A 144,179-nucleotide genomic window follows, 5' to 3' on the forward strand; every position below is an offset into this window, starting at 1 on the left:
GCTTCCAGAGGGACCAAGCCTAGGTCCACAATCCAATGAGGGACTGATGTCTCCAGCATCAAGGGAACAGTTCCAGACCGAACAGGAAGCAGATGAAAGCCTCCAGAGAGCTTGGACGGCGGCACGGAGCAACCCACCGCCTCTCAGCTCTTCTAATTGATCCAGGTTTGTTGTAGAAAGAGGACTTCTATACAAGGAAACTCTTTCTGGGGGACACCAGGAAGACTGGCATCCTCAGAGACAGTTGGTAGTCCCAACTAAATACCGGGCCAAGCTCTTGAGCTTAGCCCACAATCACCCTAGTGGCCATGCTGGGGTGAACAGGACCAAAGACCGTTTGGGGGGGTCATTCCACTGGGAGGGAATGGGCAAGGATGTTTCTACCTATGTCCAGTCTTGTGAGGTGTGCCAAAAAGTGGGAAAACCCCAAGACCAGGTCAAAGCCCCTCTCCAGCCACTCCCCATCATTGAAGTTCCATTTCAGCGAGTAGCTGTGGATATTCTGGGTCCTTTTCCGAAAAAGACAGCCAGAGGAAAGCAGTACATACTGACTTTCATGGATTTTGCCACCCGATGGCCGGAAGCAGTAGCTCTAAGCAACACCAGGGCTAAAAGTGTGTGCCAGGCACTAGCAGACATTTTTGCCAGGGTAGATTGGCCCTCCGACATCCTCACAGATGCAGGGACTAATTTCCTGGCAGGAACTATGAAAAACCTTTGGGAAGCTCATGGGGTAAATCACTTGGTTGCCACTCCTTACCACCATCAAACAAATGGCATGGTGGAGAAGTTTAATGGAACTTTGGGGGCCATGATACATAAATTCGTAAATGAGCACTCCAATGATTGGGACCTAGTGTTGCAGCAGTTGCTCTTTGCCTACAGAGCTGTACCACATCCCAGTTTAGGGTTTTCCCCATTTGAACTTGTATATGGCCGTGAGGTTAAGGAGCCATTGCAGTTGGTGAAGCAGCAATGGGAGGGATTTACACCTTCTCCAGGAACTAACATTCTGGACTTTGTAACCAACCTACAAAACACCCTCCGAACCTCTTTAGCCCTTGCTAGAGAAAACTTACAGGATGCTCAAAAAGAGCAAAAAGCCTGGTATGATAAACATGCCAGAGAGCGTTCCTTCAAAGTAGGAGACCAGGTCATGGTCTTAAGGGCGCTCCAGGCCCATAAAATGGAAGCATCGTGGGAAGGGCCATTCACGGTCCAGGAGCGCCTGGGAGCTGTTAATTATCTCATAGCATTCCCCACCTCCAACCGAAAGCCTAAGGTGTACCATATTAATTCTCTAAAGCCCTTTTATTCCAGAGAATTAAAGGTTTGTCAGTTTACAGCCCACGGAGGAGACGATGCTGAGTGGCCCGAAGGTGTCTACTACGAAGGGAAAAGTGGTGGTGGTGTGGAAGAGGTGAACCTCTCCATGACCCTTGGGCGTATGCAGCGACAGCAGATCCAGGAGCTGTGCACTAGCTACGCGCCAACGTTCTCAGCCACCCCAGGACTGACTGAACGGGCATACCACTCCATTGACATAGGTAATGCTCACCCAATTAGGGTCCACCCTTACCGGGTGTCTCCTCAAGCTAAAACTGCTATAGAACGGGAGATCCAGGATATGTTATAGATGGGTGTAATCCGCCCTTCTGAAAGTGCATGGGCATCTCCAGTGGTTCTAGTTCCCAAACCAGATGGGGAAATACGTTTTTGCGTGGACTACCGTAAGCTAAATGCTGTAACTCGCCCAGACAACTATCCAATGCCACGCACAGATGAACTATTAGAGAAACTGGGACGGGCCCAGTTCATCTCTACCTTGGACTTAACCAAGGGGTACTGGCAGGTACCGCTAGATGAATCTGCCAAGGAAAGGTCAGCCTTCATCACACATCTCGGGCTGTATGAATTTAATGTACTCCCTTTCGGGCTGCGAAATGCACCCGCCACTTTCCAAAGACTTGTAGATGGTCTCCTAGCGGGATTAGGAGAATATGCAGTCGCCTACCTTGACGATGTGGCCATATTTTCGGATTCCTGGGCAGACCACCTGGAACATCTACAAAAAGTCCTTGAGCGCATAAGGGAGGCAGGACTAACTGTTAAGGCTAAGAAGTGTCAAATAGGCCTAAACAGAGTGACTTACCTTGGACACCAGGTGGGTCAAGGAACTATCAGCCCCCTACAGGCCAAAGTGGATGCTATCCAAAAGTGGCCTGTCCCAAAGTCAAAGAAACAGGTTCAATCCTTCTTAGGCTTGGCCGGTTATTACAGACGATTTGTACCGCAATACAGCCAAATCGCTGCCCCACTGACAGACCTAACCAAAAAGAAACAGCCAAATGCTGTTCAGTGGACCGGAAAGTGTCAGAAGGCCTTTAACAAGCTTAAAGCGACACTCATGTCTGACCCCGTACTAAGGGCCCCAGACTTTGACAAACCGTTCCTAGTAACCACAGATGCATCCGAGCGTGGTGTGGGAGCAGTTTTAATGCAGAAAGGACCTGATCAAGAATTCCACCCTGTAGTGTTTCTCAGCAAAAAGCTGTCTGAGAGGGAAAGCAACTGGTCAGTCACTGAAAAAGAATGTTATGCCATTGTCTACGCTCTGGAAAAGCTACACCCATATGTTTGGGGACGGCGTTTCCACCTGCAAACCGACCATGCTGCACTAAAGTGGCTTCACACCGTCAAAGAAACTAACAAAAAACTTCTTCGGTGGAGTTTAGCTCTCCAAGATTTTGATTTCGACATCCAACACATCTCAGGAGCTTCTAACAAAGCGGCTGATGCACTCTCCCGTGAAAGTTTCCCAGAATCAACTGGTTAAAATCGTCCTTGAGATGTGGAAAATATCGTTAGTCTTTATGTACTTGGTAGTATATTTAGAGATGCATGTGTCTTATTAACTCTATTTTTCCTAGAGCTCCAGGAAGAAATCCCAGCCAGTGTTTCACCCTAGCTGAGATTTGGGGGGGCGTGTCATAAATATAAAGGGAAGGGTAAACCCCTTTGAAATCCCTCCTGGCCAGGGGAAAGCTCCTCTCACCTGTAAAGGGTTAAGAAGCTAAAGGTAACCTCACTGGCACCTGACCAAAATGACCAATGAGGAGACAAGATACTTTCAAAAGCTGGGAGGAGGGAGAGAAACAAAGGGTTTGGGTCTGTCTGTATGCTGGGTCTTGGCCGGGGATAGACCAGGAATGGAGTCTTAGAACTTTTAGTAAGTAATCTAGCTAGGTATGTGTTAGATTATGATTTCTTTAAATGGCTGAGAAAAGAATTGTGCTGAATAGAATAACTATTTCTGTCTGTGTATCTTTTTTGTAACTTAAGGTTTTGCCTAGAGGGGTTCTCTATGTTTTTGAATCTAATTACCCTGTAAGATATCTACCATCCTGATTTTACAGGGGGGATTTCTTTATTTCTATTTACTTCTATTTTTTATTAAAAGTCTTCTTGTAAAAAACTGAATGCTTTTTCATTGTTCTCAGATCCAAGGGTTTGGGTCTGTGGTCACCTATGCAAATTGGTGAGGCTTTTTATCCAACATTTCCCAGGAAAGGGGGGGTGCAAGTGTTGGGAGGATTGTTCATTGTTCTTAAGATCCAAGGGTCTGGGTCTGTAGTCACCTAGGCAAATTGGTGAGGCTTTTTACCAAACCTTGTCCAGGAAGTGGGGTGCAAGGTTTTGGGAAGTATTTTGGGGGGAAGGACGCGTCCAAACAGCTCTTCCCCAGTAACCAATATTAGTTTGGTGGTGGTAGCGGCCAGTCCAAGGACAACGGGTGGAATATTTTGTACCTTGGGGAAGTTTTGACCTAAGCTGGTAAAGATAAGCTTAGGAGGTTTTTCATGCAGGTCCCCACATCTGTACCCTAGAGTTCAGAGTGGGGGAGGAACCTTGACAGGGTCGGGAAGGAATTTTCCTCCAGGGCAGATTGGAAGAGGCCCTGGAGGTTTTTCGCCTTCCTCTGTAGCATGGGGCACAGGTCACTTGCTGGAAGATTCTCTGCTCCTTGAAGTCTTTAAAACCGTGATGGGAGGACTTCAATAGCTCAGATATAGGTTAGAGGTTTATTGCAGGAGTGGGTGGGTGAGATACTGTGACCTGCATTGTGCAGGAGGTCAGACTAGATGATCATAATGGTCCCTTCTGACCTTAATATCTACGAATCTATGAATATTAATACCATAGGCACCAGTTAGGAGCAGCAGATACCTAAACATGCCTTAGTATATGCATACACAAATGTTATAGCTTATTGGCTGCATTATACCAGGATGAAACTGTCAACATCACTGGCAATGTGTAGATTTTTCTGTATATTCAGACTTTTTGCTTGCCCCAGTTCAACATCTAAAGTTTAAGATTTAAGCCATTCAAGGCAAGAACTGGTTTTTCTCTAGCACATTGTCAGCACTCAGTAATATATAAAATATGACTAACAAAGCTAATTCAGTAAAATGTTGCACATTTGTTTTAAAGGGTTCATAACATTGTTTTTATGAGGCAAGCACATATTTTTCACTCCTTACTCTTTATTTAAAAGATTCTCCCTGAAAAAATCCTTGAATAGTATTCAAATTCCTCCTATGATGCTTTCTTAGTACTATTCCATATGGTGGTATTTTACATTAATTTAGAATGAAAAATACTTTAAACAATTTTTTTCATGTTGCTAGTAATTTTAATGACGTGCTTAAACATCCTGCATACATTGAACACTTTTTCATCTAATAATTACCATAAAAATTACCTGATCGTTAATACTACCTGTTTAAAACCTGTGAATAAGCTACTTTATTTCATGAGCACACCTAGTTTTTCGTTTTACCTGATTGCTAGTTATTGCTCAAAATCAGCAAAAATTACACGGGTTTCAATGAACTACGAAATGTGGCATATGAACCTTTACAAGTAAAAAAGCATTCATCTGCATAATTTTCTTGTTAATATGCTGATGCAAACTGTACAACTGTTTAGATTGAACCAAAATGGAGTAATTATACATTTAGCTAAAAGTAGGCTTGAAATTGTTGGTTAAAACTGGGCTAATTTATAAATCCAAGACACACCAGATTGAAGTATGTGTTTGCATTTTTCTTTATTAAAGTTATGGCACTTAATATAACAGCAGAAATAACCACAAGGTTTCACAACCAGAAGCAATACAGTTTTCCAAACAGTGTAATTTCTTCCTATTACCAATAATTACTTGTGAGATTTCTGAACATAACAAGCCCTTATTTATGTGCATGAAACTGAAAAAGCCTTTGTCAGATTTCCTCTTTTGGATTACAATGCTGCTGCATGCACAGCACCCCTGTAACATCATGTTATTATCTGTTTGCCTTTACATTCTGTAAGTGAAATTACAGTTTCACTGTGGTAGCAAGTAAACAGTTATGACACTTGTGTCATTGGGAAATGATGAATATTTATGTTTAATGTGGTAGATTTGGAACAAAAAACAAACAAAAATCCTATTTACAAGTTCCCATAATTCCTTACAAATAGCTAACGTTGAGTACATTACATGACATTACCAGAAGTATTACAATTTATAAAAGAAAGTGAACTAAAAATCAAACATCTCTGGTGCCATGGTGAAAGACAAAGTAAAAAGAACATTACATTGCAGCACCTTCTGACATGTAACAAAAGATATTGCCTGCTATATACCAAATAATGGATTCCCAAGTTGTACTATATTTCCAATGTTTGTTTGTGGAAAATATACATACATATATATACAGAAATATGAAACTCAAGCATTTAGACATTTGAGAAACTAGTTTTGGTGTATAGTTTTCAAAATCCCTTCATAAAACTCTGTACATTAATGGTCACCTATCCTAGGTTATCAACATGCAGTTTTCATTAAATAAACAATCACAGGCTTTTAAACAGAAAATGTAAATTAAATACCTAATTATATTACAATTAAGTAAATGCATTCAATGCACTACATGATGTTGTATGTTAAGTTAAGTAATATTAATCAGGATTAAAATACTGTACCACTTCAAAAGTACTGTATTATCCTTTAAATGTTCAGGATGTAATACTGCAGCAAACTGATAATCAGATCCAGCTGATAAGAATACTACTATGAGAAACATCAATATCCACGGAAGATAAAGAATAAAGAAATGCTCTGGAGTGACTCCTCTCCAAAGTTATTTTATGATTTTCATTTAGTAATTTGTCCAGTCTGATCAGTATATTCAAAAGGTGACACCACGTTTTTGGAAGCATAATATTAAATGAAATAAAATCTAAGTTTATATACAAGCTTTATCTAACATACCACTAAGCTTTGGTTACATAAAGTGCAGTTCAATTTTAATCAATGTACTGTACAGACAGCTACTTTTTGCAGCACAATCTCCCTGCAAATTTTTAAATATTCACGTTTTACAGTTTGCTTATACAGTAGACTCAATTAAAAAAAAGTTTTCTTACATTAATTTCAATTCTAAATACTTCAGTACCATCCAATTATGCGCACTGTATTTCTAAGCTGTTTGATAAGTGTAACTTCTCAGAAATACAGTAATCTGTACATGTAAATTACATTTGTATCCCATCACATTAAATATCTAGTTCTTGAGAGTACAATTTTCTAACTTTCAAATCTCTCACACTTTTTGTTGTATAAAGTTTTCAAGTTTTATTATGATACAAGCAGCACACTCCATCACTCTCATGGCAACTTCAGAAGTGAACCTGTCATTTGGAATCTGTGGAAAGGGAAGCAAATCAGGGTATCGAGTTTTTAAGCTATCTACTCCATAAGCTTCCAGTGTGTGAACATCATTTGTAAGTCCTTCAAGTTGTTGACTATATTCCTCTATTTTTTGTGCAAGTGCAGTTGGTTTTACATCTTTATCTGATTTACCCCTTACGGCATAGTCAGCTGCAATCAAGGCTAACTTTGTGGAGAGATAGCATTTGAAGCACACCCATTCATTAGCATTTTTATGAAGGTCATTTCTTGCAGCTGAAAAGTTTGCTCGAGCTTGCCTAAGCCATCTACGTGCTTCCACAGGATTACCAACAGACTTGAATGTGGGTGGTACAAAGAAACGTGCAGAGTAAGATGGCCCTGTAGAAGATGGACACTTTTCTTTATACTGTTGCCTTTCAGATTTATGGCTCGTTGCTTCTTGATTCCACGAAGTATAAAATCTTTGAAATGAAAATTTATCTGACTGAAATCGAGATGCTGAAGATGAAAATGTTCGTCTTGATGCTCTGTCTGTATTTTGATCTATAAAGGCCTGTTTTTCTAGTCTGTTAATCTCATTCTGTAAATGTTTGAAAACTTCATTGGCTATATCAAGATTCTCTGAATTTTTATCTGGATGCCACTTAAGATATAGCCTTCTAATAATCTTTTTCCTTTCAGATTCTGGAAGTTTCCAAGCCTGTTCAATCACTGATGTCACTTCTCTTAATATTTCTGGCAAAGAATTCAGCTTAATCTTTTTGGGAGAGTGATGTTTTGAAGATGTTGTTTTGTGGCTCTCTCTACCAGAGAAAAGAGGAGGAACTGTCCTAGGTCCATGTGCTGGAAATTCTGTAGGACTAGTTGGGGTAGATGGTGCACTGTCCCTACTCTGAGAACTTTCATCAGGTCTTGAAAACTTGTATAAATCAAGAGAGCTCACTATTTTATACTCACTATATCCAATATCGATCTGATAAATCTTACCTAGAAAACTGGAATTTTCACCATCTTCCCTTTCTACTTCTTGTACAATGATTGCATATGTATATGTTGGTTGGTATGATCCATATATATCACCACCTTCAGCATCAACAAGGTAACCAACATATTCACCTGGATAAAACACATTCATTGGATCCATAAGGAGAGTGTAATGAATTTCAGCTGGTATAGGAGTTCCAGGCATAGGTAATTCAAGTTTTGATGGTTCTGAGGAGTCATACTTCACTCCTAAACTGTCAAGCTTCTCGCTAATTCTGTAAATATCATTGCAACCCAACATGGCAATTAAATATGAGGTATCAGAAATTAGATTGTCAGTTGCAGATTTCAGGGTCATTGCTAATGCTAAGAGAAAATTTATGTCTTTGCTGTCAGAGTGCTGTATATAAAGCAGTATTACTGCATTCCCAAATCTCTTTAAAAAAGCGAATGTTTCACTTTTACTGTGGGGAATAGGAGTAAAACCTTTAACCCTTAATGTTGTTTGCAACTTCTCAAAACAGGAAACTTTCAAGCCTTCTCGCAAGGTTTTGCACAGTCTTATGGCCTTTTCTTCATTGGCTAGGAAAGCATTGTCATTTTCATGCTTCATAATTCTAATGAGTCCTGTGATAAACTGTTCAGAAGATAATAGTAACTGCAACCGTCCCTGTAGAGAACATAATGCTCCAAACTGACATGTTTTGGGAGACTCTTCATCTAACAGTTCTTCAAGAATACTGCTAAGTAGGCGAGGCCTCAGTTTCTGAGGAAACAGCATTATCAGCTTAGTGTGAAAACCATGATCTTTTCCTAAATAACACTGGCTAAGATCAACAAGCATCTGCACACCAATGTTACCCTGTATTCTACTTTTGTAATGTGGCGCATCATCAAAAACTAAGATACTTGATTTTACCAATCTGCCATCTTGACTGGGAAGGTAAAGGGCCAGATCTCTCACATTCTCAAGGTCATTTCTAACCTTAACAGAATCATTTTGCAGACTTTTAAACAGACCAGAAACAACTCTTTTAACTGTGCGCATTTCATTAGGATCCAATTGTTTTCCTTCAGAGTTCTTGAATATGCGACTTAGAACCTCAACATACTGCTTTGTTGAAATAACATCTTCAGTACCTAAGTGTTTAAATAACTGGTGGAAGGTGCCAAGTTCTAAAGGAAGTTTGTAAAGGTAAGGTTTAAAATCAGATTCATACTCAAGATTTATTACTACCTCCTCAGGCTTCAGGAGCTTCCAACCTTCTTCCACCATCACAAAAGCAACCCCTCGAAGCTGAAAGCGGAATTCCCTTTTCTCTGTACTGAGAAATTCATAGATACTCCTTAGTACCTTAGCTCTAGTTTTCACCATGTCCTCATCTAAAGTTGTTATATTGCATATATTTCTGCAGTTATTGATAACTTTGTCCAGAGGAGGATCCAAGTTAACATTAAGCATAGTTAAAACCTGCTCAAGCTGTTCTTGTGGACCAAGACTGCTTCCTTCCTGTTCCTTGATACTTAAAGGTGTTGCTTTTTCAGGAAGAATAGGACACGAAGTCCACAGCAATTGTAACACATCCGTCTGTTTGAATTTAGGGTTTACTTGTGCTCCACTGAACCTTATAAGAGGGAGTGTTCCATTAACCTCTTGATACTGAGGATGAAATCTGACAATTTCAGCAGGAGCACGCTCGGGGCACAAAAAAGGAATTAAAGATAATTCTTTTAGAAAGTTTCCCAATAATAAATCAGTTCTTTCTTGGAATATGTGATGAAGGAGGACATCAACTGTACTTTGCAGTGTTTCCTTAGACCAGCTTTCTGTGTTAGCTCTCATACTGATCTCCTTAGCAAACTGTAGTAACTGTTGCTGGGAAATAATGTATTTTAGTCCTATATTCCGCAGGAATGTTACCCATGATGTAAGGAATGCCCCTTGATTCTTCGGTTTTGTGAGTTGTTCCAGTCTCTTAAAGAAATCTTGAGGTATGAACAATTTTTCAGGAAGCATAACTTCAAAGACTTTTACAGTTCTGTCATAAAAATGTTTTGCAGGTTTTAGTCTATTGCTTGCATCGTGAATTATCAAAAAGCTTTCCAGCTTTTCAAACAGCTGTTCCTTTATTTCTGAAAATTCCTCAATGCCAGAGAGTCTGTTCTTTAAGTAGATCAGGTGTTCTATCTTTGCATCATAAGACAGACTTTCAACCTTTGGTAAAAGATGCTTCAAATACACTTCAAGATCATCTACAGGGACACAACCAAGCACAGTATACAAGTCTTTCAAGTTAATTTTTTCTTCAAGAAAGGCAGATGAAGTTGACTGTGTCCACCTATCCACTTCAACTGAAGGAATACTTTTTGTGAGTATGTAACATGTTCCACATTTTGAAATACTGATGTATCGACCACTAATGGATTTATAGCATGGGAGAGACTTTAAAATTTTGATGTCATCCTGTGACATCAAATTACTTAAATGGCAACTGAAGTACATTAGGAGGGCCTCAAAATCACTTTCTGCTAATTTTTCAGTCTTAAATGTTGAGGTCTGGACCATATAATGTATGGCTTTCAGAATGCTTGATGGATTATCTATATTTGCTGTATATCCTGACAACAGAGACACTAAAACATTATCTTTGGAGCATATTTTGTTCAAAGCAAGCTGAATACAACCAGTTTTCATTAAAGCATGGAAAACTTTATCACTCTGAGCATTTGGGAAAAAAGCTATATGCATTAAGCTGAGAGGCAACAAGACATCACACTCTGGCACTACAAGCTGATTGACTGAGACAGTAAACTTTGTACCTGGAAGCAAAGCCCAATCTTTCAAAGTATCAACAACATCATCAAATTTTGGTTTCATATCTTCTTGGTCTTCCTTAACATTTACAGATTCACTGATAAAATGCCATGCATTTTTAAGCCAAGATTCACTTGCAAAATTTTCTTTCCATCGCACACAACTTCTGGTTTTATATTCTCTAGGCAACATGGATGATAACAAATCAGCAAAACTTGTGATATCGAAAGCTTTTGCTACATCACAGCTAAGTAAAATATTACTGTATCTCAAATATAGAGTGTTCATAAACAGATCCTTGCGAGATGGAATCAGTTCATGATATGTTGTTAAGAACTTTGGCCGCTTTGAATCAAAAACTTGCAAGACATTGTCAAGTGTAATAAGTAGTGGCAATCCCTCAATTTGGACTTCATTTTCTTCAGCATCCTTAAAGCAATAGTCAACCAGAAGTTTTAGACTGTGAAAGAGTTTCAGATTTGTCTGTTGAAGACGACAAGGCAATTTTCCAATGTGGCAATTGGAGTCTGGAGAAGAAAAGGTCATCAAAAAAAGTCGGACATCAGTAGGAGTCACATAGCTGACAGGAATATCTGCATCTACAAGACAATGGTAAAGATTTGCAGTTTCATCACAGTTATATACCAAATTGAATCCAATTTCTAAAAGTAGGTGTTTGAGTCTATAAACATTTTCTGCCACTGTCTTACGTGTTGTGATGTACTCTACATTTTTGAGGTGGTGCAACTCATCTTGTAGCAAATTGTCAAAGAATGGCCTACCTTTGTTCGAGGTAGACATGTTAACCCAAATAATGATCACTGCAGAATGTAAATCAGAACCATCAATATTTGGAGCCCGCACAACAGGTAAAAGGCGTTTCAAATCTTCATGAATGCAGCTGTAAACTGCTTTCACTAAGCAATACCAATCTGGCTGCAGATCAAGTCTGTTAACTGGGAAGAAAGACAAAAACTTTTTTAAAGTGTCTTTCACAACATGAACAGGTGTGTTTTGCAGTACTGATACTGTAGGATCAGTGCCTGGAAAGTAACGTTTTTTCAGCTGAATCAGTAGTTCAACATAGGCTGGTGCTATTAGTGCTGTCATTAGGCTATTATTCCAGTCACTTCTTACTCCAACTCCATTATCATCCCGCCACAGATTTCTTCTGGCAGAATCTAGAGCAAAATGTCCATTCACATGAAAAGGTAACCCGGTTTCTAATGATAAGGGTAAGAAACAAAATGCCCTATGTGGTTTTTTGTAATTGTGAGTAATGCAAGCAGCTACTCCTCCACGTGGAAAAAGGGTTATATCTTCATTCTTGTGAGCTGATATAACGCTCTTCGATACCTTTTCCATAGCTGAAAAACCTGACCTGTTGCAAATTAACCAAGATGTAAGGTTCCCTTCAGAGTCTTCAGTATCCATAGTGTAAGTAATTTGTTGCACAGGTATTTCACTTAACTGCTTTTTTTTAGTTACGCTGTCAATTACAGATGCATGGAATTGCTTCCGTTTCAATCTGTCTCCATCAGTGATTTTGCCCTTTACAGAATATAACACATTCAATGCTCCAGTTGTTTTTTCTATTTCACAAATGGAAATTTTTTCCATGTGATTCAAAAACATTAGAAGTTCTGCTCCATCTGTACGCAGCTTATCCAGGAGGTTTTGGACCATTCTATCTGAACATGGAACTGGGGAAATTTCTGACACATTTGCCATTTCTGCATTTCGAAGTGGAAACCTAAACATTGTACAATTATCCATTTTAAAGTGATTTCCTAAATAAAGGTCCAGTACATCTGAGAATTGTGTTCTGAAATCTGCATCTAAATCTCTAAACATGCGTCCAGGACTTACTGAAGTTGCACCTGGTGCATATCTAGCATGGGGATCAAAGATACAGAGTATATCATTACCAGATATGAAAGAAGGGCAGTCAGTAATGTGATACACAGAATTGAATCCTATACCATATTGTCCAGTTTTACATGGATTTCCTTCTTTAGTACCTTTTCCAAGGTTCTGAATTCCTCTTATATCATCCTCTGTAAAAGGCTGATTGTTGTAAACACATAGTGCTGGACCTTGAAGTGGTGCCCATTTCTCATCAAATATTCTATCAACTGGATGTTGTCTAGAATCAAACACAAAACAGATTTCTGTAGCTTTTGCATCATCTGCATTCTGAAGGAGCTCTTTCAGCATTTCTTTTTCAGAGGGATAGGCATTAAGAATGCTTTTAATTCTACTTGTCAATTTTTCTTTTTGTCCAAACTCAGTCCCAAGAGTAGTAAAACAGATATTAGAGGCATATCTTTCTAAAGCTTTATGTCGCTTGGGTACTGCACCAAGCTTCACTGCAACTTCTCTAGGGATATCAGCATGACAGTATTTTACAGTTGTATCTTTAACTTTTATCCAAGGACAGTCATTGTAACACAAAGTTTTAGCAGGTAAAAGTGCTAGATGCGTATCTGGTAACAAAATCTCACCATATTTTTTCTCACATAATTCTTGCTTCTTCTCTCTAATGAGACTCCATATTCCTTCACTAATGATTCTCCTACAAAGCTGAAAATTCTCTTCTGTTAGCTGCTTGTTTCCCCTCTCATGATTTACAGACTCAAGAACTAAGGCAAAATCTTCAACTGTAAAAGCATGTCTTACACCTACACTTTCAAATAGTTCACGGAAACTATTTTTATATTTATTAGGCAATTGATGAAGATACGGTGTTGCTTCAAAGTTCAAATGAAAACACACTTTTGTTGGGTTAACATACACACTCTCAACAAGAATGAAACTAAAATTTTTCAACTTTTCAATGATCACTGCTTTTGTTGTTTCATTTTGTAGCATTGCTTCATGGAGGTATTTGTAACAAGCATTGGTGATATTCTCCTGATACAATGTAATTCCATCAAATGACTTTGCAATTTCTTGCAACTGATTTATGACCATGTTAACGGTTGGTTTCTTAAGCAAACCCAAGAAATCTTTGACAGCTAATGATATGGCTCCACAACCTTTAAAGGAATGGGAATTTTCATTAAGAACTGGTTGTAAAAGACAAACAATATCTTGATGATCAGCAGTGAAAAGGTCAGTTGCTGAAAACATTGTTTCAGGCTGAAAGTCACTACCCTTCCAGTGCAATGAGAAGCCGGCTGGTTTTGTGAGGAATGGGAGGAAAGGAATTGTCTGACATTTTGCAGCAAATTCTTTAGCTCTAGGATCTCTACATTTTAATTTTTCATCAATGAGGCTTAATATAATGCTGCTTCTGAGACAGGCTGCAACATGATCATTCCTATTAATTGCGGCTACTGATTCTGCACGTTCTATTAGGTCTTCCCATGGAACGTCATCCTTAGCCATACCTAACTGAACAAGTTTAACCAAGATAACTGGATTAAGGTAATCCTGACTGCTGCCATAAGGAAATCTTCCATCTTTAGCATCATACAACTTTGCAACTCTTCCTTCAGGGTGGATCAATCTTGAAGGTATAACCAAAGAATGTTTATCCAAAGAACAAGGAATACAGGGAGTAACACGAAGAATTCCTGAGAACTCCTCAACCTTTTCATTCAGAACATAACGCATCAAAGGATCACGCAGCTCTGCATCAATCTCCTGAATGTTCGGGAAAAAGACTTCAGAAAAGAACTGTCTCTCAGAGAAAGTGTTCTCTAGTAGTATATATTTACATCCTGCTTCTTCGAACCCTGCCTTTATCCAAGATGGAAGCTCCACAGCACAAAGATTTTTTGATCCAGTTTTTTTAAGATATTTGAGGAAGATCTTAAAGGCTGCAGGTCCAATGTCTGGACGTTTCAGTATTGAATCATCTAAAAACCTCACATTCTTCATGGAAACCCAAGATGAACCATCAGAGAACACTTTGATTCCTTCTTTGCCTTTTGCATGAGCTATATCTTCATAAAATCCTTGACATATGACAGAAAAATCATCATGCACTGAGTCAGGATCTGGCCACACTGCATAGTAACTGTAGTCAGCTAGCTCGCCATTGACTGTCATGTCACGTAAAACACAAAGTGCTTCTAAATAGGCTTTTACAATAACATGCCTCATGAATAATGTGTTCCATCTTCCTTTTGTGTCTGTTTTCCAGATCTCTTTTCGATTTGAAGTAACAGCAAAACAGCCATTGATGTGAACAGGTAAACCTGTTTTTATTCGTAGAGGTAAATAGCAGAATACTTCCCCAATGCTATTGCAATTAGGTTTCACAATCCACTTTTGGTCCTGAGTTTCAGACAGCAGTACTCCTACTCCACCACAGGGGACAAGACCTAGTCTTCGTCCATTTTCGTGTAATGAAAATTTTAAAGCATCACCAGTATCCATGCAAGAACATATGAGCCAAGTTGTAGAATCTACTGTTTTTTGTGGCAGTTCTTCAGCTGCCCTTTTCATCTGTCCAGATTTAGCCATTTCGAAGAGAGAAGATGGATCATCTTCTGGACCTCTGAAAAGTGGAGACTGTAAATCAGCGATCCGTCTAAATACATGATGAAATTCTTCTACTATTATCTGTAGGATGCATGAAGACTTTGGTGTTTCAGTGGGAAGCTTTCTATTACTGCTGCTGCAAGTCTTCATCAGTTTAGCCGCTTCCTTTAAAACACTTACAACAGGTGCAGTCAATGCTTTGGAGGAACATAGACTTTTTTTAATAGTCACTGTATCTTGTGCTACACCAGGGTCAGCTTCCTCAACTTTCAAATATTTCAGAACCATTGAATTTACACTCTGAGTGAATATTATCAGTCTATGACCACAAATGCTAAACTCATCCACAAGAGAGTAAATGTCTGCTGTATTGTAGCAAGTACTGCTGACTTCACTCATTTTAGCCTCCTGCTGAGTTCTAAAGGAAAGTCTGAAAAGTGTTCCTTTATAACTGTAAGGAGCCTCCACAGTCAATGGTAGCTGACAACCAAACACACCTATAAATGGCTTGAATTGGTTAGGAAATTTTCGCAGCCTTTTCTGTTGCTTACTCCAGTTAATCTTGATCCCAGGATTAGATTTATCTCTAATATGTTTACTGAGATGGTTAATGTTTGGATCAAACATTATCATGAATTCTCGACTCATAAAGATAGGAATATCAGTGATGTGATAAACAGAGTTGAACCCTAGTCCAAATTTCCCGACTTTATCAACTTCTTCTCTTTTTAGAGACTCACCTAATCGAGTTATATTTAGAAAATCTGAGTCAGAAAATTCAGAATTGTTGAATGACCACAAAGCTGGTCCATGACATGCTGCCATTCCTGGATCCAAAAGATTCTCTCTTATATTCATATTTCTTCTCATGTCAATCATGAAATTACATTCTGTTGCATTGGCATCGTCAGCATTTTGAAGTAGCTCTTTAAAGATATCTGAAACAGAAGGGTATTCCTCCAAAATGTTTTTAATTCTTACAGTGAGAGGTTCTCTTTGCCCAGATTGCTCAAATCCCATATTTTCTGGATTAATCAATCTTGTACTGAGGCATGGCACATTTAACCACTCTGCAGTTTTCATGGGTATGTCTTCATGCACCAAAATTATTGGTTCCACAGAATCTTCAAGCAAATCATTTAAGTCATCAACTTTGATATCACAATAACAACATTCATGAATTGGTTTCATTACAAGCTTAAAAGGACATTTGCTACAATATATAGGCACAGGTGTATTCAGACTTGCTGGAATCTGACTGCTGTATAGCCATCTTATAATATTCAGCATAATGTGAAGATTTTGTTTACTCTCCTCTTCACTGAGAGATTGCTCACTCTTTAGATATATTTTCTGAATGACCATGGAAACGTGGTCTGGTGTCAACTGCCCAACTGATCCACAACTTTTAAACAATTGGTGGAATTTAGCCATAGTTTTTGGCACACTATGCAGATAAGGCTGGAGATCAAGATCAGGTACTGAGTTTATTACTGCCTGGGTAAGGGAACAAAATGTTTTACCGGTCCAGACCCAGGGAAATTTCAAGGCTTTAAAAGCATCTTTACCTTCTTCTAAGTGATCATGCATAAATCCATAAATTTCAAGCAAGATATGCTGAAATTGGTAATAATCTTCATCACTAAAGGTTTTAGAACTGTGCCAATCAACCACCACTTTAAAGTGTTTTAAGACTGCTTTTATGCCAGGTTTGGTGGAGATGCCAAGTGCTTTTTCTATATTTAAATGGACACTTTCCACAAAGGGAACTGATGAACCAACTAAAATTGCATGAGCTATATTACACATTTCTGGTGGTGAACAAAAATTACAAAGGTCTCCTTTCCAAACCAATGATCCCGGATAGTTTGGAGGTCTTTCCTTACATGCTGGAATCCATTTTAATTTTTTCAGCATTGATTTTGCTTCAGCTGACTGCAGCAACATATGATTTTTGTTCAAAATCATTAACAGAGTTCTAGCTTTTCTTAATAGTACATCATGGCTTGTGTGAGAATCACCTTGCAAACTTTCAATTTTATTTGCCACTTGCATAATGTCTTTTTCTTCAAGACCGCTTTCATTTTTTAAACCTATTTGTCTCAGAGAATGAAGAATATCTGAAGATGCTGTAAAAATACTAGGTGGGAAGCAGATTTCCTCCTCAGCATAAAACAGATTTTGCAGTACTTCTACCTCAGGATCAAAAAGTTCATTGGCTGACACTATCTTTCCTTGTGAAATCTGAATAAATTTTAGTGATGTCAGCCAATCTAGCACATCTGTATTCTCATTTTTGAGGAAAGTGAGATTTTCAAGAACCCAGAGCATAATCTGTATTGTTTCATCATAAGAATAAAAGTCATTTTGAATATCTTGTATAATAAACTTTAGACAATCTGTGCTCTTTAACTGTTCTACTTTTAATAAGTTAGCTAAACGAATGGTAGCTTCATCACTGCTGTCAATTATTGGAATAGAAAGTCTCAGACTAGGTGGAAGTTTGGCAGTGTGATGCAACACTTTACAACCTTTTAATCCAGTAAAAACAGTGACCCCTTCATCAGATGATTGTTCAATTCTTTTAAATATCAGTAGCTCCTGAATAATTCTTCTCTCTTTTTCACTGACATCAGTTAAACTAGCTAAGAATCCCCTAAGGGCATCTTTATGTGCTGGAGGTAATGATGAAACTTGACTGGACAGTTTTTGCCATGACAGTTTCTCCATTATCTGCAAAACAGCACCTGGTAATGGTGGATGCACATATTTTTTTAAAAGTGGATGCTGTATAGAAGCATCTAGCTTCTTAAGTACAACACCACCACCAAGTTTTTGAATGATGTCAGCTAAAAATCCTGGAAGCTGTGTCTCAGATTCATCTTCTAAAATAATTGCAGGTGGAGTCCTAAGTCTAATAAGTTCCACTAATACCTGGTCTTCCTCTAGCGGCATCTTCGGGATAAGTGGCATGTCATCAAACATAGTCAAGTCTTCAGAAAAGTGTATATATAGATTCTTCCAGACCATCTTAAGCCATGGAATAGATGGGTGATTTTTATCTTCTGAACCTGGATACCATTGTACCACCATATCTCTGCCAGGCCACAAGGTGTTCAGAACTTCTTTGATAAGCCGGGCAAATCGTTCAGGGTTCAGAAGCTGCAATTGAGTGCATGGTCTTCCTGAAATTGAAATAAAACAATAACTCCATGAAAATCAAGCAAAACAGGAGAAATACTTTTTTTTCTGTAACGTTTTTCATAAAGGAAACAGAAAAAGCAGGACAGGAAACTTCCCAATTTCTATACTTGTTCACAAAGATGATTTCAGACCTGAACTCAAATGTCTCATCTCACTTTGCTGAGTTGATTAAAATCAAGTCCATTATATATTAGTACAAGAAATAATTACCAGATTGCAACTGATCAGTATGTTAGTTTTGCACAAAGTCTTTGGGCACACAAAAAGAGCTGTAGAGTTAATTTTCAATATATAAAATACAGCTGTGCATGTAGGGATTGTCCTTTATGCTTGATTAAACTCAAACAGAAAGGCTCAGAAAAATGATTATTTGGGGCTATTTTTTTTGGCATTATCCATTCAATTAACAGTTACTTATTTTTAGAAACAATGTGAAGTGTAACCTATTGGTTAGAGCAAACAGCAGGACCATCCTAGGTACTAGCCTAAGCTTCAGTCAACCTTCAGTCAGTAAAAAAAAACTTGGTTGCAACAAAACTACTATATAGCAAATGCTGAATCTAAGGTTAAAAATATGTGCGTGTGTGTGTGTGTGTGTGTGTAAAAACGTCTACTATAAATCAGTCTTTATTGACAATAATATATTTTGAAATATACATTGGTATTCTAAATAAATAGATCATAGTCAAACCCTACAACACTTCTGTGAGATAGATAAATGGGTAAACTGAAGCACAGGGAAATTAATCAATTTCCCATGATGGCACTGCAAGACAGTGGCAGAACAAATAGGAGAACCCACCAATGTTGAATTTCAGATCCCTACTCTAATTACTTAACAAAACTCTTTCCCTAAAAGCAGTAGTCCAATTATAGCAAAACAGCTGTGGGGACATGGCTTTGACAGCACAAAAATTAGAACATCAACTCCAGTAACAGATTATCATGAAAGCATTTTACTTTTCTCCCACATATATATAATAAACTACATTAATCCTTGTACTCTAAAACCAAATATGAAATGTGTGACAGACAATTTTGTAATAATTACATACAAATATAATGCATCATGTATTTCTGCAACATAATATACATTCATATGCAGTAATCAATATTGGTTTTATCAAAAAGTCATTTTATATAATATAGATGTCCAAAATAAGGAAAAAGAACATTAAAAAGGAAACATGAAGTGACAAGTTACATGGAAAAGTTACACAGGCAATTTTAATGTTTATTACTATTAGCAGTTTGTTTACATGGTTAAAGCAGGAGACTGTCAACACTTATTTCAGTTCTGGCTCTGCCACTAACTTGCTCTGTATCCATGGGCTAGTCACTTAGCCTCTCTGTTCCTAGCTTTGCAAAGCACTTTAAGACCTTTGGATGAAAGGTGCTATATAAGTGCAAAGTATTACTGTAGCATACTAAGCAGATGGTGATCGTGAAATAAAAGGAGAATAGGGTGAACAACTGTAATATGTATTTTTCTTAAAATAATGTGCCGTATAGTAACAATTTTTTAAACTTTTTAAAAACTATTTGATAGAAATCAGCCTTCTACATAGTAAATCCAGATGTTTTTAAAATCCTTTAAAAGTTTCTTATTTAGATCTTTTGAATGTTGGTGTTTACAGGCAAAAAGAAAAGGAGTATTTGTGGCACCTTAGAGACTAACAAATTTATTTGAGCATAAGCTTTCGTGAGCTACAGCTCACTTCATCGGATGCATTCAGTGGAAAATACAGTGAGGAGATTTATATACACACAGAACATGAAAAAATGGGTGTTATCATACACACTGTAAGGAGAGTGATCACTTAAGATGAGCTATTACCAGCAGGAGAGCGGGGGGGGGGGGGGGGGGGAAGAAAACCTTTCGTAGTGATAATCAAGGTGGGCCATTTCCAGCAGTTAACAAGAATGTTATAGGGGTTTTCTCAGAAAGGGAGAAACTATCTGCACAAACATAAGAAAAAATTTGTTAACTTCTTTCCATTTCATCAATCTTATATGTCACCTATAACTACAGAAAGTACAAAGCCGGTGAGGCAATGTTTTTTATTAGACCAATTTCTGTTGTGAGAAAGACAAGCTTTCAAGTTTACACAGGCTCTACATAGCAATGTACACATAGCGAGACTCAAGTCAGCTGACCTGTGTCAGGGAAACCTGAGCTTGAGCATCTACATTGCACTGTAACCTAGGTTAAGAATTTTCTGACTGGTGCTCGAACCTAGGGCTCTGGCATCCAGACTCTGAGTCAAACTACAGATCCGAGTCAAAGTAACCGTATCCCAGAGCGCCTAGTGCACCGCCCTCCACAACGCTGATTCTAGCCCTAGGAATGTGTCGCACTGTAGGAAAACTCTGCTGATCACCCTGCACATTACAGGAAATTTGAACTGTCTGCCAACAAATCCTGCTGAGCAATCATTTTGTTCTGCGTACTTCCAGCTACCAGAGCCAGCAACAAGGAAGAGGCACCTTTGGATGAACTTCTCTTGCTTGCACTTTCACGCATGTATCAGGAAGCTGGCAGAGCATCTATAAGATGCTGGTGGACATTTTGGCAATGTTTTCTGTCCCACCAAAGGTACCTCACTGACTTCCTGATGGAGCTGCAGGAGGAGGAGCACCCTGGCATCACAGACTCTCAGTGGCAAATGCTGCTCAGTACAACTAGCACTGCTTCTGGTGTATGGCCACAAGGACTGGCTGGTGGGACCAGATAGCCATGCAGAGCTGCGATGAGAAGCAGCAGATCCAGAACTTTTGCATGACAAAAGCAACATTTCTAGAGCTTTGTGAGCTTCTTAACCGCCCCCTCCCTGGACACACCCTCCAGCATAAAGAGATACACAAAGTCATCCTTGCCAGTCCAGAAGCAGGTTGCTATAACTGTGTGGAAGCTGGCTACCCAAGATTGCTACAGGTCTATTGCCAACTGGTTTGGGGTTGGAAAGCTGACTATGGGTAAAGTGGTGGCAGAGGCTTGAGGTTTACCCCAAGGTGGCAGGCACTAAAGATATTCCAGAGGTAATTGACGGCTTTGAGAGAGTGGGGTTTCGTAACTGTGGCAGTGCTAATGATGGGACTCATGTGCCCATAGTATGCCCTTCTCGAGGAGCACATGAGTATATAAACTGCGCAGGGTATTACTCCACTGTTATGCAGGCACTAGTGAACCACAGAGCGAGATTTATGAATGTCAATGTGGGCTGTACAGGAAAAGTTCACGATGCCGAAATTTTTCACAGCTCGGGAGTCTACATTCTTGGGACAGGCTGGAACACTATTCCTACTAATCCTACTAAATGACACTAACATAAATGATGTTACTGTACACACTGTTATTCTGGGGGACCCCCACATAACCTCTTATGCCTTGGCTTATGAAACCATATCCTGATTTCCGAGGCCCTGGCAAATAAAGGTTTAATTATACTCAAAGAAGCTGTAAAATCGTAGTTGAATGTGCTTTTGGCAGATTAAAATCAAGTTGGAGGTGTTTACAAACCCATTTAGATGCCAATATAATTAATGTGGTCTGCATTACTGGACTTGCTGTGCTCTTCACAACCTAGAGGCCAGAGGTGAGCCATTTCCCCCTGAATGGATCTATGACAGCGAGGGAACACGGGATTGGTACCCTCAGCCAGAAAGTGCAGCCACACTTGTGGGAGCTGGTTGCACCTGTGCTGCAGAAGTAAGAGACACTTTGTGTGCATTCACATTATTGACTTGCATGGCCCCATGGAAGAGGGGGAATAGTACCTGTACGAATGTGCTTAGTGGCTCATTTTTGGCAGGGGGCAGTGCATGGGAGGGGTGTGGGTTTAATTGCTATGTAATGTAAGTCAGATGACATGATAAAAAATAAATTTGTGTTAGGGGACCAGCAAATAGAACTACTCCTTAATATGTTTTTACCTTTATCTCAGATCCTGTGTGTATGATATGATGCACTGAACAGCAATAAACTTTCTTGAAAATATAACATTCTTTATTTGTAAACAGATCAGAAAACAGTAAACCACTCACACAGTGTTGGGCAGGCCAGCTGCCATTACAACACCAAACACCCCCCAATAAAGAACAGGAAATAGTTAATACCTAACACAATCCCCCTACCACTGCATGTCCCCTGGCCCTAGATCCTCCTTCCCCTTCTTTACATGTTTAGCCCTCACTTTGTGGCAGGTGAGGGAGGTGGAGGTTTCCACCAAAGAGGAAGGAAGGCCCCACAGGGTTTAGTTGCCAGCCCAGCTGCTCACCAGTACTGAATGTATGGGCTCCCCCAATATGGAGTTGTGCAAGCTACTGCCGGGCTGAAGGTATGTTGCTGGGGCATCAGGACATGCTGTGGGAGAGGCAGCAGGAGCCAGTGATCTTGCAGCCATTAAGATAGCAGTTGCTGGAACAGTTATCTTTGTTGGGCTCTGTCCTCCTCCCTTAGCCACCGTTTCTGTTCCAGGAACTGCTGTGCAAGGGCCTGCTCCATTGCTGAAACATTCGCCTCCAGCTGGGCAGCGAGCCTCAACCTTGCCTCCTGCCTGTCAGCCTGCCATTGTTCTGTCTTTCATCCCTCTTCTTCTGGTACTGGAACTGCTGCTCTGCCCTCTCAAGAACAACAACCATGTGTTCTTCATTTGGGGGGTGGGATAGCTCAGTGGTTTGAGCATTGGCCTGCTAAACCCAGGGTTGTGAGCTCAACCCTTGAGGGGGCTTGTCATAAATATAAAGGGAAGGGTAAACCCCTTTGAAATCCCTCCTGGCCAGGGGAAAGCTCCTCTCACCTGTAAAGGGTTAAGAAGCTAAAGGTAACCTCGCTGGCACCTGACCAAAATGACCAATGAGGAGACAAGATACTTTCAAAAGCTGGGAGGAGGGAGAGAAACAAAGGGTCTGTGTCTGTCTGTATGCTGGGTCTTTGCCGGGGATAGACCAGGAATGGAGTCTTAGAACTTTTAGTAAGTAATCTAGCTAGGTATGTGTTAGATTATGATTTCTTTAAATGGCTGAGAAAAGAATTGTGCTGAATAGAATAACTATTTCTGTCTGTGTATCTTTTTTGTAACTTAAGGTTTTGCCTAGAGGGGTTCTCTATGTTTTTGAATCTAATTACCCTGTAAGATATCTACCATCCTGATTTTACAGGGGGGATTTCTTTATTTCTATTTACTTCTATTTTTTATTAAAAGTCTTGTAAAAAACTGAATGCTTTTTCATTGTTCTCAGATCCAAGGGTTTGGGTCTGTGGTCACCTATGCAAATTGGTGAGGCTTTTTATCCAACATTTCCCAGGAAAGGGGGGGTGCAAGTGTTGGGAGGATTGTTCATTGTTCTTAAGATCCAAGGGTCTGGGTCTGTAGTCACCTAGGCAAATTGGTGAGGCTTTTTACCAAACCTTGTCCAGGAAGTGGGGTGCAAGGTTTTGGGAAGTATTTTGGGGGGAAGGGCGCGTCCAAACAGCTCTTCCCCAGTAACCAGTATTAGTTTGGTGGCGGTAGCGGCCAGTCCAAGGACAACGGGTGGAATATTTTGTACCTTGGGGAAGTTTTGACCTAAGCTGGTAAAGATAAGCTTAGGAGGTTTTTCATGCAGGTCCCCACATCTGTACCCTAGAGTTCAGAGTGGGGGAGGAACCTTGACAGGGCTGTTAAGTTGATCTGGGGCAAAAAATGGGGATTGGTCCTGCTTTGAGCAGGGGGTTGGACTAGATGATCTCCTGAGGTCCCTTCCAACCCTGTAATTCTGTTAAAAGCTTTCTTTTGGAATGGTCCTGAGAGTATGCTGAGCCAGGGATCAAGTTCCGGAAAAACAGCAGGTAGTATAGGTTATGGGCCTTAAATATTATAAGAAACAGAGGGTTATTGTTGAAAGTAGCTCTGTGGAGGAGCACAGAATTAATAACTGTGGAACATCAAGGGCATAAAATATAACAATTCTAATGTAAACCCACACATATTGTGAAGGGGATGCTTCAGTCATCACGCTGTCTCTTGACGCAGCCTTGTTTATCATAGTTACAGAAGTACATAAGCAATGGTAATTTTAAAATCAAAACTGCTTCATAAAAATTTCCTAAGTAATTGCCATATGGAGGATCCTTCCAGGAAAATGCGTTTTCTTTCCCATTTCAGGCCTTTCATATTTTGGAAGACATAACAGGTCTTGTGGTTCCCTATTGGCAGAGGGAAGTGTTATTTCTGACTGCTGGAGGGAATCCTGCAGCGTAAGCAACAGAAGTATTCAAACCAATAGCACATCCCTGAGTGGAGTGGACTAGTCAGCGAAACAGGGGGGCGTGGAAAATACGTTCTTCCCCACAATGTGACAAACTATCTGGAGTTCCTGCTCCAGGAAATGTGTGCAGCTATCAGCAGCCAGGACTGGGTCCTAATCCATGACGGAATAAACACGATGCCGTGTTAGAGCACACATGGCTATTATTGCTGAACACAAAACTCTCTGAAAACTGCAGCTTTAATCCTGAATTGATTATCACTAACTGATATTGACTAGATTTGGAAACAGAAAAAAACGGTTACCTAATTTACATAACTGTTGTTCTTCGAGGTGTGTTGCTCATGTCCATTCCATTCTAGGTGTGCGTGCACCCACGTGCACGGCTGTTGGAGATTTTTGTCTTAGCAGTATCCACAGGGTCAGCTGTGGTGCCCTCTTGAGTGACATGCTCATCTGTCGGTATATAAGGCGCCGCTGGCCCTATGCACTCTCAGTTCCTTCTTGCCGGCAACTCTGACAGAGGGGCAGGAAGGCGGGTAATGTAGTGGACAGAAGCAACACATCTTGAAATCGTAGGTAACGGTTTTTTCTTCTTTGAGTGTTTGCTTATGTCAATTCCATTCTATATGACTCACAAGCAATATCCCTGGAGGCAGCTCACAGTTTACAATCGTGTGGTTTGCAACACTGCTCTGCCGAAGCCAGCATCATCTCAGGCTTGCTGGGTAAGCGCATAATGAAACCTAAATGTGTGGACAGATGACCAGGTAGAGGCCCTGCAGATATCCTGAATCAACACCTGGGCCAGAAAGGCGGCTGACGAAGCCTACACCCTAGTTGAGTGGGCAGTCATGGTCGCTGGTGGAGGCACCTTCGCCAGGTCACAGCAGTAATGGATGTAGGCTATGATCCAAGAAAAAATGGTTACCTACCTTTCATAACTGTTGTTCTTCGAGATGTGTTGCTCATGTCCATTCCAAGTAGGTATGTGCATGCCACGTGCATGATTGCCAGAAGGTTTTTCCCATAGCGGTACCCGTCAGGTCAGCTGTGGAGCCCTCTGGAGTCACGCCTTCATGGTGGTGTATATAGGTCCCTGCCAATCCGCAACCTCTTCAGTTCCTTCTTGCCGAATACTCTGATGGAGAGGAGGTGGGTGGATCTTGGAATGGACATGAGCAACCCATCTCGCAGAACAACAATTACGAAAGGTAGGTAACCATTTTTTCTTCTTCGAGTGATTGTTCATATTGATTCCAAGTAGGTGTCTCCCAAGCAATCCCTAGGAGAAGGGGTCAGAGTTCACCGACTCGCAGACTGCAGCACTGCTCTGCCAAATGCGACATCGTCTCGCCTGTTGTGTAATGGTATAATGAGATGGAAAGGTGTGAACAGACGACCATGTAGCCACCGTGCAGATGTCTTGAATAGGAACCTGCACCAGGAATGCTGCACATGAAGCTTGTGCTCTTGTGGAGTGTGCTGTTAAAGCTGGGGCCAGTATCTTTGCTAGGTTGTACCACACCCAGATACAAGCCATGATCCACAAAGAGATCTTTTGGGCCAACACTGAGAGCCCCTCCATCTGCTTCACAATTGCAATGAATAGCTGTGTCGATTTCCAAAACGGCTTTGTCCGCTCAATATAGAAGGCTAACGTTCGTCTGACATCCAGGGATTGGAGCATCCATTCCCGGTTATTAGCACGTGGCTTAGGGAAGAACACTGGAAGAAAAATGTCCTGATTCATGTGAAATTGTGAAACTACCTTCGGGAGGAAAGCTGGGTGTGGCCACAACTTCACTTTATTTTATAAAACACAGTATAAGGGGGGGTCGGACGTGAGGGCCCTGAGCTCAGACACCATCTTGGCTGAAATTATAGCCACAAGGAATGCCAATAGTAAAGTAGAGAGCATGTTGCTAGGGGTTCGAAGGGAAGGCCCATGAGCCTCGAGAGCACCAGGTTGAGATCCCATGGGGGAATCAGCTGCCTAACTTGAGGGTACAGTCTATCTAGCCCTTTGAGGAAGCGGCCAACCATGGGGATAGCAAATACTGACCATCCAGCTGAGCCGGGATGGAAAGCCGAAATAGCGGTCAGGTGCACCTTTACTGACGATACTGCCTGGCCCTGCTGTTTTAGGTGAAGTAAATAGTCCAGGATGAAGGAATGGAGGAGTGCTCTTCTGCAGTGACCAAATCCAAAACCTCTTCCACTTAGCCAGATAAGTGGCCAGAGTGGATGGCTTTCCGCTGCCAAGGAGAACCTCCTGAGTCTGAGCATGCAAGCTCTAACGCATTCAGCCATGGAGTTTCCATGCTATGAGGCAGAAAGACTCTAGATTGACATGTTGGAGGTGGCCATGGTCCTGCGTGATCAAGTCCGGGACCCGGGGCAGAGTTATAGTCATGTCCACCAACAGGTCTAGAAGCGTGGTGAACCACTGGTGCTATCAAAATTATTGATGCACCCTCTTGTCGGACCTTCAGCAGGACCTTGTGAATGAGCGGGAAGGGCAGGAATGCATATAGCAGATGCCTCTTCCAAGGGAGGAAAAAGGCATCCGCCAGCGAGCCTGGGCTGTGACTCAGGAAAGAACAGAACTGCTGACACTTCCTGTTGTGCCATGTCGCAAACAGGTCTAGCTGGGGAATTCCCCACCTTTGGAAGATGTTGATGGCGACATCCGGGTGGAGGGACCACTCGTGGCCATGAAAGGACCTGCTGAGGTGATCGGCCAATTTGTTCTGCGAGCCCAGAAGGTACAATGCCTCCAAACGTATCAAGTGGGTAATGCAGAAATCCCACAGCTTGAGGGCTTCCTGATACAGGAGAGAGGAATGAACATCACCCTGTCTGTTTATACAGAACTTTGCTGTGGTATTTTCTGTTAATACCAATACACATCTGCCTTGTAGATGGGTTTGCAAGCGAGGCAAACTGCTGCAGCTCCCTGAAGTAGATATGTAGCAAAAGTTCTGCCTAGGACCAGAGACCTTACATCCTGAGTCTTCCTAGATGCACCTCCCATGCCATTGCCGATGCATCTGTGACTGGGGACAGTGATGGTTGAGGCCTGGAGAAGGGTATTCCCGCACATATTGCTCTGGGGTCAAGCCACCACCAGAGGGACTTAAGGACTGGAGGAGTAAGTGTGACCAATTTGTCTAGGCGGCCTTGGTTCGGCCTGTATACTCGGGCTAGCCAAGCCTGAAGGGGATGGAGCTGCAGCTTGGCATGCTGTACCACATATGTGTAGGCAGCTATATGTCCAAGCAGTTTCAGGCAATTTCGCACCATAGTAGTGATGAATCTTCTGAGATCCTCTATGATGGTGACCATGGCGAGGAAGTGAGATTCCGGGAGGAATTCCCTGGCCTGACCAGAGTCTAGGAGAGCTCTGATAAACTCTATCCTCTGAGTGGGGGTTATGGTTGACTTTTCTATGTTCAGAATGAGGCTGAGACTGTGGAACGTTGTCCGTTCCAGACTCATGTGGTCCTCCACTTGGGCCCGGGAGCAGCCTTGATAAGCCAGTTTTCTAGGTATGCGAATATCAGCACTTGCAGCTTCCGCAAGAAGGCTGCCACGACTGCCATGCACTTGGTGAACATCCAAGGGGCCACCAAGAGACTGAAGGGGAGGACCATAAACTGATAGTGGGTATTGTTGACCACGAAATTGAAGAACCATCTGTGGGACAGGATTATGGACATGTGAAAGTACGCGTCCTTCAACTCGAGGACAGCATACCAGTCCCCCAGATCCAGGGAGGGAATAATGAAAGCCAGTGGAGACCATGTGGAACTTCAACTTCTTCATTAAGGCTAATGTAGTGCCCATCTTTAAAAAAGGGAAGAAGGAGGATCCTGGGAACTACAGGCCAGTCAGCCTCACCTCAGTCCCTGGAAAAATCATGGAGCAGGTCCTCAAGGAATCAATTCTGAAGCACTTAGAGGAGAGGAAAATGATCAGGAACAGTCAGCATGGATTCACCAAGGACAAGTCATGCCTGACTAATCTAATTGCCTTCTGTGACAAGATAACTGGCTCTGTGGATGAGGGGAAAGCAGTGGGCATGTTGTTCCTTGACTTTAGCAAAGCTTTTGACACGATCTCCCACAGTATTCTTGCCAGCACGTTAAAGAATGGGCTGGATGAATGGACGATAAGGTGGATAGAAAGCTGGCTAGATTGTCGGGCTCAACAGGTAGTGATCAATGGCTCCATGTCTAGTTGGCAGCTGGTATCAAGTGGAGTGCCCCAAGGGTCGGTCCTTGGGCCGGTTTTGTTCAATATCTTCATAAATGATCTGGAGGATGGAGTGGATTGCACCCTCAGCAAGTTTGCAGATGACACTAAACTGGGAGGAGAGGTAGATACGCTGGAGGGTAGGGATAGGATACAGAGGGACCTAGACAAATTAGAGGATTGGACCAAAAGAAATCTGATGAGCTTCAACAAGGACAATTGCAGAGTCCTGCACTTAGGACGGAAGAATCCAATGCACCGCTACAGTCTAGGAACCGAGTGGCTCGGCAGCAGTTCTGCAGAAAAGGACCTAGGGGTTACAGTGGACGAGAAGCTGGATATGAGTCAACAGTGTGCCCTTGTTGCCAAGAAGGCCAATAGCATTTTGGGATGTATACATAGGGGCATTGCCAGCAGATCGAGGGACGTGATCATTCCCCTCTATTCGACATTGGTGAGGCCTCATCTGGAGTACTGTGTCCAGTTTTGGGCCCCACACTACAAGAAGGATGTGGAAAAATTGGAAAACGTCCAGCGGAGGGCAATAAAAATGATTAGGGGATTGGATCACATGACTTATGAGGAGAGGCTGAGGGAACTGGGATTGTTTAGTCTGCGGAAGAGAAGAATGAGGGGGATTTGATAGGTGCTTTCAACTACCTGAAAGGGGGTTCCAAAGAGGATGGATCTAGACTGTTCTCAGTGGTAGCAGATGACAGAACAAAGAGTAATGGTCTCAAGTTGCAGTGGGGGAGGTTTAGGTTGGGTATCAGGAAAAACTTTTTCACTGGGAGGGTGGTGAAACACTGGAATGCGTTACCTAGGGAGGTGGTGGAATCTCCTTCCTTAGAAGATTTTAAGGTCAGGCTTCACAAAGCCCGGTCTGGGATGATTTAGCTGGGGATTGGTCCTGCTTTGAGCAGGGTGTTGGACTAGATGACCTCCTGAGGTCCCTTCCAACCCTGATATTCTATGATTCTATGAATCTGTTTAGGTTTCAGAGGTCTAAAATAGGCCTGAGTCCATCCTTGGCCTTTGGGACTAGGAAATACTGGGAGTACAGCCCCCTTCCCCTGAACTCCAGAGGGACCTCCTCTACCGCCCCGAGTTGTAGGAGCATTTGCACCTCTTGCACTAAAAGTTGCTCGTGACAAGGGTCCCTGAAGAGGGACAGGGAAGGTGGGTGGGAAGGTGGGAGGGAACAGAATTGGACAGAATATCCCAATTCTACTGTGCTCAAGACCTACTGGTCTGAGGTGATTTGAGCTCAGGCCTGGTAGAAATGAGACAGACGATTCACAAAGAGAGGGGAAGGATCCAGCATCTGAACTGGTGTGTCACCCGTGGGCGTAACTTCAAAAGTTTGTTTGGAGGGTGAGGGCTGCCTCGCTGAGCCTTGGCCCTGGTTAGAAGAGGACTGAGAGGGCCTCTGCCTATTACTCCTGCCCCGCTTCCAGCTACAGTCCTGCCTAGGAAGAGCTGAGGAGAAGCGAAGGACGGGTTGTGGCTTAAATGGCTTTCTTTGGGGGCCTGGCGTATGAAGCCCCAGGGACTTCAGTGTTGTCTTGAGTCTTTCAGGCTGTGGGGCCTAGTTTCTGCTCTGAAAAGAGTCTTGAACAGTCAAAAGGCAAGTCCTGAATAGTGTGTTGGACTTTTTGCGAGAGTCCCGATACTTGAAGCCATGAGCTCCGCCTCACGGAGTTGCCATCGTACAGGTTGCTGACTCCACCGAGTCCAGCGAGGCCTGTAAGGAGGTTCCTGTGACAACCTTGCCTTCCTCCAGGACAGCCACAAACTCCAAATGGGAGTCCGCCAGAAGCAGTTCCTGAAATTTGGACACCATGTTCAAGGAATTATAGCTATAGAGGCTAAAGACTGCCTGCTCGTTGGCAATGCGAAGCTGAAGCCCCGCGGTACAATACACCTTCCTGCTGAAGAAATCCAACTTCTTTGCCTCTTCGGATTTATGAGTCAGCCCCAGTTGCCCCTGCCTTTCCTTCTGGTTGGCCGCCCCCACCACCAGAGTACCTGGCTGAAGATGAGTAAACAGGTACTCATACCCTTTGGAGAGCACAATATATTTCCTCTCTACCCCTTTCACCGTTGGGGAGAAGAAAGGTGGGTGTTTGCCAGACCTTAGTGGTGTTATGGATAGTCTTAATAAGGGACAAAGCCTTGAAGGACCTTCAGGGACCAGAATGTCAACCATAGGGTCAGTCTTCTCCAACACCTTCTCTGACTGCATGCTTAAGTTTTGAGCCACCCTCCTGAGAAACTGTTGGTGTTTCCTGTTGTCCATGGCAGTGTGGTGGAAATGCCCGCCACCCCTTCATCCAGGGAGGATGAGGAAGATGCCTGCGGGGACACCGGGTCTTCCTGACCCTCTGGTTTGCGAGGATCCCCTTGCACCAAAACACCTTGTGCAATGCCAGGAGTGATTCTGGTTTCTGGGCCTGTGCCCGTCTCAATACTGATCCCAGTGCCAGGTCTCCCAACAGTCTCGGTGCCAACCTGCATGCCCATCTCCTGCCCTTGAAGAGGTTCCCGAGCTACCAGCGTTGATGATGAAGGGACCTGTGCCTCCGAAGCCACCGATAAGGATCTGAACCCGGGCCGCAAGGCTTGGTGGTAGGCCCCAGGGGTCCAGAAGGGCCATTGAGCAGGCACCTGCCACAGCAGAGGTCAGGACATAATGGATAGCAGTTGCCCTTCCTCTTGTCTTGAGCCGTGTCGGTGTTAGGATATAGATATTTAGGCCTGTCGGTAAAGGCCTGTACTCGAAGAATTTAGGTGTATTCTTATCACTTGGCTAGTTATAGAGGTATAAAAGAAAGAATCAAAATCACTGTCTGCCAATGTAAGAGCCTTCTCTTACTGTGACAGTCTGAGGCCCTGTTCTTAGGCTAAGGCCTTTGGCCAAGCAGCAGAGGCAGCCATAAGCTAGGAAGCCAACGGTCACATCCTTACATTCCAAACTAGTCACATTGAAATAAGGTGCTATTGGGCTGTTAGGAATACAATCCTGTCCTGATAATGCCTATCACCTCCAGAGAAAGGGAAGTGCCTAGAAAATGTAAAAGGAAACTTAATTTGATAGCATCCTGTCTGGCAAGAACTCACTTATCAATACCAGGATGTGAAATCCTCACTTCTGTGTTGTTTTGTCATTATAGTTCCCACTTTGCTATTGTCTGTCTGTGATAATCTCTGTCTGGTTCTGTGATTGTTCCTATCTGCTGTATAATTAATTTTGCTGGGTGTAAACTAATTAAGATGGTGGGATATAATTGGTTACATAATCATGTTACAATATGTTAGGATTGGTTAGTTAAATTTCAGTAAAATGATTGGTTAAGGTATAGCTAAGCAGAACTCAAGTTTTACTATATAGTCTGCAGTCAGTCAGGAAGTGGGGGGGTGGATGTGTGGGTGGGGGAGATGGGAACAGGGAATGGGGGTAAGGAAATTGGAATCAGGTTTGGCTAAGGGCAGGAATGGGAACTGGGACACAGGTGTAAGGCTCTGTGGTGTCAGAGCTGGGAAGGGGGACACTAAGGAAGGAAACTGGAATCATGCTTGCTGGAAGTTCACCCCAATAAACATCAAATTGTTTGCACCTTTGGACTTCGGGTATTGTTGCTCTCTGTTCATGCGAGAAGGACCAGGGAAGTAAGTGGGTAAAGGAATAAGCCCCCTAACAGTCGGCTTTGCCTAGAGGTGTACAACTCTGCTTCCAAGTCCGACTCTGACCTTGGCGACCAAGGTGGTGCAGAGCGAGATGGTGCCAGGGAGCAGTGCCAGGGTGAGGGCAAGAGGTGCCTCATCATCATCAGCTTATCCCCAAGAGGGCACCATGCCTCTTTGTGGTGCCCATGCCAGTGTGGGGGACTGCTCTATCATCGTTATGGGGTCCCTAGCTGCCGCAAAGGTGTCCAGCATAGAGGGAAAGTGGGTCCTCCTCTCAACACTCCCTCACCGCAGAGTGGACTAGAACCGGACTTGACAGACCTCCCTGTGAGGCCGGAGTCAACTGGTGCAGGCTGAGTCAGAGATGGAGCAGTATACCTTAGCATGGGACATACCCTGCTGGTGCCTCCTCACTCCACTACTTTAGTGGGAGAACGACCGCTGTCCGTCTTCTTTTTCTTGTGCAGCACCGATGAATGGGAGCTGTGCTGGGCACTTGTACCAGAGGAGGTCTTCGGCACCGGGGAATGGCGGTGACGAGGGTCCCTGGAACCCAAGTCCTTTCTCGGTGCCATAGCCTCTCGTACCAAGGCCAGTGCACTCCGCACTCACACCAAGGCCAGTCAGACACCACCTGTGCCAGCTAGGGACCAAGGGCTGACTCCATAAGGAGTAGTTTCAGCCTAAAGTCCCTCTCCTTCTTGGTCCTTGGTCAGATGCCACTGCAGTTCTTACATTTATCCGTTTGATGGGCTTCCCGCAAGCACTTCAGACAGGAGTTGTGTGGGTCTCCCTTTGGCATAGGCTTCAGACACGACCCGCACGGTTTGAAACCCTGAGACCAAGGAATGCCCTGGTCCCCAGGAGGGGAAACGCAGGCAGGGGGAGGAACCCCCAACTGAAACTTATCTATAACTAAGAAGGTTCTGCTGAGGCGATCTGCTAACATGTTCCTGGCCACGGGCAGATGCGCAGCTACCAGATGGAGGGCATGCTGCACACAGACTTCTCAAAGGCAGAGAGTTTCTTGACAAAGAGCCAACAACCTGGCTCAACCCTGTCTGTTCATGTAATACATCACCATGGTATTGTCTGTCAGGAATGCACCACTTTGCCCTTCCCATGGGGCAGGAAAACCTGGCAGGCCAGGCAAACCACTTTGAGCTCTCTGACGTTCATGTGGAGGGACAAATTATCCCGTGACCAATGGTTTTGCGTGCTGAGCTCGACTAGGTAGGCTCCCCAACCCAGGTCCGAAGCATCGGAAACCAGGGTCAGCAACGGGGATAGGGCCGCAAAGGGAACTCCCTCCAGCACTGATTTGGGGCTCAGCCAGCAATCCAGGGATGAGCGGAGTCCCATAAATTGATGTTGTACCTCCCCAAAAGAGCCTGGTGGTTAGCCGCCTGTAACTGAAGGCTGGCTGTTGAATAAATCTTTCTTCCAAAAAGATCCAGCCTCTTGGCTTCCTTATTTTTTGGGATCAAAATGATATGCCCCTGTCTGTCCTTCTCATTGGCTGCCAAGATGACCAGTAAGTCCAGAAGAGGGTGGGTATACAAATATTCAAAACCCCTTGGCCGGGACTAAATACTTTTTCTCAGCCCTCTTGGAGGTGGGAGGGCTGGAAGAAGAAGTTTACCAAAGCGCTTTTGCTATCTTTAGGACCCCATTGTGGAATGTTAGCACAACATGGATGGTGGTAAAAGCAGAAAGCGCATTAAATGGGATGTCAGCCATCTCCTCCACTTCCAAGCCCAAGTTCGTAGCACCCTACGACGCAGAGCCTGAGTTGTTTAAAATCGTCCAGCGGACTGGCGAGAGAGGGCCCCACCACCGCCTCATCCAGGGACAAGGAGGATGACTGGGTCACCTGGGGAGGTCCCAGGGCATCATCCCCACAGGGGAAGAGGATTTTGGGGTGGGAGCTCACTCCTCTACCCCGACCTCTGAGTGTGCCTCATGCACCAAGCTTGGTGCCGTTGGTTGCTGCTTCGAGGCAGCGGCCAAAGAATGGATTGACAGAGGCATCAGCATCAGTAGGCCCACTGTGCCAGCCACTAGCCTTGCTGCCACAACAGCATTGTGCAAGTCGACACAGCATCAGGTGCCCAATGGCGCCAGAGCTGTTGCAGTGAAGGGCTGAATTCCCTTTCCATACCGGAGGAATCACCTTCCAATGGCCACGAAGGGGACTGCAGCGGGAGACCAGTGCCTCGAGTAGGTAAATAGGTGCTGGGGCCTGAGGGACTGACACTTCAACGGAGACCACTCCTACTGTCTGGGAGACAGGGATCTGCACGAAGGGGACAGCCAGCAGAAGGATGATCGGTGCCAGCAATATGGTGACCAGTGCCTTCCTCTAGGCAACCCACGTTGAGAGGGCAGAGACTGCAATCACGGTGCCGGCAATCTTGGACGTCCCACAGAAGATGGAGACCTGGGGCATGGAGATGGAGAACGTTGTCTCGTCTCTGGAGACCATCGTCATTTGTCTGCTCTCTGGGGGGGTCTTTACAGTTGGCTTGCCCTCGCCAGGAGCCCTTGCCGTGACCTGCGACACACACAGTGACAACACACTGGTAGAACCTCTGCTCTACGGGTGCTGGGACATCCTGGGAAGGCGTTGGCCCTGTCACCACAGTCAGTGGCAGATCCCTCGGGGGGGGCATACCCATGTGGCTCCGGTGTGGGCTGGTGGCCCAAACTAGGTCCTTTGCCCTTCTTGCTCGGCGCTGGGGAATCGCTCTTCTTCAACCACTTCTTAGGCACCGGCAATGGGGAGTAGTACCGGGTGCAGCCTGGTGCTGGGGGTGTGCTGCGCACCAAGGCCAAGGTGCTGGGGCAGAATCCGGCCAGGAAGGCTTGGATACCAGACAGAGAGCAGCCTCCATGAGGAGGGCCCTTAAATGGATGTCTTGCTCTTTCTGAGTTCTGGGACGAAAGTTCTTACAGATGCGACACTTACCCTTCACATGTGATTCTCCCAAGCACTTGAGGCAGCTGCTATGAGGGTCACTAACAGGCATAGGCTTGTTGCAGTCAGAGCTGGGCTTAAAACCCAGAGACAATGAGGCATACCCCGCCTGGGTCAAAGTCCCCACTGAGACTCTATCTCTGACTACACTGCTTAAGAACTACTTACTAACTAACTACTGTAAACAAACTATTTACAAGGCCTTAAGGCTCGAGCGAAGTAGAAGAGCCACTAACCCTTGCTAGGCAAGGGAAAGAGGCTCCGACTAACCACCATGGACAGTAAGAACCAACTGCGAGGGTGTAGGGCCGGCAGCGCCTAATATACCGACATGTGCATGGCACTCAAGAGGTCGCCACAAGGCAAGGGAAATCGCTAAGGCAAAAATCTCCGACAGCCGCACAAGTGGGCGCACACTCACCTAGAATGGAACTGACATGAGCAAGCACTTGAAGAAGAATACTGTTTCCCAAACACACACACTCAGTTTACTATTTACAGGCAGCTGCACAGACCCAGGAGGAGTGATTGCAAAGTGGCAAATTTCCAAACACTCAAAGGAAAACACAAATGACTGTAGAAAATCTCTTTGTCTTAACAGTTAAAATACAGCTGTGTTTAAAAGTCTGAAATTCCAATACACCATTTTGAACGCCACATGGTGGGGAGAGGGAAGATGGGGACTCCTAGACACTGTGATACAATCCATCATTAGTGTCCAAACGCTATTAACTGGGGCTTAGTGTTTTTGCATTGCTCTTTAATCACAAATCAATCCCATTACAGTAATAAACTTTTAATTTGAATCATACACTTACCAGGCTCTGGAGAGACTTCTGTCTCCACCAGGTTCTCAGCAGTGCATTGTTCCACAGGAGTAGGGAGGGTTCAAACAGCTCCTTTGCATAGGGACTGAGCTTTTCTGTTGATCCTGATCTACAGCCTGCTCTGCAACTGGTTGCATTAAGAGAGTCACTTCATGATCCTGTCTGGAAGCCTGCTGCTGGCTGCAATGAGTCCCCAGGCCGGATTCAGGGGCCAGCAGCGCTCTGTCACAGCTCACCAGGTCATCATGAAGTACAGTTGGCTCTGTAGTGGGTGCAGTACCCAGGACCTGGTCAAAGTCATCATAAAATGGGCATGTTGTTTGCGAGTTGCCCGAGATGTGACTCTTATCCTGGGTTTTCCTGTATTCACTTTTTAGCCTTTTTAATTCACTTTTTAATTCACTCCCTCCATTGATCACCTGTTTGGAAAATCTGCTGAGCTGCCAGCTTTTTAGCTATCTGCTGGTATGCATGGTTATTCTTTATGCTTTTGCTGAAGTCCACAGTTTTACTGGCCTTATACCACAGATTCACCAAAATCTGGTTGAGCTCACATGACCAGGAAGCAGCTCACTTTGCAAAAGTCTTCATCAGAGCAGTCTCCATTGAAAACCCTGAAGGCTCTCTTGCAAATCGGAGTTCAGAAGACAATATGTTTACACTGACCTGAGCTGCTGCTTTTTGCCAAGGGAGGCGTGACTTCCATTTGCAATAGATTGCACTGCAGATTGTTAGCATAGACAGGACTACGGAAGTTACCCCAAGGAAAAGACGGTTACTCACCTTTGTAACTGTTGTTCTTCGAGATGTGTTGCTCATATCCATTCCAATTATGTGTGTGCGAGCTGCGTGCACGATCGTCGGAGAATTTTTACCCTAGCAACAGCCGGTGGGTCGGCTGTGGAGCCCCCTGGAGTGGCGCCTTCATGGGGCTGGATATATACTGCAGCTGACCCAGTGCCTCCTCAGTTCCTTCTTGCTGGCCACTCCAACAGAGGGGAAGGAGGGCGGGTTTGGAATGGATATGAGCAACACATATCGAAGAACAACAGTTACAAAGGTGAGTAACTGTCTTTTCTTCAAGTGCCTGCTCATATCGATTCCAATTAGGTGACTCCCAAGCCTTACCTAGGTGGTGGGGTCAGAGTGAGATACGCGGAGTGAAGAACCGCTGAACCAAATGCAGCATCGCCCCTGGACTGCTGAATTATCGTGTAGTGAGCGGCAAAGGTATGTACCGATGACCAAGTGGCAGCTCTACAGATCTCCTGTATTGGAACCTGGGCCAGGAAAGCGGCTGATGAGGCTTGAGCCCTCGTGGAGTGGGCGGTGAGGTACGTGGTCGGGACACAGGCTAAGTCTTAGCAAGCACGGATATAGGCCGTGATCCAGGAAGAGATGCGCTATGAGGAGACCGCGAGGCCTTTCATCAGGTCAGCCACGGCAATGAAGAGCTGGGTTGTTTTTCTAAACGGCTTCGTGCGCTCAATATAGAAGGCGACAGCCCTACGAACATCGAGGGAGTGCACCTGTTGCTCCCGTCAAGTAGTGTGTGTTTCGGGTAGAAGATCGGAAGGAAGATGTCCTGGTTGAGGTGAAAGGCTGACACTACCTTAGGAGGGAAGGTCGCACCTGTACCTTGTCTTTATGGAAGGTACTAAGGAGGCCTGAAAGGACGCCCTAGCCACCTGTTTGCCCTCTTCCACTAAGGCCCCAAACTCATCCCTGGACTCCTGAGGAATTAACTCCTTAAATTTCAACATGGAGCTCCACGAATTATAGTCATAATGGCTCAGGAGCGCCTGTTGGTTCGCGACCCTGAGCAGTAGCCCCCCTGAGGAGTAAATCTTGCACCCAAACAAATCGAGACGCCTGCCGTCTTTCGATTTGGGCACCAGAGCCTGTTGATCATGCCGCTCCCTTTCGTTCACCGAGGCCAACACTAGTGAACACGGCTGAGGGTGAGTATAAAGGTACTCATAGTCCTTGGAGAGGACAAAGTATTTCCTCTCCACTCCTCTGGCCGTCGGTGGGATGGAGGCGAAGGTTTGCCAGATTGTCTTGGCATTGGTCTGGATGGTGCGAAGAATGGGCAAAGCTACTTGGAATGGGGCCTCCACTGAAAGGATGTTCACCACTGCGTCCTCCAACTTCACTATCTCCTCAGCTTGGAGGTTCACATTACATGCCACCCTATGTAGAAGGTCTTGGTGGGCACAAAGGTCTATTGGGGGAGGACCCGAGATTGTTGTCCCTGCCACTGCCTTGTCTGGAGAGGACAAGGAGGATGCCACAGGGGCCAGGGGATCCTGTGACAGAAACTGCTGTGAAGGGTCCTGTTGTCCAGGATCCATTACACTGGGGTCTGGGGCCTGCGCTGGGATAGGTGCAGTCGCTTCCATACCCCCTGGAGGACGACGACTTATGGTGGCCTCTGGCACCCAGGGTTCTGAGTGGGCTGAGCGGGAGGCCCCTGACGGAACCCCTTGGGCTTGGTGGTACGCCCACAGGGTCGAGAAGGACCATTGTGAAGGCTCCTGATTAGGGTGAATTGGCCTTCCTCCTGCCAGTGACCCACATCACCCTCGCCATGACTTGGAACAGGGTAGGCTGAGCGCGAGCCACCCTCGGACTGTGACGATCGTGAAGCAGAACGCGAGGGCCAAGGCAGTGCGGAGTGTGCCTGCATCGACTCTCCAGGGTGCGGTGTGGAGTGATATCAGGTTGCTGGAGAGCGGTGCCGGCGAGGGGCTGCAGAGCAGTACCGGGATTGAGATCGGTGCTGATGACTGGGCCGGTACCGGGATCCAGATCTGGACCGTGACGACGATCACTGCGGGAGCAGTGCCGGGATCAGCTCCGGGAAGGAGATTGGCGCTCTGATCAGTGCTGGAAGCAAGATCGGGAGCCTGAACAGTACCATTGTCCAGAGCTGTGCTGAGAGCCAGATCGGTGCCATGAGTACGACTGATGGTGCAAGTATGACCGGCGCTGGGACTGCGAGGGGTGTAGGGACTGCGAGCGGCATCGGAATCAGGACCGGATCCAGAACCGGTGCCGTGTTTGCATGCGCGGAGATGGCGGACGTATTAGGGTTGGCTTGCCCCTACATGGTACCGCACCAGTCAGAGGCGGTGCCGCAGTCTGGGATGATGCCGGTTCTGTGAGGGCGATGAGGTCTCGTGCCACTGCAAACGTCTCCACTGTTGACAGAAGCCGGGGCTCAACCACGGTCCGAGTCAGGGAGCCTGTGTGCACTGGACTCCACGGCTCCTCTCTCGGTGCCGGAGTCAATGGCGCCAATATTGGCGCTTGTACCCTCGGTTGCTCCAGTGCTGGACACGACTCCAGTGCTGGTATAGGAGGTGCTGGTGACTGTTGAGATGGGACAGTCGTCTCCGGCTTGCACTGTCTCTTCTGGCCCGGAGATAGAGAACGGTGCCGGGTCACTTGTACTGGCTGTGGTGGCGGAGAGGGCTGGTGCCGTGGGCCTCTATCAGAGTCCATCTGCAGTGCAGTACCTGATGCTGCCGCCGGGGCGCTGCGCACTGAAGCGCCCGGCACCGATGGAGGGTCAGGGCTAAGGGCCGCCTCCATAAGGAGCTGCTTGAGTCTAAAGTCCCGCTCCTTTTTGGTCCAAGGTCTGAACATCTTACAGATCCTACACTTGTCAGCCTAGTGAGACTCCCTGAGGCCCTTCAAACAGGTGTCGTACGGGTCTCCTGTTGGCGTAGGCTTTGAGCAGGCTGAGCAAGATTTGAAATCCGGAGCCCTGGGCACGAGCCCAAGCGGCAGGCAGGGAGGAGGGGAAGGACCCCTTCCAACCCACTAAATTAAGTCTAAACTTATCACTATCCCTATAACAACTACTGCAACTATACTAACTATACAACTATAACAACTATCTAACAACGGGAAGCAAAAAGCTACGGAGAGTGGAGGAGAGCTATGCTGCGCTCCACAGTTCCAACGACTGTCACGGGTGGTAAGAAGGAACTGAGGAGGCACCGGGTCGGCTGCGGTATATATCCAGCCCCATGAAGGCACCACTCCAGGGGGCTCCACAGCCGACCCACCAGGTGTTGCTAGGGTAAAAATACACCGATGATCATGCACGCAGCGTGCACACACCTAATTGGAATTGATATGAGCAAGCACTTGAAGAAGAACTGTGGGATACATCCAGTAAAAAGTTTTCACCCACAAGTGATATGGTCTTTTATCATTTTCTTGTGTGAGTTCATTCAAGCACATAGTGATTGTCTGGTTTCACCCACATATTGCTAATGGGGCATTAAGTACACTGGATGAGGTACAATACTGCATACAGAAAGTACAACATTTTCAAGCACCACTGATTTTCAAGTTGATGGTGTGTCTAATATGTTCAGTAAAAAAAGAGATTTTCTTTTCAACATCAAGCACAATCTTTTTTACATTTTCCTATGTAACATTTACTATGGATAATGCAATAACTATCACGCCCTCTCAGTGCTGAGGATATCTTTGAGGTATTTCTAAGGCACCCATAATATGTATATAAAGTTGAACTACTTCCATTCTGACAAAACTGTTTCTGTGTTATTGATTACAACAGGAAGAATACATACAGTCATACATAATAGTATATGGGCTAGCAGAATCCCTTTGTCTACCTTTGAAATGCCCATAGGTACAGGTAAACCAAGTATGTTGCCATATAATTGTCTTTGTTGATAAGCATGAAGCTGTTACAACAGTCATGCAGAATTGAATATTGATGAGAATATAAATTGTACATACATGTATGATAATATGGGTCTTTAAATTCTGTGTGCCATTGCAAGACTGCCTACTTTTCAGCCATCTCCCATAATCTCAGAGGAGAATCTGATCCTGCAGGGTGGGGTTATCAATGTGATCAGCAAAAGCTTAAAACCCCACTTCTTTCCACCTCCTTTCAAAGTCTCAACGTGGAGGGTTAGAGGGAAAGAGACACTACCACCACCAACTACTTGCCTCCTAGTTTGGAACTGGGTAACAAAACATGTTTGGAAGCAGTATGTTTTCCCTCCTCCAGGCTGTCAAAGGCTACTCCCCCCCTTCCTTGGTGCTGCAGTATTGAGAGAGGCAGTGGCGCTAGCAGAAGGGATAGAAACTTAAGGCAGATGGCCAGGGAGGGGGAAATTCTCCTAAAATCAAAACCAAAATTCTATTATTTTAGTGCAAGCTCTTAAATATTTATTGAACATAAAAAGTTAATACAAGAAACAAATGTTCATGCTGTTGATTAATGATTAAAGTATTCCAGCTGATAGCTACTTCCAATTAATTCTTTAATTGCATGCAGCTCCTAGAATGTACAGTCCTCACACCTTAAACATGTAGCTCAGATATTGACATTTCAAATTATTTTGCCAATTTTATAGAATAAAAATTTGATACCATTTAGAAATTCTGAAAATCTTCACATGATGCCCTGGTTTATTTTAACAATTTTGCATCAATTAATGAATACAGAATCATAGTATCATAGAATATCAGGGTTGGAAGGGACCTCAGGAGGTCATTTAGTCCAACCCCCTGCTCAAAGCAGGACCGATCCCCAATTAAATCATTAAATATCAATCAATTAAATCATTAAATATAAATCAATATAAATTCATTAAAATGTTATTTCTTCTATGCAATGAGTCCTAACACTATCATCTTCTCAATTATTAGGCTTTTTTGTTCTGTTTTTTGCCAATTGTGTTTAATTGTGTAAGTTATCCAGTTTCTGTTTATATGGAAGCTGAGTCAGAGAAACATTTAATCATCAAAGCCACACAAACGCCACACTTCAATCCAGCAAAATATTCAGTCAGTAATCCTACCTGAAAATCCCCAGAGAAGCTGGTGGGCTAGAATATAATCAAATCCATTTTTCAGAAAACATTCAAAATGCTAGTAATTTACACATGATCATGCTAAATATAAAAGTAACAATCTGCCTCTTACAATAAAAGAAAATGCTTTATGGAGTGAAAGTGGATTTGGATCTTTCTGTGCAACACCAGTGTAGAACCTCCACCCCACCTTTTGAAAGAAAATATAAGAACATGTTTCTTGTATATTTGTATAGTCACCTGGGGGAAAATTCTTGACAGTTGGGATTTTAGAACCAGCCAAAAGAGAAATAAACAGGTCTTACAGTATCATGTGTACATTATGATCTTGTAAATGCCTTAGAAAGAAAAGTAATTTATGGCAAAAGAGCATGAAGAGCAAAGTCGGCCACTCTAGAGTTCAGAAGAATGATCTAAGGGATTTAAAGTTCTACAGAAGAAGTCTACCCATAATATTCATGTACAAGAATGTTCATATGTTTTCTCTGCAGCAATACTAGTAGGATAAACATTAGAAAGGAGAACTGCTAAATATCTGGTGGCCTGGTTGAAAATAAGAACCAAGGGTGTAAAAGATGATGGTAATGCATCACACAAAGAGTCAGAAAACTGCAATGATGCAAATAATTTCCATATTGCAAAAAATTTTCAATTCAATAATCAGGAGAGATACAGATTTGATAGCATTACAAAATTAGGTGAACCATTATTCGAAGTGTCCTCACGCAACCCATGGATTTTTGTCTCTGCACCTGTAAATCTGTGATTATAATTGTAGCAATTAGCATATGTTAAAATATCGCCACTGATCCTCATTTTTACACAGTAGATGTTTACCCATCTAAAATGTATCATCTCCTTTTCAGTCCTAGCAAATTTGCTTTAAAAAACCTAAAAAGTGCATCTGCCAGTAATGGGACTGTATGAAGGGATGGGCGTTCTTCAGCTTGATATTTGGAGATCAACGGAAAATTAAAGGAGATACTAAATTTGTAGTATTGTGGTTCGATCATGGGGTAGAGGAGAGGGGGAGGCTCCTCTGGGTGCTATTCCAGCTTTTCTCACCAGCCTTGTGGAAAGTTTTGGGGAACAGAATGAAGACTGTTCCCCTTTGATCATCACTTCAGCTCTTCATCCTCGAGTCCCCGTGGAGGTAACCATGATGATGGTTTTACCCTGGGTCCTTCTCCCAGACCACAGGTCCTCCTGTGGCCACCTTCCCTCTTCTCTACTTCTAATTTTTTTAAACCATCGAACGTAACTGTGGATGTTCTCATCCATATAAAATGTTTAATTCTTCTCATATCTCACCAATTATTATTTATATTATAGTAGCACCTTAGAATCCCAATCAAGACAGGAGCACAGTACAAATACTTATTTAAAAATAGTCACTGCTCCAAAGAATCTACAATCAGGGTTACAATATAACACAACAAATAGTTGAAACAGGATTTTTTGGTGAAGTTAGAGGATGAGGCAAAAGTAAAACAAGCATGTCTTAGCAGAATAAGTAGCAGTCACATCTGCCTACCTCCCGCCAAACTCTTAGTTTTAATGAAATCTAGTAGGAACAGGTTCCACAAGCTAAATATGCGTTGTATAAAGAAATATTTCCTTATATCAATCTTACATTTCCAGGCTTTCATTATCATTGGCTGTCCTTTGGCTCTTGTATTATGAGAAAGGGGTAAATAAGAGCACTTGATTTACCTTCTCTGTAACATACACATTACTTTGTATAGCTATCTTATTAATAATTCTCTCATACTTATTTCCTCTGTGAACTAAACAGTCCCAATCTTTCCAGTCTCTCCTCGTACAGAAATTTTGCCAAGTTGTTAATCATTTTGTCACCGGTCTGTAAATCTCTTCTATTTCTGCTACATTTGAAAATATTAAGAGACGTGATCATTAAACCCATGCAAGTGGTGCAGGTCACCCAAGGATGGAACCCTGGAGGACTTCAACTCAGGGGGTGAGAGGAGAAGGAAGAGCTACCAAAGGAAATGGTGAAAAGTCAACCAAAGAAATTAGAGAAAACAAGAGTCCAGAAGTCAAGGAAGCCAAAAGAATAGAGGATGTCAAGGAGAAGAGACAGATGAAGAATATCAAAGACAGCAAACTGCTGTGACCATTACTAGAATACCAGGTCGAGTTCTGGTGTCCACACCTTAAAAAAAAGTTGATTAATTGGAAAGGGTTCAGAAAAGTAGAACAAGATGAAATGTTTTCACAAATAGCTTATTCACTGAAAAATACAGTTTGAGTTGACCTGAAACAATTCATGAATTTTACATGAATTTTCTGAATAGTCATCCAGAAAAAAAAATTCAGCTTCCCTTATAATCTTTAGCCCAACAGCTAGGGCACTCAGCCAGGATCTGGGAGACCTAGGTTCAGTTCCCCTCTCTTCCTGATCTGAACAAGGGATTTGAACTTGGTTCTCCCACTTCCCACCACTAGGATATGGGATATAGAATCATAGAAATGTAGGGTCAGACAGGATCTCAGCAGGTCATCTAGTCTAGCCCCCCTCTGCTGAGGCAGGACCTGCTGGGCAGGTCTCTCTCAGTCTCTCCTGTTGAAAGTGTTCCACCATATATAAGTAATTGAATACTCATCCAGAGAGAGAATTAGAATTGTTGGACACTTATCTGGGAGTGTGAAACCTAGATTCCAGTCTTCCTGCTCCAGTGACTGATTAACACACAGTGGAACTGCTTCAACAGAAGAGCTTGAGAGAGACCCACCCCAGAATCTCTCATAGCCTAGTGGTTAGGGTATTTTCCTGAGAGGAAGGAGACTCAAGTTCAAATCCCTTCTCCACATCAAGTAGAGAGGGGAATAAAATCCAGGTCTTCCATATCCCGGGTGAATGAACTAACCATGGGGCTATAGTTATAAAGAGAAGTACCACCACTTCCTCCCCATTTTGTCAATCTAACCCAGGTCCAAAAAACCACTTTGACTGAAAAAAAATTGTAGACCATTTTGGTTAGCCAAATTTTGGGGGAATTTTCAGTTTGGGTTCAATGCAACCCAATTTGTTTTTATTTTATTTTTACAATTTTTCAGAACTGCCAGCCAATCAAAAAACTCAGTTATTTACCGAGCTCTACAGGAAAAAAACTACAAGAATGATTCAAGGTCTGAGAAACCTCCCTTACAATAAGAGATTAAAGAAGCTCAATCTAGTTAATATATCCAAAAGAAGGTTAAGAGCTGACTTGACCAACCTATAAATTCCTACGGGGGAGAAGATTTCTGATGGTAGAGGGCTCTTTAATTTAGCAGATAAAGGCATAACAAGATCCAATAGCTTGAACCTGAAGCCACATGAAATCAGACTAGAAATAAGGCACAAAGTTTTAACAGTAAGGTTAATTAACCACTGCAACAATTTATCTAGGGATGTGGTGGATTCTCTGTCACCTGAAGTCTTTAAATCAAGATTGGACTTCTTTCTAAAAGAAACGCTGTAGCTTAACCATAACTTATGAACTCGACACAGGAATCACTTGGTGAAAATTGACAGGTTTCAGAGTAGCACCCGTGTTAGTCTGTATTCGCAAAAAGAAAAGGAGTACTAGTGGCACCTTAGAGACTAACCAATTTATTTGAGCATAAGCTTTCGTGAGCTGTAGCTCACGAAAGCTTATGCTCAAATAAATTGGTTAGTCTCAAAGGTGCCACTAGTACTCCTTTTCTTTTTGGTGAAAATTATTGGCCTCTGTTATGCAGGATATCAGAATAGCTTACCATAATGGTCTCTTCTGGTCTTAAAATCTATTAATCTAATCTCTTACAGAATGTGAGGCCTGGGCATGTCCACCATAACCAAAAGGCTGGTACTGTTATTTACTGTTTACATATGAACTCACACACACATTCAAACATGTTAACTGGAGTGGGGAAAAAACGGTCACCTACCTTTCATAACTGTTGTTCTTTGAGATGTGATGCTCATGTCCATTCCAAGTAGGTGTGTGCACACCACATTCACAATCATTGGAAGGTTTTTTCCTTAGCTGCACCCGTCCGGTTGGCTGTGAAGCCCCCTGGAGTAGCACCCTTACGGCGATGTATATAGGTCCCGCCTCTTCAGTTCCTTTTCGTCAGATACTCTGACAGAGGGGAGGCGGGTGGGTCTTCGAATGGACATGAGCAACACATCTCAAAGAACAACAGTTACGAAAGATATGTAACTGTTTTTCTTCTTCGAGTGATTGCTCATGTCAATTCCGAGTAGGTGACTCCCAAGCAGTCCCCTAGAGCAGGGGTCGGAGTTCACTGAGTTGCAGACTGTAGCACAGCTCTACCAAATGTGGCATCGTCTCTAGCCTGCTGTGTGATGGCGTAGTGCAAGGTAAAGGTGTGGACAGACAACCACGTCGCTGCCCTGAAGATGTTCTGAATGGGAACCTGCGCCAGGAAGGCTGCAGATGAAGCATGCATTCTTGTGGAATGCTCTGTCAATGCTGGGGCCAGAATCTTTGCTAGGTCATAGCATGTTCTGATAAATACCATGATCCAGATGTTCTTGTTAACTCCTGGAAATGTGCTGGAAATGGCCCACCTTGATTATCACTTCAAAAGGTTTTCTTTCCCCCCACCCCACTCTCCTGCTGGTAATAACTCATCTTAAGTGATCACTCTCCATACAATGTATATTTTTTCATGGTATGTGTGTATATAAAATCTCCTCACTGTACTTTCTACTTTATGCATCCGATGAAGTGAGCTGTAGCTCACGAAAGCTTATGCTCAAATAAATTGGTTAGTTTCTAAGGTGCCACAAGTACTCCTTTTCTTTTTATGATCCAAGAAGAAACTCTCTGGGACAAAACAGGATACCCTTAATTCTTTCAGCAACAGAGGTGAAGAGCTGTGTCTTTGTTTGCTTGATGTAAAAGGCTAAAGCCTGTCTGACATCCAGGGAATGGAGCGTGTGTTCCCTGTCGTTGGCGTGTGGCTTAGGGTAGAATACTGGCAGAAAGATATCCTGATTTGTGTGAAATTGCAGAACTACCTTCAGGAGGAAAGCTGGGTGCAGCTGCAATTGTACCTTGTCCTTATAAAACACAGTATAAAGGGGCTCGGACATCAGAGCCTTGAGCTCAGACACCCTCCTGGCTCATGTTATAGACACTAGGAATGCCACTTTCCAAGAAAGGTAGAGCACTGAGCACATTGCTAGGGGTTCAAAGGGAGGGCCAATGAGCCTTGAGAGCACCAGGTTAAGATCCCATGGAGGGATCGGCTGCTTTACTTGGGGAACAGTCTGTCCAACCCCTTGTGGAAACGGCCAACCATAGGGTTAGCAAACACTGAGCAGCCTATTGAGCCGGTCTGGAAAGCTGAAATTGCCGCCAGGTGCACCTTTATTGACAAGACTGCCAGCCCCTTTTGTTTCAAGTGAAGTAAGTAGTCCAGGATAAAGGGAACTGAGGATTGAAATGGAGGAGTACCTTTCTGGAGGTACCAAATGAAAAATCTCTTCCACTTTGCCAGATAATTGGCATGAGTGGAAAGTTTCCTTCCAGTCGAGGATGGTGTACCAGTCCTCTGGATCCAGAGAGGGAGTAACGGAAGCCAAGGAGACCATGTGAAACTTCAGCTTCTTCATGAATCTGTTGAGGTTTCACAGGTCTAAAACAGGCTGGAGCCCACCTTTGGCCTTGGGGATTAGGAAGTAATGGGAATAGAATCCCCTACCCCTGAACTCCATCAGTACCTCTTCTACCGCCCCGAGTTGTAGGGTGTTTGCACCTCCTGCACTAGAAGCCGCTTGTGAGAAGGGTCCCTGAAGAGGGATGGGAAAGGTGGGTGAGAGGGTACAGAATTGGAGAGAATATCCCAATTCTACCTTGCTCAGGACCCACAGAAATGGGATAGACGGTTCACGAAAGGAGGGGAAGGATCCGGGATAAGGACTGGTGCATTGCACCCAGGCGCACCTTTGGAAGTTTTTCTTGGGAGCTGGCGACTGTCTCGCTGAGCCTCGGCCCTGGGTGGAGGAGGATTGTGGAGGCCTTCCCCTATTACTTCTACCCCATCTCCTGTTGTAGTCTTGCCTCGGTTGAGAGGGGTAGAAGTAAGGCAGGGGCTGAGGATTAAAATGCTTCCTTTGCAAGGCCAGCATATGAAGCCTCAAGGACTTTAAGGTCGCTCTAGAGTACTTGAGACTATGGAGCCTAAAGTCCACCTGTTCTGTGACGAGACCCGAGCCACTGAATGGCAAGTCCTGTATAGTCTGTTGGACCTCCAGAGGGAGGCCCAAGACTTGCAGCCATGACCTGCGCTATATAAGAGGAAGTTACTCACCTTGTGTAGTAACGATGGTTCTTCGAGATGTGGTCCCTATGGGTGCTCCACTGTAGGTGTATGTGCGCTCCTGCACCTCTAATCGGAGATTTTTAGTAGCAGTGTCCATTGACCTGCGCATGTGCCCTTCCTCCCTCATGGTCTGCCTTGAGGCTACCTAGCACTGCACGGGTGAACCCCCATCACTTCCTTCTCTACCGCAGAGCCCTATAGAGAACTCCAATGTAGAGGGGAGGAGGGCGGGTGTGGCACACCCATAGGGACACACATCTCGAAGAACCATCGTTACTGCACAAGGTGAGTAACTTCTTCTTCTTCTTTGAATAGTGTCCCTACGGGTGCTCCACTGTAGGTGACTCCCGAGCAGTACTCACCACTGGAGGCTGGGCCTTCGGAGTGGAGTTTTTTACTTCAGAGAGTACTGTGGAGTCGAAGATTTTGTCAGCGGCCAAATCTTTAGTGATCGCATAATGTTCTGTGAAAGCAGGGGCAGAGGCCCAAGTCATTGCTCGGTAGATTGCTGAGGCAATGGTATCCCTCAGAATGTGACTGAGGTAAAAACTGATCTTGTGGAGTGCGTATGGACTCTGGACGGAAGCAAGTTGCGCCCTTGGTTAGTGATTAATGCAATTAGAGACCTATTTGGATAGTCTTTGAGCTGATATCACAGAGCTTTTGGATCTTTCTGTGGACAAAGGAAGAGTTTAGGGGATTTCCTGAAGTCCTTAGTCCTGTCCAAGTAGAATGCTAATGTCCTTCTAATATCTAACATATACACAATTGTCTCCCAGTTGTCACAATGTGGTTTTGGGAAAAAACAGGGAGATGGATCTGTTGATTCATATGGAAAGTGCAGAGAAAGTAGGGAGAAACTTAGGATATACCCTTAGAGTTACTTTGTCTTTTTCTAAAAAAAGGCTGTGAATGATGGATGTGCCATCAGGGCCGCTATTTCTCCTCTGTGCCTAGCTGAGGTGATGGCAATTAGAAATGCTGTCTTCATGGACAGGTGTAAGAGAGAACAAGTTGCCCGGGACTTGGAGGGAGGTCTAATCAAAGCCCTGAGAACTAGGTTAAAGTCCCAGGCTGGAGAGGGTGGTGTCACATGTGGGAAGAGATCCCAAAGCCCTTAAAGAATCTACACATTAGTGCAGGGGTGGCCAGCCGGTGGCTCCGGAGCCACATGCGGCTCTTTAGAAGTTAATACGCGGCTCCTTGTACAGGCACCGACTCCGGGGCTGGAGCTACAGGCACCAACTTTCCGATGTGCCGGGGTGGGGGGGGAAAGGGTGCTCACCACTCAACCCCTGGCTCTGCCACAGGCCCCGCCCCCACTCCACCCCTTCCTGCCCCCTCCCCTGAGCCTGCCGTGTCCTCGTTCCTCTTCCCAGAGCCTCCTGCACGCCAGGAAACAGCTGATCGGGAGGTGTGGGGAAGGAGGGGGAGGTGCGGGGAAGGAGGGGGAGGTGCTGATTGGCAGGGCTGCTGGTGGACTGGATGCACTGGGAACGGGGGAGAAGCTGATGACGTATTACTGTGGCTCTTTGGTAATGTACTTTGGTAAATTCTGGCTCCTTCTCAGGCTCAGGTTGGCCACCCCTGCATTAGTGGGTGAGCAAACACCAAGTGGGAAGCCATTTTCACCACGAGATGTACCTTAAGGGATCTGAGTGAGAGTTTAAAATGTAGGGAAAATCAGAGGGAGGAAAGATGAGGTTGGGTCTGTGTGTTTCGAATGACACAAACTTGGAGTTGTTTCCATTTTGTAGATAAATAAGTCAAGTGGTCAACTTTTGGTTGTATTGCAACACGTCTTTCAGCTTGTCAGAGCGTTCTGCCTCTAAACCTTGGAACTAAGAAGCCTGGAGGCGGAGGAACTGTGGGCTGGGGTGAAGGGTCAGCCCATTGTTTTGAGAGAGTGGGTGACAGATGGGTTGAAGAGAAACAGGAGAGCATATTGTCATCTGTGTCAGGTAAGAGGGCCAGACTTGTCATGGTCAAGAGGAGCAATCAGAATAACTCTCACTTTGTCTCATTGAATTTTCAACAGAACCTTGGATAGAGTAGGAAACTGGGAAAAGACATATAAGTGGGCCCTGTCCCATGGGAAAATGAGGGCAACTGCCAGTTAATGTTTCCCCAGGCCAGCCCTGGAGCAGTAACAAGGACCTTTTTTGTTCCGTTAAGTAGTGAAGAGATCCATAGTCAGGGTTCCCCAAAGAGTGGATATATGTTGAAGTACCTCTGAATTCAATACACACTCATTGTCATGAGAAAATTCCAGCGGAGACTGTTGGTTGTCACATCCCTGGTGGATAGACAGCTGAGATGAGCACATTGTGATGGGTGCATCAGTTCCAAAGTTTGAGTGCTGTCTTGTAGAGAAGGGAGATCTGGCAGCTCCTTGGCGGTTTATACAAAACATACAGGTCACATTAAGTCCATCATGACCTTTGTGTGTTGTTTTTGATGAAAGGTAGAAAGTGTGCACAGGCACTTCTGACAGCCCTTAGCCCCAAAAGAGTGATATGGAAGGTAATTTCTGTGGAAGGCCATTTGTCCTGAACCTTGTGGTTGTGTAGGTGATCTCCCCAGCGTATTAGGGAGACATGTCCTAGGGTGGTGAATGTGGGTAGCGAGAGGAATGCTCTCACTTGTACTGCATCAAGGTTGGTGCTGTTAAAGTCCAGTCACTGTACGGGGGTTAGTATGCCGCTACAATGAAGAGAACCTTGGAGAATACCCTGTGTGGAGCAGTCTGTACTGATAATGATCCTATCCCAAAGGTACACAGTAGGAAATTTCCTGTACAATGGTTGTATTGAGATATGGAAGTAGGCACCTGTAGGTTCAGGGCTAGAAATCAATCTCCTTGCTCTAGAGCTGGTCCTAACTGCTGTGAAGTAGGACAAGGTGACTTCTGAGTGGCGTGACAGGTGTATAGATGGCAGCTGATGCTGTAAGGTATCTTTGTTCAGGCCCTCGACCAGCTCATCAAAAATGCCTATAAGAGGCAGTTTGAGAGGTCACGGACTGGGGTGCAGACTGTTCCCACTTTTGAGCCCTGGTCCTCTTACACTGTGGCTCATAACAGCACTGAGATGGTGGGTATTGAAAAGATTGTGACCTGTGGTGTGGTTGAGAGGTATATCTTCTCTTGTGCCCCACAGTGCAGATTTCTAAGGAGTGTAACATGGTCCAAGAATCCTTCAGGATGTGGAGAGAAAATCTGTCTTCTCTGCAAAGAGTTTGGCCCTTCAAACTGGAAGTCTGTAGCTCTCTGGGCAATCTAGAGAGGTGTAGCAGAAAAAAAAACAACCAAAAAACCCCATAACCCACCTCAGTACCACTGTCATGGAGACTGGGCAGGCAGCTGTAACAGCTACATCCAGTGCTGTCTCTAGGACCAGTCTGGCTATTAACTGACCATCTCTAAGAATGGTCTGAATCTGTTCTTTTTGTGTTTCTAGTAGCGTTCCAGAAACACATGAGGTTTCCCATAATTAATAAAATAGTATTTGGCCATGACAGTTTGGTAATTTATGACTCTAAACAATAATGTTGTTGATGAATACGCCATCTTACCGAGCCTGATCGTATGGAGTTGACCTGGCATCATGTTGCTTGCTTCGTGCATTAACTACATCCACTATGATGTAGTTGGGTTGCGGATGTTGAAAACAAAGTCTGCCTCTTTGGGTAGAGATGTAGGGTTTGTTTGTTTTTTACACTCTGTTGCTGGTTGGTGTGATGGAGACTGGTTTCTGCCAGATGACTTTGGTAGGCTCTAGAATTGCCTCATTTATTGGGAAGACAATTCTAGATAAGAAGGTGGTGTGCAGAATTTCCACCAACTTATGATGTGTATCTGCCACCTCCTGTAGGGGAATGTGCAGCTCGTCTGCCACCCTCTTGGTAAGATCCAGAAAGTTCTTAAAATCTTCACCTAGTGATGAGGGGTGGGCAGCACAGCCTCATCTGGGAGAGATAAGGAGAAGTGTGCAGGAGGGGTAGCTTCCTCTTCAGGTTCTTTTTCCTGTTCTGAAAAAGCTTCCTCTTACCCTGGTCAGGTGCTCTGGACAGCCAGGCTGTAGCAAACCATCGGGTGGACTCTCCCTGAGAGACACCGGGGATGGTCACGACAAGTGTTTGTACATCGCCCAAGAATTACAATATGGCCTTGGGGGGGGAGAGAGAGGAAGGCAGGCATGGGCAGTGGGCTTACCTCAGGGGGCCCGTACCATGACTGTAGGTTGGCTTGATGGAATTGGGGAGGACCCTTGTAGTGTGATAGTGGGCCATGATGAGAGGCCAGGAAAATGATCTCCTCCTGTCCAGTGACAGATTCGTTAGGGGGTAAGGGTGGTGCTGACTGCGGTATTGGCAGTATACAGCCCAGTGCCAAGAGCAATTCTGGGTACCGGGATGTGCTCAATACCAGGGTCCTGGTACCAACTAATGGGGATTGCAGTTCTTCCCCAATCATCAGGTCAACAGGGTACCAGAGCTCATGCAGTACCATGGGTTCATTTGGTACCACAGAGGAGTGTCCGTGGTATGCTGTCAGTACCGATAATAGGGCAGAGCACTCCCTAAATGAGAGTTTTGTTGTGCCCAGTACAGAAAGTTTGTTGGTGCCACTATTTTAGAGATGGTACAGTAATTGTCTCTCCCTGGGTACTGAGGCCACAAGCAATGTTCCCTCTAATTTTTGACAGGCCGTGTGTGCAAAAAATTTCTTCTGTGCAAATTTTTGAAGCACAGTTCAAATTTGTGCACCATGAGGCATTTAAAAAGTTTTCATTTGCAATTTGTGATAATAATAGTTTTACACCATGTTATTTTATAAATGTCATTTTTAAATACTTAGAAAAAGGAAATTTAACCTCCTTTCCTTTCCCCCCCCTTACCAGCTAGTAGAACCTGGTTGTGTTGATAGATGGCAGGCGAACAATGTCAAAAGTCGCCCGTAAATGATATTTCGGCCTGACTCCGCTGCAGTATTTCATTTTCGTGCGCGCAGTGTTTCGCCGTGTGCGAGCGCACACGCGCATAGCTTAGAGGGAACAGTGGCCACAGGTCTCCAGAGTATAAGAGCACAATGTGTTACCATGGGCTCACGTGGTACCACAGAGGAGTGTCAGTAGTGTAAATAACGAGGAATCCTTGTGGCACCTTAGAGATTAACAAATTTATTTTGGGCATAAGCTTTCGTGTGTTAGAACCCACTTCATCAGTTATGTTGCACCTGGTGCCAAAGAGTTTCTCTGTGCTGCTCTTTTACAGATGGTACAGTAATTGTCCCCTCTCCTTAGGAGGCCGTACCCTTGCCTCAGAGCATGACTGTGGAAGCCCCTGGCCTCTCTCGAATGGTGCCCTGGGGACCCATGCCAGTGCTGCAGAGCAGAGCTCATAGCAGGAGACCCCTTTCTGGTGCCTGCTTCAGAGCTGCAGTGCTGATGCTGCTGCAGAGCAGAGCTCACAGCAGAGCAGAGCTCACAGCAGGAGGCCCTTTCTCCCTGCTGTGCTTCAGAGCTGCTGGTGTCCTCCTACCAAGGCGGCCACTCTGGGGAGCCCCGCTGGCTGGCCAGCTACTCGGAATCAGGGCCGTCCCTAGCTTTTTCTGGGGCCCTACACAGCCCCCCCCATGGGGGATGTGTCTGGGGCCCCAGGCCTCCGCGGGGGGGCTTACGTGCTTTGCGTATGGGTATGGACCGCCCTGCTCGGACGTATGTGTTTGGATCGGTGCCGAGATGTCTGCACTGGGGAACCCCTCTGGCTGGCCAGTTGCTCGGAGGAGCCCTTTTTATGAGCCTTTCCGAGGGATAGTCTGCTGGTGGCTTTTCTTTTCTTCTTCCTCTTCTTCTTCTCCACTTCACGACTCGACCCCTTTCAAAGTGAAGGCTCCGGGGATGATCCAGGGTCACCACCCACTGGAGTCCCCTGCAGACTGAAGTATTTTCTCCATAGGGAGGAGTTTTAACTTCAGCTCCCAGCTCCTGTGAGGCTGCCATTTTAGCTGTGGCAGGTAAAGCACTGCTGTGAGGGTCTCCCGGCACAGTGAGTGTCTGGCCATTACAGGAACTGGCTCCTGGCAGGAGAGGCACCGCTTGGAGCAGAGAGAGCCAAGCATGTCCCTGAGCAGGGGGTTGTCATCCTCTAGCAGGGAGGAATGCAGAAGAATATCGTCTTTACCGTTTTTTTTTAACTGAAAATATTTTTTTTTAGTCTACTAGAGGCCGGGGAAGGGTGGGGGGGAATGCCCCCAGACAGGGCAGGAAACTGAAGTTCTTTCTCTTAAACTTGGACAGGCAGTTCCAAGAGTTAAAACTGTAGCGGCTAGGGACCACCTGCTGATTTGCAATTCGAACCTGGGGCCCCTCGGTGGAATAGACCTTACAGCTGAAGAGGTCCAGCTTCTTTGCCTCTTTAGACTTTGGTGTGGGGCCTTGGTGACCCTGCCTTTCCTTGGCATTGGCCACATCCACAACCAGCTTGTCCGGCTGAGGGTGGGTGACAAGGTAGTCGTACGCCTTCGAGAGTACAAAGTACTTCCGTTCCACCCCTTTAGCCGTGGGAGGAATCGAAGCAGGAGTCTGCCAGAGAGTCTTGGTAGTATTACGGATGACCTTGATCAATGGCAAGGCCACCCTGGAAGGACCTTCTGGCATCAGAATGTCCACCACAGGGTCCATTTCTTCTGACACCTCCTCCGCTTGCAAGCCCAGATTTTGGGCTACTCTCTGAGCAGCTCCTGATGGGCTCTACTGCTCAAAGCCGGTAAAGAGGCAGAACCTGCTACTAACTCATCTGGGGAGGAGGGTGAAGAAGACCTCATGGGCATGGGGTCCTCCTGACCCTCCAACTCACAGAGGTCCTCCAGTGCTGATACTTCCTGCAGTGGAAGATGTGGTGCCGGACGCAAACTCAGTGCCAGGTTCAGCGCCAGCCTCAGTGCTGGCCTGGGCACTGGGGTCCGAACCCCTTCGAGGTTCCCTCACCATGGAGGCAGATGGAGGCCCCCGTCTGTCCAAGGCAACCGAAAGGAACCTAGAGCTTGGTCCCTGGGCTTGATGATACACCCGTGGGCTCCAGAACGGCCACTGAGCGGGCGCCTGCCAATGTGGTGGCCAGGGCATCATCAGAAGTTGTTGCGTCTCATTTTTCCTGGAGTGACAAGACTGGTGCTAGCTACATCTGGACACGTATGATTCCAGCTCTGCCTCTGAGGATGAGTCTGATCTCGGACTCCACAGCAGTGCCCTGTGGGGCGGTGCCGGCAATGAGTGCTGAGGAGAGTGCAAGCGGTGCCGCAACATGACAAGTTTGCCCTTGGAAAGTCCAGCCCCCCGTGCGGTGCTAGTGCTGCCGGTGCTGGGGAGTGCTGGGTTGCCATCTCTGTGGGGTCCTTGGCAGCCTCAAACATGTCAGGAGCGGACCGCATGTCCAACTCCACCATTTGGCTCTTCCGTCCTGGGAAGTCCAATGGAACCAGACTCAATGGTTCTGCCTGGGTGGCCAGACTGGACAGCACCAGCTGTTCCTGAGGAGGAGCTGAGTGTCCCAACATGGGACGCACTCCACGGGCACCATTGCACTCCACTGTTTGGACTGTCGGCAAGTGCCCCCCTTTTGGCTCTTCTCTGCTTCTTATGTGGTACCGGCAAGTGAGATCAGTGCCAAGAGGTCGCCAAACTCGTCTTTGTTGCCAGAGAATGGCAGTGCTGTGTGTCTCTGGACCCTGAGTCATTTGCCGGTGCCACAGCTTCTCTCACTGAGGCCAGTGTACTGTGCACTATAGTGCCGGGCTTGGACCCCAACACAGTCTGAGCTGGCTGGGGACCAAAAGCCAACTCCATAAGGAGAAGCTTAAGTCTTAAGACTCTCTTCTTCTTAATCCTTGGGCAGAAGCTCCTGCAGATCTTGCACTTGTCAGGCTGGTAGGCTTCCCACAAGCACTTTAAGAAGAAGTCATGAGGATATCCCCTGGGCATAGGTTTCTTGCAGGACCCACAAGGTTTGAAGCCCTGAGGGGAGTGGGAAAAAAGGGGGGAGGGGAATAACCCCCAACAGAAACTTAGTCTACAAACTAACTAACTAGAACACTAGAAAACCTATACTATGTAGAACTATATACAATACAAGAATAAATGTTTGCTAGGAGAAGTGCGTGCCCAAATCAAGAGAACGAAGTAGCTCCAACAACCATCACTGGCAGTAAGGAGGAACTGAAGAGGTGGTGGTTCAGCAGGGACTTACATACACCACCATAAGAGCGCCATTCCAGGAAGCTCCACAGCCGACCTGACGGGTACCACAAGGGGAAAAATCTTCCGACGATTGAGCACATGGCACGCACACACCTAATTGGAACTGACATGAGCAATCACTTGAAGAAGAACATGACGGTCAATGGCTATAATGTCCTCAGGGCTGGGGGAGAGATTTAAAATGATTATAGAAACTTCAGTATGTGTGCGCTTTACTGAGTATTCATGTGCTACTTGATTGTAGATCTTCATCCTTCTTCTCTTCCCCTTCCTTTTTGCCAGTTTTTGAGTATCACCTGTGCTATTTTGCATTCAGATTTTAAACTGTATCTATTTTTGTATGAGAAGCTTAGCAGATTTTGCATGCCCAGTTTAGCCTTAAAAATAATGTTCTTTTTAGGGCTGTCGATTAAGCACAGTTAACTCACGCGATTAACTCAAAAAAATTAATCATGATAAAAAAATTAATCGCAATTAATCGCAGTTTTAACTGCACTGTTAAATAACAGACTACCAATTGAAATGTATTAAATATTTTGGATGTTTTTCTACATTTTCATATATACTGTATTCTGTGTCGTAATTGAAATCCAAGTGTGTATTATTTTTTATTACAAATATTTGTACTGTAAAAATGATAAACAAAATAAACACTATTTTTCAATTCACCTCTTACAAGTACTGTAGTGCAATCTCTTTGTCGTGAAAGTGTAACTTACAAATGTAGATTTTTTTTGTTACATGACTGCACTCAAAACCAAAACAATGTAAAACTTTGCAGCCTACAAATCCACTCAGTCCTACTTCTTGTTCAGCCAATCGCTGAAACAAACAAGTTTGTTTACATTTAAGGGAGATAGTGCTGCTGTCTTCTAATTTACAATGTCACCAGAAACTGAAAACAGGGATTTACATGGTACTTTTGTAGCTGGCATTGCAAGGTATTTACATGCCAAATATGCTAAACATTAGCATGCCCCTTCATGCTTTGGCCACCATTCCAAAGGACATGCTTCCATGCTGATGACGCTCATTACAAAAATAAGTGTTAATTAAATTTCTGACTGAAATCCTTGGGGGGAGAATTGTATGTCCCCTGCTCTGTTTTACTTGCATTTTGCCATATATTTCCTGTTACAGCAGTCTCAGATAATGACCCAGCATATGTTGTTCATTTTAAGAACACTTTCACTGCAGATTTCACAAAACGCAAAGAAGGTACCAATGTGAGATTTCTAAAGACAGCTACAGCACTTGACCCAAGGTTTAAGAATCTGAACTGCCTTCCAAAATCTGAAGGGGACGAGTTGTGGAGCTTGCTTTCAGAAGTCTTAGAAAAGTAACACTCCGATGTGGAAACTACAGAACTCGAACCACCAAAAAAGAAAATCAACCTTCTGCTGGTGTCATCTGACTCAGATAATGAAGATGAACATGCGTCGGTCCGCACTGCTTTGGATTGTTATTGAGCAGAACCTGTCATCAGCATGGAGGCATGTCTTCTGCAATGGTGGTTGAAGCATGAAGGGACATGTGAATCTTTAGCACATCTGGCACATAAATATCTTGTGATGCCAGCTACAACAGTGCCACGAGAAAGCCTGTTCTCACTTTCAGGTGACACTGTAAACAAGAAGCGGGCAGCATTATCTCCTGCAAATGTAAACAAACTTGTTTGTCTGAGCGATTGGCTGAACACAAAGTACGACTGAGTGGACTTGCAGGTTCTAAAATTGTACATTGTTTTATTTTTGAAATCAGGGGGTTTTGTACATAATTCTACATTTGTAAGTTCAACTTTCATGATAAAGAGATTGCATTACAGTAACTGTATTAGGTGAATTGAAAAATACTATTTCTTTTGGGTTTTTGCAGTGTAAATACTTGTAATCAAAAATAAACATAAAGTGAGCACTGTACACTTTGTATTTTGTGTTGTAACTGAAATCAATATATTTGAAAATGTAGAAAACATCCAAAAATATTTAAATAAATGGTATTCTATTATGTTTAACAGTGCGATTAATTGTGATTAATTTTTTTAATCACTTGACAGCCTTAGTTCTTTTAAATGTGGGTTTTAATCAGCCGCTCTGAACTATCCTAATTCCAAATTAGTTTAAGAAAACAATAGCTCTTAAGCAAAGCAAACCACACAATTTCTTCTTAAACTTATTATTATCAATCTGTTTTTTTGTAAGGATGAAAACACAAGAAAACTGAATATTACCTCGGCTTTTGGCAGCTTCCTTCAAAGCAGTTAGGACTTGAGGCTTCAGGTCATCAGAAAGTAATCTTCCTTCAAGGCCTGGGAAGAGGGACCTAGCATGGCATTGAAAACAAAGAAGTATTGATCTTAGTATCCTTATCCAAGTCATTTATGTTGTTGTTCAATAGTTTCAAATACTGTGAAACAAATTATATATGTATTTGCCTATATATTTCGAAAAGTTTTCCTTTTGCAGTATTTTCTTAAAAAAACAAAATATTTATAAAGCAACAGAGAATCCGAAGAAAATTAACCTTCTAACTATTCTGTACTTTTGACAGGTGGTTTAAGAGCGTTCTTGTTAAAGATACCAGGTTTACAACTTGAAGACATTCAGATTGATTTTAATGTAGTTATACTCTAGAAAGAGACTTTTAAAATAGCTTCCTAGGGTTCTATGTCTCTCAGTGAACTGATATCAGAGTATAAACATGTAGGGTATGTAACTGCTAGCAATGAAAACTTCACCTGAGACCTGAAAGTCAGGCTGTGCTCTTCCTGGCTCTGAAATGACCAGCAACAAATAATTGTAAACCACCAATAACCATGGTAAAGGTTGGATGAATAGATTTTGTGCTTCAAACGGTCAATTTTCATGTCACAAGCCACAACACTTCAAGTTACCCTACATTACCTTATAGGTAGTGGTGGGGAGGAGCCAATGGTCATGATACATGTAGGTACCAATGATATAGAGAAAGATAAGAGAGAAGTTCTGGAGGCCAAATTTAGGCTGGTAGGAAGAGATTAAAGTCCATGACCTCCACGGTCACATTCTCTGAAAGGCTTCCAGTTCCATACAAGGGGCCAGTACGTGGATGAAATAATGGAGAAGGGAGGAGGGATTTAGGTTTATTAGGAACTGGGGAACCTTTTTGGGGAAGCAGTGGCTTAACCAAAGGAAGCACCTTAATGGAACCAGACTACTGGCACGTACAATTAAAAATGTTGTAGAGGAATTTTTAAATTAAGGGCTGGAGAAAAAACAAAAGGTGTGGAGGAACACATGGTCAGGCATTTACACCCCTCAGGGATGAATTTATTAAAGGGGGAACTCTGTATACTAGTAAAAAAGATAGGGAAGAAGTTGGTAAAGTGCAGGTAGAAGGCAGTGAGGAACAGTCAAATGTAACAGAATCCTATTTAAATATAACATGTGAAGGCAAGCAACTGAATATTGACAAAATTTACAAGTACTTATGTACAAATGCTAGAAGTCTAAATATTAAAATGGGTGAACAAGAGTGCTTACCATTAATTTGAGGACATTGATATAATAGGCATCGTAGAAACTTGGTGGATAATCACTGGCACATGGTAATACCAGGATAAAAAATCTATAGGAATGACAGAGTAGCTTGTGCTGTTGGGGGACTGGCATTATATTTTAGAGAAACCGTAGAGTCAAATAAGGTAAAAATCTTGAATGAAACAACCTGTATCACAAATTCTCTATAAATAGAAATTCCATGCTTGAATAAAAAGAGTAAAGCAATAGGAATATACTACTGACCAGATGACAGTGATTGTAAAATGCATAGGGAGGTCAGAGAGGCTACAAAACCAGAAAGAGCAATAATCATGAGTGACTTCAAATAGCCTCATATTGACTAGGTAAATGTCACTTCAAGGTGTGATGCAGAGATAATGTTTCTAGACACCATATATGAGTGCTTCTTCAAGTAGTTAGTTCTGGAACCCACAAAGAGAGAGCTAATTCTTGATTTAGTCCTCAGTGGAGCACAGGATCTGTCCAAGAGATAACTATAGCTGAACTGCTTGATGACAGTGACCAGAATGTAATTAAATTTAATGTCTTTATAGGGAAGATAATACAAAAAACCCCACCCCAGTAACATTTAACTTTAAAAAGGACAGCTACACAAAAATGAGGATGCTTGTTAGACAAAAATTAAAAGGATTTGTCACAAGAGTTAAGCAGCATGGGGACTATATAAAAACCACCATAATAGAGGCTCAGACTAAATGCATATGCCAAATCAGAAAAGACAATAAGAGGACCAAAATAATGCCACCATGGCTAAACAGCCCATTCAAGGCAAAAAGCCATCCTTTAAAATTTGTCTACTAGTAAGGATAAAAAAAAAAGAGCACAACTCTGGCAGGTTAATTGTGTAAAAGTATAACAAGGCAGGCCAAGAAAGAATTTGAAAAGCAACTTGCTAAAGATGCAAAAAACAACAGTAACAAATTTTTTTAAGTACATCAGAAGCAGGAAGCGTGCCAATCAGACAGTGGCCCCACTAGACGACAAATGTATTAAAAGAGAACTCAAGGAAGACAAGGCTGCTGCAGAGAAGCTAAATAAAATCTTTGCCTCAGTCTCCACTGCAAAGGATGTCGGGGAGATACTCACATCAAAGCTATTTTGGGGGGGGGCAACAAATCCAAAGTACTGTCCCACCCTAACGTGTCAATAGAAGAAGTTTTAGAACACACTGATAAATGTAACAGTAATAAGTCACCAGATAGTATTCACTAAGAGTTCTGAAGGAATATGAAATTGCAGAACTACTAACTATAGTATGTAACCTATGGCTGAAATCAGCCTCTGTATCAGATGACTGGAGAGCTGCTAATGTAACATCGATTTTTTAAAAAGGGTTCCAGAGGCAATCCTGGCCATTACAGGCTGGTGAGCCTAATTTCAGTATCAGTCAAACTGGTAGAAACTATAGAAAGAAATGAATTATCAGACACATAGACAATTTGTTAGCAAAGAGTCAACATGACTTTTGTAAAGGGAAGTCATGACTCACCAATCAGAATTATTTGAGCATGCCAGCAAGCATGTGGACAAGGGTTATCCAGTGGATATAATGTACTTGGACTTTCAGAATGCCTTTGACAAGGTCCCTTATCAAGGGCTCTTAAGCAAAGTAAGGAGTCATGGGATAAGAGGGAAGGCCCTCTCACGGATCAGCAACTGGTTAAAAGATAGGAAAATAATGTAGGTATAAATATCCATTTTTCACAATGGAGAGGTAAACAGTGGCGTCCCCCAAGGATCTGTATTGGGACTTGTGCTGTTCAACATACTCATAAATGATCTGGAAAATGAAGTGAATAGTAAAGGGCAAAAAGTTGCATATGACACAAAATTACTCAAGATAGTTAAGTCCAAAGTTGACCGTGAAGAATTATTGGGGGATCTCACGCAACTGGGTGAGTGGGCAACAAAATCTCAGATGAAATTCAGCACATATAAGAGCAAAGTAATGCACATTGGGAAAAATAATCTCAAGTTATATATAGTGATGTGTTCTAAAGTAGCTGTTACCACTCAAGAAAAAGATCTTGGATTCTCCATGGATAGTCCTCTGAAAACTTCAGCTCAGTGCTCATCAGTGATCAAAAAGGCTAACAGAAGGTTAGGAACTATTAGAAAAGGGATAAAAGACAGAAAATATGCCACTATATAAACCCAGAGTGCACCCACAGTTTGAATACTGTGTCCAGTTCTGGTGGCCCCATGTCAGAATGAATCTAGTGGAACTAGAAAAAGTACAGAGAAGGACAACAAAAACGATTAAGGGTAGCATCCATATGAAGAGAGATTAAAACACTGGGACTGTTCATTTTGGAAAAGAAACAACTAAGGGGGGATATGACAGAGGTCTATAAATTCATGGAGAAAGTGAATAAGGAAGTGTTATTTACCCCTTCACATAAGGTAAGAACCAGGGGTCTCTCAATGAAATTAATAGGCAGCAAGTTTAATACAAACAAGAGGAAGTACTTTTTCACACAATGCATAATTAATCTGTGGAACTCATTGCCATGGATATTGTGATGGCCAAAAGTATAACTGGGTCCAAAAAACAACTAGATAAGTTCACGGAGGATACGTCCCTCAATGGATATTAGCCAAGATGGTCAGAGATGCAGCCCCATGCTCAAAGCAACCCTAAACCACTGATTGCAAGAAGCCAGGAGAGGATCACTCCAAAACTGCCCTGTTCTGTACACATTTCGTTTGGCCCAAAAGAGTCTCAGCCCAGGAATACAGAAGAATTCCCTCTCAAGAGACAGGGAGTTGTAGTTGCTCAGGCGAACCAGACTGAGACAACAGAAGCTTGCTGACCTAGACAAACACAGGCAACTTGAACAGAAAAGGAGAGTATGTCATGTCCATGGGACCCAGGAATAAGGACATAATGGTGTGTCTTATTAGGGTCCAGCAGACAACCAGATGTGAGTATGATGGTCCCCATCACTCTGCCTGAAGCGTGAGTCATTATGATGCTAAAGGTTATTCTGGGATTCTGGCTGTGGGGATGTGGGAAGTTTTTCCTTGATGTGTTGTTTTCTGTAATGATGTAACAGAGTTGAGCCCGAGGGGTCAGGCACAAGCTCACCACAGCCAGCGGGTAAATCCTCACCAGTGAAACTGAATCAGTGTTCAATGTGTCTGTCGCACATCTAAAAAGATACGGTGGACCGAGATCTGCTAGGACTGAGGGGACCCTGGCACAGCTAGGTAAATAGCTGTGGGCCAGCACCCCGCTGAAAGCAGGGAAAACGGATGAGTGGTAAGACTCTGGCACAGCTGGGAAAGCTGTGGGACAGTACTACATTGAGGGCAGGGAAACTGAAGCAGAGCTAGAAATGGTTGTAGCCCCAAAAACTGCTGGGTGCGGTAAGACATTGGCACAGCTGACGGTAGCGGTGGGTCAGAACTCTGCTGGGAGCAGGGCAGACTGAGGGTGGTAGGAGGTCTGGTTTCACACCTTCAGGGGTAACAGAAACCTTGACTGGCCAAGGTGACCTGCATGGATGTGAAGCAACTGCTGGGGGCAGTACAAATGTTCAAAAGAGGAAAGATGCCCCCTAGTCTATGGGTTCAGGGGAACTTTGAACTGACACTTGTGAAGTCAATGTCAGGGGGGAGGTGTGATATAGACGCTGATGGTGGTTCAGTACTCTGTGTTAGCAACTCCTGTCAGACCTGACATACTCAGTGTACCCCTACTCACTATTGTTATAATCTGTATCTAAAGGGTATCATGTAATAGGTCATTGGAAAACAAATTCACTGATCATTAATATTTTTGTGTGATGTTTATACAGACAATCCACAATAGATTATTCACACATGCTGAAGTTATAACTAAAATGTGTTTAAACCAGGCATGTCAAGGGGAATTGATGAACAGTATTTTTCCAGACAAAGGAATGTGGTTCCCCCCACTTAAATGTCTCCCACGTAAACTGAGCACAGTGTGATCCAAGACAAAGAAAAGCATATTTGCATGCCAGGCAAACAAAGCATCAAGAGAGCAAGTGGGGGAAAAGTGATCACTTAATCTCAACAAGGGAATGGAGACGGTACTCCCAGGAAGCCTCTCTGTCTTTTGAAGCAGGGTCAATGAACTTTGAGAGATACTTTTCAAAGCTTTTCTGATCTATAAAGAGAGGGTCAGAGAAGTTATCCTTCACCTGAGAAGACAAGGAAAACCAGCACTGTAGACTAAGAAAGTCTGATCAACCATGCTGTAAAAGGGGCTTGGTGAGAAACACTTCTTTGAACAACAGACTTAAATCATATTTTAGTCTTAGAAACGTATTTTTACTTTTGTTTGCTTGTAACCCTTTCTATCTTTATTCCTTATACTTGGTATCACTTAAACCTATGACTGATTGTTTAATAAACTTATTTTACTTTCAACATAAACCAACATAGTGCTATGATTGAAATAAGAGTGTTTGTTAAACCCCAGTTAAATTAATGCGTAGCAATGTGTTGTCTCTTTAAAGTAGCAATGAACTCAATGACTTCTGAGAATGTTTCAGGAGAGGGATGAACACTGCAGGGAGGCAGTTTTGGAGAAATTCAGGACTGGGATGTGTTGGTATCATGCTTCACATAGCAACTGGGCGGTGAAAGCCAGGGTGTCACATACATGCTTGTACGCTGGCTGTCAGTGTCTAAACTGTGAGCCACAGCTGCATACCATTTAAGGCCCCCAGAGTTGCAGGGCAGGTGGTGAGACAACCCCTTACTGGTCTAGGTTGAACCCCAAAATATCACAGATGTGCCTTTAATGTTGCTGCTCTTTTCCTCTACTTAAAGAATAATCCTCAATGTGATTTCACAGTTAATAGCAGTGGAATAGATAGGAACACTCAACACAGGAAATAATTTTTTTAAGGAGAAAATAATTAGACAAAACAGAAGTTCTTGAAGACAAAGATCTTATTTCCATATAATTGTACAACTGCAAACAAAGGAAGAGAATTTCAAAAGTTATATAGAGCAGTAAGGTTTCAATATAGAAAGTTTTAAAAGTTTTTCATAAGGTGCCAAAAACAATTTAGATAAATGGGTTAAACTGTATTCAGAGAAGTGGCAACACAAGGATCTAATTGAAAAATAAGGCAGTATTTTATAATCTTAAGTGCAGTACCATCACAGCTAGTCACTGCCTCCAGTATGTGGAGCCACTAAACTGACTGTGCAATACATTTTTGAAAAAAGCTTGTATTTTTGTAAAACTAGCCATTCCTGTATTTAATTTAAAACTATCTCACAGTAACAGCTAAGAGAGGTGGGAAAAGACTAGTGTCATCTAAAGCTTCATTTTAATAAAGCCTTAGCCAGGCCACTAGCAGATCCCTTGAACTGCTGCTCCTCTAGGATGCATGTTCTCAGCCTTCTCTTATTTCTGTTTCCCAGAAGAAGGCTAGTTTGAGAAAAGCTACCTGGTGTATATTTTATAACGACAGTCAATAATTCTTTATAAATTCTGATAGCCACTGACCTTCAAATCTTTCAAATACAGAAGTATATAAAATGTAATCTTGGGTTCCTTTTATGCATTATTTTATTATGTTAAAAACTGTGGTATGCTTATTCTAAATGAACTACTCATAAGCAGGTGACAGTTTGTAGTACTTAAAAATATTTAAACTGTGTTTCAACAAAATATAACAGTTAAAATGTTAAATATACCTTGGGTAATCTTCTGAGGTTATGTAAACTACATCTTGATCTGACACAGATGAGGAAAACGGAATAAAAATTCCATTTTGTAATGAGAGAAGCTCCAATCCAATAAGGTCACTGTAGACTCCATCAGTAAGCACGAATTCCAAGAGATGAAGCTTTTCATCAGCAGGGCCAGTGTGTCCAGATTTTCTCAACACCTGCCGCACTACAGCAGGAGTCACTTTTTTCACAGTTTTAGAGCTAGATACAGTAAGATGAACTGCACTAGCAATATTTGCTGGTACCTTAGCAATCTGGTTCCCTGAGCTCTGGAGGTAGTTGAGGACAGTTTGTGTGTATTCCAAGCTGTCATCCATGTCTGAGAAGCACACTTGCTCCACCTTTATCCAGTCACTACTAGCAGAATAAATAACTGCATTCTGGAGCAACTCTTTAAACAGAGGTTCTATGATTGGTTTCCAGTGTACCCTGATTTTGTTCTTTTCAGGCCATAGTCCATAAATTCTTTCAGCTGACAAAGGAAAATCTGAGTTCTTCTCAGTCTCCATTCGCTTGATAGCCTCCAAAATGAGAGTGGCATATGCTTTTGGGACAACATTCACTACAAGGAGGTCATTCCATAAAGCTGCTGGATCTCGCCACTGATCCAACTCTCGCCATTTGATACTCCTCCTATTGTCAGTCAAGCCAAAGAAACCACTAACATGAACTGGGAGACCAGTCTTGCTTTCCTCACCAGGAGGTAAAGGAAGAAAACAAAATGCTCTTCCTGAAAACTCTGCTACAGCTCCTTTTTCTTCCCCATTACTTGATAAAGACATAGCTATTCCAATAGTAGGGACAAACTTCAAGTCATCAGCCAAACAATCTAGTTCATTGCATATTCCTCGACCTCCCACACTGTTACATACTAACCAAGATGTTTTTTGTGCATCCTTCACACTCTCATCTTCTAAGACTATATTTACGTGATATGTCACACATGTTACGCTGTTGCTTGGAACCCCTTTACAATATTGACTTATTGCAGTTCCTAGAATCTTGATGGAATTGGGTCGTTCATGTTTCAAGGCCTTGTTCTCACTAGCAGTTACTCTAAAAACCAGTCTCTCAATTCCATCAGCCTCCCTAACATGTAAGGAAACATCTTGCACACTTTTCAGGAACAGCAGCACTGTATCTGCATCTGTTCGAAAGGATTCAAACAGTTCCAGAACTTTTTGTTTGTTGTACAGATTGCTACTCAGTTGGGAAGGCTGTAGGCGAAGAGGGAAACGAAAAAATGTACCAGGAAAGTTTCCATTCTTGAAGGTTTCCTTAGTGCTACCAAATACACCAATGAATGGTGCAAACTGGTCTGTAAATTCAATAATTTCTTTGCTGTCATCCTTTAGGTTCCAACACTGGCCTGATTCATGGGGTCCAAAAAGTGTTTGATGGGGATCCAACATTCCAATCTGGTCACCACTGAAGATACTAGGGACATCTGCACAAGTGAAATCCAACAAATATGAATAACCCCAAATAACAAATCTGAATAACCCTAAAATATTCTACATTATCCATACCTTAAACAGCTTTAGCCATTACAATCAATTAAATTGTCATTTAAAAATTATAAATTGCCCTTATTTATCAAAAACCCAATCCTACTAATGGACGACGATCCATATTCTAGTAGAGAAAATACTATATAATAATATCTTACGATGTACAGGATCCATTTATGGAAGGCATAACAGAGATAAATTACATAGGGCAAAACTTTATTTGATCAAAGATTTGACACGCTAGTCTCAGAAACGAAATACTACCTAGATATCGAACACCAGTTGTCTATACTTGCCTTTCTTTTGCCATGCCAGCTTCAAATTATAATAATCCAGTATTATACTGATATGTAATCCATCAGAATGAAAAACTACTAATCCTTCCATGTGGCATAACCACAACAGAATACAAGTAAATGTATTGAATGCAACATTTTTAGGGGTGCAAGTCAAAAAATGTACACATTTTTAAGAGGAGAAGGCAGAGATCTGTATCCAGATTTCTATACACAGCATATTAATTCAATGCACATATATGAATGAAAGAAAGGACTATCAAATGAAATGGTAAAACAATTTTACAAAATTTATTTTGCAGAAATAAAAGATCCAAATGAAAAAAAGATGCCTGTAGTTAAGTGCTACCAGCTTGTGGAAGAGCACATTATGACTCATTAGCAATATATTAGGGTATTTTTTGTTTTATACAATCAATGTGAACATCCTCCTGTTAAATAGCAAATTGTATGTGATGGTTATACGATCGAAAAGTACTTTTTTTGGTATGAGACAAAATTAGCATTGTTTATTGATCTCTATTTCACATTTATATACATGTAGGACAAAAATCAAACTGCACAAAGCTTCAGTCTTCGCTTATTGTATCTTATTTAAATTTAGAGAAGTCTGTTAAACATCCATCCTGTGCTCTGGGCATCACTTATATAAACTAAAAATGCACAATTCAAATAATATAACATAGAGGATTGTTCACCCCACATTGACATCACCAGCAAAATATAGTGTCAATAATAAAATAAACCCCTCCAATTCTCAGCCTACACTCCCTCTAAAAGCCTGGAAAAAATACGGACTTTATAGCATGCCCAGAAGATTAAAAAAAGATGGGCTGTGATGGACCATGGGTAGATGGAATGCATTCCAATGTCAAGGACCTTATCCAGAGAACACCCTGCCAGCATCCTTATGTTTGATGTGTATATGAGACTAAACAAATCTTAATGTTAATATTTTTATTTTTAAAGGCGCTACACACAGTACCTGTTATATGATATACTGAATTGAACCCAATTCCAAATCTTCCAACTTTCAGGGGATCATCTTTTTTCTTGCTTCTTGCTATTTCCTGTATGCCATGCCAGTCCTCAAGGGTAAAAACTGCATTGTTGTATACATAAAGTGCTGGCCCTAAAAAATAAATAGGCACACGTATGGCAATTCAAAAATAGCACACTTGGGTCCACCTGTTTAGTTTCCAGGAAGTAAATTTACTAAATCAAGAAAGCATTTTTGAAAGGTAACTACAGATGTGCAAATTAAATGAGGAAGCTGTAACTCAAACTGGTATTGGAGAAATGAAACTAAGATCTGTTGGGAAAGTCCAAAGAGATAAAGAGGAACTTCTGCAAAATAAAAACGGTAAACAACATATTTTCTTCTCTTTCTCTTCAGAGACACAAGTCCATCAACTGAATTGTTCGATTATTTTAGATTCCATGAAATTTTTAACACACACCATATAATTTTGGTTTACTACCTACCATTTTCTGTCATACAAGATAAACGAAGGTCATGTTGAGAAAGAGCTTCAGGAAACTTCAGGAAAGCAGTGACCATGGGGGTCATACAAGAATCCTCTTATAACACTGAATGTTCTGAACCTAGATTATAAAAGAGCTGTGCGGCCCCAAACACTTCAGTTCCTTCAATAATTCTGAGAATCCTATTAGAGTAGAACAAAATACAAAATCGGAGCTGATAAAATTTGCACATGACACAAAGATTGGCAGAGTGGTAAATAATGATGAGGAAAGGACAGCCATATAGAGTGATCTGGATCATTTGATAAGATGAGTCCATGTGAACAAAATACATTTTAATATAGCCAAACACAAGGGCATACATCTAGGAACAAAGACTGTAGACCATATGTACAGAATGGGGGAATGCATCCTGAAAAGGATTTAGTTGTCACAGTGGACAAACAACTCAACATGAATCCCAGTATGATACTGTGGCAAAAAGAGGTAATGCAATTCTTGGATGTACAAAAGGGAAGTAATGACCAAGAGTAGGGAGGTGAATTTACTTCTGTATATGGCACTGGTGGGATCAATACTGGAATATCACATGGAGTTCTGGAGTCCACATTTTAAAAGCGATGTTGAAAAACCGAAGAAGGTATAGAAAAGAGCAAGAAAAAGAATTGGAGGACTGGAAAATTGTTAAAGGAGTTCCATTTGTTTAGCTTATCAAAAGAAATTTGAGAGATGACTTGATTATTGTGGGTAAGTACCTTCACAGGGAGGATATTAAAGAATCCTTTAGTACACAATCTATCAGAGAAAGCCAGAACAAGAGCCTACTGACTGAAAGTTAAAGCCAGCCAAATTTAAATTAGACATAATTTTTTTATCAGTGAGGATGATTAACCACTGGAATAAGCCGTCAATGGAAGTGGTGGATTCTCTAGCACTTGAATTCTTCAAATCAAGACTGGATTTCTTTCTGGAAAATATGCTTTAGTCAAACAAGTTACTAGGCTCAATAAAGGAGTAACTGGATGAAATTCTCTAGCCTGTGTTATAAAGGAAATCAGACTAGAGGATCTAATGGTCCCTTCTTAGCCTTAAAATCTATGAGCCCCAAGGAAGAAGAGAAAATGGACAGGTAGTCTGAAACACACAAAAGCAACGCTCTCAAAAATTATATTAGTGGTAAGCAACCATCGCTAGTAAAGTTGCCTCTATCCGTTCACACTTACAGGATTTGGCATCTCTAGCCAAACTGTGGAACCATATAGAAAAGCTGTGTCAGCTGCGGGAGTGCAATAGCACTCTCATGCTATGATCTCATCAGCCCCCTTCTACATAGATTCCAAGGCCAGAAGGGACCACTGTGATCACCTAGTTAACCACACCTATATATCACAGGCTACAGAACTTTCCTGAATTAATTCCTCATTGAACTAGAGTACATCTTTTAGAAAAAAAATCCAGTCTTGATTTTAAAATTGTGGTGGAAAATCCACCACAACTCGAGGTAAACTGTTCCAATGGCTAATTTCCTTTTAATATAAGAGAACATGCCCCCCAGCCCACCCCAGTTCCTCCTCTCAAACCCACACAGTCCTGAAATACAAAGAATTCCAAGGCAGAGGGAAGGCAGGTGGGTAATGTCAAATGCACCGAGACAACTCTCAAAGAACAACAATTACTAGCAAGTAATGCCTCTTTCTTTGAGGGCCTCTGTGCATTCTCACTTATGGGAGATAAGCAAGTAGTGTGCCCCATTACAGGACAGCGGATGAGGAGTTCTAGTCTAAAATGAATTCTAGCACTACTCTGCCACACTGAGCATCAGATCAGATTTCAAGTCCCATGAATAGTGCTTAGGAAAAAAACTTCATGTTACTGCTTTGCAAATCTCTGCAATGGTGACCTGTCCCAAACAAGATACAGAGGTAGCTGAAGGTGTAGAGGAGTGCATCTATAACCCAGATATAATGGTTTTCTGGCTAAAGAATAACAATGTTCAATATATTTCCTTATCTATTATGAAAGTCTGTTTACCTCTAAACTGGACCTTACACCTTTCCCTGTAGGCAACAGTCTATTAGATTTTCTAAAGGGCTTCATCCTGTCCAGGCAAAAGAGTGTAAACAGATCTCTTGTGGATGGGCATGAGGTCTGGGGAAGAAAACAGGGAGGAAGACATACTGTGACAGATGAATTTCTGAGGCATAAAGCTGAGGAATAGGTGGAGAGGTCATGAAGGCAATGAGTTCACTAACCCTTTCAAGCAGAGGTAATTGACATTACAAATGCTGTTCTAAGGAAGCTCAAGACGGGAACTCATAGAGTAGGTCCATTAACATTGTTAAAAGCAGGTTCAAGCTGCAGTCTGAAAAAGGACCTCTAGCGATGGGAAACACATTAGTCATTCCCTTGAGAAACAAAGAAGCAGAGGAATATGTTTTTCTCCCAATAGCATCCACTTTATGCCATTCTCTACCCAAGAGAACAGCCATGGACACCCTGCTACTGTTGGGGAGTTTCTAGGCTTCACAGACTAGTGTGGAATCAGCCGAGGGGTACTACATTAAAAAGTGATAACCCTCCAAGGACACAAGATACATATGTATCTCTCTGGTACTGGTGGGGACAACACTGAAAAGAGTCAAATATCTTTTGTTTGACTGAGTAAACCTGGGAATAAAGGAAAACAACCTTGCCCTTTGTCTGCCATTCCATAATGTTGAAAAGGACACAAGGTGTTTCTGGTGCTAAAACCCCAGTCAGTAACTGCAGGATATTAGCCATTCTCCCCATGTGCTCCTGGCATTTTCTTTTTCATTGGGCGGGAGACTAAAGAAGACCCAATTTGCTCTTCAGGGAACGTACCATCAGTATATTCTTCAATGGGAGACTGCTCCATCTCTTCTGAAATAAGCCTCCTCCCAACTGTCCTTTTGGAGCCAGGCTCATACCAGGCACTTTTGCCTTCAAGACCACCTGATGCCAATATCATCACTGACGCCAGTGTTGGTGCCAAAGTATTTATGGTGGTATCAAGCAAAACTTGCATAGATTCCTGAATGTAAGGCCACATTAACAACTGAAGAGGTCCTACATAAGGTCCATCCAGGAGGGTAGAATTAACAGTGAGGGAAATTGATTAGGCGCCCTCTAGCAAATTGGAGGAGTCTGCACAGTCTGTTCCCAGATAACCACATGCTCCTCAAGGATGTTCTGTACTGACACCAAGGATGAAAACTGCTGCGCAGAGCCAAGCAGCAGAGGTGTAGTCAAACACTTTGCCAGAGAACCCCCTGATATGACAGGGGAAATCAACAGCACTGGAGATATGTGCTGTATCAGTGAGATGTCCAATTTAATCGGCACTGGAGCCTCAAGCTGAGGAAAACAGCAGGTCAAAGACAGTGTCAGGACTAGTAAGGAGTCTCCAAAAATGACATGCATTGTTGTAGGAGAACAATGCCTCCTTTTCTTTTTCTCCTTGAACACTTTTTGTGGATCTGGGTGCTTCCTCTTCATTTTTCTTATTCCTGAAACATGGACATGAGAGGATCCTGAAGCCTGACTCTTGCTGGCGTCAATCAGGGCCTATTCCTGGGGCACCAAAGGCGTCTTTGATGTTGACATCAGCACAGACATAGGCCTGGGTGCCGAAGCAATTTGTTTTGATGGAGCCAAGTGGAAGGCTCAGACACAGCAAGCAATTGCCTCAGGGAGGTCAATCTTGGGTCTGACATAGAATCATAGAATATCAGGGTTGGAAGGGACCCCAGAAGGTCATCTAGTCCAACCCCCTGCTCGAAGCAGGACCAATTCCCAGTTAAATCATCCATGCAGGATGACTGACTGCAGTGGCAGGATGCATCTCCAGACTTTTGACAGAACACCTCAGCAAAGAAGCAGACCTGGAAATCCCTGAAGGAATTGTAGGATGGTTCAGCGGGAGGCTCAAAAAAGCCAACTACGCCAGCAATCTCAGCTGCCTGTCCTCCCTTGTCCATGAGTGAAAGCATGGCAAATTGTGTGCTGGGACACTACATAAGCTTCTCCCAGGTACATGAGCACTGAACATGGACATCTGGAAGATGAAGGAGCAGGATGCATTATGAAGCTCAGGACCTGATACAGCCTCAAGGATAAACTGAGGTAAGCAGCCCCCAACAACACTAATTAACTATATTATGATATTTTAACTATAAACTAAGAAAATACAAGAAGGAAGGCTATCTATAACTAGCTTGTGGATATAAGAGTAGTTCCTTTAGATACTTGCAGCAGGGGTGAAAGAACCAAGATGGGTGAAAGGCTGCACTCTGTTATATAAATAGCATGATAGCACTACTGCACCCCACCAGGGCACGTGGCTTTTCTATACAGTTCTGCAGTGCAACACTAGATGCATCAAATCCCAAAAGTGGAAATGCAGTGGGGCTCCTCAGAGAAGACTTTTTTCTTCTTCAAGATAGCCTCTATATATTCCTATTTGCAAGATTACAGCGAGTACTACAATCCCCAGGAAAGGGAGCTGACTTCTTTTTAAACAAGGACACTAAAACTGCTTTCTGAGAATGAGATATAGATGCCAAATGGAGAAAATGGTGCTACATAAATATATGAACCGCCCTCTAGGGTTCCTAAGTTGAAAACATTACAGAGGCACAGCATTTATATCATTTTAGAACTCTGCACAAGACATAGAACCTGTGCTAATACGCAACCTTCACAATATTCCAAAATAAGCCCCTTTTCAAGTATTTTCAACCTAGCTAATGTATAACATCCCAATGCTCAGACTAATCCACTTAAAGAGCCACTGTATGGAAATTGCATGCCCTTTAAAACAATCCCCAAAGCTTAAAGAGTCTAAGTAATTTACTAAGTGAACTAGCGCTATCTAAATAAAAACAAAAAACACTTTCAACTTCTAAGGTATGGAATCTAGCTTCCCCCGGGGAAGAATGAGACTTCAGGAAGAATACTAGGAGATTAATGACCTGAGGAAACTTAGGTAGTTTGGGCAGCTCTTTTATAACCTCAGCTCCAATTGTTCAGTCATGAGAGGGTGTTCATGTGCCCCAAACATGAACAGGTCTTCAGAAAGTTCTCAGATCTGTGATGCCAGTAGGCACATCCCAAGAACAAGAATATACAAATGCTAGCTCAGAGTAACAGTAAAATTTACCTCAGCCATTTTGTCAGATCTCAGTGAGACTTCTTAGACCCAACCTGCAAGTTATTCTCAGATTCCAACTTGAAATCTATGAAGCACTATTGTCTTATTATTGTTTGTATTCTAGGAGCATTTAAAGACATTGGTTGAGGCTCCATAGTATTAGGAACTGTCCAAAAATAGAAGGCCCTTCCCTAAACTGTGTACAGTCTAAAAGGCAAGAAAAACAGATATATACAAACAAATATGCAATATGGCAAAAGTTAAAGTACAATTCCCCAAACCTGTCATTCATATAACACTGCTACTCTAGTCCTATCTTTTGTTCACCCACCAGTCAAACTCCTTCACAGATCTCTCTTTTTTTTTAAAACCAACCTCAAGTGCCCTCCTCTGACCTAGCCCATAGAAAAACACTAGGCCTCATTCTGGTTGAAGGGATTAAAAAAAAGAAGAAAAAGAAACACCAACTGTCAGAAGTATATCACCACTAACTTGAGACATGAGTACAAAAGAATTTCACATTGCAGTTAAGTATTTATCTGAGGAACTGCAAAGAATCACACTTGTTGCAGTTTCAGTAGAGGCACCTTTATATTTAACTAAAAATTCTTTAAAGGACTGTCCCTCCCCCCACCTCTTTTTTTTACTAGCATTTCCTGGATTTCATTAAGAGTGTGGTCATTTTCAACCCAGTGCCTCCTACTACCATGCTGGGGTACTGGGAAAGTAAAACCAATGATTTACCAACACTATCACTTCTTTCCACACCTTGGGATTTTCCCTAAATGACTCCCAACCAAATACTTATCACTAACTCTACCTGAGGTACCTAAGCCTAAAACACTAAGATTGTAGATTACTGGTAGGCTTAATTTGTGTATGCAGATTGGTTATTGGCCCACTTAACTATTGGATTTGTGAAAAGCATCTGCTATATACAAATTTGAATAGTTGTTCATAAGGGTCAAATTCTGCCCTTGAGTGCATGGATTCAATTAGTGTCCTACTGGGCATAAATGGCAGACTACTGAACCACTGGGACTCACACACCACATATTGGAGAACATGAGCTAAAAATTATATACTTACCCTGGTATTGTGCCATGTCCTTCGACCAGAGAGATTCTGTTCCATATTGAGTCTCATCATACAAAAACCTAACCTCTGTGGCACCAGCATCTTCTGCATTCTGGATCAGTTCCTGAGAGCAAAATAACCTCCAAGTTATTACAATAATTTTATGCCTAACCCTAACTTTAATATTATACTTATGGCTTCCAAACTTGAATGTAGAAAATAATTATAGGTCATTGTCTAAAAAATGTTTCAATACATTTTCAACAAGTGTGATTTTCTCCAATTCGCTTAAATTAAAATAGGCATTTCTCCATTTTATTTTAGAGGGTAACTATCATACTCAAACACAATTTTAAAAATGTCAAATTATAAATTTTAACCTTATTAAACTATCACAAATTGGATTAAAACAGCAGTCTAGCAGTAACACAACATATGAAGAAGGGGATAAGATCACACAGTAACTTCAGACTGGAATCAAACAAGAAGCAATGCAGGGGCATTGTGTTGAGCTCTGGGTTGGGGGATGTCGGAGGTATTGAGTCCCATGTATTATTTTGCAGCAGCCCCTCTCTCCAACTCTGCTGAGAGCAGCAACTACTATCTTTGAAGGGAGCAGTATCCACCTCATTTTCAACATATGAGCAATCATAATAACTGAGGGATGAAGGAGGTAAGGAAGAATATAAAAAGGGGGTGATCCCTAGGACTCTGAGGCACCTCCTTTCCCTAGACCTGCACCACCACCCAAACATGAGTAATGTAATTTTTATTTTTCTATATTGAATTTCTACAATATGTGATTAGGACTATGTTTTTATTTACATACTTGATTTTTCATAATTCCAGGATAATATGGAAGTGACAATTAGCTGCAGTACTGTTAAATTACTCAGAGCAGAAGGCTTACCATAAAGGACAATATAGTCAAAAGAGCTTCAGTAATAGAAATAGACAGAAAAATTCTAACAGTGTGAGTATCAGTATATTAAGACCTAATCCTGCAAACACTCATGTACTTGCTTAAATTTGGAGGGACTACACATAGTAGTAGAGCTTAGCACACATGTAAGTGTTTGAAGTGTGTGGTTTTTGGAGGGGTGTGAGGGAGTGAGAGAACCTGGATTTGTGCAGGAAATGGCCCACCTTGATTATCACACACATTGTGAAGAGAGTGGTCACTTTGGATGGGCTATTACCAGCAGGAGAGTGAGTTTGTGGGGCGGGGGGGGGGGCGGAGGGTGAGAAAACCTGGATTTGTGCTGGAAATAGTCCAACTTGATGATCACTTTAGATAAGCTATTACCAGCAGGACAGTGGGGTGGGAGGAGGTATTGTTTCATGGTCTCGGTGTGTATATAATGTCTTCTGCAGTTTCCACGGTATGCATCCGATGAAGTGAGCTGTAGCTCACGAAAGCTCATGCTCAAATAAATTGGTTAGTCTCTAAGGTGCCACAAGTACTCCTTTTCTTTTTGTGAATACAGACTAACACAGCTGTTACTCTAGATCCTACAATGATCTTTCTGGTGGCTCTCCTCTAAATACTTCAAACATGAAGTGTGTGGATCACTTCTAGGCATACACTTGCAGCAGACCTTGCAGGTTTTGAAACCTTGAGATCGCAGCATGTCCCAGTGCCGGGAGAGCGATGGAGGGGGAACCCCACAAAGAAAACTTAAGAACTAACTCTATTTTATCTAAACAAACACAAAACTAACTACTTGTAAGAAATATATATACAGACACTGCCAAAGCACTTGTCAAGACAAGAACAAGGGACGTTCCAGCTAGCTGTCACTGGCGGTAAGAAGGAACTGAGGGGGTGGCAGGTTGGCAGGGCCCTATATTGAGTGCCATGAAGATGCGACTCCAGGGGGCACCCACGCCGACCGAATGGATATTGCTAGGGAAAAAATCTTCCAGCTGCCGTACACGTGCACACTCACACACCTGACTGGAATTGACATGAAGAAGCACTTGAAGAAGAAACCATGTTTGCCATAGTCTTGAAGGACTATCTCTCTACTTTTCATTCTAACAACCCATCAGTTCCACATATGTGCAAATGGCAAACTTAAATAAAAACAGCATAGACTACTTCTTATTAATGTCAACACTACAATAAGTGCATGCTAAAAGATCGTCAGAGAGATGGAGAAGAAAGAGAAATAATCACAGTTCAACAAATAGTAATGTATCAACAGAATCTCTGCATGTGGTGCTTAGTTGCTCTCATAATAATCATCATCAACAATGGTGCAAGAAGATACAGAGAGATCAAAGTTCCTACAAACATTACTACTATCATTATTAGAATAATAATGAGAGTATCTATTTGAATAGTTGCAGTCCACCATTCCTTCTGCGGCACTTCCCCAGAAACCACTACATTTTTTGGCTTGTTTCATTTCAATACTATGTATATAAAGAATTTCCAACACTTAAATCAAAATAAAAGCAGCACAGTTTCTGTCAATACTTCCTTAGCATTCTGCAAACTTCAAACAAATCAGCACACCCAGGGCAGCTCTAGAACTTCCTAACCTGGCTTCTGGGCAGCAAACCTTGCCTCTCTCCTACCATTGTGAGAACAGACAAAAACTTTCCAAACTTAACTCAGATCACAGGGACCTGAGAGCTTCAGTTTAGAGTATTCACAGCTGGGACTCTGATACTGGAATTTAACCGCTACCACAAAAAAAAAAAAAAAAAAAGCCAGTGATTGGTTTGTTAGGGCCTCCTCCCAGAAGCACTATTGGGACACTGTGTGATACAGAAATGGAACACCTATACATCTTATCAATTGCTCTGATCAGTTCTTCCACAATTTAAGCTTTCACTTAACAGAAATAAATAAGTAAGTAAATAAATAAAAACATTTCTAGCCTTTATGGTTGCAAAGAAAACTTTCCAATGTGGTGATCTCTTATGAAGTCTGCAAAGTGGAAAAAAAGCTCTAATACAGTTGTGAATTGCCCCATTCTTCTTAACAAGGGGGAAATCTGAAACCTAGTGATGACAGTATAAGTAATAAAACTGTTGGTTGTTCCACTGCTAATCGTTTTATCTGACATATTCAAAAAGTCTGGTAATGTAGGCCAAAGTACTACAGTTCCCCCCCCTTTACTCTAACCCTTGGAGAGGTAGAAGCCTGCAGTCTCGAGAGCTGGCAATATGACAATACCTTTAATGAGCACTATTTTCATTTTTAAACATCCAGGAACAACTATCCATGTAACTTGTTAGTGTTACTCAATTCTTTACTAGAAATATTTTTCTGCTCTTATGGAATTGATGGACTCATTATTAATTGTATTGCTCCAAAACTGTGCTGGCTGTTTTACAGAAAAATACAAATACAGACAAGATCCCTGCTCTGAAGTGCTTAAAAGTACTTATAATCTAGACAATGTTACTTTATAGTACTGTCACGATACATTAAAGAGAGAGACAGATGGTTAAATAGGAGGAGATGGTTTAGGTAATCAGAGAATATCACAGATTTCAGAATAAAAATTAATGTAATAAATCTTCCAAATTATATCAATACTATGGAGAGGTGAAACAAGCAATTTTTTTGAATTACTCAGATACAGTATTCAAGAAAAACAATGTCACTTAAAATAAGTTCTATTCATATTACTATTTTATTTGTTGCAACATGCAATGGTAAAGAATATTTATGTAACAAGCAAATTTTAAAGGTTCAATTGGCCTCCCCCCATAAAATGCATTGTGATGCTTTTTGTTTCAGTAATCAACATGAAATAATTATGAAGTGAAGTATCCAATAAAAATCAATTGTTTCTGTCCATGTTCTTTACAAAATACACAGTTCTTTTGTGATGGGCAAAAAGAATAGGCCATAAACTAAAAAACAAACAACTCACCTGACACTGCCCCCAAGATGGAAAATTATGGAAAGATGTATGTACTTATATCAGAATAAACATCTTATGAAGTGAAACAATCTACAACATATTGAACAACATTTTAAACAACACTAATCTGTGGTGTATATTTACTTAACAATAATAAGTACAATTTATTTTATACCTTAAGAATTTGTCCTCCTTCTGGATATCTTCTTAAAATGTCTTTAAGAAAATCAACAAGCGGTGGAGTTGTTTGACCAAAACGGCCTAAAAACATAAAAAGAAAAAGCAATTGGTTATTCTGTTACTGGATTTTATTTTAGATTTATACTGTACTCATCATGTGATTACTGGGTTGCACAAAATTCTTTTTTAAAATTCACTCAGTCCAGGTGCCAATACCATAAAAGGCTCCCACCACACAAATAAACCATATGTATATGGCACAGTTAACCCTCTTAGACAAAAGTACATGCTGAAAGCTTCCAGCTGGAAGACTTCCTCTTCCATTGCATGACATTCGGGGCTGGGTCAGACCCACCCCCAGATTTCTCCCCCAGCTGCAGGAAGCTCTGCAAACTCACCCTCCCCGCCACTTCCTGCACCCATTACTCCTCAGCTGCAGGGGGGATCCCTATACAGGGAGCTGCTCCCCCATCCACCCAACCCCGGTGCATCCAGATCCCCTCATGTCCAGATCCTCCCACGAGCTTCACCCTCCTGCACTCAGAACCCCGTGATGAGCCCGATCCCCACCCCACTGAGCCCCAGTCTCCCAGCATCTGGACCCCCACTGAGTCCCCCACACCCAGACCCTCCCCTGCTGAGCCCCAACTACTTTCACCTGGACCCTCCTGCAGAGTCCCATTATCGTTACACCCAGAACCCCCGCACAAAACCCTGTGCATCCAGATCCCCCTGCCACCTGGATATCCCATTGAGCCACCTGCACCCAGATTGCTCCACACAGAACCCTCTCAACCCACACCCGGATCCCCACACACTAAGCCCCTCCATACTTGGATTCTGCCTTGCTGAGCCTGCCTGCCTGATGCACCGGGCGCGGAGGGGCAGGGCTCTGGGGTGTTTCTGGGGCAGGCCCAGTCCTTGTGCTGTGTCAGGGCTGGGTGCAGCCTCACCACTGAGTCCATATCCCGTGGTGGGAACTGCACAGTGATCTTCCACCTCTGTGCTGCCAGTGACCTGTACTCCCCAATGCCATGCTGGAGCCTCCACATTTATTTGACAAGTAAAATTTGCAGAATTATGCAGAATTTTTAATACTTTGGTGCAGAATGCCCTCAGGAGTAACGTGGAACACACTAATTGCTGCCAGATTGACTCTCAAAGAACTGAGGGTGAGACCTGATGATTTAAATGACAAAACGTAGTCCAGGATGAGGAGGATCCCCCCAATTCTGGTAAAACTTCTTGTTGCTAAACCCAAGATGAGAAACATCTCTACTTGACTCAGTAACACTGCATAGTGGAGTCCTTCCTCCTGCTGGAGAGAATGTCTTGCACAGCCGAAGAGTATGTCCGTCCTAAAGCAGATGCCAATCCAAATACCATGCCCTGAAGTGGAGTGCATGTGGATTGGGATGCCTGATCTCGCCGTTGTACTGGGTCAACAGATAGAGGAAGCTGAGGATGGGAATTGATGGGCAGGATGACATGCGGACGAGACTGGGAAATCAGAATTGTCTAGGCCAGTAGGGGGCAATCAGAATGACTGTCACTTTGCCTCATTGGATCTTTTGCTGCACTCGAGGCAGTAGCAGCAGGGCTGCAGGTTTGTATAATTTTTGGTGGTGCCCAGAATGGGTCCAAGTCTTGTCCCCCACCCATCCCCTACCTAAGGCTCTGGGAGGAAGTTTGGGTGCGGGCTCTGGGAGAGAGTTTGGGTGTGAGAGGGGTGCAGACTCTGGGAGGGAGGTTGGGTGCTGGGTGCGGGCTCTGGGCTAGGATGGGGGTTGGGGTGCAGGAAGGGGTTTGGGTGCTGGGTGCGGGCTCAGGGCTGGGACAGAGGGTTGGGCTGCAGGAGGGGATGCAGGGCTGGGCCGGGGATCAGGACTTTGGGGTGCAGCAGGCAGGCTGCCCCGGGGCTGGGGCGGAGGGCCAGAGAGGAGGACTCCCCCCAGCCCTGTCTCCGCCGGCAGCAGCAAGCTCTGGGGGAGGGGAGCAGGAGGTCCCCCCTGGCCCCCACAGCACGACACTCCCAAAGGTCCCCCACGCTGCTGCTTAGGTGGTCCAGCCAGGATAAGCCTCCTAGAGTCAACCCAGAGTCGCCTGCCAGGGGGCAGGGCTGCTATGCGCCTCCTCCGGTGCAGAAGCTGCCTAAGCTTGCCCCCGGCACTGCTCCCTGGTAGCCAGCGAGGGAGCGCAGCGTGGAGCTGCATGCGGCAGCCGCCCACTGAACAGGGCAGGCAGGGATGCTATGGGAGAGGCGTGGCGGTGGCAGGCAGGGCCGGGGGACACTCGGAGGAGGGGGCACGCGGGGGTAGCAGCTGGGGCAGCTTGGGGGAGGCGTGGGGCTGGCAGGCAGAGCCAGGGGAGAGTCCCGGCCCCGAACATTGGTGGAGCCGGGCCCCCTGGGCCCTGAATTTGCTGAAGCCGGGGACCACGGGCCCATACAACTCGCCGCCCCTGAGTAGCAGTAGTGGAGGGAAGGTGTAGGTGAATTTGACTGACCAGGAGAGTAGGAGACGGTTGATCTGAGAGCGGTGGCCAAGGACTTCCCTGAAGCAAAATGCAGTGCATTTGCTGTTCATCTGTGAAGCGAATAGGCCTCTGCTCAGGGTCTCTAATCAGGTGAAGATGTCATGTACTACTGAATCATGAAGTTCCCACTCCTGGTTAATCACTAAGTGAGTCCACAAGTACGTTCTTTGTTCCAGGAATATAGGCTGCAGACAAAAGGATCTGGTGATTGATGCACCAATTCCAGAGATTTACCGCCTCTGCACATAGAGTGGCCGATCTCATTTCCCCCATTTGTTGATATAGAAAACGGTGGTGGTGGTGTCTGACATGATGTGAGCAAGATGGGAGCGAATGAACAAAAGAAAAGATTGGCATGCCTTTTTTACAGCTTGGAGTTCCAGGATATTTATGTGCATCCTGGATTCTTGAGGAGTCCATATTCCCTTTGTCATGTGGTCATCCATATGGGCTCCACAGCCTACCATGGATGCATCACTGATGATCGTCTTGTCTGGGGAGGACTGAAGAAAGGGCATATATGATGTGGGTCTGTCCACCACTGGAGGAATGACAGTACCTTGGCGGGGACTGTCAGCATGAAGTCCATGGAGTGATGGTTTTGTGAGCAGAAGGACTGGAGCTGTGTCTGAAGGCAGCAGAGATGGAATCACACAAAGGGGGCCTCGTGGGTACACAAAGCCACGTGACCAAGGAGAGACAGGCAAGTCCTGGCCAGTACATAAGGATTGCTCACAATGTGAGTTACGATGCTGTTCAGTGTCTGGAATCAGTCCATAGGCAAGTAAGCTTGCGCTGAGACCTAGTTCATGGTAGCTCCAATGAAGTCCAGAGATTGCGTGGGGTCAAGGATTGATTTCTCAACATTGACACTGACTCCAAGGGAAGGAAGGAGGCTGGGTAACACACAGGTTGATGTGTGGGCTTCTTAGAATCATAGGACTGGAATGGACCTTGAGAGGTCATCTAGTCCAGTTCCCTGCACTCATGGCAGGACTAAGTATTATCTAGACCATTCCTGACAGGTGTTTGTCTAACCTGCTCTTAAAAATCTCCAATGATGAAGATTCCACAACACCCCTAGGCAATTTATTCCAGTGATTAACCACCCTGACAGTTAGGAAGTTTTTCCTCACTGCCTTTGCTGCAATTTAAGCCCATTGCTTCTTGTCCTATCACCAGAGGTTAAGAAAAACAATTTTTCTCCATCCTCCTTGTAACAACCTTTTACGTACTTGAAAGCTGTTATGTCCCCCCTCAGTCTTCTCTTTTCCAGACTAAACAAACCCAATTTTTTCAATCTTCCCTCATAGTTCATGTTTTCTAGACCTTTAATCATTTTTGTTGCTCTTCTCTGGACTCTCTCCAATTTGTCCACATCCTTCCTGAAATGTGGCGCCCAGAACTGGACACAATACTCCAGCTGAGGCCTAATCAGCACAGAGGGAAGAATTATTTCTCATGTCTTGCTTACAACACTCCTGCTAATACATCCCAGAATGATGTTTGCTTTTTTAGCAACAGCGTTACACTGTTGACTCATATTTAGCTTGTGGTCCACTATGACCCCCAGATCACTTTCCGCAATACTCTCTCCTAGGCAGTCATTTCCTGTTTTGTATGTGTGCAACTGATTTTTCCTTCCTAAATGGAGTACTTTGCATTTGTCCTTATTGAATTACTTCAGACCATTTCTCCAGTTTGTCCAGATCATTTTGTATTTTAATCCTATCCTCCAAAGCACTTGCAACCCCTCCCAGCTTGGTATCATCCACAAACTTGCCTGGATCTGGCAGCTAGGAGTCAATTGTTGAGATATGGAAACATGAAGAGGCCGTAACAACTGATGTGGGCTGCTACTTCTGCAAATACTTTGGTGAAGATTCTCGGAGTGGCAGCTATCCCAAAGGGGAGCACGCTGTATTGAAAATAGTGGGTGATCACTGTAAATCTCAGAAAATGTCTGTGGGCAGGATTAATATTGATGTGAAATTAAGTGTCCTTCATATCGAGAGCCGTAAAGCACATGCCCTTCTCTAAAGATGGAATTATCGCTTCCAGCGTGACCAGACAAAACTAAAGTTTGTGGATGAAACGACTGAGGTGCCAAAGATTGGGGATTGATCTCCACTGGAAGGTGAGACCTGTGCTTCTTTTGATGTTTCCTTGACGGCTCATAAAGTCTCAGAGGATAGAACTGAAAAGACCTGTATCGTTGGGTGGATGAGTGGCGGTGGAATTTTTGTTTCAGGGCGGAGTGTAGATGCCCAACAAGCGAAGAGTAGCCCTGGAGTCCTTTAGTGTGTGTAGTGATTCATCTGTTTTCTGGTTAAAAAGATGGGATTTGTTGAAAAGGAGCTCCCTCTCAATGGTGTTCTGGGCCTCCCTAGGAAAACCAAAAGAATGGAGCCATGACTCTGTGCATGACTATCACTGTAGCCATGGCCCTGGAGGAGGTATCTGCTGCATCTACTGCAGACTGGAGGGTAGTTCTGGCCATGAGCTTCCCTTCATCAGCAAATGCCTGCAAACAACCATGATCTTGTTGTGGAAAGGCTATCAGCAAACTCCTCAAATTTACTGTAATTCAGGCCATATCATAGTTAGCTAACAATGCCTGATAATTTGTGATCCTGGATTGCAGGCTAGAAGATGAGAATACTTTACGTCCTGGAAGATCTAGACACTTCCCTTCCTTATTGGGTGGCATAGCTCAAGGGTGTTGTTGTTTGAATCTTTCTGCAGCAGCCTGGACTACCAGGCAATTTGGAGGTGGGTAGGAGAAGAGAAATTCAGAGCCTTTGGTCAGAACATAATAGTACTTCCCCGCTCCTTTGGGGGTAACCATGCATGTGGCAGGGGTGCGCCATACAGTTGTGGCAGGCTCCAGTATGTCTCCATTAATTGGCAATGCTATTCTTGCCAGTCCCAAGATGTGAAGGCTACCCAGAAACTTGTGCTGTGAGTCTTGGATCTCCTCTAAAGGAATCTGGAGTTCCCCATGACTCTCCCTAACAGCTCCTGGAATTGCTTGAAGTCATCCGGTGGGGAAGGGGATGATGTAGCCACTGCCTTGTCTGGAAAGGAGGAAGGAAACCTTGCTAGTTCCAGTGGAATTGCTAGGATCAGACTAGAAAGGTTTTCCTCCACCATCAGATCTGTATGCCTGCTGGAAGGATCCCTCAAGGGGGAGGAATGTGATGGTTCCCTTGCAGATCAGGCAGGTTCTGAGTGGGGTATTATGTCCAGGGTCCCCAATATGGCCAGTAGGCTGGATACGACAGAGATTGTGGGGGTCCCCACAGCATGGGGTACCAGTGGCTCTATGGTGGCTGAGGCAGTAGGTGTTCCTATGCACATGGTGGCCTCCGCGATCGTACATAAGAGTGGTATGATAAGGGTGGTTCTTCTCCCAGTTCCGACGCATGAGAAGAGGAGGAGGATTCCGATTCTAATGACGGTACTGTTGGAGCCAGTGGAAGAGTGTAGAACATTAGTGCAAAGGGTGAGGGACCCGGTATTGGAGGCATATCCCTTGGTGGTGATATAATCTCTCTAGAAGTGATGGGACCTGATGGAGGGGGTGACTCCGGATCTGGAAAGGCAAAGACCTCCTGGAGTGTGGTTCCAGGTCTCCCTGGTGTGAGAAGCACTCTCTCTTTCCCAGTCATTGGTTCTAGCGCTGGGATCTTTCCTGGTGCAGGAGGGTCTTGTGTCTTGTGGGGTGCCAGAGATGGCAGTACTGACAGATTGGTGCCTGGAACTGCAGGATCCCATTGTTTATGGGTCTTTTTTGCATGCCTGTGGGACATAGAACATACTCTGTCCCCTTGGGCAGAGCTGCTGCAAGGAACATCCATCTTTTTGGACTGGAGGAAGACTTAGTAGTGCTTCTTTACCTCCTGACTAGTCCCTCCCATGGCGTTTGCAGGGGTGGTTCCACTGGACTAGAGTCAGATGTAGTAGTGGGAGGCATGATCCTCGCTGAATCAGGCAAATGTAGAGGAGGGTTCCCTGGCCTGGGTCCAAGTATGGTCTCATGGCGAGCTCCATGAGCTGCTTCTGAAGGCGAAGTGCCCAGCCTTCTCAGGTGCGGCTGGGGAAGGATTGGCAAATACTGCACACTGTCGCGATGTGAGCTTCTCCCAGGGAGCAGAGTCAGTATTGGTGGTCATCACGAGAAGAATGATGGGTAGGAAACACAGAGTTTGAAACCTGGAGCCCTGGGCACAACCCGGCACCTACACCTGGGTACGGGGAGGGGGGTGTGAACAGTGAAAACCACAAATCTATATAAAAACAAGTTGAAATTATTAACTATTAAAACTAAAAAAGAAAAATAAAACTAATAAATTACTATAAAACTCATTAAAACTACGTACAACTATCTTTTTTCAGATGTGCATAAGAGATGAGGACAAAGAGTTCGGATCCAGACCATGCAGCGGATAGAAGGAACTGAAGATGTGGTCTGTCCTCCCCGGCCTTTATCACCTCGGATGGAAGCACAAGGCAGGCCAGGGCGCATGCGCAGACCAAGGCGCATGTGCAGACCAAGGGATGCTACTTTCAAATTCTCTGAGTCTGTGCGCATGGAATACAGTAAAATACAATAGAGACCATCACTCAAAGAAGAAAAATCAAGCCCTATATGTCTCAAACTGGAAACTAAATTAGTGGATATTTTTACCTTAATCTCTCTTGCCTCAGTTCCCATCTGTAAAATGGGGATAATATTACCACCACACCTCAAGGGATATTGTAAAAATAAATTCATTAATATTTGTGATTCTCCCAAATATTACAGTGACAAGCACCACAGAAAAGCCCATGAGGAAATTAATAATTCTGTCTTCAGAGCAGGGTCTGAATAATGTGCAGTAAAAAAGCCATGGGGACAGACATTTATCAACAACAAGGAAAAAAAATATTGAATATCTACTTTTTCAGTGAGCACCATCCCTCGTGTGCTCTGAGTAAGGCACAGGTCCTTTTGAAAAAAGTGCATAATCATGTAATTAAAGACTGTATCATAATACGTTTGCACAAGGGAGCAAATTAAGGTTACATTGACAACTTTAATTCTGACATATCCTAATTTTTTGTGTTTGACATTGCAACCTTAATAACGTTCTTTTAACAGTTTGTGCATAATATTATTTTGATTCATATGTCAGAAAGAAGGGGAGCCTATCCGAGGTTTAGGTCGGCACCTTTGCCAAAGATTACAAACAACAAACTCCCCATCTCCTTGCTCAGCTACTCCCATTAAAAACTCACCCTCTACATCAGCCTGTGTCATCAGATGAACCTTGCAACATGATCTGAGGATCAATCTACCAAGGCTATTTCAAATCAAGGGGTGGAGTTCATTTCAAAGCTGGGGGCCCTTCATAGAGAACTCTGTATCACCAGCCCCCTCTCTCTTAAATTGAGAGGATCCAGCTCAAGTACCTCTGCTGATTGCAACTGCAGCACTGCTGCAGGAAGACAGAAAGAAATAGGGCATCTCCCGAGTAGAAAGGTCCCAGTCCACTGAAGTCAAGTTAAATTCCCCTTAAATTCAATGCAGAAAGCCACAGGCAGCCAGTGTATCTTATGTAACAGAGTTGTCACTAAGAAGTGCCAGGCAGGTCACTGCATTCTGCAACACCTTAAATTTCTAGATTGACTGAAAATGTAGCTCCATATACAGAACAATACAGCAATCCAGTCTTGAGATGATAAAGGTATGGATCACAGTAGCATGTGGCAATCTTATGGCCACATGCAGATGACAAAAATTATTTCTGGACACTGCTGCTATATGATCATCTAACAATAGCTGAAGATCCAGTGCTACCACCAGATTGAACATATCTTCAGTCAAGGACAGAGAAATTATTCTTATTATACATTCTGGCTACTTCCCCCAGCATCAGTTTTATTTGGATTAAGTTTCTGCCAGCTAGCTCTCATCTATGTCCCACAGCTCCCTAAAACTCTAGGTCAGACAATCAATAGCACTGTCAAAGTTGTTCAGAGAAAGAATAGAACAGAGTGTCATTAGCATACTGAAAGGCCACACATCCTCACAAAATCTCCTGATGACCTCATATACACACACACAACAGGAGGGAAGAAATGAGCAATTTCCACATGCCTTCTGGGAGCACTGGGACACAAGTAAGTAGAGGAAGAGGTGAAAAAACCTCACCAAAACCAACAGGCAATTTCTTACTATCCTCACACTCATCAGGACATCAAGTCAATCCTCATCCTTCTGCCACAGGGATGGAACCACCAATTAACAAATAAATCCCACAACGCCACACCGACCTCTCCTCCTTTTCAATAACAAATCACATCCTTCACCAAGGAACTCTTACCTTCAGAAGCCATTCACTTCCACACTTAAAAGACCCCAGCACCTCTCCACAAGTCTCGCACCCCAAGAGAGACAAATCCTATCCCCATTCTCCTGTCACAGGAATGGAAATACTGACTGAAACAGCCAGGGATCACCAGTACAAAAGAAAAAGAAAAGGAAAAACAAAACAAACCCTCCCAAATGAAGGTAAATTCCCACTCCTGGTACAGTTGCTATGCATGTGGATGTGATGGTTTCTCTAAAAAGAGACACTCTCCTCTCTTTTATTCCAAATGATCCACTCTACTGAATTGCAGGTTCTCCTTAGGTACAATCCCAATAGTGAGAAAGTAAGAGTATATTGCTGTGATGTACAAGTAAAGAGAAAGCACCACTACTCATGTAAGGAAAAGCATTACTCAGAACTGTGCCAGGGCATTAATCAAAACTTTTCACAATCTCCCAACATATAAGTAAACAGACAACTGTTTATCTTACCTCCTCCTTTCAGGCCTTTTGACTGAAGGTTTAAGAAAATATGATTTTCAGAATTCAGACAGTCCCCAAACTTAGTACAATCAGATAACTGAAACAGAAAAAAAAATGGAAGATCTTGATGTACATTATCCAATATCACTACTTTGCAATGGCTTTTCTCCAGACATCTTGAGAATGTTAAGTATTTTTTAGATATTAAAATTTAGAGACCAAGTCTCAACACATTGCTTCAATATTTAGTCTCTAAATACATCATTCTGATATCTTCAACTGTGCATGACATGAGAGTGCAATTTTTTTCTGTTACATACAGGACAAAATTCTGCCCTCAGTTACATGAATGCAACTTCATTTGACAGCAATGGGAGCTATACCCATTTATGTAGGGGCAGAATTAGATTCCAAATGTTTTTTTTCCTCCCCTAGCCACACGAAGATCTCCTGTTTTGATTCTTTGCATTTGTCTTAGTAATTTGCAATAGGTCTAACTCTCAGAATGCAAAGAATATAAATCTTAGATGATGTCTTTTGCCTGGTGGTCTAACCAGCATTCCACAGATGAATTCATGATGTCAGTAGCTAGATTAGTAAATGACTATGAACATGTAATCCTAGGAAATGCAAAAACTCCTGTAAAGGGTTTTATAGCCCCAGATGCTTAATAAATCATTCTGATTGCAAATGTGCCTTTTTCTGTTTGGACAGTGGCACATTGGGGCCCTACTGGACACAAAAAATAACAGTCAATAAAAGAAAATAACTATCATTTTAAGGAACAGGTCACAAAGACCTGTATCCATAAACTATATGCATATATTAGACGCACATAGCATATATACCCTCAAAGGAGTATATATATAGGGTTGGGAGGATTAGATTTTATTGGTAAGTGTTGGTAATTGTTGATTTCACCATACACACATGAACTGATGGAAAAATATTTCCATCAATAAAAATGGAGATTTACAAGTAAGTAAAGTAAGAAAAACGCTGCTTGAAAACTTAAAAAGTATGATATAGGGATATTTAGTTAGACGTGATGTTGATACTTTGTATTTTAAGAGTTATGAAGTTCTAACTGTTTGAATCTCAATGTCTACTATCATTAAATAATTATTGTTTGAAACCCTAACCCAAAATGTCCTCCCACTGTGAAAATTTAAATTGCTACGAATAAAAAAATGCTTAAAAGCCATAATTTGGTGCAACTGTGAAAATGTAAACAGATATAAAGCAAAAATGCTTAAAAATAAACATCAATGTTATCTGTAAAAATTATTTTAAAAAAAGAAAAAAAATCTGCTAAGCCTAAATATATATGGGTGATGTACTCTCAACTTGGATCTAAAACTAGCAATATCACAATGGAACAATGAATGAAACTGTAATACTCTGTAAGAGAGGATATATAGCAACAAAAGTATATTGCAATAAAACAACTGGAAAATGTGATCACTTGGGCCCTGTTTTGCCCATGCAGACCTCTGCACTCATATGCAGCGTTGTGCAGGATCAGGGCCTAGTTGTCTATCAAATCCTTAATAGCTATACTTCAGATAGATTGTGATTACATTTGGCAGGGATTGACTCAAAAATGACAGAATTCCCCATTATGCATCCATACAATAGGTTATACTCTGAAAAGATACCAGTACTTATAGTATAGATACCAAAAATAAAATTATAGGTTACAGTGAGACTTCTGTTATTTGTGATGTTACACTCTAAGATATCTTCAGTGAGCCTGGAATAATCAAGATGATTTAACAGAGAGAATTTTAAATAGCCACTACCAACTTGAAATCTAGTCAATTTCAAATAATTAGCTAGAACTAGCTTCAGTTTATAGTGAAGTTCATAAAGTAACTACTTTGGATCTTACTGCAACAGATAAAGATGAATTAATCACTTGGCTGGATATAAGTGATTGCCAAGTGACCTGTGATCATTACTTGATTACATTTGGTATGCCAATGTTTGCCACTTCAAATAATATTTTCCTCATTATAAATGTTTTTCCTCTCCTTGTTTGTGCTGTGAAAAACCCATAATCAGGGGAAACTGACTACAGTTAAGCTTTTATAGTGAAGCTGACTATACACAAAGTATGGTCAAATGCACAAAGCAAACAAAAAATTCAACTTTTTTTTAATCCTTTTCAATCACAGCAATTTTAAGTGCTACTTGTAACAACAGCAGATAAAAAAATCAATGGCAGAAGTGTTATACTTAAGTAGATGCTATCCCTGTAAAGTGTGCCTTTACAATAGTTAAAGTTTATGCCCGCAATCTTTCAAACACTTATTGTCAGCAGCAGCCTTCTCCCAGCTCCAAAGCATCCACTGCCACTCCCAGTTTTTTGCAAGTTTTATTTTCTTTACAGATGTTAGCAAACAGAAAAACAGTCTTTTAACTCCTTCCTTAGCCTGAGGCATAGACGACTCATGCTTCCACATACTGGGGGGGCACAATCTAAAGGGGAGGACACATGAACGTCCCACATGTTTCTTCATCCCAACAACCCCCCCGCCCTGCACTCAGCTGGGGGCTCCTCTCCCCTCCCCACGTTACCTGCGAGGGTGGGGCAGGGGAGGGGAGGCTCTCTTCTTCTCCCACTGCGCCATCCTCCCCGCCCTCCGCGGCACGTTCAGCCACTCTCCCAGGCAGCTGGGCCCGGGCAGAGAGTGGGACGGAGCTGCTTCCCACATGGCTCAAGCCCGCCACTCAGGGTTGCTGCTCTGTGCATCAGCAGCTGCATGAGAGAGCCTGGTGGTGCCCCCACCTGAGCCCAGCTGCCAGAGACAGGGGCTGAGGGAGCTGGAAATGTGCTGGGGGAGAGGGGGGGCTCCAGGTCGTTCGGCCCTTGTACCCAGCAGACGGACCTGGGGACAGTGCCCAGCTGCCAGGGACAGGGACCAAGCATGCTGGGGGGCAGGTGCAACAGGAGGACAGAGCCCCTCTCCCTCCCTGCCTTGGCAGGCCAATCGCGGGGGGGGCACTTGACCCCGCATGCCCCCACCGACACGTCACCTCTGGCAGGCTTCAGGGCCACCCCTCCCAGACGTTTCTGGCACTCCTTCTCCTGGCAGCTTCCCAATTAAGTCAACTCTGCTCCCTTCCTGCCAGGGCCATCCCTAGCAATCCCCCCCCCCCCAGTTGGGGGGGGCAAGCCTCCGCAGGGAGGGGAATTGGGGGGCGGGCCGGGCAGGGCTGGCTTGCAGGGCAGGGGGGAACCACCCCCCAGCACTCAACGGTGGCGTGTCTGAAGCCGGGTCGCTGCACTCCCACTGCCGGTGAGTGCAGGCCCACCCTGGCTGCAGAGCTCAGGGGAGTGGGGGCGGGGCTGGGCCTGCACTCACCGGCAGCGGGAGTGCAGCGACCTGGCCTCAGCCATGCCACCGGTTAGTGCTGGGAGGGGGTCTGGGGCGGGGGCCCAGGGGAAGAGGCGGGGGGATGGGGGTGGAGCAGGGGCGGGGATCTGGGGAAGAGCTGGAGCAGGGGCTGGAGCAGCACACAGCTGTGCAGGGCACCAGGAATAGGTCATACTGGTGAGGGAGTGCCACTATCTGTGAAAGAAAACATAGAGTCAAATAATAAATAATAAATAATCTTAAATGAATCAAACTGTACCGTAGAATCTCTATGGAGAGAAATTCCATGCTTGAATAATAAGAGGATAGCAGTGGAAATATATTACCGACTACCTGACTAAGATGGTGATGGTGACTGTAAAATGCTCAGGGAGATTAGTGAGGCTACGAAATCATAAAAACCCAATAATAGGGGATTTCAACTATCCTCATATTGATTGGGTACATGTCACCTTAGGACAGAATGCAGAAATAAAGTTTCTAGACTCCATTAATGACTGCTTCTTGCAGCAGCTAGACCTGGAACCCACAAGGACAGAAACAATTCTTGATTTAGTCCTAAGTGAAGCACAGGATCTGGTCCAACAGGTGAATAGAGCTGAAACCCTCGGTAATAGCCACCATAATATAATTAAATTTAACATCTCTGTGTGAAGGAAAAATACCAAAGAAGCCCACCACTATAGCACTTAACTTCAGAAAGGGGAAGGACATCAAAATGCAGAAACTAGTTAAATGGAAATGAAAAGGAACAGTCACAAGAGTGAAATGTCTGCAAGCTGCGTGGAAACTTTTTAAAAACACCATAATAGAGGCTCAAATTAAATGTATGCCCCAAATTAAAAACAACAGTAAGAGAACTAAAAAGTGCCCCCATGGCTAACCTACAGAGTGAGAAAAGCAAAAAGGCATCCTTTAAAAACTGGAAGTCAAATCCTACTGAAGAAAACAGAAAAGAGCATAAACTCTGGCAGGTCAAAAATAATTAGGCAGGTCAAAAAGGATTTGAAGAGCAACTAGCAAAAGACTCATACACTAACAGCAGAAATTGTTTTAAGTATATCAGAAGCATGAAGCCTGACAAATAATCAGTGGAGCCACTGGATGATGAAGGGGCTAAATGAGCGCTCAAGGAAGACAAGGCCAATGCAAAGAAGCTATATGAATTCTTTGCACTGGTCTTCACTGCAGAGGATGTGAGGGAGATTCCCACACCTGAGCCATTCTTTTTAGGTGACAAATCTGAGGAACTGTCCCAGATTGAAGGGTCAATAGAAAAAATTTTGGAACAAACTGATACATTAAACAGTAATAAATCACCAGAACCAGATGGTATTCATCCAAGAGTTCTGAAGGAACTCAGATATAAAACTGCAGAAATACTAACTGTATGTAACCTATCACTTAAATTAACTTCTGTACCAGATGACTGGAGGATAGCTAATGTGATGCCAATTTTTTTTTCCAAAAGCTCCTGAGGCAACCCTGGCAAGTACATGATGGTAAAGCTAACTTCAGTATTGGGCAAATTGGTAGAAACTAATGTAAAGAACAGAATTATCAGATATGTCGATGAATACAATTTGTTTGGGAAGAGTCAACACAGCATTTGTAAAGGGAAATAATGCCTCAACCATATATTAGAATTCTCTGGGGGACTCAACAAATATGTGAACAAGGGTAATCCAGTGGAGATAGTGTACCTGAACCTTCAGAAAACTATTGACAAGGTTCCTCACCAGAGGCTCATAAGCAAAGTAAGCAGTCATGTTATAAGAGGGAAGGTCCTCTCATGGATCAGTAACCGGTTAAAAGACAGGAAACAAAGGGTAGGAATAAATGCCCAGATTTCAGAATGGAGACAGGTAAATTGTGGTATCCCCTAAGGATCTGTACTGGGACCAGTGCTGTTCAATATATTCATAAATCATCTCGAAAAAAACTGTAAACAGTTAGGTGGCAAAGTTTACAGAGGATACAAAATTATTCAAGATAGTTAAGTTCAAAGCAGACAACAAAGAGTTAGAAAGGGATCTCACAAATCTGAGTGACTGGGCAACAAAATGACAGATGAAATTCAACGCTGATAAAGGCAATGTAATCCACATGGAAAGCATAGTTCCAACTATACGTACAAAATGATGGGCATTTAAATTAGCGATTACCACACAAGGAAGAGATCTTGGAGTCACTGTGGATAGTTCCCTAAATACACCCACTCAGTGTGCAGAGGGAGTCAAAAGAAACCTTAATACAATGTTAGGAACCATTAGGAAATGGATAGATAATAAGACAGTAAATACCATAATGCCATTATATAAATCAATGTTATTCCCACAGCTTTAATACTGTGTGCAATTCTGGTCACTCCATCTCAAAAAGATACATTAAAAATGGAAAAGGTACAGAGAAGTGCCACAGGGGAGCTGGGCTTAATTTATCTTTTGGGACCAGCTACTCTGTGACACTTATGAATATGAGTAGCTTTGCACACAACAGTTCCATTGAGTTAAAGGAGACCACTCATGTGCATAAATTGACTCATGTACATGAGTATTTAGATGATCGGACTTATTTTTGTGATGAAAGTTGTGATTGATTGGAAGCTGACTGCAATAAATTAGGAATACTGTTTCTTGACTGGGCTTTTGTGTTGTTTACTGTACCCATACACTGAGTTAATTCAATAGCACCTTTGTCAGGAAATGCATTCAGAACGTGGAAGGGGTGGATCCTGATACACACTTCCTTGCAAACACTTTTAGGCCAATACAAAAGCATTTGATGATCTGGCTCTAACCAAACTGGGCTTTTAAAAAAAAAAACACCTGTGGGAAGAGAAAACTAAGACTCTGACTAGATTTAAAGGGACACACTTCCTTAAGGTGACAGAGAAGGTTGAGCTAAGGTGAACCCAGATTCCAGAGTTTGGGGTGTCTGGGATAAGACAGGCCTACCTATAACTATAAATAAGATAGACAAGTGTAGACCTTTTATTGTTTTAATAACATCTTATGTTATGCTTTATTTTTACTGTTAAGTTTAAACAATACTTCATTTTAAGAAGGCTGTTTGGGGTCACTGCTGGCCACAAGCTCCTGAAGAGAAGAAGAGTGACTCAAACCCAGTCAGAGCTATTGTGGGAACACAGTTGATACACAGCCTGGGATCTAATCTAAGAGTGGGATAATTGCATGATTCTACTACAGGGAGACAGAAGCACAAGGCCTCATACTGAAAGGGGGATGCACTCAGAGAGGCCAGAAAAGGGGTCACAGGTGCAATTAGCCCTGTCACCATGACAACTGACACTCAAGATTATTTTAACTTGATCTGTCATCTATAAATAAAGCAAACTTCACTTTATTTTTAAAGGTGGAAAACGTTTTACAGCAGATCATTCTACCTACTCAGTGTATGAAACAGTGGGAGAATCTGGCCCTAAGCAACTAGAGTTGAAAAGGTTGAAAATAACATTTATAATTGCCACGATAGAGAAGAAAAGACCTCTAGTTATATTCTTAAATATAAAACCAAAAATATCAGACTAACTATTCAAGACTCTTTAGTGACTAAGTATTTCCAACCAAAAGAAACAGTTCAGTAGCAATGCCAACCAAAAAAAGTGTTGCTCATACTCTTGGCTTCCTGTTGCATTTCAGAGGGTGATATGCTAACACACCGCTTTCCGGCTGGTAAGATACCACAAAATGGAAACGGAGGGCTGAGGAGAGTAAAATCAAGAAACCCGTGACCAGGGTGGATTTGATTAAAATCAAATTGATTTAAATTATGATTTAAATCACTCGTCAGAAAGACTCAATTTAATCATGGATTTCTACATAAAGTGCATTCTTATTGGTGGTTATAACCTTAGTACATATTCTTCACAACTCAGAGATAGATGTAGGTTTCAGTTTTAGAAGGTACACACTATACATTTTTAAACAGTGATTTAGTTTGAAAACTTTTCAGATTAATTTTACAGCTATATCAGAAAATGAATGATTGTTTGGTTATTTCATTTACCAAAGGTAACTGCAGCAGATATTTATGAAGTCATTGGGAGGTGAATCATCTCAAATTCAACAGGTTAATCATTAATATTTGGAGGATTTTTTTGCCATGCTGTATTAGGAGGCGAATGTCACCAGATAGACATTTAAATTGTTTTATTTAACTTAAACAATAATGTTAAGTATTCTGGATTTTTTTCTTCAACAGCAAACATACAATATTTTAACAAAACAAGCACATGTCCCTCGCTTCTCACATTTATCTCCAGACTTCTTCTCCTTGTCCAGATCTATTCCACCCCCAACAATCTTCTATTCATTGAACTTTTTGAAACTTTAAACTTTTAGAGAGAGGTAAGGGATTGACTCTGTGTGCACAAATTTGCAGAGGGACAATAGAGTTGAGGTCTGTTATTTCTCACCTCTATATATAATAATTTATTTAAAAACATTTTTGCTGTTAACAAGCATGTTACCTCTGGAGAGACAAATCCACAGTTTGAGAACTGCAAAACTAAGCATCTCTGATGGTATCTTCTAGGCTGAGCACTGAGTCCCATTGGTTAGATAGAAAGATTAACCTAAATAATCTATACAGAAGCCTGTGGAACCCCATAAGATTGGGTCCCTAATCCATGAACTATTAGAACTCATTTACAAAACTTTTCTTAAACATTACAATAATATATTGTCTCATAGTATAGAATTAGAATTTATAATCCCTATTCCATGATGTGATATCTTTGAACTATAAGGTATCTTAATTAAAACTATCGATAGATAGGTTTTTTCCTCAAAAAGCATTTTATCAAAAAAATCCTATTTAAATACAAAAAATCCAATTTTTTTATTTATTTCTTTTAAATAATTGATTTTTATCCACCCTGCCTGTGACCATACGAGAAAATAAAAGTTGGTGAATAGTCAGTGATTCCTTCCTTCCATATGAGAATTCTTATAACAACACTGAAGCGACTAAATCCTTTCCACAGAGAAATAATGATAAAAATTTTACAGATGAAGTACCTCTGACGCAGGACACTTGGAGCACTGAACAGACAATTAAATGCATAAATATGTCATTAAATACATAAATACATAAATACATAAATATGTCATTAAAAACATAATGATAAGAGTATTATAAAGTCAAACAAACTAGCATTATTAAAAGTGGGGAGTGCGGTGAGGAGTGTGGTGATGTTCAGTAGGGAGAAATTGGGAGTGGTTGGGTCATTACAAAACCTAAACTTAATTTCCCCAATACTAATTTCTCCCTACTGTTACTCACACCTTCTTGTCAACTGTCTGTAATGGGCCACTCTCTTACCACTTCAAAAGTTATTTTTCCTCCCTTGGTATCCTGCTGCTAATTGATTTAACTCATTAGACTGACCTCACACTTGGTAAAGCAACCCCCCATCCTTTCATGTATTTATACCTGCTCCTGTGTTTTCACTCTGTGCATCCGATGAAGTGGGTTCTAGCCCACGAAAGCTTATACCCAAATAAATCTGTTAGTCTCTAAGGCGCCACAAGGACTCCTCATTGTGTCTGTTTAATGAATGCAATGAGTAAATGAGCAGTATGGTAATAATAATTAAATAACTGCATTGACTTATTTTGTTTAGGAGAACCCATCCCTCAGCATACAGGATTCTGAAGACTATCCACCTTCAAGATCACAATCATTTTCTATAGTTTCTGCCAATATATATCTACCAATTATAGCCACATTATATCACCTGTAGCAAAAAGAAAAAAAGATCTCCATCATCTAGAAACAACCATAAGAACCAGAAGATTACAAAAAGAGGTAATTGATGGGAAAATTGCCCGGTTTGTTTACACAACAAACTCTCATTTCCGTAAGATTGAGAATCCACATTTCATTAACATGGTTCAGTCTTTAAGACCAAGATACAGTCCACACAACAGAGAAGATGTTGCAGGCAAACTGCTGGATAAAGTGTATGACAGAGAAATTGAGCAGTGTGCAAAAGGTCTAGAGGGTAAAATTGTTAACCTGAATCTTGATGGGTGGAGCAATGTCCACAATGATCCTGTTGTATGTACTTGTGTGACAACAGAAGAAGGGAATGTCTTCCTTACAGAAACAATTGATACATCAGGAAATGCACACTCAGCAGAATCCTTAGAAGAAGTAGCAGTAAAACCTATAACAAACTGTGAAAAAAAATTCAAATGTCTAGTACGCAGCTTGGTCACAGACAATGCTGCAAATGTATCCAATATGAGAAGAAGTTATTTAGAAGAGAGCGAAGAGAGTCCCCAAGCTAATAACATACGGTTGCAGTGCTCATTTGATGCACCTCCTAGTCAAAGACGTCAGTGTTCCACAAATAAAGGCTAATATTTTTGAAATTGCAAAGTACTTCCATAACAACCACTTTGCAGCAGCTGCTCTGAAAAAAGTGGGAGGAACCAAGCTAACTCTCCGAGAAGACATGCAATGGAACTCAGTAGTGGACCGTTTTGAGCACTATATCAAGAACTGGCCTAATCTGATGACAGTTTGTGAACAAGATCATGAAAAAATAGATGGCACTGTCACAGCCAAAGTTCTCAACATTGGGCTTAAGAGAAATGTTGAACATATGCTGAGTACCCTGAAGCCTATTTCTGTAGCCTTGAACAAAATGCAGGGAAATAGCTGTTTTATTGCTGATGCTGTTGAAATTTGGAAGGAACTAAGTGAGATCTTAAAAAGAGAAATATGCAATGACAAAGTTAAATTACAAGCATTAAAAAAAAGAATGGGACAAGCATTATCTCCAGCTCATTTTGTAGCAAATATTCTCAATACTCGGTACCAAGGTCAAACCTTAACTGCTGAAGAAGATGAGCTGGCTGTGACATGGACATCCAGCAATCATCCCTCCATAATGCCAACTATAATAAACTTCAGAGCAAAAGGTGAACCATTCAAGAAATACATGTTTGCTGATGATGTTTTAAAGAAAGTCACACCAGTGAACTGGTGGAAGTCACTTAAGCACTTGGATTCAGAGACTGTTGAAGTGATAATGTCACTTTTAACAGCAATAGCTTCTTTTGTCGGTGTAGAAAGAGTATTTTCTTCCTTTGACTAATTCATTCCAAATTGAGAAATCATTTGGGAACTGAAAAAGCAGGAACGCTTGTTTTTCTTTTCCAGATTATGAACAAACAGGAAAATGAAGATGAAGACGACTGAGTTAGCTGCAGAAGCCAATATTTTAAGTTTCTCATGTTGACCTGGCTGACATACTGGATTTAATTTTGAGGGTTTTTTTAATATTTCATTTATCTATTTTAGTGAAGGGTTAAAATCCATTGCTGATGTAATAACCTGGTATATGGATTTGTGTACAGGCCCAAAGTCCAGAGTTTGGTCAAGAGGTCAGAGGCCTAGAAATAGCTAAAAGAAAGCAGAATAACCAAAGATAACCTTGCTTTTGCTACGATATGCTTGGTCAGCAAAACGCCAGATGTTGGGGGCAATAACTGTGTCTTATTCAAAGTTGCAAATAGAACAAAGAAGCCCTGTTTCTGTTGTGCTAGTTTCTTCTGTAGGGAGATGTTCTTCCCACATATCCAACCTTGAATTTATTAAAAGGTTGGAACAGGTCAATATAAGATATGGCCTCCTCCCATCTCCCTTTCCCAGGAACCAATGCCTGCCTTAAAAGACAAATAAGCAGCTTGAAAGGCAATCTTTATTGCCATATACTTTCACTGTTTCTTTGCTTTTACCCCTAGATATGTATCTGTTGGACAATCAAAGGAGCTACTTCATTCCTATGGACCCCAAATTAAATCCAACATATATTCTATACTATGTGAAAGGGTCGGGCCAGATGGCTATAGGAGGGTAATAGAAGGCAGATATATTAGCCCCAGGTTAAGTAGATCCCTTTTCCCTGGGTAAGGTAACAGGGAAGGTTTCAGAACAATCAGGAACCTTCTGAAGACAATTAAGACAGGCTAATTAGAACACCTGCAGCCAATCAAGAAGCTGCTAGAATCAATTAAGGCAAGGTAATCAGGGCACCTGGGTTTTAAAAAGGAGCTCACTTCAGTTTGTGGTGTGCGTGTGAGGAGCTGAGAGCAAGAGGCACTAGGAGCTGAGAATGAGAACGCGGACTGCTGGAGGACTGAGGCGTACAAGCATTATCAGACACCAGAAGGAAGGTCCTATGGTGAGGATAAAGAAGGTGTTGGGAGGAGGCCATGGGGAAGTAGCCCAGGGAGTTGTAGCTGTCGCACAGCTGTTCCAGGAGGCACTCTAGACAGCTGCATTCCACAGGGCCCTGGGCTGGAACCCAGAGTAAAGGGCGGGCCCGGGTTCCCCCCAAATCCTCCCAATTCCTGGTCAGACACAGGAGGAGTCGACCTGGACTGTAAATTCAGAAAAACGGCCAAGCTGAGGGCTGCTGTGAAGCTCCAAGGCGAGCAAATCCGCCAATAAGCGCAAGACCCACCAAGGCAGAGCAGGAACTTTGTCACAACTAATACATTTATTAAAGTATTAATTAAATGCTAAATGTTAATTTGGTAACATTGAGACCATGGGCAGAGACATTATGTAACCTTTTGACCATTGGCTACTGTGCTATCATGTCTTGCAACTAGAGCTATCCCGGGGTGTGGGACTGCCTACCCTGTCACTTTCCCCGCTCATGGAAAATCCATATATTCCATTGTAATCAATTCATTGACAGTGTTTCTGAGCCTAATAAGTGAGGTGACACTCCGTCAGTGCTGTACGTAATAAACTCCTGTGCTTGACCTCTACACAGTGTGGATTTATGTCCTTCATTTAGTTAAAAACAATTTTAACAAAAACAAACCTGATTTTAAAAAACTTGAATGTTTAAATTCAAAAATTCATATGCTTGTTTTGTTAAAATATTATATGTTTGCTGTTGAAGAAAAAAATCCAGAATACATAATGTTGTTGTTTTAGTTAAATAAAACAATTTACATATCTGTCTGGTGATGTTCTCCTCCCAATACAGCATGGCAAGAAAATCTTCCAAATATTAATGATTAACCTGTTGAATTGGAGATAGCTCAACTCCCAATGACTTCATAAATATCTGCTTCACTTACCTTTGGTAAATGAAATAACCAAACAATCATTCATTTTCTGATATAGCTGTAAAATTAATCTGAAAAGTTTTCAAAATAAATCACTGTTTAAAAATGTATAGTGTGTACCTTCTAAAAATGAAACCTACATCTAACTCTGAGTTGTGAAAAATATGTATTAAGGTTATAACCACCAACAAGAATGCACTTTTATGTAGAAATCCATGATTAAATCGAGTCTTTCTGATGAGTGATTTAAATCAAATCCACCCTGCTCCAGATGCTCCTCTAATATAAATAATTATCAACCAACTATCTTAATGCTTTCCTTCTGATAGGCTACATCATGCATGCACATATTATATTTAATGCTTTAAACATTTCAGTTCTGCATTGTCTTCATCAGGGAAAGCACGGATGCTTTCAAGGCAACCTGTAAAGGGATATCAGCCTGGCAGCCAGGCATACATCCAAGGACACTCACCTCTCTCCCAATGTGCCACAACTCCTGCTCAGCGACAGGAAACCCAGTTTCTGAATGAATTAATGCCTTTACGTGTCTGACAGCCGCAGAAGGAGGCACCTCGAATGTCTTGCAGCCCAGGCAGTCATGGAGCACGGTCACCCTGGCCAACCTGCGGAACACAAGCAGAGGAGCTCAGGGTGGGAAGTGACAGAAAAGAGCTGCGGCTGTCACCAGCTCACCCATGCCCAGCTGGAGGAGGGCGGGAGACGGCCCAGGATGCCGCTAGGTTGACCACACAGCCAACCCACTATTATGAGGCCCGCCTCCATATTAGGGGCTTTGTCTTATACACACAACTATACCCCCCCCCCAATAAAAGTGTCCTGGTTTTTCACACTTGCTATCTAGCCACCCTACATCCTCCACCTCTTCAGCCAGGCAGCATCAGCCTGGGCTTCCCCTGCAAGCGCTGAGCCGCAGGGAGGCACCGACAGGCCGGGGCCCTTGCAGGCAAAGACGCCGCTTCTCGGGAGAGAGGAGGAAGCTCTGAGCGGGAGCGGACGCGCTGGCCTTGGAGGAGCAGGCGGGGTGATGCGGATGGCTAAGGCTCCGGGGATCCGGAGCGCTCCCTGCAGCTGTGGGGCTGCGCCAGCAGGGGCAACAGCCGCCGCGCTCGGGCGGGGAGGAGTCGCCGAAGTGGAACCCGGCCGGAGGGCCCCGCTCGCGGAGCCGCCTCCCACTCCGGACCCCGTCCCCCAGACCCACCGCCCTGCCCCGCACTCACATCCCCCCGCGGCCGCGGTCACTCTGCCAGGAAGCGGCCGGGCGCATCCGCAGCTCAGTGGCAGCTCGAACCCGCCGCGCTCGCGCCTAGCGGCCGCGGACACAAAGAACCGTTAGCGGCGGCACCCGCCGGGCCCTGTCCCCCACGCGGCGCCGCGGCTCCACACATGGCCGGGGGGCGGGACTGAGCACGGGCGGCCCCCAGCGGGGATGGGCCAACACAGAGATCTGTGCCGGGGAGGCGGCTGTCACCCCAACCACCGCCCGCTGTCAAGGGAACCAGGCTACCGGGGACAGGGAACTGCCCTGGCGTGAGACAAACGGCTCCTCTCCCCGGGCCGAAGAGACACGCACACTTCACACCACAAGATCCTCCCCCTTCCACACACACACCCACACACCACAGCAAACCCCTCCCCATCCCCACAGACTCACACACCCCCAACAGCAAAATCCTCATCATCATCTTCCGCACAGTCACACCCCCGCCACAGCAAAATCCTCCCCATCCCCACAGACTGTGACCCACACCACACAATTCTCTGCCATCCCCACAGAGAGCAACACTCGCAGCAGCGTCTTCGCCCATTCCCACAGACTTTGAAACTCACTCAACTCCCTGCATCCCCACAGACTACAACTCACAGCAAAATCCTCCCCCATCCCCACAGATTGTGACACACAGCGAAATCCCCTCCCCCCACAGATTGTGACACACACAGCAAAATCCTCCCCATTCCTCACACCGACACAACACAGCAAAATGCCCCACTTGTCCCCACAGTCTGACACACACATGCAGCAAAACCCTCTTTATTCCTACAGACTTTATTGCCACATGTACGGCAAAATTCGCTACCCACCATTCCCAACAGACTGCAACCCATCCAGTAAAACCAACTCCTTCCCATCCCAACACACTGCAACACTGCAAACACAGACAGCAAAATTCCCCCAACCCATTCCATCCCAACACAACATGGTACAGGGCAAAATCCTCCTTATCCCCCCGACTGTAATACGTGCTGCAAAAAGTTTTACCATTCCCAGAGTGAGAGAGCCTGCAACACTTTAAAATCCTCCTCCTCAAAAGAATCTACACTGTATACACAATCTGTACCTGTAGAAGCATAACTGATTATCAGCTCTAACCAAGATAAACTCAGTATATGAAGGGGGGAGGGATGGCAAAAGTTGCTTTACCTCATATCCTTGACCAGCCTCAAGCATATGTTAGACCAGCCTCAAGAGACTGTTCCAGCAATCAAGAAAAGCAAGAGTGCAACAATACTCTAGTCAGGACCCCTACAGTGAAAGGCTTATAAGTAAGGCTAAGATTTTTGTCATGGATATTTTTAGTAAAAGTCAGGGACAGGTCACAGGCAACAAAGAAAAATTCATGGAAGCCCATGACCTGCCCCTGACTTTTACTAAAAATATCCATGACAAAAATATCCAAGATAAAATGGGAAGGGACTAGGCAGTTGCGGGGTGGCTGCAAGCTCTGGGGCCACCACCACCCATGAGGACTCAGAGCTCCAGGGTCCCCCTGCCCCCTCTCCAGCAGTGGGGAGTTGCAAGAATCCCCCTGCCACCACCGCAGTGGGGAGCTGCGGGAATCCCCTTGTTCCCCCATGGCAGCCGGGGGCTGCGGGGGTCCCACGGCCCGGCCGCAGCAGAGGGAAGCTGCCAGGGTCCCCCTGCCCCGCGGCGGTGATCAGGGAGTTGCAGGGGTCCCCCAGCTACTGCAGCTGGTGGGGAGCTGCGGGGGTCCCCCTGCCGCCACAGCGGCCAAGAACTGTGGGGTACCCCCCTGTCAGCAGCGGCTGGGAGCTTGGAGGCCCGCTGCCTCAGGCAGCAGGGGTACCTCACAGCTCCTTGCCGCTGCAGGAGACAGCGGGACCCTGCGGCTCCCAGCCACCAGGGCAGAAGTCACTGAGGTCTTTGGAAGTCATGGATTCCATGACTTCCGCGACTTCAGTGACAAAATCGTAGCTTTATTTATAAGTGAATGGCAAAGAACTGCTACGCTGGCTCTACACCACCCAGTGAAGCGCCTTGGAAAAGAGAGAATCTTTGGTGGCCATATCCAGCAGATTTAGCCCCTTTACGCTGCACTGACGTAGCTGCACTGCTGTAGCATGTGTGGTGAAGACGTGGTATGCAGACAGGAGAGCAAAAACTGAGAGGCAAAAACTGTGTCAGTGGGAGAGCATCTCCCGCCAACATAGCGAGGTGTGGACATGGCTTCACTCGATGTAATTTACATATGTGGAATATAATTTCCTGAGGTGGAATTTGTCAGGGACACTTTAGTTAACAAAGAAACCTACTCATGTAAATTGCCATGGGATATGGACTGATAACAAGTGCTCAGAATCTCAAATTTAAGTCTTGTACAAAATCTGCAACAATTCTACTGCTTTGTAAGAATATTGGTGTCATCAGCTAGTTGTCTTTATGCATTTTTTAAAATAAGAGCTGCAAAGCAACAAACAGGACAGACAAAATTGCTAGCTAGGCATGGCCAATTTTATAATGCTTTCATTGACACAAGCTGATACTTATAGTGCAATATACATAAAATAAACTGTTTATAATAGATATACTTTCCAGTTGTAGATTTTTAGTATTGGAATGACAGTGTTATCTCGTGATTGGAGACGGCACTGCAGGACTCCTAAATTCTGTTCCTCGCTCTGACACTGACATAGATCTTGAAAAAGTCACTTAACCTCCCTGTACCTCAGTTTATCCATCTGTAAAATGAAATGACACTGACTTATTTCACAGTGGTTTTGAGGTCTTATACACTTCTCGGCATGCCAGCTCCATGGTGTGGAGCACACATTCCCAAAATGAAGGACAATAAGGGACACTCACTTGTGCAACAAAAATCACAATGTGGGGCCTCATTTCCCAGCCTTTTGTCACTTCACTGACCCTGAATGTTTATAGACATTAACCTTCCAGTTTCTATTCCCATTCTCCAACGCCTGTCATTTACCCTCTCTCACTTCATAGTACCAAAACATTCACCTCTTCTCTTACGCCATTTTCCCTCAAATGTTCCCTTTTCTCCACCTCTTTCTATTTCCTTTGAACACTCATTAACCATCTTCTAGCCTCATTATTTGAGGCAGCCAAAGGCTACCAGACATCCTCTGTGGTCCCTGTCAACAGACCATGAGCCCTCACCCAGAAGAAAGATGTATAGGCAGCATCAGCCTGGAATTATCCTGGCTCTTGAAGGGCAAAAATACACACAGAAAAAGAGCTATGAAAAAGCATAACAAGACATAGAGAAGTTAATGCATTTGCTTATGTGGAATACAATTGGTTAGTATTCTCAGGACACAACTTGGATTTGAAGTTTGCTTCAGAAATGACAAGTCTTCATCCATGGATTGGTACAGTTCATCTGATGTTAGGGAGATACAAATTGCTAATTTTTTGCTGATTCAATTATCTGTAACCAAGCTCCTTATCTTTTTGCGTGTTGGCAATAATGATTGATTAACTCTTTTTCCCTGCATAATGACAGGTTTCAGAGTAGCAGCTATGTTAGTCTGTGTCCCGCAAAAAGAAAAGGAGGACTTGTGGCACCTTAGAGACTAACAAATTTATTTTTATGAAGTGAGCTGTAGCTTACGAAAGCTTATGCTCAAATAAATTTGTTAGTCTCTAAGGTGCCACAAGTCCTCCTTTTCTTCTTCCCTGAAATGTAATAATGGATAGACATCTTTAAATAGTGACTCATCCCTGAAATGTGACTGTATAAAAACTGTACCTTCTGACTCAGAAGTACTCCTGGTATGTACTCAATACTATCTTCTGATTTTAGTGACAAAATAATTTTTTACTGGTTTTTATTCCTGTTAGCACTGCAGAGACAACACAGCTTTGGAAGCATGAATGGAATTCTACTCCTTGTGCACCATCAACAAAATTGTTTACTAAATCATTGCACTGTGCAAACCCATTGAAGATAATGGGTCACACGAGTAAAATTTGGCTTGCAGAACCTTTATTACTGAAGATCATATATTATATGAGAAGGAAATAACCCATTTGACTCTCACAACCCAGGGTGAATTCTGCAGGAGTGGCATTTAAAAGAAACTGAGTGCAGTTGACTTGGAAATTATTGAGATGATAAAACATGAAAATCCCATAATGGGATTTTCACAGTCACTTTTCAAAGCAGAACAGCACTTTAATTTTCAAAATAAATATGTAGGAGAACATTTCTTTTAAGACTGGGTGGCTATGAAAAAGGAGTTCTGCTTGGCCAGTGGTATAGAAACTGGGAGACATTAAACACAATCAAGATATGTGGAAACAAAGTCATAGAGTATGAATGCAAAATGTATAGAGCCCACTGCACTGTTGTCATATTGCTATAAAATGAAATGAATGGCCATTTCCTTGAAAATAGAAAACTGTAGATTTCAAAATGACTAAGCATATTCATACTCATCTGGAACAACTGTGAACACTGGCAAGGGTCTGCTGCACTGGAAGATGTGAGTCCTTTCCATAAGCAAGAAGGGATATTACTGTACAGAAAGAGATGGGAAGGAGTCTGAGGAAAGGAAGAGTGAATGGAGCCATAGAAACAAATATTATTGGGTTACTAATCAACAGGAAGCGTAGTGCAGTAAAAGATATGCAACTGCGGCTACTAAGATTCTGCAGTGTTAGCAGGCAAGTAACAATGACTCAACAACCACTGTTAGATTTAAGACAATGCACTACTAACAAAATTAAAACCTTTTAAAATGCAGTAAGCATTGCACATTTATTTTATACCTAATTTCTAAGCCACTTCCTTACGTATTTATAACGGCGTTTTTTTTTAAATTAGAATGTTTAAACATTTCACATTAACTAGAGATGATTGACTGTACTAATCAGTGAAATCTTTGTCTGGCTTATGCTTTACTGAACAGCAAACTATAGTACCATGTTTACTGATCTCATTTCAAGAAGCCTTAGCATAAATCTACCACTCTCTACTGACACACATACACTCTTTTTAGGGAAAAGACTGGAAAAAGTTGTAATCAAACCATTAGTTTTGATCATACAAAGCCAGATCATTTATGGGGTAAATTCTGCCCTTATTTATTCCCTGTGGACCCCCACTGACTGCAGTTAAGGTGGATGTGAAGATGTATGAAGGCAGAATTTGGATCTAAGTTATGCCTTACTTGAGAATGCTCATTTTCTTAAAGGAAAAAAAGAAAGGAAAATCATAAAGATTATATCTGTGTTATATTTACTTTTAATAATAAAGGAGAGAGTCTGGGTTGTGAAAATGTCTGATTCAAATAAGGTTTCTGACTTTTACCTGATTTGTTACATAATTTAAATCTTTTTGCTGAAAACATTTATTATAGGTTACTCCATTTTATGTGTAATCAATAGTCCTAGTCTGCATGCACTCATCATAACATCATATGGTTCCATTACATTCAGATGCTGAGCCACCTCTAAGTGATTGTGGCACAGATAAAATATATTATGAAGTTGGAAGCTTTGTTCCCCTTCCTTTAGGGAGCTGATGCACTTCTAAATGTATGTATCCATGCCCAAATACTAAAAGTATGGATGCATTAGAAGTACTGCTACTACTACTACTAAAAAGATTTAAGGGCAATGGCCAGAAACAGTTTTTCCTTTCCACTACATGGTTTTTGCTGTCTCAGTTACATATAACTGACATAAGGGAGCAATAACTATTTAACATAAGCTACCTTCTTGATGGCAGATTACAAATACCAGTGGAGAGTGCTTAAGAGATCATAAATCTTGTTTCATTTTACTACGTGCATACAAAATAAAAAACAGAGCAACAGGGCACAAATCTGTATAAAAAAAAAACAAAAACAAAAAAACCTTCTAGTGAGTTACTGAGCAAAAACTTACTTTCAGCTCTGACCCTAACATACATTGACAGACAAAAAGCTCTGTTAAAGTTTTTTAAGGCCCACAGGGGAGGAACTATGTGCAGCCCTAACTATGGAGCAGTTAATGTATCTCCATAACAAATATTAAATTGCTGAAAATCACTGGGTTTATTTATTCAAATAAGCTCAGACAACTAGTAAAAAAGGCCTGATGTTCCAAATTATGCAAAAGAGAAAACCACCAGAATAGAGGATAAAAATAATTTCATAAACTGTGCTTTGGAATATTGCTTTGGGAGAGATTGTAGTGCTGTAAGTAGTGTAGCTAGCATACATTTCCTGTCTTATAATATAAAGTATTGTTCAGGCCCATTTTCTATTATAATAACAGCTGCAAAATGATTCTTTCTGTTAATACTTCAAAAGTAGGTCTACACTGCAGGCTTGCCACATATTGTGCTGTGCATTTTTGTCCAAACTCCTGTATCATCCCCACTCACAGCCATGCCATTCCCACAATGTCCTGTATCTGTAGCTTCTTGCCCTTCCGCCTACTCGCTTCAGAGTCACCCTCTATGCACTGCTATCTGCCAGTTCACGTACACTTGCTTGGAATTTATTTCATTTTCCACATTCTTCTCTAGTTTGTGAACAATTCAGTCCAGCTCTATCTTCCATAAAAGATGCTAGCATGCTGTTAGCTGGCTGGAAGAGCACATTGGAGTTCTAAGTAACCTCAGGTGCAAGAAGCCTCCAGACCATGATCATAGCAGGAACTCCAAAAATATACATCTCTATGAGACCATCTCAAAGAGACTGGGAGATGTGGGCATCCACCAGACTGCTGGGTAGTATAGGGAGCAGATGAAGCAGCTATCCCACAAGGCCAAGGATGGAAATGGCAGGTTTGGCAATGTTAGCGTACACTGCTGCTATGAGGAGCTTGACCAGGGTTGCCACTGCCCCAAGCACAGAGCCCACCATCACCTTTGACATGCTCCTGAACTCGGATGGCCTCATTTTCAGACCAGTGGAGGAGGGATATTGGGGGGTAGCAGCAGATGAGACCATGGCAGAGTCTCAGTCCCAGGAAAAAGACAGCAGAGTTCGGCCAGTTGGGCTTGTGGACATTCAGGGTCTATTTTTGCAGCTGGGCCCAGGGAACAGCCTGGGTAGTATGCAGCACGGGGTCAGTATCTGAACTGAAACCTGGGTAAGTGTTACCTGCCATACTTGTTACTGTCATGATGAAAAATGTACTTTTAAGGGAGGGATTTACAGGTTATGCTCAACAAAAGTATCGTTATGGAGGATGGTGCATGCAATAGAGAGTGTTTAGCTTCGACTGAGGGTGGATGTGACACTCTATACCTCAGGGGAGCACCTGTAACCCCCATATTCACCATTTGTATATAATTGTGATATTTCATATAATCATGTCATGTAAGATATTATGGGAAAGGCTATGATCTATTAAAAGCCATTGTTCTATCTAAATATGTATATCATTAGTACATATGAAATTATAAGATTGTGTTGTTGGTTGTCACTAAAATATGCTGTGAGTTAGGAAACTTTCCAGATATTAGCTCCCAGAAACAACAAGGGAGCTAACCAACACCTGGGCAGGTGTCCAACAACCATCAGCAGCCATTGTCCAACAAGGGAGTTACAATTCAATGACTCACTTGCGTAAGGCCATACCAGGGGAATTGCTCAACCTTGCCTGGTGACTCAGCAATGCCCACCAGACATACCTGGACTTGTTTTCTTCAAGCACATGGAATGAGGATATGAAATAGATGACAGAGGCTGCATGGTTTGTCCTATCTCTTCCCCCACCTATGCTGAAGGCAACGAGAACACGGGAGCTGAGGAGAGTGGTCCCAAGGCTAAGAGGGAGAGCCTGTGTATGAAAGACTGTACCCAACCTGCATATCCAGCAGGATGAGAAAAACTGCTTAGTCCAGATATTGCTTAGTCTAATAAGGTTGAGAATTTAGACTGCGTGTTTATCTTTTATTTTCTTTTGGTAACTACTCTGACTTTTTGCCTATCACTTATAATCACTTAAAATCTTTCTGTTTGTAATCAATAAACTTATTGTAATGTTTATCCTTACCAGTTAGTTTGACTGAAGTGCTTGGTAAATCTGCTCAGGTTACAAAGGGTGGTGTATGTCCCCTTTCCATTGATGAAGTGGTGAACCAATAAATAAACTTGCAATGCTCAAGAAAGGATCTTGAGCAGTGCAAGATGGTATATTCCTGAGGTATAAGGCTGGGTGCTGGGGGGGACTTGGCTGGTGCCTTTCTCTATGTGATTTGTGAGTGGCTCTGGGATCATTCATGCAATCTAGCTGGCTGTGGCGCTGCAAATGCAGTTGTACTGAGTGGTAACACCATCTGGAGGGGTTTTCTGCTTGTCACCAGTAAGGCATTGTGAGAGACAACCCAGATCAGTGAGTTAAGGGGGCATAGTGGTCCCACAGTCCCAGGTTGTACCTTCACAGTGGAAGCCATAACATTTCCATAACCTACTTTCCTCTTGTTCCTTCCCGTCAGCATGTGTGTTCCAAGAAGAATGCCGAGTGAAGGGGAAAAATTAAAACACATAACTAGTGACTCTTTCAGCCTATCTTTGCAATTTAAAAAAAAATGCAAAACAATTAAAGGGTTACAGACTTAGCAGAAATGAGTGCATATCTTTGCAACTACTGCTCTTCTGTAACTCGGTCACACTAATGTAATGATAGAGAGTTATACCTTGATTAGAAGAGCACTTTCCCAGACAGCATGGATTATAAATTCCTTGGACTTGTACAAAGTGGTAAAGTCCCTTTAGGACCTCAGTGCTTGTCCTTTTAATTCTTTCCATTTGCAGGACCCTACCTGGGTCTCAGTCTATGTTGGTGGACAGAATCCACACTGCTGCTACCAAGCCTCTGCATCTTAGTGTAGCATCCTGTTAATGTTCACTCTAATTTCCCTCCACTCCTGACAGATGATGCTTGAAAAATTTTCAAGAAGCTGAAACTCTAGTTAGTCAGTCAGATTCCTGGACAGGGCAAACTTGCTAGGGCTACCATAGTAATTTACTAAACCTTTCCCCCTGTTGATATGCTGCTCAGTACCACATACTGAAAAATCTTCTTTTCATAAACAGATGGGATCCCACCACTAGCCTGTCTCCTAGGGTTTCCCCGGACTGAAACACTGTCAGAACCAATTCTGGTAACAGTCCCCTTTTTACGATTTGGCATCCTCCCTCAGCCAAACACAAATTTAAAAAAATAAATTAATATATAATTCTTACCACAGTGCATCCATGGACTACCTATGGTAGCAGGAGGTTATGAACAAGACAATGCATAAAGAAGTAAGAGAAGCACTCCAAAATAATAAAAAGTTGCAATCTGGCTTTATGTTGATGCAAAACATAAAGTGGAGGGATTCATTCCTCTCCTTCCTCCCCATACCAAAATTACAAAGAAAAAAATGTGCTCCTTCATTGTCTTGGCAAGCATTTTCACCTTAGATGGACCAACCTTCTGAGCCAGAACACTGCGGGACAGGACTGTCCACAAGCAGGAAAAACACAAGAGGGCCAAGGATGAGATGTTTGGCGGTGTGGTCTGCACAAGTGAAGAGCACCTGGAGCTCCAGAGTGTGAAAGAGGAGCAGGACATGCAGAGGGAGGAGAGACTCCTCAAGGAAGAGCAGAGGAATAGAGGACAGGAGGACCATCTGCTCATGGAAAGATCAACTTGGTAACCAACAGGGTGCAGCTGCCAGATCCAGTACCAGCTCCACAGCTGCGCCTTTTGACAGCTTCACCGAGGCCCATAGAATCTCCTCCATGGTACCACATCCTGCAGCCAGTGCAGACACTGTAAAACTCTCGGGTTAGCTGAGCCACTGACAACTCTATGAACTGGAGTGGACAAATGTACCCTGTGCTCTCCATCCCCATGCAACCTACACTCCCTTTGCAGCCACATGCAAACCGGGCAACACATTCTGCCAGAGGGAAGGAGAATACGAGGACAGTTGCTCCCACTATCTACAGACAGTTGCTTCCACTATCAGTGAGACTGACTTGTGAGGCTTGGAGTTTGGGGTTCATACAATTTCACTGTTTTACTCTGGTTTTGAATGTTTTGCACAGACACATATGCACTTCTCTTCACACTGCACACTTGTTACTTTCTACTTGTGAAGAGGCAGCTGTTATGCCTGTAATGGTTTTACTTCTTTTTTATTCAGTTGTTTGGTTAATAAATTGGTTTGGTTGTACAACAGGTTGCTGTGTGGGTTCTTGTAAAGGAAGGAGGACCTAGAAAGTTGTGTCATAAATTTTAATTAAGTTGCAAAATCTCACGCATCCCATGAAACCCACAAAACCTATAGTTGCATAAAACCTGTAACAAGTTGACAGTTGTATAATACAGCAGTAAAAATTGATTACAGATTGATCAAAACTGTTAAAATCATCACCTCATTACAGGCCTCCATTACAGCATCATAGCTCATTCACATCAACTTGCGTTGCAAGGATGCAGGCACACAAGGCATCACTTATTTCCCTTGCCTGCCTGGACCCAGCCTAAGTGATCACTGCACTTTCTTGTTGCCGATACTGGATCTGCAAACCAGTTGTGTCTTGAATCCACACCATGCAAATGTACTTGCCTTTAGCCTTGCAGAGTGCAACAGGCCACAATCATATCGCTGCAAACAGCCACACTGAAATCCAAATGGTTTCGTAGGTAAGTGCCATCTTGCCTTCAGCTTGTGAAATGTGCAATCCGCCACCATCCCACAATGAAAGGTCCTTTGGCAGGACCTCTGATGTCAGCGTATGGTTTCATGAGCCATGGCAGAAGTGGGTAGGAGGGGTCTCCCAAAATAAGTAGTGGGCACCAACACCCCCTGGATAACAATAGCATTAGGGAGGAATAAGGTCCCTCCTTGATCCAGCATGTAAATGCCAGATCTCCTCATCACCTTGGCATCATGCACCTTTTCGTACTTCCCATATTGGTGTTCATGAACTTGCCTCAGTGGTTGACCCAGGCCTGGAGAAGCAGGGATTCGAACCCTTTGCTATTGACATATTTGCTTGCTCCTTCTGGCGGGAAAATTATGGGCATCTGTGCCATCAAAATAGCCCAAGTCCAGTAGAGGAACCCCATTCTTTGAAAGCCAGCTATTATTTCACAGGATTAAGCACCTCACAAACCTCCACAACCACAACCCTGATAGTTAACTTCCCAACAACAAATGGGTTTGCAACAGCTTCCAGAGGGCAATTGTAACTTGCTTCTGTACTAGTAAAGCCTCCCTAAATTGAGAGTTTGGGCACTAGAGAGTCAGAGCAAGCTCCTCACACAACTCCATGAAGGTCAGCTTCCTCATGTGGAAGTTCTAGAGCCGTTCCTGGTCATCCCAGATCTCTATGACAATGTGGTTCCCACCATACTGTGTGAGTTCAACCTTCTCTTGCACTCGAAGCAGAATGTATGGCAATTGCAGCAAGTACCATGTCTGTCCAGTCTGCCCTGAATGAATCACCCTACAAGTCCCACTACCTTCCGTGTTTCAGAAACTGCTCCTGAAATGCCACCCAGAGTCTCACTGAACGTCTATTCCATTGCATAAAAAATTCACTCACAAACAGGATCAGCTCATCCAACAAATCCATGGCTTGTTCCCTAGCTAGAATAGGCTGTGAGGAATGTGCAAAGCCAGAAAAGCTTCCGCTAAATGTGGCGGGCTAAAACCACTTGCTGTTCAGCAAGGACAGACAAGTTCTCCCATAATACTCCACACACCAATTGCTAGATCATCTCCAGTTCGTGAGGTGCTAAGAACTCTGGGATAAAGCTCCAGAAATCCTAGTGCTAAACACATGTGCACTAGTTTACTGGATACAGGGTATGTGCAACTCTCCAGTGTGGCCCCTCAGACTCACCAAGGTCAACACAAGGAGCAAAGAGCTGTTTACCTCACGTTTTTACCTCAGGACAGCTCATGTATGTCAATTATCCCAACATAAAAAATATACCTTTTTTAGCAGTGAAGATAAGGCTTCTGAAGAGTTGTACGTATCCTGTAGCAGCATCCTCACTGTATTACTAGCTCGACTGACAGCAGCACTCAAACTTCAAACCACACCCCCTATCGGCCAGCTAGCTCGAGTTTAGGTGCCACATAACTCAAGCTAGAGATTTTTGTATGCGGATAGGGGTCAGGTTAGAGGCAACGCTTGAACTATACCTCAAGCTAACACTGCAGTGAAAACAAGCCCTAAGACTGATAAATGAGGCCTTTCTGAGAAGGAAGTTTCTTTTATTTGATTCTTTTATTTAAGTAGAGGAGCCTCTGATGGTTTGCGAAGGGGCATTTGGAATTGGGACCCCACCACACTAAATATAACTTGATACAGTAGTACCAAATATATACAATATAGGGACAGCTTTAAGAGTTGAAAGCCTAAATTTAGTCTCTAAATCTCTAGTTATTATTATTATGTGTATTGTAGTATCTCCTAAAGACCCCAACTGACACTAGAGCTTAATTGTTTTAGGTACTGTACAAATACAGAGTAAAAGATAGGCCAAGCCCTAAAGCGATTACATTCAAGATAGGACAAGATTGGGAACCCACACAGGAAGTCTGTGACAGAGCCAGAAATGTAACCTAGATTTCTTGAGTCCCACTCCAGTCCTTAACCATGAAACCATCCCTTCTTTCCACTGAGTACATCGAAAACTTGTCGGTGCCTAAGTGCCAATTTAAACATTTAAATATAGATCCTTCAAAGTGCTCCACACTGGGAAACCTCTATGTCCATGCAAAGTCCGAAGGTCATCAGAGGGGTTCCCTGTAGGTGCGGGGTGCGGGGAGTGTCTATCTGTCTGGAGCTGTGCAGGATTGGGGCATTAGATGCCTAACTTCAGACACACAGGTTTGAAAAACTGGCACATAATTGTAATTATGAATATATAGATATTGTTTCTGTTTCTGCCTGATAAATCCATACTTTATCAAAGTAGAAGATCTGGTAAAATACCTTACCAAAATATTTAAGATTCACTTTTTTTTATTTTTTGCAGCAATTAAAATTGCTTAACGCTAGAATAAAAAAAGGAAACAGATGCCAGTGGGAATCCTGAAAAATGCAAAAATAGTCTAATGGAAGCTCTTTAAAACATAAATGTACATAAAAGCATAAACTGCACAGAACCTGCAAGGAGCAGAAAGAATGGCATAAATTATATAATTGGTATTACTGGTTATTTATCATCTCAGTTGTACAAAGTCCCTAATTTAATAATTTATTAGTGTCCATTATGTACTTCAGGCTGAGGTACAGAATTAAAAGTTATTGACATGATAATATTTGATGCAAAAATCTGCTCTTAAGCAATACAGATTGAGTCATTTACTCTGCATGCAAAAGTGAAGCATGTGCCCTGTGTTTAGCATGAAAAAAGTCATATTTCAGATTGAAAAAGAAGCATTAATGAGTATGAAACCCACTCCTCAAGCTGAAGGAAACTTTGGAGACACTACAGCTAGGTCACACACTCATCATGTAAAAAAGCCTTATCCAAGGGAAATTAAATCCTCTCTGAAAAATAAAGAGGTGACCTTTTTTCACTATAGAGGCTCCAAGCCAATTAACCACCGTGAACTAGAGAAAGGGGACTAAAATCAATACCCTTTGACACTGAATCAAAATACTGTAAGTGCTTATGCTGTGGCCCAGGATGTCTGTAGTGCAGGGGTGAGCAAACTTTTTGGCTCGAGGACCACATCTGGGAATAGAAATTTTATGGCAGGCCATGAATGTTCAGAAAATTAGGGTTGGGGTGTGGGAGGGGGTGAGGGCTCAGGCTGGGGATGCAGGATCTGGGGTTGGGCTGGGATGAGGGGTTGGGGTGAAGGAGGGTGCTCCAGGCTGGGATCGAGCGGCTTGGAGGGCGGGAGGGGAGGAGGGTGGGAGGGGATCAGGGCTGGGGCAGGGGGTTGGGGTGTGGGGAGAGGCTCAGGGGTGCAGGCTCCAGGTGGCGCTTACCTCAAGCGGCTGCTGGAAGCAGTGGCCATGTCTCCACTCCGGCTACTATGCGGAGCCACAACCAGGAGGCTCTGCGTGCTGCCCCGTCCACAGGTGTTGCCCCTGCAGCTCCCATTGGCCGCAGTTACCAGACAATGGGAGCTGTGGGGGCGGCGCTTGCGGCGCAGGCAGAGTGCAGAGCGGAGCTTCCTGGCTGCTCCTGCACATAGGAGCCGGATCTGGGGGATGTTACTGCTTCTAGAAACAGTGTGGAGCGGCCCCCAACCCTGCTCCCTGGCTGGAGTGGCGGAGTGGGGCCATGATGCTGCTTCTGGGAGCTGCGTGGAGCAGCCCCCACCCTGCTCCCCGGCTGGAGCGCCAGAGCAGGGCAAGCCCCAGACCCCACTCCCCAGCGGGAGCTCGAGGGCCAGCTTAAAATGGCTGGTGGGCCGGATCTGTCCCGTTGGCCGTAGTTTGCCCACCCCTGCTGTAGTGTCTCAGATATCTTTTTCTCTGCATAATCAGCCTGCATGTGCAAAAGTAACCCCTGCTCCACAGCCAAACCACAGAATTTGCAACATTGTTCAGACAACCCAGTGACCTCTGACATCAATTTGTCTTAACTGACAAAGATAAAAGATAACTTTCCTCTTTTCTTTCTTTCTTTCTCTCTTTCTTTTTTTCTTTTTTTTTTTTGGATTCACAAATGTTTCAACACTGATATCCATTTTCTTTCATTCATTTTACCTGAGACTCTACATATAACAGTAATTGGAGAGAGGAGAAAGTTTAGAGAGCTTCACCACACTGCAGCAACCAAGGGAAAAAGGCCCCCATTCCACCACTCTTTCTAGGATCTAGAGTGGAGAAAGCAACTCTCATCTGATTTTTAAAATTACCTACAGATGCCCAAAACTTGTATATCTCTCCCTCTCTTAAGGTCATATGGAGGGATAACTCCTGCCCTAGGGATACTGTTCAGGACAGGGAATTGTGGGGCCTGAGAGATGTGGCTCTATTTCAGTCCTTGGTGTCAGCTTAGAAGGCTGGGGATATTTGTAGCTGTACAAGCTTTGTATTTGAATAGCTTTGGTCTCTATTTTTTGCGGATCAGATAAATGAGGGATAGACAATTTTTGATTTTGAATTAATCACTTAATACTGACGAATATATCATTTGCACTAAAGTTTTACAGAGTTCAAAAAGAAACAACAAATAATCATAATTAACTGTGACAAATACATACGCAAACAAAAAATAAAGTATGAAAAAATTAAAACTGAAATATAAAACTATGAACAAAGTAAAATCAGACTAACCACAACATTAATAAGAAACATTTCTCACTCCTTTCTAATGCACCATTAATTCAGAAATCAAATAACTTGTTTTTAGGGTAGAATTTTCAAGTCATGCATAAAGCCGGCATAACCAAGTCTGTGTGGTTTGCCTGTGTGGAATTTGGAGAGGACATCAACACAACCAATCCCAGGGTAGGCTACAAGGCTTCAGCTCAGCCCCTCCATGGCCATGATTTCAGCCTGTGGGCTCAACTAATGACCCAGCCTCTTCTACAGTCTCATGCAGGGGACCCTGACCAACTTTCATTTTTCCTCTCTGCAATGGCATATTCCATGTCAGTGCAGAGTTCACCGCTCAAGTGAACAGAATGTGCAGTGGCTGCTCTGTAGATCCTGCATATCCATCTGCCTCAATTGCACTGCACAGGTATACCAAGGGGATTCCACAGAGCAGAGGGACAGAAGGTCTTGCATGGGCCTACCACCAAGGGGTGAATTCCAGACAGCAAGAACATTTCAAACAACATCTCAGAGTCCAAGTAAATATTAAATTAACAGCTGTGGTCTCAAAGGCCTTGTTTAATTGCTGTGTCTATAGGGAAGCTACTCTTTAGCTCAGTGGTGAGCAAACAATGGCCCGTGGGCTGGATCCACCCCATCAGCCATTTTTAGCCAGCCCTTGAGCTCCCGCTGGGGAGCGAGGTCTGGGGCTTGCCCTGCTCTGGCGCTCCAGCCAGGGAGCAGGGTTGGGGGCCACTCCATGTGGCTCCCAGAAGCATCAGCATGGCCCTGCTTTGCCACTCCAGCCAGGAAGCAGGGTCGGGGACCTCTCCTCGCTGCTTCCGGAAGCAGCGGCATGGCCCCACTCTGGCTCCTACGTGTATGAGCAGCCGGGGGGGCTCCGCTCTGCAAGCTGCCCCCACCCCAAGTGCCGCCCCACAGCTCCCATTGTCTGGTAACTGCAGCCAATGGGAGCTGCAGGGGCGGCGCCTGTGGACGGGGCAGCACGCAGAACTGCCTGGCTGCGCCTCCGCGTAGAAGCCGGAGTGGGGACATGGCCACTGCTTCCAGGAGCTGCTTGAGGTAAGCGTCGCCCGGATCCTGCACCCCTGAGCATCTCCCCATGTCCCAACCCCCTGTCCAAGACCTGAGCCCCCTCCTGCCCTCCGAACCCCTCGGTCCCAGCCTAGAGCACCTTCCTACACCCCAAACTCCTCATCCCCAGCCCCACCCCAGAGTCTGCACCCCCAGCTGGAACCTTCACCCCCCGCCCCCTACTCCCCCGCCACAGCCTGGAGCCCCCTCCTGCACCCTCAACTCCTACTTTCTGACCCCACCCTTGGGCCCACATCCCCAGCCAGAACCCTCACCATCTCCCACACCCCAACCCAAATGTTCTGAGCATTCATGGCCCAACATACAATTTCTATTTCCAGATGTGGCCCTCGGGCCAAAAAGTTTGCCCAACTCTGCTTTAGCTAGTAGCCATGTTACCCAATCATGACAGAGAAACAGAACACTGAATTCAGGCCTTGGCAGGTACAGTAAGTAAAGCAGCAAAATTATTTTCATCTTCTTTATTTTCAAATATATTTCTCTAAGTGCTTAATCTAAATGAGGATATTGTACGTAACTTGAGAATTTAAGCTCAGATTATGACTCTGTTACTCATAGTGGTGAGCAGTCACTCACATAAGGTATGCCATTGATTTCAGTGGAAGTACTCGCATGAATAACTGCTAACCAATGTGAATAAAGGGATCACAATATGACCCTTCAACATTATTGTGTAATTTTTAAGCAATTCATTTAGCCTTTATGAATCGCACCTTTTGATAAACTCCAAGTCCATTTCAGGCAATCTTGCTCCCACTGAAGCCAATGAAAATATGAGCAACATCAGGAGCTTTAATAGCCACCTTATACTAATCAAAGTATTTCACAATGGTTAACTCATTTACCTGATCTTATCCTTGGTCTCCATCCTCTTTTTTCATGTGATCTTTTCCTGCTAACAACATGAAGCAGACATTGAATTTATAAATTAAACAAATTATTTTTTTATCTTCTCTGTTTGAGTGTTGTCGTCTCTTTCTCTTTAAATGTACTCCAGAAAGCCCAACCTTATGAAACCCCAATCACTGTTCACTCCATCACTTATCTCCAAAATGTGACTGTGCTTCTGACTGACTGCTTCTTATCCAGATTCCTTGTCAAACCTCCTGCTCTCAGTTGTTCAGAGTGCTTGCTTGTCTCAATTTCAGCAATAGATTAGCAACAACAGTACTTGGCAAGCACAGAGATCTTGGTTTCTTTCTGCAACTTTAACTGACATCACACCATTTTCTTCTGTAACTGATTTTGGTCCATTTTGTGGAGAGAGAGTGAGAATGTGAAAGATGTTTCCGTTTTCCTTTTCCTTCTTTTTACAGGAAGCTGAGACAATGTTGGAGCCAACGTCTGCCCTGTCTTAGCTCTCTGGTCTGCTAGCAGCCACTTCTTAACATCTGCTCTGGGGTCCTGAAAGAAGAAAAAGAAATGAGAGAGAAGGAGAGTGACATTAATATGGAGAGGAACTGAACTGAAGGGCATGAAAAAGTCGTTTCCTCTGAGGACATAGCTGCAGTTCCTAGCTCTAAGTGAGTCATGTTTCTAATTATAAATGACCCAGTGCATTACAGTACTTGCAAGCACGTGGAGGGCAGAAACAGAGCTCTGCCTTTTTCTCCCCACAACACTACTGTAAGTATACTAAGAGACAGGTTTTCACTTTCTCCCTCTACCTCATTATGTGCTGGAAAAGGCTCTTGGGGAACCTGAAAGCCCCATGAAGAGTTGGGCAGAATACTTTTGAAGAGTTGTTTTGCCCTTGGAATATACTAGACTGCAGACAGAGGAGGTGATTAGCTAGATTGCAGCTAGGTTTACAGGGGAGGATACAAAGTCTTCAACTCCTATCCCCACGTCCAGTTATATAGGTCATCTTCTATGTTATGCTTTCCAAACACTCAGTATAGTTTTCAGGAACAATGTACACATTCCTTCAAACTGAGACAAAGAATTTACTGTTATTAGCAACCTGAATAGTGCCTGCTTGATGCAACACATCTACTGCCAAATAGCTTAACTGATTCATTCACTATGCATATATAAATGAATTGTGCAGTATAAAGCCATTTTTAGCCCTTTCCAGCTTCCTACATTTGTTTGCGCAGTGATTTTTTTTTCTCCCTCTTAGTTTGTAAAAATGTATTTTGGTTTAAGGGGGAGAATAAGTGAATAGATTCCCCAGTCTTTCACTCTACTGACTCCCCCATTGCAAACACACACATCCCTGATAAGTGGGGTTCATCATAAGCCAAATGGACAAGGTTTGTAGAAACTCCATAGTAAAATATTGACAGCATTTCACTGTTCTATCTTTGTGCAAATGTAAATTCTTTTCTGCATCTCTGACTGGGCTCTCAGCTAGTAGGTCTTTTCTTAAATGTACAGACATAGATGTTTGTATCCAACTAGCATCTTGGGGACTCATTAGCCACAAACGTAACCAGAAAATAATCAAGGCTATGCTGCAATAGGTAAATATGATCATTGTGAAATTATCAGATTCAAATACAAATAATCTTTTGTTTATTATTATTATTTGTAAATTATTACAAATATTTTTTGTTTTGGCTTGAGGTTTTGCATTATTTAGGAATTTATTCAGTTAATTTGTACATGAAAGCCAAGGGAATGTAAAACTGAGAGGAATTTCCAGTGATGCAAGTAGGGCAGTCCAGTCCAGTATGCCGTACCAGTAAGATATTTGTAGCCGGTACGCCGTATTGGAAAGACATAGGAGGAGCAGAATGTGGGGCCGCCAGGCAGCCCCACACCGGCAGCTCCTCCAGTGTGGCTGTACCGCCCCCAGCCCTACCCCTCCAGCCCTTCCATGCAGCTGCATCTACTGTCTGGGGTCTGTACAGCAGCCCCACCAAACGACAGGGCTGGGGGTGGTTCAGCCGCGCCGGAGAAGCTCCTGGTGTGGGGCTGCTCAGCGGCCCCATGTTCTGCTCCTTTCGCCGCTGCGGTTCTGGAGAGCCCTGCGGTTCAGAAGTCTCCAGCGCAGCAGGAGGAGGACAGAGCCCTCCCACCCCCACCAGGTAACATGGGATGGATCATGGAGAGGGGACGGGGAGAGCATGGGGGCCCCGGGCTGGGGGCGGAGAGGAGTCACGTGGGGGCATCATGTACAGAGGTCACATGCCCCCCTTTATGTCCCTCCCATGAGTGCAGTGTACCGGTAAGAAACTAATTCTACTTGCCCACTGGTGATTTTGGAAACGGCATTCCCAGTGTAATGTCTTTGCAAATAAAATCTAGCACATATACTTTTCCAGGCCTTTCAATAAGTGGGTTCATTTGTTTTTCTGTCTATACAAATGTTTCAATATTTGTATAGCATAGAGTCCAACAGAAAAGTAACACAATCTTAGGTGCTACTTAATTAGTTACAACCATTTATGCAAATCAAGGAAAATCCTGCTCCAACCTTCATGGAGGTATAGAACTCCACAGCATGTGAAACTGGTGCAATTCTATTGCAGAGGAAGACAGGGTCTAGAGAGGTCACAGAGAGGTTGTGCACCTTCTTTGCAGTTGAAAGCTCAACTCTTCAGGGGCTCCCTGTGCACTCTGGTGCAGGAGCACTTGGAAGTCAAGGCAAGGGAGAGCCAGAGGAAGGGAAGGGCCAAGGTATATACTTTCCCCAAAAAATCTGCAGAAGAAAATAACTTATGAGAAATTTCAGGATGATTAATTTAGTTTTGACCATCTTGGGTAGTGGGAATGTCAAAAAACAGGCTTAGAATAGAAAGCTAATCACAACCTTAACTACTGAAAGACCATCTGTCATAAATATAAAGGGAAGGGTAAACACCTTTAAAATCCCTCCTGGCCAGAGGAAAAACCCTTTCACCTGTAAAGGGTTAAGAACTAGGATAAACTCGCTGGCACCTGACCAAAATAACCAATGAGGAGACAAGATACTTTCAAAGCTGGAGCGGGGGAGAAACAAAGGATCTCCTGTCTGTGTGATGCTTTTGCCGGGAACAGAAAAGGAATGGAGTCTTAGAACTTAGTAAGTAATCTAGCTAGATATGCATTAGATTCTGTTTTGTTTAAATGGCTGATAAAATAAACTGTGCTGAATGGAATGTATATTCCTGTTTTTGTGTCTTTTTGTAACTTAAGGTTTTGCCTAGAGGGATTCTCTATGTTTTGAATCTGATTACCCTGTAAGGTATTTACCATCCTGATTTTACAGAGGTGATTCTTTTACTTTTTCTTCAATTAAAATTCTTCTTTTAAGAACCTGATTGCTTTTTCATTGTTCTTAAGATCCAAGGGTTTGGGTCTGTGTTCACCGATGCAAATTGGTGAGGATTTTTATCAAGCCTTCCCTGGAAAGGGGTGTAGGGTTTGGGAGGATTTTGGGGGGAAAGACGTTTCCAAGAGGGCTCTTTCCCTGTTACATATTTGTTAGACGCTTGGTGGTGGCAGCAATAAAGTCCAAGGGCAAAAGGTAAAATAGTTTGTACCTTGGGGAAGTTTTAACCTAAGCTGGTAAAAATAAGCTTAGGGGGTTTTCCATGCAGGTCCCCACATCTGTACCCTAGTGTTCAGAGTGGGGAAGGAACCTTGACACCATCTCTCCATAATTAATGGGTAACACACTTTCCCAGGAGCTATTCTCCATTTCTATGCTCAGTTTAACATGGGCTTTCCTTTATTATGTTGATCTGGGGAAATTGTTTGACTTCATTTTTGATTTTGTGCCCAACAATGTACATGACCTGAATGCTGAAAAAGAGGTATGCTTTACAATACTAGAACTAAACCCCATTGTCCTGATAATGTATTGACAGCTGTGAGCAATCTATACCCCCTAGGATAAATGAAAAGCCAGATGTGCCACTGAATTCATGTGTTACTCCTATTAGTGTTGAAGTTCTCATGGAAAACAAAAGTACGGACAAGTATTCTTGACAACTGTAGCTAATCTAAGAAATGAGACACTACAATGTGCCTAAATGCAGTTTAGATATAATTGATTCACTCAGAAGCCAATTTAGTTGAAGAGGAAGTTAAACCCTGGCCAGTAAAGGCAGATCTACACTGTCAAATTTACATGATAATCCCAAATCCGTTTGGTTTTGCCTGTGTAGATGGGATCAAGTGATGGTGTAACCATGTTACTGAATCAAATTACAACCCTGATGAACATAATGATATGGTTCTAGTAGTGTTTCCCATGGTAAAGAAGAGAAACAGAACTTGGTTGTCAGCTACTAGACACAGACATACCCTGTAGCTTTCCCTGGTTCTCTAGCTCCCTGACAGCTTAATATGACCATATAAAGTCTTCCTAAGTGCTGGCCTGTATAAAATAGTCATGGAAGGTTTGCTGTCTACACCACAGTCTCTTGCCATGTAAGTTGTTTAACTGATACAAATAGGCCCTAAACCTCCTTCCAGTGCATCACACAAATTCAGTTACGAAAAGATAATCCCCCAAATTTAGGGCTTGACTTTTAAAAACAGTCTTCAATTTTGCAGATGCCTGCAATGAATTGTGGATGTGAAGTTACAGGCATAGATACTAATGTCTAGATGTTAAATTACTTAATTTTGCCTGCAAATCAGGTAGACATTGAAATGTTAGTAGCTGTGCCCACAATTCACTGTGCCCAATACTGTAAGCTCAATTGATAACCCCTCGCCACCCCCTTCATGCCTCTAAACATTGGAACCACTGTATGTAATATACATAGTAGCTGTCATAATTCACTTCAAAGTAACTCTTAAAATAGCTAAATCAAAATCTTTAAAACCTCAACTTGGAGCCTGGGGAACATAGATAGCATAGCCCATAAAATTATTGAACACAGTCCAAAGTCTAGAGGAGGTGGGAATTTGTGAACAAAGGGAACATGGTACTAATACAATTTATGATTTATACCGTTTATAAGTACAATTGATCACAGAATCACTACTGATTTATGTTGACTTCTTCTGATATAAACTAGGCCATAAGGATCCCAGTGGGAAAAGTCCACAGTGGTGTGTCCTCAAATAGAATAGCAATAATGAGCAGTACAGCTAAAAGAATGAGTTGCGCTAGCCAGGTCAGCCGCTTGGCTAGGGTGGCGGGTGGATGTGCATATTCAGAGCATCCACTGAGCAGCCTCCATCAGGTAAATTCATGTGGAACCTTGGCTGCAACTGCATCTGTCATCACCAAAGTGGAAACTCCAAGTTATGGCATGGTCAATATCCTAGGGCCAGCTACATCTCCATGCAGCACCAGTGGGGGAGGACCTGGCCCATAGTATGGAGGAGAGAAAAGCACAGATGTTTTATTTAATAACATTTCCCCAAAAGCAAAAAAGGGTTGAACAGCAAATTGTACATTGAATGATACTGTGCAACTCATATTTGAGCCAGAGTAATTTCATATTGTGGTGTGAAGGTTTTACCTACAAAAATGGTGTCTACTGTGGCACACACTAGAAACATGTATTTAACCATGATATTGAACCTGAGAGTGTGGGGGAAATGGACCTTTGAAAGAGAAAATACAGGTAAAGATTAGCAAACATAAGTACTGAACAATGAGCTGACAGAAGCAGCATGGTCTAGCGGATCGAGCATAGGACTAGAAACCAAGTACATCTGAGTTTTAATCTCTATTCTGACATCAATTTGTGTGGCCTTTGGCAACTTATTTAAACTGCCTGGGCCATGTTATCTCATTTACTCCAGTATAAATATGGAGACGGTCCATTGTCCTCATTAAACATTGCATTCCATCAGGTTTTCTGCCAGGGGTACGTGGCAGATTTAATTACCACAAGGAACTCCATAACAGAGCCATCAGAAAGAGGTGCTGAATCAGCATAGTTCCCAACTACCTCGGTCATGCCCACTTCTTCGCCAGAACCATTGACTTTAAACTGGCCCCAGCAGCAAAAAATGGGTTTCAGCTGCTTTGTGCTGTTGCAACCTGCTCTTTAGAAGACTTTTCATTGCCTGAATTTACATTGGTATAAAATAGCAAAACTGTGGGTGAATCTGGCTATGTTTAGTCCGACCGGAATAACTGCATATCTTCTTTTCCAGGAACAACTCCCCATACTACAAGACCTAAAAGAAAAGCCTCGAGAGCTGCAGATTTTTGTGTTTTAGTACAACATTCTCTACTGATTTGTTTTTAAAGTGAAAAATGAAAAGCTGTTTCCAACTATAATTACTATTTTTTTTGCAGATAACTTCCCATCATAAGTAAGCTGTATATTGTCCTCTTCTGAAAGTTGCAACTTCTGTTCCATCCCTTTTAGATTCCAGTTTATAAATCGATTTTTAGGAACACAATCTTTTCTGCATTTTTGAGAACCTACAGTTGTCTTCCACTGATTCCAGCTGTTTCTCCTCTTCTAAGCCTGGGTCAGAAAGATGGGTCCCTCTTTCATGGCCAATCTGACACAATGGATGAAACTGAGACCCAAGAGTGAATTCACTCACTCTAGTGTAGGAAACTAGGCTGACACAGGGATGTGCAGTTTGAACCTTTCTCTACTAGTAAAACTGGTACAGAATGTCTGAACCATACATATACCAGTTTATAAGCTTTCCTCTCTACTCGCATGTTTTAGCAAGCAATATACCTCAATTTGGTTTATAGATAATAGACAATTTCCTGGTAATTTTTTCACTGAATGTAACGTCCCAACATATCCATCTAGTGAATTTCACTATTCAGTTTGACCTGAAACAGGTTATCAAAAGAATACCAACTCTCCAGTGATTTGTTAACAATTTACCAATATGTTCTTTATACATAATAAACCGTCTTTCTTTCATTTGCAAGGTGTGATTGTATAGTAGATAACTAAGGCCAACGCTATTTTGAACAATTGAAGGTCATGAAAATTTTACAAGAGAAATGAGTTGTGATGCAAATGTATTTCCTGCAGAAATCAGAAAAATTATTGGAAATGTCACAATCACTATCCATACCAAACCAATTTACTTACCGTCCTGGATAAGTGAAGTACTAAAAGCTAGCCGTATAATTGTATCCAATCTATTCTTTATTGGCTACATACCCAACAGGCTTAATTATCAACTTGTCTTCAATGAATGCTCAACATATTGGCTCCAGATCCACCCATTTTAGGAGGCAGCATATAAACATATGCATTTAGCTCCCTGCATATGGTCACAATGGAGCTCTCTTATCAGAAATACAGCAGAAAAGAGAATCTAGTGACAAGCACTTTTTTATGAATATTGAAGAAACCAGATATTTTAACTCAGAGGGTGTCAACAGCTTACAACAGATTTGGTTTTTCATATTTTTTTAGATCCTGTGGGCAGAACTGAATCAATTACCTGGTCACATTTGGAAGGAAAGAAGGAAAGAAGGAAAGAAAGAAAGAAAGAAAGAAAGAAAGAAAGAAAGAAAGAAAGAAAAAGAAAATCTTCAGCTCAGTTACAGAAACAGCAAATATGTGTCAGGCACAACAGGATGTAGAAGCTTGCAGAGTAACTGCCTACAAAGTGCCTGGCTCTGGCCGATTTCCGAAAAATACTATATACCAAAACATATTTAACTTTAAATGTATACCCTTTATCAAAACAAATGGGATAAAGAATGACACCATAAAAATAAAACCTGTGAATCTTTTGTATTGGAAACAAAGAAATTTAACTACAAAAAGGAATACCAAGGTATCAAAGTACTTGTAGAAAGATGTACAATTTAAAGATTTACTGTAAAAAGCATGCCAGCTAGCTTCAAAGAGAATTCACAGTCAAGGTTACTGCAACTATTGTACAAATGTACAGAATTTTGCTTTTCATATATAATTGTCCTATAAATCACAGGCAGAAACCTGAGACAGGGTGTAATACAATAAGATGCCAGTAAGCAAAATGTGCTGAAATGGGAATTGTCACAGTCTTAATATGCTTATTGTCGGGGAAATTTAGGGCAGCAAAATCAAATGAAATTTGTGGGCCAGATCCTCAGCTGCTGCAAATCAGTGTTGCTAGTTGAGGACGTGACTGTATATTGTATAGCTATTCATAAAGAAAATATTATTTCACAATTTGTCACTGATAATTTCAAAAATTATAATATTTAAATAATAAATTACCCAAGAATTAAAAAAAATTATAGCCAAACTACAGTCTTGTTCATTTTCCCATCTGGGACCAGTTGAACATTTTCTACCCCAAATTAGCATTTTTTCTCATTATTTAGTGCATTCGGTGTAGCACGAGTTGCTGCCTTTTGATGAAATATGAAAAATGCAGGCACAAATGCCAGTATTTATCATAGAAATTTCTGATAAGGTAAAGGACTGATCTTGTAGTCTTATTGTCCCCAATGCTGATCTTTTGTAGGCATGCAGAATTAGCATGGAGATTTCAATAGTGGAAAGATTGGAATTAATTCCTCTTAGGTCACAAAACAGTAGTAAAAATATTATATGACAACTACAGCCTCAGGGCTGCAACAACCTCGTTGATTTCCATGGGAGTTCAGCCATTGGGCCATATAGTCACAAATTCATCAAACCTCCCTCAGCTGGTAAGGATAGAAGCATATTCTCCAGGAAAAACAAGGTTTGGATCTCCCACTCCCAGTACTGCTGCCTCCCAGGACTTCTGAACCCATTGTGGGGTGAGAAAATTTGCCCCATTTACTTTCTTCTCTTGAGTAAAGAGTGCAGGATCAGGTTCAAAATAAATTTTGCGGCGAACACTGAGGCTGTAGGCAGAGTTTTACTAGTGGATTTTATTATTTGTATTGGGGTAGCACCTAGCAATCCCAGTCACAGACTAGGACCCCATTGTGCTAACAAAAAGACAGTTCCTGTGCCAAAATCTTATAATGTAAGTATAAAATGAGACAAGTGAATACAGACAGGTGAGCACAAGGAAACAATGTTTTCATCTTGGGTAATTTTTTCCAGACTTTTCGGTATTCATTTTCATGCTTCACCATCAGAGGATACCACAAGTGAAAGTCCTGCTCTTTCCTCTCCCTCAAAGGTGTTAAATTAACTGATTTCAGGATTATTCCATTTATTCCCATGAAATACTTTTCATTATTATTGCAACAAAGATGGCAAGCCCCAGTAGCAATCAGAAAAGAAATGTTATCATCAAAGGTTATAGAGGCTGTGGAAATGTTGTGGAGTTTGTTGTCCTATCACTGCCCCATGGAAGAATATAACTAAAATAAATAAACACGACTAATTAGAAGCCACATTGAGAAGACCAGGACCAGAAAGAGAAGGGGGCTAAACCTCAGCTATTGGGACAATCTGTCTTCCTGACAGAAGAAGCTAAGAATAGCCCTACAGTTCTATATAAACAGAATATGATGAATAGAAATTTATTGCACACTAACACTGCAGGACTTTAATTTCAAACCTGCTCTGAGTTTGTACTTCACAGAAATGTTCCTGAGCCCAAACACCAGATCAAAACTACTCTAACAGAAGAAGTTTGGATCAAGTACAGAGTACAATATTTAGTCTTAGGGAAATGTAGGTTTGGGTTAAGTCAAGCAAAGGTTTCCCTATCAATTTTATTATTTTATATTTCCAGAGAGTCTATGAGAACACAAACCTTGAAGAGGAGTAGATGATTCTGACACGAGGGATTTGCAATACTGCAGTTAGGGAGAAAAAGGGAAGTATTTCTTAAGAGGATGTGATCATGCTCAAGGATGTGGCTACTCTGAAACCACTTCCTAAAGGGGTGCTAATTTACAATTTATAAGGAGTGAAGGCACATAAAGGAGATATTAAACTGTGCACTAATTATCATCCGGTTAAGATGACATCACATGCTATGAAAGCATGGAAGAAGATGACTGAAAGGCATCTAAGTGGCACAGTTGATATTTGGAAGAGTCAGTATGGGTTTATGATGGGAAGGAGGAAAACTGTTGCCACATTTGCTCTACAAATCCTCATGGAGGAGTTCAGAGAAAAGAGACAGAACTGCATGGTCTTTGTGGACTTGGACAAGGTATACGATTGTATAACAAGAGAATTGGTTTGCTGGAGCTTGTGATGGAGAGGCGTGCCAGAAGGACATGTCTGACTTATCCAGGATATGTATGATGGAGTCACTTCTATAGTCAAAACCAAATGGGGCTACAGCAGAGTTTCCACTAAATGTTGGCCTGCATCAGAGGTTAGAGTTAAGCCCTTTTTTGTTTGTAGTTGTTGGATTCATAGTTTCCAGAAGGAACCAGTGTGATCATCTAGTCTGACCTCCTGTATAACACCATAGAACTTCTGCAAAATAATTCCTAGAGCATATCTTCTAGAAAAACATCCAAGCTTGATTTTAAAACTATCAGTGATGGAGAATACACCATGAACTTTGGTAAATTGTTCCAATAGTTAATTACACTCACCATTAACAATGCATACCGTATTTCCAGTTTGAATTTGTCTAGCTTCATCTTCCAGCCATTGGATCATGTTACATCTTTCTCTGCTAGACTGAAGAGTCCATTATTAAATATTTGTTCCCCATGTCAATACTTATAGACTGTAGCCAAGTCACCCCTTAATCTTCTCTTTGTTAAACTAAATAGTTTGAGCTCCTTTATTTGATCACTATAACGCATGTTTTCTAAACCTTTAATCATTCTTGTGGCTCTTCTCTGAACCCTCTCCAATTTATCAACATCCTTCTTGAATTGTAGGCAACAGAACCAGTCACAGTATTCCAGTAGTGGTCACACTAGTCAAATACAGAGGTAAAATAACCTCTCTTCTCCTATTCAAGATTCCCCTGTTTATGCATCCCAGGATCACATTAGTTCTTTTCACCACAGCATCACACTGGGAACTCATATTCACCAGAAACCCCACATCTTTTTCAGAAGCACTACTTGCCAGGATAGAGTCCCCCATCTGTAAGTCTGACCTACATTCAGTTACCTGTTTTCTTCATTATTTAACACTCCCCCAATTTTTGTGTCATCTGCAAATTTGTCAGTGATGATTTTGTTATTTTCCACGTCACTGATAACAAAAATTTAACAGCATATGGCCAAGAACCAATCCCTGCAGGACCCTGCTGAAAACACACTCACTCAGTGATGATTCCCTAGTTACAGTTATATTCTGAGACCTATCAGTTAGCCAATCTTTAATGCATTTACTGTGCGCCATGTTAATTTTATATCATTCTATTGTTTTTAATCAAAACGTTAAATGTGGTACCAAGTGAAATGCTTTACAGAAGTCTAAGTATATTATGTCAACACTATTACCTTCATCTACCGAACTTGTATTCTCGTTAAAAAAAAATCAAGTTAGTTTGATGGAATCTACTTTCCAAAAACAAATGTTGATTTGCATTAATTTAACTCTTTATTAACTAAGTCCCACAACAGCTACTCCAATATTTTGCCTGGGATGAATGTCATGCTGAAAGACTTATAATTATCTGAGTCATCCTGCTTACCCTTTTTAAAAATTGGCACAACAGTTTTCTTTCAGTCTTCTGGAAAGTCCCTAGTGCCCCAAAACTTATTGAAAAGCTACATGAACTGTCTAGCAAGCTCCTCATCCAGCTCTTTAAAACTCTAGGATGCAAGTTATCTGGACCTGCTGATTTTAAAATGTCTAACTTTAGTAACTTCTATTTAATATTCTCCACAAGTACTAGTGGAATGGAAAGAATGTTATCAGCATACAATGAAACTATATCATCTGTTTTTCCCCCAAATATAGAACAGAAATATTTATTGAACACTTCTGCATTATTATTCATAATTCTACCATTTTCATTTAGTAATGGACCAATGCTATTGTCAGGATTCATTTTGTTCCTAAAATATTTTTAAAATTCCTTATAGTCCATAACTCTGCTGGTCATAGATTTCTCTGTATGTTTCTTGGCTTCCCATATCAATTTTTTACAATTCCTAACTTCTTTACTATCAAACTTCCTCTCTCTTCCATTTGTTATATATTTTATTTTTTACAGCTTTGCGTCCCCTCAAATGAGGTCAGTTTTTTAACCAGTATGGCCTTCTTCTTCAATAGTGGGATTGTGGTTTTTTGGTATCTAGTAAAGTGTTCCTAAATTATTCCCAATTATCATTCACATTTTTCTGATTAAATTTTGCCTCCCAGCTGATTTGGCTCATAATTATTTTTAACTTTGTGAAATTGCCCTATTAAAGCACAAAGAGAGAGAGAGAGTGTGTATGTGTGTGTGTGTGTGTGTGTTTATATATATTACTGGTCTGGACTTTATTCTGCTTGCTCATTGATCATGACCACTTGTACCTAAGCTACCATAAATTTTTAGTTCTGTGATCAGTTCCTCTTTATCTGCTAGGATAAGGTCTAAAAAACAATTCCCCTGTGTTGGCTGCAATACTTTTTGAGTTAGAAAATTGTCAGTGATAATGTTTAGAAATTCCAAGGATGTTTTAGTGCTGGCAGCATGATACCTCCAACATGTCACTCAAATAGAAATTCCTCGTGATCACACAGATTTTTTTCCTACATATTATATATAGGTGCATAATGAGTTTGTCATCCTGTTCCCTAGTAGGATTTGATGGCATGTAGCAGAAACCAGCTAGTACCACATCTTGTGCTTTCTCTGTTAGGACACTGATCCATAAGCATCTTTCTTCCAAGTTATCAGTGACTCAGAAACAGATAATGCCACTTTTGACATAGAGTGCCACCTCCCACTCCTTTTCCCCACTTGATCCTTCCTAAATAGGTTATAACTATTGATTTTAACATTCCACTAATGTGAATCATCCCATCAAGTTTCTGTAATCCCAACTAGATCACATTTATGCTCATAAAATCAGCAATTCCATCATACACATAAGTGAAAATATACAAAGGGAGCCGCCTTGGAATATTCTGTTCGTCGATTACTTAGTGATATGTGAATACGATTGTGAGACCCTGCAAACCAACCTTGAACAGTGGCAACACAGGTTTGAGCTGGTGAGACTTAGAGTGAACATTGGTAAAACTGAGGCTGTGATAACTGATGGAGGGGACCCACCATAAAGGATATTACCAGCAAAGAGCTAAGTGGAGTGTAAGAATTTACATACCTAGGATCAATGGTTGAGGATAATGGTATCCTCCTGTGTGATGTCCAGCCTTATATTAAAGCTTCTTGGTGCAAACAACAGGAGCTGACTTCAGTTTTCTATGACAAAAAGAGGCCAATAAAAGTTAAAAAGCACATTGTATAAAACTATAATTTGACTCATCCTAATGTATGGAACAGAGACTTAGCCAACCACCAGAAAATAAATCAGAATGTTCTCCACCACAGAGATGTAGCTGCTGAGATGGTGAAATGGTTGGACGCTCCATGATAGGAAACAACATGAAATTATGAGGAGCCTAATGCAAATTGCCCCAGCTGAAGATAAGTTGAGGGAAGGTAGGCTACATTGATATGGACATCTCTAGCACAGACCCAAGAGTTATATTTGTCAGATGTCCTTGCCAGGATCTTACATGGAAGACGACTATAGGGGGACTTTGTACCTTGACTTGACAGGGTATCAGTGGACCTTAGAAAGACCAATTTGCACAACAGTCAGGCACACAATCACGAGTTTTGGAAGAAGGCTATAAAAGTCGCTAATGCCAAATAGGGGAGTGGCAAGAGAGAAGAAGAAAAAGGGAATAAAGAGCACCTACATTTCTGAGTGAATGCATTTTCTCTTTTTGTTTGCTCTGTCATTATCCAAGATCATCCCCTTGATAATATACCAGGCTGTATAACTTTCCAGGGGATGAGAGAAAGCACTAGTGCAGAAGCCACGCCAGGGCAGACAACAGAAGAAGGAACACAGGCGCTTAAATCCACTTGTGGATGTGGGCCTAACAGTTAACAGCCTAAATATCTTTGTGAATCTGGGCCAAAATACTGACTAGTTAAAAGGAAAATAGTAACAACCTGCTGCAGTCAGAGGTAAAGGAACGACACTGGAGTACAGCTGTTGCTGGAGCCAGGCCAACTACCAGGAAGGTATGCTGGAAAAGGCTCTTTTAAAGGGAAAACCCAAAGAAGGGCTTTAATTGATAACCATGCAGTTAGAAAGCAGGTAGTTTGTAGGGGAAAGACATTGAAGTTCAATCTTTCTGAGTTGGGAACAGGTGAAAGACAGCTGAGCTTGCCAAAAGTAGAGTACAGCATGCTCAGGCTAGTACATCATTCTTTCATTATAATATGTTGTAAAAAACATCCAATCTTTTTCTGGACAGAGCCATGATTTCTTTGCTTGAGGTTTACCACTGTAGCTAGCCTGTCTTTTTTCTTGCCAAATTTCTTCCTTCGCTCATCTGCAAATTTACAGAAAGCTAAGGAAAGGGAAAGGAGAACATTGCTACATGTAACCGTTTCAATGCTGTTTTGTGCCAAAACGTAGAAGACAGGAGAAACTGAGGTGTCAGCAATGCAGCTGGAAATGATTAGGTAAGATATGCCCAGGTGATCCCAGCAGGTGATGCAGGTTCCACTCTGCAGAAGAGGGTAAAAACCCCCAACATCCCTGCCAATCTGACCAGGGGGAAATTCCTTCCCAACCCCAAATCTGGTGATCAGTTAGACCAGGGGTGGGCAAAGTACGGCCCGTGGGCCAGATCCGGCCCATCAGATCTTTGGATCCAGCCCACGGGATTGCCCCCTGTGATGCCACAGGCCCCGCGCCGCTCTCAGAAGCGGTCGGCACCACGTCCTTGTGGCCCCGGGGGGGGAGGGGATAGAGGACTCCGTGCGTTGCCCTTGCCTCCAGGCACCACCCCCCGCAGCTCCCATTGGCTGGGAATGGGGAATCGCAACCAATGGGAGCTTCAGGGGAGGTACCTGGAGGCGTGCCAATGTGGTGCCAGCGGTGCGGCATGGGGCCAGGGCAGGCAGGGAGCCTGCCCTGGCCCCAGTGCACACTGCTGCCACCCCAGAGCTGCTTTAGGTAAGTGGCACCAGGCCGGAGCCCGAACCCCTCCTGCACCCCACCTCCCAACTCCCTGCCCTGAGCCCCCTGCTGCACCTTGCACTCCCGTGCACCCCATCTCCCTGCCCTGATCCCCCTCCAGCACCCCGCACCCCTCCTGCACCCCAACCCCCTGCCCTGAGCCCCCTCATACACCCCTCCTCTGCCCAATCCCTTGCTCTGAGCCCGTTCCTGCACATTACATCCCCTCCCACATCCCGCACTCCCTCCCACACCCCAACCCCCTGCTCCAGCCCTGCATACAATTTCCCCACTCAGATGCGGCCCTCGGCCCAAAAAGTTTGCCCACCCCTGAGTTAGACCCTGAGCATGTGAGAAAGACACAGCAGCCAGGCATCTAAGATAGAGGATTTTCTGTAACAGCTCAGAACACCAGTCCATCATAGCTGGTATATTATCGCCAGCTGTGGAAGATCTCTGATTCTTCAGAGTAAGGAAGGGAAATAAATAAATAATTACAATTGAGCATCGGGGAGAACATTTCTTCCTGACCTCTGCAGGTGACCAGCTGAAGTCCTGAAGCATGGAATTAGATTACAGTGATTAACATTATAGTCATCAATATTAGTATTCATCAATATGCACTGGTGGAGCCCACAGTGTAGAACTTGTTCCCCTTTAATATCCATTTTAGTCCCTCTCCCCAGTTCAAAAAAAAACCTTGAATTTCCCTTCAAAGTTTGATTTTAACTTTTGTTTTGTTTTAACAGTTCTTCATTGTGCCTTCTTCTGTATGGACCCCCTCAGGAAGGTTTCTGGTTGTATGTATGAACCTGTTCACACTGTGGATCTTGTTTTGGACTGGGATTAGAAGGAACAGAGGGAATGAAGTTCTCATGCATCATGGAGAGACCATTATTTCCTTCTCTTTGAGTCAAGACTCACCTTTGCTCCTGTTAAGAGTACAGGAGCAATTTTAATGGTCCACCTTATGGATTAGTGAAAGAGGATGGGTTCCAAGTATCTGAGAAAGAATGACTATACAATTCTCTAACATCTTATATGTTCACTATTAAAATGGTGGCCCTGAAATACTCCTGGCATTGGATTTTCCTCCTAGATCACCTCAGTACACAGATGTTATTTCTCACAGATCCACAGAAGGAGGGAGATTAAGGTGCTGCTGGCAGAAATTGTGCTTTAAATTAAAGTGTGTGTGCCATAAAGACAGATCATTTTTTAAAAATTATTAGGCTGTGGCTATGATAGCAGCAAAGAGGCTATTTCCTCCACCTCAACATCTGTAAAGTCCCAAACAACAGAACTTTTCCACATGGTCTTTTCTCAGATACTAAGTTAAGTTTTTCTCATGGCATGGAGTTTTCCCAACTGCTTTGCCTACAGGATAGCTTGGATGCAGACAACAGTGGTAGCTAGATTGATGCCTGAAAGAAACAAATATAATTTCTTCTATATTTGAGTTTTGGCCACTCACTAAGTTTATGGATATGTTCTGAGAACTTTAGACTACAACCTACAATCCAGAATTGTCCTTAACTGGTAAGGTGACTAATAAGGAAACCAGATGTGTTAACATAAGACACCATCAATGCTTCCTTCTCAGAGGGGAAGTTGTCACTCCTTTAAGAGGTGCTGATAATCAGACATACGCTCAAGAAGGCATCTCTTGACACTTGTCCTCTCTCCAATGACAGGTTTCAGAGGAGCAGCCATGTTAGTCTGTATCCGCAAAAAGAAAAGGAGGACTTGTGGCACCATAGAGACTAACAAATTTAGCTGAGCATAAGCTTTCGTGAGCTATAGCTCACTTCGTCGGATGCATGCAGTGGAAAATACAGTGGGGAGATTTATATACACAGAGAACATGAAACAATGAGTGCTACCATACACACTGTAACAAGAGTGATCAGGTAAGGTGAGCTATTACCAGCAGAGGAGAGCGGGGGAACCTATTGTAGTGATAATCAAGGTGGGCCATTTCCAGCAGTTGACAAGAACGTGTGAGGAACAGTGAGGGGGGGGAATAAACATGGGGAAATAGTTTTACTTTGTGTAATGACACATCCACTCCCAGTCTTTATTCAAGCCGAAGTTAATTGTATCCAGTTTGCAAATTAATTCCAATTCAGCAGTCTCTCATTGGAGTCTGGTTTTGAAGTTTTTTTGTTGAAGAATTGCCACTTTTAGGTTTGTAATCAAGTGACCAAATAGACTGAAGTGTTCTCTGACTGGATTTTGAATGTTATAATTCTTGATATCTGATTTGTGTCCATTTATTCTTTTACATAGAGACTGTCCAGTTTGGCCAATGTACATGGCAGAGGGGCATTGCTGGCACATGATGGCATTATCACATTGGTAGATGTGCAGGTGAACAAGCCTCTGATAGTGTGGCTGATGTGATTAGGCCCTATGATGGTGTCCCCTGAATAGATATGAGGACAAAGTTGGCAACAGGCTTTGTTGCAAGGATAGGTTCCTGAGTTAGTGTTTTTGTTGTGTGTTTGCTGGTGAGTATTTGCTTCAGGTTGGGGGGCTGTCTGTAAGCAAGGACTGGCCTGTCTCCCCCACTGTTCCTCACACGGTCTTGTCAACTGCTGGAAATGGCCCACCTTGATTATCACTACAAAAGGTCCCCCCTCCCACCTCCCGCTCTCCTGCTGGTAATAGCTCACCTTACCTGATCACTCTTGTTACAGTAAAAAGAAAAGGAGTACTTGTGGCACCTTAGAGACTAACCAATTTATTTGAGCATAAGCTTTCGTGAGCTACAGCTCACTTCATCGGATACATACTGTGGAAATTGCAGAAGACATTATATACATGGTCTCTGTGTATATAATGTCTTCTGCAGTTTCCACAGTATGCATCCGATGAAGTGAGCTGTAGCTCACGAAAGCTTATGCTCAAATAAATTGGTTAGTCTCTAAGGCGCCACAAGTACTCCTTTTCTTTCTCCAATGACAGTTGCTAGAGCTGCTTGCCTTTTAAAAAAATAAAATAAAGATTACTAGGCTGTTTGGTAAGGCAACTTTGTAAGGTCCGAGGCATTTCTCTGCAGCCACATTAGGACATCAGCCAAGCAGCCATAAGCCAAGAAGCAGAATATCACATCCTCACATTCCCTCTAAATTAATCAAATTAATATAATGTAGGGCAGTTAAGAAGTTGCTCCTGTCCTAATAGTACCCACCATCACCAGATAAAGAAATCTTAAGATGTTTCAAGAAAACTTTGTTTGATAGCATTCTGTCTGGCAAGGAATCACTTATCAATTGTGATTGTGAAATCTATACTTCTTTATTGTTTTACCTTTATGGTCCCTACTTCTCTATTGTTTATCTGTATGGTTTCTGTCTGTTTCTTTGATTGTTTCTGTCTGTTGCATAATTAATTCTGCAAGATTTAAATCAACTAAGGTGGGGTATGATTGGTTAAAGAATTGTTTCACTATATGTTAGGATTGGTCAAATAATTATTTTATAATACTTTAGTAAAGTAATTGGTTAAGGTATAGTTAAGCATGACAAGTTTCACTATATAAACTGGCATCCAAAAGGAAGTTCTTTGTAACCAACTCAGGACACAGCCCAATCAGAGCTGCCAGACCTCAACACCCTGCCAATTATATTGAGCAGAATCTGGAGCCCCTGGATGACCTGATCCTGACTAGCCACAAGAACATAAGTATATATGCGGACATCTTCATCCCCTGACTTCTGGAGTCTGTCAATCCTGGCAGAGACAGAAACAATCATACTTGAATAGTTTTGTTCTTTTCAATGGTAAGAAGAGTCAAGCAAAATATCAGGGGAGCTGCAATGTTCTACCCTGTCACTCCTCCTGCTCAATGTGTACGAGATGCTGCCAGGCAAAAAGTGAAACCATTATGGTTGCAATGCCTATAGTATGCTGATGAAACTAAGCTCTGGTACATCAGGTCTTGATGGTGCAGACATTTAGGTTTCCTCATGTCTGGCCATGACTGGAGTGGGATGAGGGATAGTTGTTTTGGATGAGGGATAGTTGGCTGAAACCCAGTCTCGATAAGACAGAGATGATGTTAGCTAGAGAGAAGCTGAGAGAAGCAACTAGAGGAAATGATAATATTTAGGAGATGGTGAGGTTGACATCTACCCTCCTTTTGTTACTAAAATTGCAGTGTAAAAAGTCTGTAAACTAGTTGGTCCCCAGTAAACAAGGGGTTAAGTCCAGCTTCACTTTCCCCTCCCACCCTGCCTCCCTTTGCATATGTGCTCCAGGGAATGAAATTCCATTTGGCTTCTGGGACATACAGAGGAGAAAGAATGACTGAAAGGCAAGACTCTGAAGACAGGGTTGATCTCCAGGATGGTAAAATGTTGGTTTGTACTCTTTTGGCTTATGCTACCTTATTGCAATTTACGATTATAAAGATTCTCTCCTTGTCAGTGCCAGCCCACAACATTTTGGCACCTGAGGCAGGGAGCTCAAATGATGCCCCCATGCCCCCTTGCTTGGGCTAAAACTTTGAAAGGTCTCAATTCTGCCTTCTTCCTGTTCTGCTCCTCTCATGGTACTGCTCTGCTACCTACCCCAATAAAGGAGAACTAACAACTTAAAACGCCTTGTTCAAAACTTTTATGTAACACTTAACTTTCAAACGCCTGAACAGCAAATGTAACTTTTCTTGTCTGTGTAAACACTGGCATTTTTATCTGTTTGTATAATCAAAGTGGTGCTTCCATGCCTTCTTGGTTACAAAGATTTGAACTGCTTCCTGAAGATCCACAGTCTGGGCCAGCTCATGCTCTGCTGAGATGGTTGCAAGGCCGACCAGCCTCTCCTGTGTCATTGTGGAGCGTAGATGTGTTTTTATTACCTTCAGCTTGGAGAAGCTGTGTTCTCCACTGGCAACGGTTACAGAAAGTATGAGAAGTATGCGCAGAGCAACAAAAGCATTTGGAAAGAGGGTGGTCATCTTATTTGTGCACATATATTCCAGAACAGCCTTTGGAGTTGATCCTGCTGAAATGTATCTTGAAAGGGCTTTCAGTTCATCACCTAAATCACTCGCATCAATATCGCACATGTCATCATGTGTCAACACTGTCTCTAGTGCCCTGCATTGCTATGCATCACATACCATTCAGGTATAGTGAGGAGTTTTGGAATATCCTACAACATCCCAAATATACTGCTGTGTTCCTTGAGCTGCATGAAATGTTCAGCTGACTGTATTGCACAATCTAGCACCTGGTTAAAGAATTCAACTTTGAATTGTTGTTTGGGGTCTCTTATGGGATTATCCCATGCCTCGTAATCAAAATGTTGTCTTCTTCGGTGACTCTTGTATTCTTGAATGGGTGGGAAAATAGCTTCAGTGTGAAGTTCCTCTGCCAACTTCTGTGCACTCTTCAGGACGTTTTGAAATCCCTCATCTGACCGGTAAGACTATAGGTATGACTTTTGCTTTGTCCAGTTGTTCCATTGCTCCAGATATATCAAGGTCGACACCTTGGAGTCTCTTGCTTACAACATTTATTTCAAACAGTCTGTCATGCCACAACATTAAGCCACACAGAAATTTGAAGTTATGTATGTTTTTGGTGATTCCATTTCCCTCCGCCACTGTTCTCCCATGAATAGTTCCTGTCTGAGCATTATCCTCCATAATGGCAACTATGGCATCATCTGTCTTCCCAATTTGGTCTTTGATAGGCTTTATCGCCTCCACTCGACTTTCCCATCGGGTGGCACTCAGTGGTTTCAGTGTCAGATAGGATATTCCCAGATGTTGCTTCAAAATTTGCCATCGATGAGTTGATGCAGAGAAATATAGATAGATGGTTTGAATTACATTAAAAAATTCAGCAGCCTCACTAGAAGCTGATGCTGCATCATTGACCACCAAGTTCAATGAATGAGAACTGCATGGGACAAAAAAAGCTCGAGGATTTAACTCTCAGATCTGTGTCTGCACTCCTCTGTTCTTTCCTCTCATGTTGCTACCATTATCGTAGCCCTGACCTCTCATGTAAGCTATCGCAATTCCCATATCTTCCAGCTTTTTAAGAAGCACATTTGTCATACCAGCTCCTGTAGTATCATCAATGTCAATAAATTCTAGAAAATGCTCTCTGATAGTCATCATTACAGGGATGTTTCACTAGGTTCTGCTGTTGAGACAAAACGCACCGTTAAAGTCATTTGTTCCGTATGGCTGATGTCAGGTGTGCAGTCCAGAATAACAGAGTAATATCTTGCTAACTTCAGATCTGCCACAATCTTCTGTTTGATGTTTGTTGCCAGTAACTGTATGATCTCATTTTGAATTGTTTTTCCAAGGTACTGGTGTGTGTACATTTCTTGGGTGGTGACTCTTCTTAGATGTTCCTGGAGTACAGCATCAAACTCAGCCATCAGCTCCACAATTTTAAGGAAGTTTCCATTGTTTGGCACATACAGCTGATCTGAAGTGCCACGGAGCGCTAGGTTTTGGGTAGCAAGCATTCTGACAATGGCAATGAGCCTTTTCGGAACATTTTGCCAGTAAAGAGACTCTGATGCAATCTTCTCTTGATGCTGATCATCTATGGGGGCCTTTAACCTTAGTCGCATCTTAAGCTCTTTCCACCTAATGAATGCTCTCTGGTGATTTGCTGCCTTCTCATGGCATGCCAGATTTCTAGCCAGATTTTTCCAGTCCTTTGTTCCTGTAGAACCCAGTGTGGCTGGAACATTAGACTGGAAGAGTTTGTAACAAAAACAGTATGCAGCATTCTGGGTTTTTGAGTACATAAACCGTGGCCTGTCCACTTTGTCACCATTGGGGATTTCATGCCAGTAATGTGTTGGATGGACACTTCTATTTTCTTTGTCTTTGGGGAACATGAAGTTTTTCACTTGCTGTGGTCCATGTGGTACAAGAAAGTCCCTCAGGCTACTGCTCAAATGGGTCCACAGTCCTGGATCATCTAGACTTAAGGAACTAAACTCAGCAGCAGCTGTTTCTTGCGCCTCCACCACACTCTTCTCTGATCTACACTTTTCTTCAGGAATGTGCATGGTTACATCCATTTGAGATGGAGACATGGATGCTGCAGTAGCTGCCAGGTCACCTGCACTGTGACTAACTGGAAGATCAGGCATCTCCTCACCATGCACATCCTCACTGGGGCCGGAAGGCTCACTGTGAACATTTGTGTCTATGTATCTCAGGAGAGCTCCTTCCTGCTTAGATAGAAAAGCTTCCTTTGCTTTCTTTCTTTTCCTGAATGCTGCCCCAGAGGAGCATTTTCTTCTTTCACTCATGACTGCTGTTCTGTGCCAGGTATAGTGGCTCTCAACACTCAGTTGAAGGGGGCAAATAAGCAGGCTGGTAGCAGGGTCTGAGTGAGGGAAGATATAGTGTCTTAAGGACCTAACTGGCTCCTTCTACTTCAGTTGACTGCTTGTTCTTCTCAAGTGGGTTTAGGGAAGCAACAGGAAACAGGAACCTCCCTGAGAAGCTGGTGTTAATCAGTCCAGGCTCCTGCAGGTGCTAGAGAGGTACATAAGAGGCTCCTCCTCCTCTCTCTCCCTGCAGCTCCTGCTGCTTTGTTATTCCCTCTCACCTTTTCTCCTGCCTGCCTGTCATGTCTCATGTGCCCTTCTTCCTCCAGCACAGCACTCCACCATGTCTGTGCATCTAGAGCAGAGAGAATACATATGCACCAGCGCCAGACACAATTTTCTACACTCTGGGTCCTAGTGGCGCCCCCCCCCCCCACAGTCTGGCACCTGAGGCGGCTGCCTCAGTTCGCCTCATGTAAGGCCAGACCTGCTCCTGGTTAACAGTTTACTGAATGTTGCTATGCTTTGTTTCTGTTGTACCATCTCACCTTCTTATGGGGTCCTGTTGCTGCTGCTGAACTGATTTTTTCATCTCCATGTGTTGAAGAGGTTGTGACCATCCTTTTAGGATGTACACCCCTCCCCCCCACACACCTCAATTATATCCACAACTTTATCACATCCAGCCTCTCTGTTCCCAGAGAGTAGCTATCAGTGGTTCAGAGTCAAGCTGCAAGGGCATATCAAGTGGGGTCCCGCAGGGATCAGTTCTGGGTCCGGTTCTGTTCAATATCTTCATCAATGATTTAGATAATGGAATAGAGAATACACCTATAAAGTTTGTGGACTATACCAAGATGGGATGGGTTGCAAGTACTTTGGAGGATAGGATAAAAATTCAAAATAATCTGGACAAACTAGAGAAATGATCTGAAGTAAATAGGATGAAGTTCTATAAGTGGAATACTTTGCATTTGTCCTTAGGAAGGAACAATCAGCTGCACACATACAAAATGGGAAGCGACTGCCTAGGAAGGAGTACTGTGCAAAGAGATCTGGGGGTCATAGTGGATCACAACCTAAATATGAGTCAACAGTGTAACACTGTTGCAACAAAAGCAAATATCATTCTGGGATGTATTAGCAGGAGTTTTCTAAGCAAGACATGAGAAGCAATTCTTCCACTGCACTCCATGCTAGTTAGGCCTCAACTGAAGTATTGTGTCCAGTTCTGAGCACATTTCAGGAAAGATGTGGAATAACTGGACATAGTCCAGAGAAGAGTAACAAAAATGATTAAAGGTTTAGAACAGGGGTGGGCAAACTTTTTGGCCTGAGGGCCACATCGGGGTGCAAAACTGTATGGAGGGCGGGGTAGGGAAGGCTGTGCCTCCCCAAACAACCTGGCCCCTGCCCCCTATCCGCCCCCTCCCACTTCCCGCCCCCTGACTCCCCCCTCAGAACCCCTGACCCATCCAACCACCCCTGTTCCTTGTCCCCTGACTGCCCCCCCCGGGACCTCACCCCCTATCCAATCTGACTATTGAAGAATGATAATGGGAAATGAATTGATAGCTCAGTGCACTGCCCCATGTCCTAATATAGGGGTGATGAGTTCATTCCTTCATTTGGCAGGGGAATTTTAAAAACAGCCATATGACTCAAAGACATCTCGGCTTACTGCTCAATTACTGTTAGCATGGAAGCGGGAAATAAACAAATACTTGTAGCACTTAAAGTTTGCAAAGTGTTACATCACTTATCTGGCTAATCCTCACAATACTCCTGTAAATTAAGCACGGAGAAAGCTGTGGTGGAAAGGTTAAGCAATTTGCATAGAGCGTTTAGAA

General features: G+C 43.1%; 1 protein-coding gene across 2 annotated transcripts; it reads right to left on the minus strand.

The window, feature by feature from the left end:
• Positions 1–4,971: 4,971 nt before the first annotated feature.
• On the minus strand, positions 4,972–75,554 carry SACS (sacsin molecular chaperone). 2 transcript variants are annotated; one of them, XM_077809401.1, is made up of 6 exons: positions 75,524–75,554; positions 68,765–68,911; positions 65,937–67,419; positions 58,925–59,016; positions 42,086–42,112; positions 4,972–18,214 (listed from the first exon to the last, which is right to left on the minus strand). In XM_077809401.1, exons 1-6 carry the CDS (start codon positions 75,537–75,539, stop codon positions 6,651–6,653), a joined length of 13,329 nt encoding a protein of 4,442 aa, XP_077665527.1. In that variant the 5' UTR covers positions 75,540–75,554; the 3' UTR covers positions 4,972–6,650. The 2 variants fall into 2 exon arrangements, with proteins under 2 accessions (XP_077665527.1, XP_077665517.1); XM_077809391.1 differs by lacking the exon at positions 42,086–42,112.
• Positions 75,555–144,179: the final 68,625 nt, after the last annotated feature.

The sequence above is a fragment of the Eretmochelys imbricata genome, chromosome 1 (assembly GCF_965152235.1).
Source record: "Eretmochelys imbricata isolate rEreImb1 chromosome 1, rEreImb1.hap1, whole genome shotgun sequence".
Taxonomy (NCBI): Eukaryota; Metazoa; Chordata; order Testudines; family Cheloniidae; genus Eretmochelys; species Eretmochelys imbricata.

Excerpts from the sequence above, each read along its gene's own strand:
- SACS (XM_077809401.1), bottom strand. Across the intron at positions 67,420-68,764 it reads TTCAGTATATCATATAACAG|ATGTCCCTAGTATCTTCAGT; the intron begins GTACTGTGTGTA and ends TCACTTGTGCAG. Across the intron at positions 42,113-58,924 it reads GGAAGCTGCCAAAAGCCGAG|CCCACCAGCTTCTCTGGGGA; the intron begins GTAATATTCAGT and ends ATTATATTCTAG.